Raw genomic sequence first — 140,554 nt, forward strand, 5'->3', positions numbered from 1 at the left:
TAAACCTGGATCTTTCCAGATGTCTGAGCTCGTCTTTCAGAGAAACGTGAGCGCTCCACGACTTAATCCACTTATTTCTAACACTACCGCTGATGTGCGTCTTTGAGCAAATCACATTAAGTCAAGTGATTGTCGCACAGAGACTCCCAGTCAACGGGAGAATCAGGTTCCCAACAAGATTAGAAAGGAGCCGCGGAGGAAGGTCAAAGGTCAGAGGACAATAGATGGAACCACAAAATAGCCGAAGTCTGACGGAGAAGAAATTAGAATAATGAAAGGACCTGTTCAGTCTTAATACAAGTCCTACGTGCTCGTATAGACGTTAAAGATCATCTGTCCAAACGCAGGACTGGACTCTGGTTCAACTTGTGGGTCTTGACTTGGAACCTGTTTGACTTGGTTTAGGACTCCTAACTCAGGACTTGTCTTAACTTGGGACATGATTTACTCGGTTAGTCTCTTTGTGACTCTTGGTCTTGATTTCAACATTTTTATTCTGGGCTTGGACTTGTTGATTTTGACTTGAGACTTGTTGATTTTGACTTGGACTTGTTGATTTTGATGTGGCTTTTAGACTTTGGATGTGTTGGTTTTGACTTGGACCTGGACTTCTGATGTGTTTGTATTAAATGGGGACTTGACTTGTTTTTCTAGACTTGGGACTTTTTCGTCTCGACTCGGGATGTGTTCACTTGACTGGCACTTGACTTGTTACATGCTGGTCTTGGACTTCACATGGGTCCTAATGCTCTTGACTTGGGTCTCGACTCGAGACATGCTGGTCTTGATTTTGGATTTGGTCTTGACTTAACATGGTACCTGTTGCTTTTGACTTGGGACTTGCTGATCTTGATGTGGCTTTTAGACTTGGTGTGTGTTCGCTTTGACTTGGGACTCGTGTATCTTAATTTTGGGTTTGACTAGGGATTTGTTGGTCTCTGACTTCACATGGGACCTGTTGGTCTTGATTTGGGACTTGGTCTTGACTTTAGACTTGTTGCTGTCTGACCTGGGACTCGTTGGTTCAGACTCAGGACTCGACAGCCTGTGTAGCAGTGAGTAGAAGCAGTAAATAATGGTTCTTGTGGGAGGGCAGCTGCAGTGGCTCAGGGTCGATCCAGTTCACTCTGACCTGCTGTGTTTGTCTTTTTCCTGCTCAGAACTCGACGCGTCCATCAGACACCCCGCCTCCTGGCTTTTTCTGTTTTTTTAATCTTGCTGTGTTTGCAGACTTCCAGGCTCGCTGGTTGCTCTGACGGGCGCTCAGTGAAGCAACACATTCAGCTATAAATACACGAGGCTGTGCAGGCAGCACACAGCTCTGTATTTGCTCACGGAGCCTGGACGACTCGTGGATCCACACACTCCACAGTTTGTGTCCGAGCTGCTGGATCTCTGTTACGCAGCGTTTCACAAGGCAGGAGAAAGTTTTCCTCTTGTTCTGGACGTTTTCCCTGAGAGCTGTTTGGAGTTAATGTGACACAGCTTTTGGAGCGAGCAGCCATGGGAGACTTTTGGGGAGATATCGCGAGTCAGAGAGTGGCCAGGGCGATGTCGCTGGTATGTATCTGCTGTCTTAGGACGTCCAAAACAAAGTTAACTGTAAGTAAACTGTCTGTGAAGTTTGTGGTCGGAGTCCGTGTGGCTTCACTTCACACGCAGATCATCTTACAGAGACGGCAGGTTGTTCACACTGAGCCCAGAAGCCTGCAGTTTCTATGTTTGACTTTAAAACATTTGAGGAAATGAGACAGTTAAACAGGAAAAGAGCGGAGTGACAGATCAGAAGTGAAGTGTGCAATGATGAAGTGCAAAAGGCAAATACACACATACCAACATCCTGCTTCAGCACAGCACACAGTCCCACAGTCTGCTGATTATTTATCAATGGATTAATCAATCGATCAGCTGGGTTCTCAGAGCTGAAACAGACGTTCAGTTTACTGTCAGAGGAAAAGCATTTAATAACTAGACGTCCTCATGCAGTACGTGTGCTGTATCCAGAGGAAACTGAACAACAGTACAACACAATATGAGAAACTACAGCATCAGATGAATAAAGTACACAGACATGGAAAAAGTCCACATGATGATGAATGTCTTCTCTGTGTTAAACTACTGAGAAATCACTGAGGTTAGAGTGTGACAATTATCCATCACTATAGTATTAATTACCCTGTGATACACATCATTACAAACCAACAGCAGAACGTCCAGAAACAGAAGAAGAAGAAGCAAGTTAAGGTGGAAATCTCAGGTCGTGGTAGAAAGATCCATGAAGACAGATTAACCTTCACTGGATTTATACACTCAAACTATAATGATACGGTCAGTTTGTGTGACTAATGTTTCTGATGTGGATCTCAGACCTTCAGATGAATGTGACTGTGATAAGATGAAGTTTTATTCTTGTAGGTTTTAAAAGGCTTTAAATGTATTTTACAAATGTCTGAAATATCATGGTAACCTGCAGAAGCTCAGTGACCATCAGGACTGTAGATGGTTTATATGTGAGGAGGATTACAGTGACCTCTCGCCCTGAAGACCTCGTCAGGGTTCAGAGAGAGTGAAAACAGAATCTGCTCCTTCACTCGCAGGACGTTTCGTTCTTCTGCTCGCTGTAAATCTGACACCTGATCCAGAAAGATCCAGATCCTCCTGATCCAGATTCCTCCAGGTTTTATTTTTAGAAACATCAAACTGAAAAGTTTTCACCTGATTCTGCTGTCCTCTGGTCCTCTGGTCCTCTGGTCTCTGGTCCTCTGGTCTCTGGTCTTTTCCTTTCTCCCAGTTTGTGGACCTGAAACAGGCTCAGTAGAGTTAGTGTGAAACTGGACTGTGCATGTGAACGCACCATGAGCTGACCTCAGAGCAGTTCACAGCTCGATCTCCTCTTCCTGTTGAGTGTGGTGTCAGGTTGGTTGTGATGGCAGGAAGGGAGGAATCCTCTAACCCTGATGGACCGGACGGATCAGAGATCAGAGTTCTCTGACCTGTTCACATGTCTGTGTATTTTCTCTACTTTCCAAACGCTGCCACACACACCATTTAAACGTGGCGGCTGCATGTGTCCGTCAGTCTCATCACACCCCTGCTTCAGTTATAAGGCAGTCCTGGGCCTGTTTGTCTGTTTCAGACAGAAAAGTGCTGAACGACTGTCTCTCACTTTCTGTCCCAAACGATGAAGAAACTGGAAAAACCACCTTTTCTGCTCCGATGTGGAGGAACCTGCTGCAGACGACCTGAGGCTCAGTTTGGATTTAAACGAGTTTAAATCAGATTCTCTAAGAGGCTGTGGTCTGTCCCTGTCTCTGTGTCTGTCTCTGTCCCTGTCTCTGTCTCTGTGTCTGTCCCTGTCCCTGTCTCTGTCTCTGTCTCTGTCTCTGTCTCCTGTCTCTGTCCCTGTCCCTGTCTCTGTCTCTGTCTCTGTCTCTATCTCTGTCCCTGTCCCTGTCTCTGTCTCTGTCTCTGTCCCTGTCTCTGTCTCTGTCTCTGTCTCTGTCTCTGTCTCTGTCTCTGTGTCTGTCTCTGTCTCTGTCCCTGTCTCTGTCTCTGTCTCTGTCTCTATCTCTGTCCTGTCCCTGTCTCTGTCTCTGTCTCTGTCCCTGTCCTGTCTCTGTCTCTGTCTCTGTCTCTGTCCCTGTCTCTGTCCCTGTCTCTGTCTCTGTCTCTGTCTCTGTGTCTGTCCTGTCTCTGTCCCTGTCCCTGTCCCTGTCCTTAATCTCAGCAGGAGGTTTGACTCCACATCTTCTCCTGCTGAGTTTTAATATTAATCTGTATAATGTTGGTTCACAGAGTCTGAGCGGTGGTTTGAGGGGTGGAGCTGTTTCTTTAAGCTCTGAGTGTGTGTGTGTGTGTGTGTGTGTGTGTGTGTGTGGCCTGTCAGCATGTTACTGTACAAACAGACAGCAGGCTGTGAGCTCAGAGCTGCAGCAGAGCCACAACCAACACAGAGTGGAGCTTCACTTCCTGTCTGACACACGCCTACACTGTGTGTGTGTGTGTGTGTGTGTGTGTGTGTGTGTGTCCTCCTCACATCATCTTCACTCCGTTGTGTTTATTTCATGTTGTCGTTCTCTCTGTTGAACTTCGCCCTGCGTCGCTCTGTCTCCGTCTCCGTCTCCGTCCAGCTGCAGGATCTGGGCCCCATGCGATCGTCCTGGTGTCCAGCTGTCGTCTCAGACCACTTCCTGTTCACATCAGCGCCGACAGCTTGATGATGAGTCATGGCATTCCCAGCGGCTGTGGGCGGGGCCTCACAGTCAGAGTGTGTCGGCAGCTGCACAGCGTAGAAGAATAAACAGCTAAATGAGGTCCAGACTGACACATGAGGATCTGAGGCTCAGGGTCTCTGACCCGTGGGTTCAAACCCTGCACTCATCTGTGGATTCATTTGTGTGAATGCTGAACGCTCCCCAGTGTCTTCAGATCGTCTTCAGATCCTCAAACTGTCCCACACACATCTCCATCCAGCTGCTGAGCTCCAGTGTCTGTAGCTGCAGTGTCTCACATCTCTGCCTGCTGTGTTTGTGTTGTGCTGTTTGTGAATAAAACCTTTAGAATAATTGTGTAAATATCTTCCATTCATAGTCAGCAGCTTAAACAGCTGGAGTCAGACTCAGAGAGTCCAGAGTGAAGCTGAACTGTAGGTCAGTTAAAAACCAGACTTCATCTCTGAGGTCCAGGAGACTGAGGCAGATATCCAGAATCAGAGCTGTGTGTTTGTTACGGTGCGTTCAGGGCCATTGTAACAGTGGCTGTTCCTCATGTTGCCTCTGTGTTTATGTGCATGTGTAATTAAACGCCACATTCACCTGCCAAGATTTTAAACAGCAGCAACTAAATGTCTTTTCAGGTGTCAGTGTGTGCTGTGTTCTACTGGTGCTGTTGTTATTGTTTCCACTGCACCTGTACTCCAGGTGTTCTTGTTTTAGAGTCAGTGCCGGTCCTCACAGGTATAGAAACATGAGCGATGGCTGTAGCAGTGCTGTGAGAGCTTCACTTGTGTTTCATGGATCTGTTCATGTCTGTGCTGCAGGGCAACGATGAGGAGGCGGTCCTGGACCAGGGGAAGACCAGCTCCACCCTCTACACCAACTTTGAGAAAGGAAGAGCTGGAGAGTGAGTCTGTTTACACACACACACTCACACACCACACACTCATACACCACTCACAGAGTAACTGTCTGTGTTTACAGTCAAACAGAAAGTAGCAGAAATGACTCAGGACATGTTTTGTGTTGCTACAGGAGGAGAGATTTCTGGATCTAAATCTGGAACTTTGGTTAATTTTAGACCGATGAAGTGTTCAGACAGGATGAGCTAAAATAAAAAATGAAACCGTGTCCTCGACGTGAGGGACGAGGACACGGTTCTACTCAGCTACAGTTAAGATCAGAGCAGGGTTTGTTGTCAGTGTGTTTGTTTCCATCCTGTTTTATGTGCAAATCTCCTGAGTGGAAACACTGGAAGCTGATGAAGTGTTTGAGTCCCTCAGTGTCTGTTAGCGGAGCTGCTGCTAACGTTAGCTCGGCTTGTTCTTAGGTTCAGGTTCCTTCAGTGTGGATGGTTCCTCCTCTCTGTCTGTTGGGTGGTGAGAGGGTTTCTATAAGCACAGTCACTTTTCTAAAATACCACTGAAACTATCATCTCAGATTGGATGAAGGTTTCTGGATCTTCAGGAATCAGGAAACAAGCTGCTCCTCACAGAGGAACTGGTTTGTAATGTTAAACTGATTTATTCAGTGATATGATAACTGAATCTAATCACTTAGTAAAACACAGATGTGTAACATGACACGACTGTAGTCAGTGTGTTTTCAGGTCTGTTTGTTTTGGAGCAGTTGAAACCTCCCAAAAATAAATCTGCAGCCAGTAAAAAAACCTCATTAAAAATGAAAACTGAAGGAATGTTAACCCACAAACACGACACGACTCTGAGGACTGAGCTCCTTGGTCTGGTTTAAGATCAGATCAGAGAGAGCAGTGTCGTGGTGCTGACAGAGAACTTTCTGTCTTCGTTGTCTCCGTCAGGTCACAGGGCGGTCTACGTCGGAGTCCACGTCCCTCTGGGTCGACAGAGCCGGAGACGACACCGTCACCGAGGACACAGACATCACCGGAAACGCCGGGACCGCTCGGACCGGGACGACGGACGAGAGTCGCCCACGAACGGTCCGACCTCTGACCTCAGTCACGGCGCTGTAAACACGGAGCGTGAGACGCAGACGATGACGAGCGTGTTTTTGTCTCCACAGATACGCCGTCTCAGAGAGTCCAGTTCATCCTCGGGACGGAGGACGACGACGAGGAGCACATCCCCCACGACCTGTTCACCGAGCTGGACGAGCTCGCCTTCAGAGACGGAGACGTCCAGGAGTGGAAGGAGACGGCCAGGTGAGTTTTATTTAGACGGATTCCAGCGGTTTGTCTTCTGTGATCCTCTCCTCCTCTTCTGTTTGCCTTCCTTTCAGTAGTAATCCTCTGCTCTTCCTGCAGGATTATCCTCTGTTTGTTCAGGGTTTTTTAATTTAACTTCAAGATGTTTCTGTTTCACTTCGCTGCATCAACTCACCTGGTTAGTTCAGATCAGGAGCCAAGTTAAACAGAGGAGGAGAAAAACCAAACAAACACAACGAAACCTTTTCACACTGCAGAGTAAATATCAGCTGAAACACTGAGGTTGACAATGACAAAAAATGAAGCATCTGAAACCAGATTTAATAAATGTAAAGGTTTAATATGCAACTTTTCTGCATTAGAAGATAAACATTACACGTATATATTAGACATGTTGTTGAGTCGTGCTAACGTTAACAGCTGATTTTTAACATTCAGTGTTTTTCCTGGTTTCAACCTCCTGGTCTGACGAGACCTCTGTGGATAATGGTTCAGGACTGATCCTGAAACCAGGAAGTCAGTTAGCATGTTAGCATGTTAGCTCTTCCTGTTGTCAGTGTGTTTCTGGTTAAATGTCTGAAATAAGGTCTGTGGTTTTAACACAAGCTCAAGACATTTTCAGGTTTGATTCTCCGACATAAAATGGGTCAGTAAATCCCCCACTCCTGATGTTTGAAGCTTTTACACATACTGTGTGTTTAATGTCCGGTTGATTTCCTCGTTAAATGTGTGTCCAGGTGGTTGAAGTTTGAGGAGGACGTCGAGGACGGCGGCGAGCGTTGGAGTAAACCGTACGTGGCCACGCTGTCTCTGCACAGTCTGTTCGAGCTGCGTTCCTGCATCCTGAACGGCACCGTGCTGCTCGACATGAGAGCCAACACCATCGAGGAGATCGCAGGTCAGAGCGCCGCCTGCCCGCCCGCCCGCCGTGTGAACGTGCTCAAACAGGTTTCTGACTCTAACCTCACGTCCTCCCTCACGCCGCAGACATGGTGATCGACAGCATGCTGGCGTCGGGGCAGCTGGAGGAGGGCGTTCAGGAGAAGGTGAGGGAGGCCATGTTGAGGCGTCACCACCACCAGAACGAGAAGAAGCTGAGCAACCGAATCCCGCTGGTTCGATCCTTCGCCGACATAGGCAAGAAACACTCGGACCCCTATTTACTGGAACGAAACGGTGAGACGGCAGCGCTCTCATTCTCAGGTCCAGGTTTTAAACTTCCATCTGTCACACACTGATTCTTCAGTATGGTTAGGAAACAATGAGACAGAACAGGTCAGGATAAATGACACTAATACACATTTGAACTTTGAACTTTTATTGATTCTTGATTGATGTTTACTTTATTTTCATTTCAGTTCCTGCTTCAGGCTAACCTGCTTTAGCTTATTACAGTTTATTCCTGTTAATTCCCATGGAAAGTTTCCAACAACCCTAAAGATGAAAGTTTCAAAATGATGCAGTGATTTTAAAAGAAAGATTTTTCTTCATCTTTCTGTTTGTTTCTGTCAGCGTCCACTCTTCTAAACAGTGTAAACAGCTCGCTCTCAGGTCACCGTGTTTGTGTTTCCCTGTGAAACCTGTGACTGATTTTTCAGTTTCCTGAGATTTAAAATAACTCTCTGTGAGACGTCGGCCTCACTTCCTGGTGTTTCTGCCTCATGTTGTGTTTTCAGTAGAGTTTGTTTCAGTCGTCTGATCGGTGCACGGCACGGTGTCGGCATGCTGCTGTGTTTCCTCCAGCGATGTGATGGAGGTGGATGTTTGAGGTGTTTAGCTTTAGAGAGTGACGAGCTGTCGTACAGACACTAACCTGAGCAGTTCTCTAACACTGTCCTCAGCAGCACCTCGCTCTGCTTCCTGCTGCTCAGCACTGACCTGCCGAGTCAGCGAGCTAATGACCAGCTAACACCATGTGCCGAGTCTGCGTTTTAATATCCGGACTCATAAACCCTGTTGGTGAGGAATGTTTTCATTCTGCTGCTGGAGCTGATGTGACCTGGAGACCACAACCCCCCCGTGTGTGTTTTATCTCTAACACCTTGTCTGAGGAAACACCAGATTTACTGAACATTCACCACACACACACACACACACACACACACACACACACACTTTTAAAGAGGTTAAAGAGACGTGTTCCTCAGAGGACACAGTTCATACTTAGAGGATGTGAGAAGAAAAACCATCCAATGAAAATCAGTCAGAGACTCACGTTTCTCTGACAGAGAAGCAACAGACAAACATTGTGTTCTGTAAAATAATTATGTAACAGAGGAAGAACAAACAGTCCCTTTACATCAGATGTCATGAGATTAAATCAGGCCTCAGTTTATTTTTGTTCAGACAGAGCGATGTCGTTTTGTTTCAGGAGGTTGATTATTCAGAGTTTTCTCTCTGTGATTGAAGGCATCACTGTCTGAGTTTACTGAGCTGAGTATCTCACACTGCTGTTCTCTATTAGTGTTTGTGAAAAGAGCTTTAACAGAGTGAAAATGAACTCTGTGATCAGACCTCATCACTGTTTCCTGTCAGAAGGTCAAACAGCTACAATCAGATGTAGGTGATCAGTGAACTCTGGTGTTTCCTGTCCGTCTGTCTGTGGCCTGAGCCTCCGTCAGTCTTTCACTCTGTCCTTCCTTCTCCTCTCCTCAGGGGAGGCTCTGTCCTCCTCTCGTCTCTCCCTCCCTCGTCGCTCCTCCCTCGCCCCGTGCCGCACCTCCACCCCTCCTCCTCCTCCTCCCTCTGGCTGTCAGCGGCGCCGCTCTGCTCCGGGGGGGCTGTGGGGAGGGATCCCCAAGGTGGTGGTTCACCCCCCTGAAGAGGAGCAGGAGGTGTTCAGGGACAGAGGAGAACCAGGAGCACGTCTCCTGTCAGGACCTGCTGACGCCTCACAGTCACTCAGGCAAATATGAGCATGGCACGGCGTGGAGCGCTCTGAACTCTGAGCATGGGAACGAAACTGAGTGGTTTCTGAGTGAGGACTGATCAGCAGCAGCTGAACACAACTGTGGATGTTTGTCTTTAGTGAACAACTAAAATCATCTGATTCATGGAGCCACTGTCAGAAAACACCATCGCAGAGAAAACCTGTCTGTATTATCAGTTCAGACGTGGGAGTGAATTCTGTCTAGTTTGCATGTTTCCATTCATTTCTTTGCATGTTTAGAGAAACACATTTGATGTGACCGCGGTGCAGAGATGAAACCTTCAGACAGGAGCTAACTCAGCTGTCTGAAAAATGACAGTAACGTTCTTTAAGTCTGCAGTGAAACAGTCTGCAGGGCAGCAGAGACGGAGGCTTCTCGTCCAGTGTTAGGTTATAAAGATGTTGTTGACGTGCATCAGAGAGCCTGGCTGAGCTGCAGGGACAAAGACGTTCTGTTTTACAGCAGGAGCAACACGCGTCTTCGTCTGATGGTGTGACCTTTTCTCCCCTTAAACCAACAAAAGTGGATTCAGGCTGAATGCTGCGTGTGCTCAGGCGGTGCTGAGCTGAGTCTCTCTTCTTGTGGACGCTGTGCTGGTTGTGTTACACTGACAGGTGTCTGTCGTTGCTGAGAAGCCAGTGACGATGTGTTAATGATCTGTAGAGCTGAATAAAAGTGTCGACTGAAGCTGGAACATCATCCTCTCCCCTCGGACGCCTCGTTACTGAGTCACTGTTCAGGTGCTGAAGTCGACGGGTTTTTAAAATAAACAGGAAACGATCAGCGAGCGTGACGAACGAACAGCAGCGATCAGCTGAGTCCAGAGACGAGAGAAGCTCGAGGGTCGATGAGCTGAGGGACAATGATTCATCAGAAAGAAAAGTTTAAAACCACAATTAACTTTAATTTCTTCCCTCCTCACATCACAGCAATGATTTACTCCAACATCAAACAAGCTGAATTTCCACCTGTGTCATTTTCCACCTCAGTGTTTCCACAGTGTGACTCAGTCATTTCTTCATCTGAGGATCTGAGGGGAGTCAGAGTGATGACTCAGGTCAGGTCTGGATGTCCAGGCTGTAACAGGAAACCAGGCTGTTTAACTGTGTGTGTGTTTTGTCAGGTTAAAGGACTGCATGTGAAATATTTAGCCTGAAATATCGATAAGCTGCAGAAGATAAAAGATTAGAACCATGACAGAGTGTGTAGATGTGTGAATGTCTTCTGTATAAACTGACGGTGTCTTCGTCTCGGGGCAGGTCTGCTGGCGTCTCCTCAGTCGGCTCCAGGAAACCTCGACAAAAACATCGAGAATCGCATCAACGGCGGCAACGGAGGCAGCCGGGAAAACAGCACGGTGGGCTTCAGCAAGGTAACCAGCCAACCTTTATCAGCATCCACACAACATTTCATCTGCTAGCTGAACACTACACTTCCCATGAGGCCTTCCTGTTGTTGTGTTTCCATGGGACCTGAGTTTAGCAGCAGATTTCAGTCTGTGGATTCTTTCTAATCTAAATGATTTCAGGCAGACTCGTCTCATTAAAGTCAATCTTTGGAATTGATGTGGTGCTTGTCAACCACCATGAACAGCTGCTGCAGCATCATGGAGGGGATTCCTGCAGAGATGGAGCAACCACCAACATCTCTATACATCTCTACACAGACAGTAACAGATGGAGGCAGCTCCTGTTAAATCAGATGTTTGTGGTTGATGAAAAGCTCTGTCTCTGTAGGAATCTTCTCCATAATGTAGTCAGACACTTGGAATAACAAACTGAGGAGGAAGATGACGTCCCCACTCTTCATCCTGTGTACGAGTGATGGCTCTGAGGTCTGGATCATAAAGTCTGGTCTGGTGTGAACCTGAAGGAGCCGGTCACGGTCTGTGTTTGAGTTCTGGACGATGACTTGGTTTGTTTCTCAGCAGGACTGCGACTGTGTTTGTTTGCTGCCAGCGTCCGGCAGAAAGCCCGCCGTAAGTCCGTCCGCCCGTCTGTCAATCACCGGCTGTCGACCAATCAGTGGCCTGTGCTGTGAGTCGTGGTGGTGCTGCGCTGTGTTCATGTGTGTCCGTGGTCTCGTGAAGCTGGTCTCAGTGTTTTGTGATGAAGAATCAGCCTCCTGGTTGTTGTGAGTTTTAGTGATAAGTCGTTGTTGTGTACAGACTGATCCTGGGTTATGAAACAACAGAATAATCTCACCATGAGGTTCATTCAGCAGCTGCTCTGGAGAAAATTCTTTCCTCCCTCAGAGAAGCAGCAGCTTTCTGAATAAATCAGACTTCAGATCAGATCACAAACTCACACCGAGACTCGACCTGCTGCGTCACCTGACACCAGCAGTTCACCTGAGCTGTGCGACGGCGACACCTTCACTGTGGACAGACGAGCCCCGGCTGTGTGCGGTCCTGTCACTGCCCCCTGCAGGCTGCAGCTGTCATGACGTCCTGTGGTCACCGTGTGTTTGACGCTCTCTGTTTCAGGTGGACATGAACTTCATGAAGAAGATTCCTCCCGGCGCCGAGGCCTCCAACGTCCTGGTGGGTGAGGTCGACTTCCTGGAGCGACCGATCATCGCCTTCGTCCGGTTGTCGCCCGCCGTGCTGCTGACCGGCCTCACCGAGGTCCCTGTACCCACCAGGTAAACTACCACAGGACAGGAAGTCACATGTAGGTCATGTGACGCAGCTGAACGCTCCGAGTCACCGGCGTTTATTTGTGTATTTATTTGGATCAGCAGCTTCTCTTCCACACGGCTGGATCACCTGATCTGAGAACCTAAAATAAAACCGCTCCTCCTCCCTGCTGGCCTTTCATCACCATGGTGACAACACAGGAAGATCAACTGCAAAAAGTGTGAGAGAGGAAACGTTAATGGTCTCCTCACACTTTCTTTATGCTCTGACTCCTGCTCCTTTCTTTGCTCCACTCACTTCAGTTCAGATAAATATTAAAGTGCAAAAACAACACACACTAGTTGCTAAAAATAACTTTAGAAAAGTGCTGAAAATGTAAATTTAAATCAAATTAAATGTGCAGAGTTGGACTTTACTGCACAAGCAACAAAGGAGTTTTTAGTCCTGTTGCACTTGAACTGAGACGCTGTGAATCTTCAGTCTGATAAAAGACTTTCAGACTCACTGAGCAGATCCAGCTCTGCTGGGTAAAGATGGCCGTCAGGTGTGTCTGTGGGGCACCTGTCACCTCACCTGCCTCCTTCACAGTACGACTCAGGTGATTTTTACCTCTGATGTTGAAGTTGCAATGACAGAGAATGCATCTCAGTGTCTTTAAAAACACCTCCGACAGAACGCTGCTGAAATAATCGTATCGTGGTCAGTGACTGCTCCGACTATCTCTGCTCTTTATTGTGTTTATTTGGAGCCTGTGACTCTGCAGCTGCTGGTTCTTTATCTTCATGCTCTTAACTCCATCATGATGTTTTCTACTCTGCAGGTCTGACAGCTGGAGTGTGTTTTTGTTAAAGCAGCAGCAGCAGCGCCCCCTGCAGCCGCCAGCAGTCAAACACTGTTGTTAAACTCCATGTTCTGTTGATGAGTCTGTGACTGCGTCAGGGTTATACCTGTGTGTTTCTGAGCTTGTGCTGTTGATCGTCTTCCTGTCCGTTCAGGTTTCTCTTCCTGCTGCTCGGTCCGTTTGGAAAAGGTCCACAGTACCACGAGATCGGACGCTCCATCGCCACTCTGATGACCGACGAGGTGAGGAGACGCAGAAATGATTTAAAGCAGGAGATCCGAACGTCCTCACTGAACCTGCAGGAATAATGTTCACTCTGTGTTTAAAGCTGTTGAATGAATATTACTGACTCAGTGTCTAGTTTATCCTGAGGAGAAGGATTTTCTGACAAATACAAAAACCAGAATGAGGCCAGTCTGTTCTAGCTAGCTGCTGCTTCTCACACGGCTGACAGACGTCTGTCACAGTGATCTGACAGATTTCCAGCTGCTGCTTTGTTTCTAAATCCTGAAAACGTCCCTACATGAGTAGAACATCATGGAGACGTGTTTTCATCCTCAGCTGCACTGCCTGTCGTCCTGCTCTGTAGTCAGACTTCATCTCTCCTCTGTCTTTGCAGATTTTCCACGACGTCGCCTACAAAGCGAAGGACAGGAACGACCTGCTGTCAGGGATCGACGAGTTCCTGGATCAGGTCACTGTGCTGCCTCCAGGTGAATGGGACCCCAGCATCCGCATCGAACCCCCGAAGAGCGTCCCGTCTCAGGTGAGATCCCCGGACTGACCCCTGAGACCTGAACCTGCAGAGACGATCAGACGGTCTCACACTGTCCTCTCCTCTGTCTCTGCAGGAGAAGAGGAAGATGGCGTCCGTCCCTAATGGCTCCGCCCACAGCTCCGACACGGTGAAGGAGGCGGAGCATCAGACCGGACCGGAGCTGCAGAGGACGGGGAGGTCGGTCTGATTTACTTTCAGTGGGACTGAGTGTTGGTGCTGATCTCCTGGTCCAGACTGGTCCAGTTCAGTCCTTGGTCATTAGGCTATAAACCAACTACACCACGGTCACATGACGTCAACGTCTCCACCACTAAGCTTCCAACTGGTCATTTCATTTAGCTCTGAGCTCTTCTACAAAAGCCTTTCTTCTTAGAAAGTTAGTGAGAGTTTGAAAGAGCGTGAGTAGAAACACAACGAGGCTGTAAAGGTGGACTGGTGAGTAGATGGGTTTTCATGTTAACGTCCCCGACAACCTCTGTAGTGACTCTGTCCTCTGTCCGTCAGGATCTTCGGTGGTCTGGTGAACGACGTTCGGAGGAAACTTCCCTTCCTGTGGAGCGACGTCAGAGACGCCCTCAGTCTGCAGTGTTTGGCGTCCGTCCTCTTCCTCTACTGCGCCTGCATGTCGCCCGTCATCACGTTCGGAGGGCTGCTGGGAGAGGCCACCAAAGGACAGATCGTAAGATCCAGACTGAGAGAACACAGTCTGAGTGTTGGAGGCTTCGGCCTTTAACAGATCTCTCTCTCTCTCTCTCTCTCTGGTAGAGTGCCATAGAGTCTCTGTTTGGGGCGTCTCTGACGGGCGTGGCCTACTCTCTGTTTGCCGGTCAGCCTCTCACAATCCTGGGCAGCACCGGTCCGGTCCTGGTCTTCGAGAAGATCCTCTACAAGTTCTGCAGGTGAGTCAGCGCCGGGCTCTTACATGAAGCCTGCAGCAGGGGGCGCCGTCTCCTCAGCATCAGTCACCTCAGCCACTGCGATCACAGACAACTGTGTCTGTGGTTAGTTCACTGTTTGAATCCTTTAACCTCTAACAGACTGCTTGGAAACACAGAGCGGATGATTGATAGATCAATAAACAATTAATAATCATATTGGGAAGTTTTTAAATCTTAGATGTAAATAATCACTGCAGCTTTAACCAGGAGACTCGTTTTCTTTATTACAGGGATTGTTTTCAGGAATAAGGCAGAATTCTGAGTAAAACTCCTCCAACATCCGTCAGATGAAGAGTTTTTAAAAACCTCATTTAGATTTTTAAGTTCCCCCGGTGTTGGACTTCTTGTTCGTTTATCTTCAGATGTTTCTTCCCACAATTCATCTGGAGTCACCGTATTTTAATTTCCATTTTTCTGTGATTTCTAAGCTGCTGTTGAAGAACTTATTTCTTGTGTCTCTGGCATCATTTCGTAACAGATTTAACAGATTCGGCTCAGGTGTTGGCGTCACAGCAGGATGACGCTGTGTGGGAATTAAAAATCAGAGCGTCTTCAGTGACGACGTTAACGACCCTGAAAGTGAGATGAATGTGTTTTTATAACTTCAGTTAAATAACAGCTAAAACCAACCAATGAGCTGAATCAGGCTTTTGTGTTTTGGTTTTACGGAGTCACAGAGGTCACAGATTATTGTGAGTTATGGGATTTTGGATCAGCGGTGTAATTGGCTTTAGAGGGATTGTGCATTTGTGCATTTGAGCTTTCAGTGCAGTGAAGCAGTTTTCTATTGTCTTTCCGTATTTTTTTTGGTCTGAGGATTAAAAAGGCTTTTTGTGATATAAAAAATCTTTTGTAACACTTATATAAAATACTTATTTTTTAACCTGCTCCAGTTCCCAGTGGATTACATCGCACACAAACTCAAATATTTCCAGGAATATGCGTCAGAGACTCTGTAGTTATTTACTAAGATCAGAAAAATACAGTTTCTGATGCTGATTTAAATGTTTGATCTGGCAGAGACATTTGAGGTCGTCAGTTTTGACTTTAAGAAACAAATAATTTATCAATCAGCTCAGAAAATGATAAGTAGATCAGTCAATAATGAGAATAATTTTAATTTGATCACTGAACATATTAAAGATATTTTTTTCAGCTTCAGGTTTTAGATCAGCATGTGAAGCAACCAGGTACCAGACTCCACTGACAAAAACAGGAATTTTACTGAGCAGAACACAGGAGCTGCTGGAACACTGCTGTCAGTGTGTCTGTGTTACTGTGTGGTACTTTTACTTCAGTAAAGTATCTGATTACTTCTTCCTCCACTGAAAGTCACACAGTAACACAGACACACTAACAGATGGAGGCAGTGGTATTCCAGCAGCTCCTGGTTAAATCCCTGTTTTTGTCAATGGAGTCTGGTACTGAAATATAATGTCTTTAATAAAAAGCTGTGTCGCTGTAGGGGACTAAAGTTCTACTGTTCTTGATCATTTCTGCATCAGTTCCAAATCATTTACATCCAAAACATGGACGTTCAAAAAGTTTTCCTTCAACTGCAGACAGTGAATCTAAAGCCTTTTTCTCCTTCTCTTCATCTGTAGATTTAAAAAGCTGAGCTGGATCACAGCAAGTGGACAAAGAAAAATAAATCAAATATTGACTAATTAGATACGAGGCCGAGCTGAACCTGCAGACCCGGGTTCAGCAGGATCTGGGTTGAAGGGAGGTAACAGCAGAAATCTCTCTGCTGTCTGTAGAAATCCTGTTTGTTTTTCTAATCTGATCAGTGTCTGTGACGCAGGAATCAGCTGCTCGATTGTTTCATGTGTGTTTTCAGTTTTGAAACAGGATGTGACTTTCTGATACTTGGTGCTGCTCTCTGCAGGTTTACATTTGATTTTAAAAACATGGAGTCTGTGTATTTGAATGACTCAAAGAGCTGGAACAAGGTGAAGCTTCAGGTTTTATTTGACGTTTAAAGCTCAGTAAGTTAAAGTCAGTCAAGCTTGATTTGACTTCAGTTCTGGTTCAGCATCGTCAGACCGATCAGTTGACCCGTCGCGTTCGTCCTCACATGGGAAACAGCAGGAAGCCGCTGAAGGTGCTGTGGTGGTTGCTGTTGTCCCAGATCTGGGTGTTGTGCCACAGCTGCATGGAGAGGGTGTCGCCCTGCTCCAGCAGCAAGGTGGCGCCGTTGGACGCCGTGTCGCTGCCCTCGCCGGACGGCTGCTCGTGGGCGATGAGCTGGATGGACGCTCCGTTTTTGTAAAGGACGGCGCTCATGGGGAAGTCGGTGGGGGCGTTGGCTGTGAAGCGGATGTAGTAGACTCCACGAACAGGTGCTGTGAACACACCTGGGAGGAGGAAGGGAAGTATGGAAGATGAGAAGGGACAAAATAACCGAAGCATATCTTTAATCTCAGCAGGTGTAGTTTGTCGTCACCTGTCTCAGAGTTGTACGCCTGTCCGATGTTGGTCAGGACGTCTTTGTAGATGAGTGTTTGGCTTCCTGACGTCGTCTTACGGAGACCGTTTCCTCCGAGAGAAACTGCAAACGCCACCTTCGGTACGTCTGAAATTTAAAGACAGAAGAAGAAACATCAGGTTTTCATACTCCATCCATCTGGAGGTTTATATCTGATGGAGGACCAGAAGAAAAACATTCAGATTCATTCAGAAATCACAAGAATAAAAGTCGATCTGTTCAGTTTGGTTCTATAGTTTCTGTCTTCACAGAAAAAATCATCCAGACAACTGACAGACATTTCCTCTGTAAGAACTGGTGATGTCCACATGAGGGCGCTCCTCCTCCACAGTTAACGCTGCCTTAGTGTTTGGCCTCTGTCCACCTTAAATTTACAGCTGCTGTTAAACCGCATCAGTATCTTATCACTGCAGCGTGTGGAGCCGAGATGAGAGGTTTGTCTGTCATTAAATGTTAATATTGATTCTTTCTGAAGATCATCAGAGGAGTGACTGACCTCTGATCGCCTTCAGCTCCGTCTCTGTGGCCTCCAGTCTCTCCTTCACACCTACAAACACAAACACATGAAAAACACCATGAATATTGTGAGCTGAGAAAGGTTTATCTCCACTGTTGGTGAGAAGTGAGGACGGCTCTTCAGTCAAACCTGTTTTTATGATGTTTGTTCTCAATATATTTCTGAGTAAATGCTTCAAACATCATCAAACCTTTACCTGAGTTTTCAGTCTGAATCTGTTTCAGTGAAGCCTGGAGAGCTTTCAGCTCGGACTCAGCGTCGAACTCTGTCGGACGTTCATCCACCCTTCAAACACAACAACAACAAAGTTCGTCTTTAAGAGTGTGTGTGGATCTTTTTCCTGATTGATCTCTCGTCCAAAGCCCCCGTTCAGACCGGATTAGTTTTAGTAAAAACCGCGTTCGTCCTCACATGGGGAACAGCAGGAAGCCGCTGAAGGTGCTGTGGTGGTTGCTGTTGTCCCAGATCTGGGTGTTTTGCCACAGAACCATCTTCAGCCTGTCGCCTTGCTCCAGCATCAGGGCGGCGCCATTGGACGCCGTGTCGCTGCCCTCGCCGGACGGCTGCTCGTGGGTGATGAGCTGGATCGCGGCGTTGTTTTTGTAGAGCACGGCGCTCCGGGGGAAGTCGGTGGGACCGTTGCACGTGAAGCGGACGTAGTAGACTCCACGGATCGGCGCCGTGAACACACCTGGAGGGAGAGGGGAGGATAGAGAGGACGATGTGGACGAGAAACTGAAGGTGAAGTTGTATCTCACCTGTCTGGGCGTTGTAAGCTCCACCCACATTGGTCAGGACGTCCTTGTAGATGAGATCTTTGTTGCCCGTAGTCGTCTTCACGAGGCCGTTTCCTCCCAGAGACGCAGCGAATGCAACCTTAGGTGTTTCTGTACAAAATCAGATTCCAGATTCAGATTCCAAAATCAGATTTAAAATAAGTGGAGTTTCAGGATGTTTCAGAAAATCTGCAGAGGTTTGTCTTTGTTAACCTGAATGTGTTGGAAATGGTAGCTCCTCGCTTTACGTCCTCCTTTTTAGCTTTTCTAATCAGTATCAGAGCTGCAGCTAATGATCAAATCTCTGGATTTGTTCAAGCAAAATTGTTTCTTAATGCACAGCATTTGTCTCCTTGTCTCACATTTAATATTATTCCAGCTGTTTTACTGTGTTGTTGTTTATACAGCAGCCTGTATTATAGTCTGTAAGAAACCATTAATTACATGTTTATATCCTTTGAGATTTCTCACCTTGGATTCTTTTCAGTTCCCTCTCAGCCGCTGCCAGACGCTCACTCATCACTGTCGATGTAAAGAGAGAAATTTAAGAAACTGGAGCTGTTCGCACCTTTTAAATACGATGTTTCAGCTCCAGAAAGTCTTCAAAACAGTCCAAGTAACAAAGAAAAGTCAGTCGTCGTTTGTCCTGTTTTCGTGTGAATACTTTATTGTATTGGGTGAACTGACCCTTTAAGAAAACATCCTGTTTAAGTCATCCTATTTAAAAATTCAAGTCAGATAATTCCTGTTGGTTCCTGTTGGTTCCTGTTGGTTCCTGTTGGAGAGGTCGTCCTGGTGCGAGCAGACTCTTACCTCGTCTCTCGGCCCTCAGCTCCTGCAGGGCGGCCTCGACCTTCTTTAGCTCGGCCCGGGTGTCAACGGGCTGAGCAGAGCCGAACCAGGCCAGGCAGGCCAGGGCCAACAGCAGCAGGGCGGGGGGACACCGAGACATCATGTCTGTTGAGTCAGAGCTGCAGGAGACACAGGAAGAGACGGGACGACTGCGTCTTTATAATGTCACAGACTCAGTGGTCGATGGCCTCTGATGATTGACTAAACAGTTGATCCTGAGTCAGTGTTGACTCTGTGATATCTGCAGTCACTGATTATTACTGCTCCATGCTGAGCTCAGATCCCCTTTCATTTGACCAGAAACATCACTATATATCACTACCAGACTCCACTGACAAAAACTGCTGGAACACTGCTGTCAGTGTGTCTGTGTTACTGTGTGGTACTTTTACTTCAGTAAAGTATCTGATTACTTCTTCCACCACTGAAAGTCCCACAGTAACACAGACACACTAACAGATGGAGGCAGTGGTATTCCAGCAGCTCCTGTGTTCTGCTCGGTAAAATCCCTGTTTTTGTCAATGGAGTCTGGTACTGAAAACAACTGCTTAGTGGACGTGCCTTAACACGATTAAAAATACCACTTATCCTTTAAAGTCTGTTCTTACTGTCATTGATTGACGGAGTATTGATCATGTCAATGTTTAGTTACTGATTGCTCTGCTCTCTGATTGGTTCTTTCACTGGTCAGAACATCTTATCTGCAGCCAAGAGGCCTTGGACTGAATATACCCGCTTTACATGTTATATTAGTTGACTACAAATCATCAGACATTAAAGACTCCGTCTACTGTTAAGTTCTTTTCACCAGCACGACATGAATAAAGAACATCAAAGTGCAAAATGCTAGTGAATATCAGGGAGCTTGAGCTCCACCACGGCCGGTTGTGGACATGTTTTTAGGATGTTGTTTTTATAGACAGACACAGTTACAGGTGTTGTGACTGTGTTTGTAATTAATGAGCTTAATCATTTTAAACTGATATTATGATCCTTTAAATTACACTGAGGTAACCCCTCCTGTCCCCTCTGATCATCTCCGTCCTCAGCGACTACAATCTGTCCTACCTGTCTCTGAGGACCAGTATCGGACTCTGGACCGCCTTCCTCTGCCTGGTGCTGGTCGCCACCGACGCCAGCTCTCTGGTCTGCTATATCACCCGCTTCACCGAGGAGGCCTTCGCCGCCCTCATCTGCATCATCTTCATCTACGAGGCTCTGGAGAAGCTGGTCCACCTCGGGGAGGTGTACCCCATCAACATGCACAACCACCTGGACAACCTCACCTTCTACACGTACGTTTCATTTTCTATTCAAATCAAGACGTGTTAAAGTTCAGACTTGGTCTGGTGCTCTGTTTGGTTTTAAACCAGATTGTACAAAACATAATCACAAATGTTTTTCCACATGAAAGGAAAAGATAAAATGAAAAGCACAGCTCACAGGTAAACTCAGCCACTTTACAGACATTTTATGCAAAATTGACAAAAAACAAAAAATTATAAATTATTATATTGTGTTCCTCCAGACCTTTTTGAGCAGATTCTGTTGTGTGGTGGGATCATTGTCCATCAGTAAACCCTCAGTAAACCTCTTTGTAATGTTTACCTGACTCACCTGTTTGTTTCTCTTCCAGGTGTCAGTGTTCTCGGCCGGCTAACGCCTCAGCTAAAGCCCAACAGATGTGGAGCAGCAAAAACTTAACCTCAGAAAGCATCCAGTGGGAGCAGCTGGGTGTGAAGGTCTGAGACACAAAGAAGCCTGATGTTTTATTTAATGTTTTGTCTTCTGCTACAGAAAAGTTTAACGTCAGACTGTGTGGACTGTAGTTTTCTGTAAGAAGAACAAAATGGCAGCATCCAAGAAAAATATCGGAAGATGTTAAATGATCTGCACTAACTGTAAATAAAAGTTCATTTAAAAGGAAAAATTACAGGTGAAAGTTAAATCCTCATAAAGTCTGAAGCTAAAACAATTAGCCTAAAAACTGAAACTGAAAAGACTGAAGCTAATTTTCGTAATTGATTCATTGTTATTTTTTAAGCAAATATAGTGAAAAAACACCAAATATTGTCTGATTCCAGCTTCTGAAATGAGAGGATTTCTCATTTCACTGTAAACTGAATATTTTTGAGTATTTGGTGTTTTAATCAAACAAAATATTTGAAGACATCCTGACTGACTGATTGTTAGTTTCCCGATTGTTAGCATTATTGTTAGTTTCAACCTTAGCACGTTTCGTCCTCTGGCATTAAGTCAGGGTTCGGTCACAGCAGCATCTAGTGGACGTTAGAGGAACTGCAGCTCCGAACTCTTGAGCTCTGACTCCTAACGATCTCTTTCTCCGTCCGTCTCCAGGAATGTCAGGAGTTGTACGGGGAGTTCGCTGGTTCGGCTTGCGGCCACAAAGGTCCCTACGTCCCCGACGTCCTCTTCTGGTCCGTCATCCTCTTCTTCACCACCTTCTTCCTCTCTGCCTTCCTCAAACAGTTCAAGACCAAGAGATACTTCCCCACCAAGGTCTGTCCATCTCCCCGTCCTTCCTCAGTTTGACTGGGAGAAGTTGATAGAAAATGTTGAAGATGTTTTGTCTTTGTAGGTCCGATCGACCATCAGTGACTTTGCCATCTTCCTCACCATCATGATCATGGTGCTGGTGGATTATCTGGTGGGTGTTCCTTCACCCAAACTCAACGTACCCGACCGCTTCGAGGTAAAACCAGACTCCACACAGGATACTGGTCATAATTCCATTTCTGATGTTAAATGAGAGGCTGTTCTTTTGTTTTCTGATGTTAGTGTTGTGGTTTGCTGTTGGCTTGGAGAGGTAACAGGTCACAGGATGTCTCCTATGACCTGACTTATTTAGGTTTTGGAGTATGTTATATCACATTGTGTACAGAGCTTTTTAGGTCCGTTCCTTCTGTATCGCTGCAGAGTGTAAACATAAAGCCAACGTACTTAAAAACATAAACAGAGTCACATTCAGAAGCTACAAACAGCACACATGTCATTTTGCTTTAAAATAAGACTAAACGATTATTCGATTGTCAGACAATTCTTTTGTTGGTGTAAAGATTTAACTGTTTGTCTTTGTTCAGCCCACGTTGAACACTCGAGGGTGGCTGATCTCTCCACTGGGGTCAAACCCCTGGTGGACGCTGCTGGCTGCCGCCGTCCCCGCTCTGCTCTGCACCATCCTCATCTTCATGGACCAACAGATCACCGCCGTCATCGTCAACAGGAAGGAGAACAAACTGAAGGTCAGGACTGCTCGATCGGACAGGTTTGTCTCTGACAGAGCAGCCAGATGATAAGCTCTCTGTTTTTCTTGGTTGCAGAAAGGCTGTGGCTACCACCTGGACCTGCTGGTGGTGGCGGTGATGCTGGGCGTGTGCTCCATCATGGGCCTGCCGTGGTTCGTGGCGGCGACCGTGCTCTCCATCTCCCACGTCAACAGCCTGAAAGCTGGAGTCGGAGTGCGCAGCGCCCGGCGAGCAGCCAAAGTTCCTGGGCATCAGAGAGCAGAGAGTCACCGGCTTCATGATCTTCGTCCTGATGGGCTGCTCCGTCTTCATGACCTCCGCCCTCAAGGTGAACGTCGCGTCTTTGTTCCTCACAGAGACGGATAACATCCTGAATGTTCGGGCTTTCCTGAGGATTTTACTGCTGCCAACATTTACACTTCAGATAACTTTACTCACACTTCTATTCCCTCTACTCTCAGCGCTTCTTTTACTTGAGTATTTACTTAATTTGCTCTAAACCTAATTATACAGTGGAGGAGAACCGGGTCGAAAGTAACAGGTGGATTTTCTCTGAGGCTGATATGTCTGACTGTGTCAGCACATAGTGAACACAACACCCAACAGAACAACAAAATATCTCGTGGATAGTTTTACTCAGGAAACTGTTTTCAACTGCAACTTATTTTGGTCCCGGCTCTCCCCAGCTCGTAGTGTGTTCACGTCTGACTCACACTTGAGCTTCTTCCATCGTTAGTTCTCTGGAGAAAAGTAGAAATATGTTTCCACTGAGCTGTGAAATACCTTCTCATGCTGGAGTTGGACTTTTCTGTGTGTCTCTCAGTTCATCCCGATGCCGGTCCTGTACGGAGTCTTCCTCTACATGGGAGTGTCCTCGCTCAAAGGCATCCAGGTCTGTTCCAGCGCTCGTTCGTTTCCTCCTGCTGCAGCTTCATCGCTGTGTTTCAGTGTCTTTAACCTCTCTGTCCCTCTGCAGCTGTTCGACAGGATCAAACTGTTCGGCATGCCGGCCAAACACCAGCCGGACCTCATCTACCTGCGCTATGTCCCGCTGTGGAAGGTCCACGTCTTCACTGTGGTGCAGCTGTCCTGCCTCATCGTCCTCTGGGCCATCAAGGCCTCGGCCGCTGCCGTCATCTTCCCCATGATGGTGAGACAGAAACAGAGACACCACTGAGACTGAACACCTTTTATTATGAATTGAACAGAATAACTTGTCTGCTCCGTTCATCCTCTGCAGGTCCTGGCTCTGGTCTTCATCAGGAAGCTTCTGGATTTCTGCTTCACCAAGAGAGAGCTGAGCTGGCTGGACGACCTGATACCAGAGAGCAAGAAGAAGAAGGACGACGACAAGAAGAAGAAGGAGAAGGAGGTGAGACGCAGAGCTGGACACCTGGAGGAAAACAAAGTAACTCTGCTTCAGTCTCCTCTCTGACATTAGTGCTGTTGGTTTTCTCAGGATGCTCAGAGGATGTTGGAGGAGGCAGAGGACGATCCACCGTACGACCGAGGAAACGTCATCAACTTCCCGATCAAAAACCTCAAACGGTGAGTCAGTGACTGATCACACTGATCCTTGTGAACACAGACACTGCAGCACAGAGTAATGTGTTTATTTGTGTTTGTTTGTGTGTTTGTGCAGCGTGGATCCGTCAGAGGTGAACATCTCAGATGAAATGGCCAAAAGTGGCATTTGGAAATCGGTCACCATGAACTCTGACAGCAGCAAAGCTCTGAAACGCTGCAACAGGTAAAATCATGAAGGTGAACGGTGATCAAAAACTTTAGTTGGTCACAGTTTATTTTCTGGAATAATCCAAAACACAATGAAATAATCCCATTGGCTTTTTGTGGAGGAACCAGGCTGACTTCAGGTTGGACTGCAGAAACACATCATCACGTTTGATGGAATTAGGTAAAGGTTGACTCAGGTTAATAGATGGTTGCTGCAGTTGGTTGGTATAGTAAAAGGTTTTGTTTGTGATGATCATGATTTACTGGGGTCTTAGACGCTGTTGTGATCACATTAATGGTTGCCAGTTGGTAATGCATTGCTGGTTGCCAGGTTGTTGCAGGTAATTGCTAGGTGGTTGCTTCATGGTGTTCAATGGAGTCGATTGGGGATTGCTAGATGTTTGCTTAGACTTAAGGAGTCGTTTCAAGAAAACTGGAGTGATCAACCTGCAGACAATTTGTTTAAGATTGACAAAAACCAAATTTGATCAACACAGTTTCACAGAGTGATCAATAAACTCAGGCAATGTTTAAGCCCACTCTTACTCTGATGATGCTTGTTGTTTTCCAGCCTGGAGAAGCTGCCGAGCGTCCAGATAAACGTTGAGAATGAGGACGGTCGGAGAGTCGTGGACGCCGAGACGTCACTATGATCCACCGCCGCTCTCCACCACCAGGCGGCGCTGCTGGGAGAGGCTGCTGTTACTGATGGGACCCTGTAGCCCTCCATCTTCTCTGAACTGAGGTGAAAGGTCACTGGAGGACCAATCAGGCTTCGCCACGTCGTGCCGTACTTCTCATCCTGCGTTTTCTCGGACGAAGGTGAACGTTTTATTTTCTCATCGTTTTATGGTGAAACATGGAGACTCCGCCACCGGGAGCCAATATGGCCGCCACTTACGGAAACAGCTTCCTCAGGTTTCTTTGGTTGGTTTTTACTCGGGGGCGCGGTCCACTGCTGCGCTGTGATTGGCTGCTGAAGCATCAAACCGAAACACAGCCTGATTTTTTTTTCTGAAAAACACCTGAAGTTTAATTTTATCGTTTTAAATTTTCTGTTTCTGCTTTGATGAAGCAGACGGGGCTCTTCACCTCCAACAGGTCCAACGCAGGACGGAGTTTTTATTTAATCATCATGCTGAATTAAGTTGTATATGTGTCAGTGAGCGTATAGTTTTTTATGTGTGTGTCTGGGAGTGTGTGCGTGTGAATGTGTGTGATCACCTGTACCTCACCTTGTTGCCTACAGTGGCCGACTGAATGACGTCGCAGTCGCTGTCAGTTCCTTCATAAAGCTTTAATAAAATCAGTTTGGTGATGACGATCAGAGTCTGTTGGACACTGTCAGACACTTCGCTGAAAAATAAAATCTGATTTCAGTTTGTTGAAGCAGCGAAAAGATTCTGTTTAAGTCCCTGACACATTTTTATACTCAGTATAATTAAGCCTCCATGTCAGACACAGATGTGGCCGGAGGCATCATGTTTTTCCGCCCAGCGCAATAACCTCACAAGTAGCTTGAAAAAATGTGTCTAGCCAACATTCAGTCCTGTATTGATTTATGTTGAATGGCCACAGGGGGAGCCCTGCTCCTTTTTAGCGCCCGTCTCCATGACAACTATCCAGCCCTGTTCACTGAACTCCAGATGAAATGAACTGATGTTACTGTCAGTTAATGAACGTACAGAGTGTTGGTTTAGTTATACTAACATTTATCTAAATGTTTGTTACGTTATGATGCGGTTTTGGTCACCAGTGAATTAAGCTAACATTAGCTAGGTAACGTTAGCTATGTAGCTAACAGCAAATAGCTCTGCAGTTTTTCCTTTAATGTTAACCCATAACGTTAATTTGTTAACGGCCCATGAGGAACAGTTCAAATTATATTTTCATGATTATCACAATAATACCGTTAATCAAATTATTTTGGGCAGGATAATTGTGACATGAAATTTTCGTAGCGTCCCATGCCTATGTCTTAAAGGGAATCCCCTCAAATTTGGTACAAAACATTCACTTGGACTCAGATGATTTGATTAGATTTTGGTCAAAGGTCACAATGACCTCACAAAACGCATTTTTGGCCACAACTTAAATATTCACCTGCTAATTAACTGCAGTTTCTGAGCGTATCATTGTCGCTGATGTTCATCACAAATAAACGTCCAAAAACCTGCTCAGAAATCACAGAAAAGAAGAATTTGGTTGAGAATCCTGTTTTTAAGTTTTCTTCAGTATCACAGTGATTTAGTGGAAGTTGTCTGCACATCAGTGGGTACAAACAGGAGCTGCTGCTGTGAGGTAATTCTGCATGCTTAACTTTCCAAAATATGAACAGATATATGATAACACAACAGAGCCCAAGTTGTAGCCCACAGGGAAACAGACTGAACAGACACTAGTATCAACAGTTAACACACAAACTTCATTTTATTTACAAAATGAAAAACTTCAAATCATTAAATCTTCAAATTTATTTCAGAAATCTGCATCAGTTAAAACCAGTAAATTAGTCACAAACAAATAAAATAGAAAAGTATGTGATTATAAGTTAGTATTCTGTATAAATATGACCAATAATAATTCACTTAGACATAATCTTATGACGTCAGAACACATGAGATTAAAACCACATGTTTCAGATGAGGTGATGGAGGCTGATCCTGGATCTGTTACAGCACAGCGAACATGAGCAGCAGCAGCAGAGCCACAGACACCTGAGCTCTCTGTGATCCACCTGAAAACCAACACAAACAAAATCAGAGTTTATAAAGTATGACGTATGATGAAGTATGTTTCCAGCCTCTTTAATCTGACACTTTTCTGCTTTTACTTTGAATTATGTAAATATATTTTTAATCATTTTGACGTTTGAACTGTTGAACAAAACAAAACAAATGTAAGGTTTCACTTTTTTTTTCAAACCAAACAATCAATCGATTAAATCAAGAAAATAATCAACAGATGAACTGCCTATATGAAACAATTTTTCAGCCGTACTTTCCACAGTATATTATTATTATTATTACTTAAAGGACCAGTGTGTAAGATTTAGTGACATCTAGTGGTGAGAACATAGACTGCAGCCAGCTGAAAACCTGCCCCCTCACCCCTCCCTTTCCAAGTATGACAAACAATAATGCTCTTGGTTGGGGTCAGTGGCTCCACCTGCTCCATTACTCTGTTAAATAAAGACCACCACCCCTCAGGTGTTGGTACTCCTCCTCACCGCTGTGCAGCAGCATCTTCTCGGTCACAGCCAGCGATTCCGTTGTGCGGCGCCGGTTCGATCTGCAGCAGTTTACACATCAGAGGGTAAATGTGGATACTGTCGAACGGCTCAGACAGGAAGTTCGTCTTGAAGTCGGGTCCAAACGCCCTGAAGATGGTCTTCATGTCCATCTCTCCGTTATGGAAGCCGTGATCTCCTTTGTTGACGTAGACGATGAATCTCTGGTGGGAAACAAAAAGACGAAGAAGCAGAATTATCACAAAATGTCCAAAACCACGTCCTCATATTAACGGTTCGTCCTCGGCCTAGTGAGGTGACATTCATGAGATCGAATGTGAAGGTTTGAGTTAAAACTAACAGAGTTCAGGTTGAATCCCAGATCTGCGACGATCACGATCGGAGGCAACCTCTTGCTGTTGCCAAGGTGGAAGCTCTCGGGCATCTCGTTCTTCTTGAAGACTGTCAGATTGGGTGCGTTGGACAGAGCGTCGAAAACCTCCTGCTCCTTCCCTGGCCGTGGCGTCAGGATACCGAACCCACCGTAGTCGAGGATCTCGAAGCTGGCGAGCTTGATTAGATTCAGGTACTTGTTGAGGATGATCTCGTCCACCAGCGGTCGCTTCTTGATGGTGGTCATGCCGTGGTCAGAGGTGATGATGACGTTCAGGGTGTCGGTCAGGTGGTGCCGATCGATGGCCTCCCTCAGGTAGCCGATGGTGCGGTCTATCTGCCGGATGATGGCCTTCCTGTCTGGGTGATCTGGGCCCTTGGCGTGGCCCACGTTGTCGGGCTCGCCGTAGTACAGCGTCACCAGGTTGAAGTCCTCCTCAGTGAACCAGCTCATCACCGTGTCGATGTTCTGACGCCACTCCTGTCTCATTGTCGTCCAGGTGGCCCGGCATCTCCACCAGCACTCGGTTCACCGCCTGGCCGCTGTAGTTGGCTCCACCTCCCGGGAAGAAGAAGGAAGCAGTTTTCAGACCCTGAAACACAAACAACCGACGATCAGTTTGGTTCAAACTACAGTTGGCGGTCGGTGTGTCTCATCCTTCAGGTCGGTTTCTGTCGTTATCAATCGTCCTGATCAGTGACTCACCTGGTTCTGAGCTGTGATCCATAACGGCAGAGCTCCGTTGTCCCACCACTCTGACCTGGTCAGCGTCTGTTTGTGAGGAACTTTCTGGTTCGTCTTGGTGTTAAACATCATGTTGTGGACGACTTCATGGTCCTCCACCCATCTGCCTAACGCACAGGAAACAGCATTTCTTTTCAGAATAAGACTTCAAAGCTTTTTAGTGACGCTCAATGAAAACTTTCAGGTCCTGGTGATGGAGTTATCCAAACTGATGGCGCCATTTTGAGTCTTTAGTCTTAAGGTATGTCAGTTTTTTCCTCAGTGATCAGTAACCACTGCTTCTTTGTCAGTACCTTTGCCTCTTCCAGTTACTTTATTTTATGTTTGTCATTTTTCCAGAGAATTTTTTTAGTCAGTAATCTTTGGTAAACTGCTGAAATTATTCTGTTTCCATTCACTGAAAGGATCTGCTTTAACTTCTGTTTTAACCAACGGTATCACAGGAGACGTGATAGCCGTCACAGTATCTGATCACTGATACGATCATGACCACAAACAAAGTAAAGTCCAGTCACAAGGACGTGAGTTCAGTTCCCAGACAAAGACAGTTGGACTTTGCACTGATCGTTTTATTATTACTATCTACCTCCAGCTGTCAGTGAACACAGGGTATTCTATGTAAAGTTAATCATTTTTAATACAGATCATCAGATATCAGTGTACAGGACATTACTGTGGATCTATTCTCAGCTTTATTTATTCTGTTTCCTCTGTGGTTCCTGAGTTTCATGTGACTCTGCTGCTGTGATATTAAAGTTTTAAGTGTTAAATAACATTGAATTTATATCAGATTTTTTTTTCTTTTTGAAAATCATCTATGTTCATGTGGTTTTAATAGTTTCAGACGACCACTCTCCTGCAGTTCAGAGGCAGATATTTGACCTTTTACTGCACTGTAGTTACTTTACAAACTGAGATTTTTGCATAGAAAACAAATAAAAAGTTCATAGAATAAACATTAAATACAAATAGAGCTGAAACAAATAAAATTATCTGGCAGCATTTCTAACCATCATTAAGGTTATTTATCATGTAGGAACATTTCATCGTTCCTCAGTTTGCTGCGTCTCTGATTTTGGACGTTGTCAGGCCTTTGACTCTGTTTTCAGTTTTTACAAACCAAATAACGAGGCCATTAATCAAGACAATAACATTTTAACAGATTAATCAATAATGAAAATAATAAAACTAAAAGAGTTAAAACTCCACATCCAGCTCTGACAGTAAAACACTGATCGGACATTAACGCACCAGTGATCATCATTTAAACAATAAAACAGTCACAGGAGTTTAGCTTCACTTTTCCTGATTATACTCACACTTTCAAAGCAGGACTTTTACTTGTAACAATATTTTTACAGTGGTATAAGTACTTTACTGAAGGCAGTAGTATAAGTACTTTACTGAAGGCAGTAGTACTGCTGCTGCCTCTGAACTGAGGCAGGTGCAGCTTCAGTAATGATGAGTTTTACCGGTGATGGTGGTGAAGTGGGACGGTGAGGTCATGGTCAGCATCGGGGGGGTGATGTACTTGGCTTTGACCCCGTCCACAGCGAGCCGGTCCAGGTTGGGCGTGTCCACGTCCTGGTCGTAGTCCCACCTGAAGCCGTCGAAGGAGATCAGCAGCAGCTTGTTCCTGCCCTCTGCCTTGCTCAGCGGCTTCCCGGCAGCACAGATCGCCACCGTGACAACCAGGACGAGCTCTAACCTCATCTTCATCTTCACTCTGACCGACTGCGTCCGAGCGAGGCTTCACCTGAGAGCACACCTGTCAGTTTAATGTGTAACTGTGTGTGATAGAGATCTGCTGATCTGCTGCGAAGGACGAGACCTTCGACTGGACGCAGGGAACTAATGGATCCTTATCAGACCGTTAGTCTGATAGACAGTTCATCCATCACTAATCTGTCGAGCTGACAGGCAGCCCTGTTTCACAGCAGGTTCTCCGTTACAAAGTCAAAGTCCTGGATTCAACATATATATTTATATATATATATAAAGTATCATCAGAAACAAAATAAAACTAATATCTGACCTGATCAGATCATTGATCCTGAGTCATGTTACTTCATCACGTCTCAGTCTCAGATATCTCAAACACCTGCACTGAGTTTCCTCACATTTGACACAAACGTTCACCTCAAGGATGAACTGATTAGATTTTGGAGGTCAGAGGTCAAAGGTCAAGGTCTCTGTGACCTCACCAAACAGGGCATAGCTCAAGAATTCACACGTTAAATAGCTGTGGCTGGGCCGCTTGGTTTCATCTGTTTTCTGTAAAATCTTTTCTGAAAAGTAACTAAAGCTTTTCAGATAAAAGAAAGTCCAGTTTTCTCTGTGGAGGTTTAAAGGTAAAAATGAAGCCGTATGTAATAACTTAATCCTCTGTACACAGAACAGACAGATTAATGCAACTGTACATTTAGATTTAAATAGATTACATGGTCATAAACTCTGCTGGTCAAGGTCAACTCACTGAAATGTTTCAAGGACTTTCAACCACCTCTCATGGTCTTCATCAGCTCCAGGAGACGGCAGTCCTCATTATGTGACTGAATCGAGTAAAATGACTGAAGTTTTTTTTAATTTCACAGCAGAAGAGTTTCAGTGTCTCTGATGTTTTGTCCTTTAGCAGAACATTTAGAAAATACAGGTAATAAATAAAGAAATGAGACTCCACAGTGGTCCCTGTCGTGGTTTTACACCGCTGCTTTATCTGGCTGTAATATGATAACGTTAATAAAACATAAAGCCAGGTTAATGACACATCAGACTGATTACATGAAGCACAAATGAGTTGTGTAAAGACACTTTCTTATTCACACTAGTGTGTCATTTGAAAATATGTTTCTAACAGATGAGTTGGTTTACTACATTTTTAAGGCTTTAAAGATTTATATCATTCATGTTTCTGTAAATATGTGGATCATATTGTTTAGTCATCCTGTTACAGTCATATTACTGTTCCATGGAGTCGTTGACATTTTGTTTTTCAGGTGTTAAACTGAATTAAAAATCTCCTTAAATTGTTCTTTTCACTAAACGCACATCTTTTATTTTGGTGGGAGAGGAAACCCGGAAGCACTTTTAACTTGATGGAATAACTTCCGGGTCTTAGGGGTCGTGTCGCTCACGCTAAGACGTGAAATCTTCGGTTGGTTTTTGATTTGAAATGCGGTAAATATTCTCAGGTTCTCTGGTTTTAAGTTCCGTTTTTCCTCCCCGGATATTCTCGGAGACTTTGGTGGATCTGGTCCGGACTCTGTGAGCAGGTCTGTGGGTAAAATCACACATTAACCTCTGTGATGTTTCCTGTCCGTTAGCTCTCCGTAGCTGTTAGCCAGGCTGTATAGAAGGACAAGCACAAGTTAGCATTAGCACGAAGACAAATATGTTTTTATAACTCACTGGGGAGTTTAAGAAGAGTCACATACAAACTGCAGCTTCTTCATTTGGTTCCGTTCTCGTTAGCTTAGCGAACGAAACACCAGACTCCATTTACAAAATCTAACATTTTAGATTTCCCTGCTCATGGTGTGTAATAAATCTGTAATCGAAGTACTTTTGACACACTAGAAAGATAATCAGGGCTCACTCTTTTCTTCGGCATGGACGCATCTTAATTCATGTCACATTCAGACTGTAACACTGGATCATCTGATCTGACTCCTGTAGAACCTCCACGGTCAGAGACGTCGCTATGGGCTCAATTTAACCCCTGTCCTTCTGTTCCATTGTTCCATTAGCGTGTGTACAGTTTGGCACCGACAAGACAAATCAGGCTGTTTCATAGCGAGAGTTCGGCGCGTTAGTTGGAGCTGATGTGAGCTGCTGTTTTTCGTCCAATCAGAAAACGTCTTGTTTCAAACAGCTCCTGATGATTTAGTGGTTCAATGATTTTTAACTTCTCTCAGTTAAATAAGGGACTCCACACTTGTCATGTTGTATATTCCTCTCCTCTGGTGTGTTTCAGGAATGTCCTTGTTGTGGAGCCTGAGGCCAGTGCTGACGCCACTGATTCAAGGTCAGTTCCCACCTGCTGAGTCTGCTGCAGGATTTGTATCAGAGGAATATGGGGAAGTTTATTTTTCAGTTTTGTACTTTTCCAGTTGTTTCAAATAAAACTTAAGGTAACAATCCCCCCCCCCCCCACAGCCTCCCAGCATGCCTCTGCCTGGACGGGCCCCCTCCTCTCCCGGACCATGGCCACCCTGAACCAGATGCACCGGCAGGGGAAGCCCAAAGCGCCTCCTAAATCTCTGGGCGCGACGTTCGGCCGCCCGCAGCTGAAAGCCGTGGTCCTGAAGACCATGATCCGAAAGCCCAAGAAGCCCAACTCCGCCAACAGGAAGTGCGCTCGCGTGCGGCTGTCGAACGGGAAGGAGGCGGTGGCGTTCATCCCCGGGGAGGGACACAACCTGCAGGAGCACAACGTGGTGCTGATTCAGGGCGGGAGGACGCAGGATCTGCCCGGAGTCAAACTCACCGTGGTCAGAGGGAAATACGACTGCGCCCACGTGGTGAAGAAGAAACATTAGACTGAGAGACGGACGCTGTTTAATACACGTGTGTGTGTGTGTGTGTGTGTGTGTGTGTGTTGGTAACGACGCTGCGGACACACAAAGACTCTGACGTCAGATGTCGAAGCTGCTGCAGAGACTCAGTCTGAGAGCACCACAGTTTAAACTGAGCACTCTGAAGGTCCTCTGTAACCGAGGTGACTGGAGTTTACTCTGCTGGTGACAGCCATGAGAAATCTCCACTCACCTCCACAGTGTGAGGCTTCAAACCTGGAACTGTTCAACTGTGTCTGTATGATTTAGTTTGGCTGAACTGGCCCTTAATTAAAGTGATTCTCCACTAAAGTGAGCTTTTGTTTTCTGGTGAATATTCACCTCAGCTGAGCTCAGGTCTCTGTTACAGCTCAGATTCATGTTCAAATAGAAATGAAAAGTAGGTTCATGGTCTGGTTGTTCACAGATGATATTTGATGTCTCCTGTGAATCCAGGCATCATGACCTCATAACATGTGACTAATCAATGATTTGCAGCTCAGACACAAACAGGCAGGAAGTTAACTGAGCCGTGAATGAAACCTGTGATTGTTAACTGTGGCTCTGAGGAATAATCACATCTCCTCTTACAGAACTAAAGCAGCTGGTTTTATGACTCTGATTTATTTTTAAAGCCAATAAAATATTCCCAAACAGTATTTATCCATCATCTATACGGTTCATCCAAAAACAAAATCCTCCAAGAGAGAACTGCATTTCATCCTGACTGAGGGTCAGTGTTGGTGTAGTACCTCCTACAGCCGGCGGCGGCAGCACTGAGCAGAGTGAAGACGACGTGTCCGCCATGTTTGATTCTACGTAGAATTCACCTGCTCTTCATCGGAGTGAGTTGTGTTTTGGTTCGCTCAGCTGCACCTGACACCGACCTGAGCTCAGCTGACAGGTCGCTGAGAAGCTTCACTTTCCTGCTGCGACTAAATATTTTTAACTTTAATCTGATGCGAGACGTTTTTAGGCGCGAAGGACGGTGATGAGTGTTTGCGCCGGGGCAGCTGGGACGGACTGTGTGACGCCGACTGGAGCTAGCAAACATTAGCTTACATGCTAAACCACAGTCAAACCGGAGGATTTCCTGCCTAAGAGGCGGTGGTTTATCGGGACAGCCCCTCTCTACAGAATCCCACAGTAACGGTAGGTGTTTATCTCCTGTGTTTCGGTGAACGTTAATGTTTATTTAACGGTTCACATGCTAACAGTTAGCTTCTGGAAGATGTTTCTCACTGTCAGACCTGTAACGGTAGCACAGGTAACACAGGTAACACATCGTCATTCCTGCTCATTTACATGAATGAATCAACATCACGTCATAATAAAATAGCGCAGCAGAAATAAAGCGCTCTCTGCTTCATGAAGCAACAGGAGTATTTTTATTATTCTTATTTTCTTAGACGAATAAAACCAGAGAACTGGACTGATGTGGTCTCTTCTGGTCTCTTCAGCTGCAGCTGTGAACTCAGTTACAGCGGTTTAAGATTATTACAGAGCTGGTTACGTGATATATTGTTCATATGATCGAGGCGTAGATTACACGGTGGATGTCATGTTGTAGATTATTGTCACGTCTCATGAGCTGGTGCTGTCAGTCAGTAAGCTTCCTGAGGTGGGGTGTGTGTCTGGGATGTGGACTGGTGATCCTGTACAGGACCAGGATTGTTAAAGTCGGTAGCTGGACAGGTAGTTCAATAAAACCTGTAGCCGCGTGATGTTGGTTAAAACAAACAGGTTTAATGTGAACTGAGCTGAATTTCTCTCCTCCATCATTTGTAGAAGCCACACTGCTGCACAGACCACATCCAGTCAGCCAGTCTGGATCAGACTACACCGATCCACCAGCAACAACACACATCTCCATGTGTTTATACAGCAGCTAGCTGTGAGCTAGCTAACAGCTTCTCACTGACAGTTTGAGTCTGCTCCAGGTTTCTGCCTCTTAAAGGAAGTTTTCCTCTTCCCTGTCTCCTGGTGCTGCTCATGGTGGATCTGTAAATAAGCTGTTCTATGTGTACAGCATGTACTTATACTTCTGTTGTGATTTGATGCTGTATAAATAAGAACTGACTTGAATTTAAGAGGCTAGCTGTCGTGGTGCTAGCTCTGGTTCTTCTGCCAGTTTTCACAGACTGTAGGTCAGAGTTTGGTTCAGCGCTGATCGAGGAGTTCATCTGTTCATTTATTCAGCATCAATCAAAAATAGTTTCACTTGGATATTTCCAGTTACGCTCCATGAAGTTTAGTTTTGTTGTGGAGTATTCTCTCGCAGAGATACACAGAGAGCCTGAGCTCAGTGTTGGTGATCAGCTGCTGACTGACGTCTGACTCTTTCTGTTTCAGAGCTGTCCACCTTCAGAAGGAGCAGAGGATGAGGAGATGAATGGAGTGAAAGTGGAAGCAGAGCAAAGAGGAGAGGACTGTCAGCAGCTTCCTGCTCGAGGTCAGAGGTTAAACCTTATATGTGTTAGCTTATATTCAAACACGTCACATTACTTTAACTGTCAGTGTTGTTTCCTGCAGGAGAGGAGACTGTTCCAGAGACTCCACCTGCACCTGTGTTAAAACAAACCGTCCGTCAGTCAAAACGCCGTCACCTCTGCTCAGTATGTGGCAGAGAGTTCTCTCGTCCGTCTCGCCTGGCCGATCACATGAGCGCCCACTCGGGCGACAAACCTCACAGCTGCTCCGTGTGCGGGAAACGCTTCACAAAGAAGATAAACGTGGTGGTTCATCAGCGGGTCCACACCGGTGAGAAGCCGTACTCCTGCCCGGACTGCGGGGTCAGCTACGCCCAGCTGGGCTGCCTGCGGCGCCACCGGCTCCGACACGCCGCAGAGAAGCCCCACCGCTGCTCGGCGTGCGGCCGCGGGTTCATCCAGCGGCGACACCTGGTGCAGCACGAGCGGACGCACACCGGAGAGAGGCCGTTCTCCTGCCCGCTGTGCCCCAAACGCTTCGCCTCCAGGACGGGCCTCAGCGACCACCAGAAGACGCACGGAGAGGAGAACCTGCGCTCCTGCCCCGTCTGCAACAAGGTGTTCTCCACGCCGTCCTCCTACAGGGATCACGTGAGGCTCCACACAGGAGAGAAACCACACCCCTGCTCGCTGTGCTGCAAGAGCTTCAACCGGCCGGGACTGCTGAGGAAACACCTGCAGAAACACAGCGAGGAGGACAGAGCGCTCAGAGCTGAAGATGCTGCACACACAGTGAGTGACCACTGAGAGCTCAGCTGGAAGGAGCGTGGGAAGGCGTGTGTGTGTGTGTGTGTGTGTGTGTGTGTGTCTGTGTGTGTGTGTGTCTGTGTGTGTGTGTGTGTGTGGTTACATTAGTTATTTGACACAAACACAAACATTACTATTGGACCTCAGACAGAGACTGGAGAATTGGAGGATGTTGTTAAAACCTTCACAGTGTGTTAATGAAGCTCTGTCCACATCAGTCCACTCTGACAGACTGTGTCGTCTCACATTTAGTTCAGACCTGCTGGATATTGTTTCAGAAACACCTGATCTGTGAGGCTGTGTTTGATCATTAATGTTTTTATTCTTCACCAAACAAACATCCTCTCAGTTTGACTGACCCATTAACAGTCAGTGCTGCAGGACAAAGCTCAGACTAAAGACTTCACGTCCTGTTACTTTTATGGCATTTTGAAAAAGTTCCTCTTTTCTCTTTTACCTCTGTTTATCTATGAAGGAACATTACAGACGTCACAGTCCAGGTGTAAAACTGGAAACATGTTTGTGTTGTGCTTTTTGTTCAGTTGGTCCTAACGATCTCTAATGTCTCTGTGATGGATGATCATGTCTGAAACATCAGGGGGAGACGCCTCGTCGCTGCTTCCTGTGCCTCAAAGATTTCTCCACCACCGAGAAGCTGCAGCAGCACAGGCAGCTCCACCAGGGGGCGCTGCAGTTCGTCTGCGACATCTGCGGCCGGGGTTTCACCAGAGGGTCGCGGCTGAAGGAGCACGTGAGGTCTCACACCGGGGAGAGGCCGTTTCAGTGTGACGTCTGCAAGAAACGCTTCTCCATGCAGAGAGTGTTCAGGAAGCACCAGGAGATCCACAGCAGGAGGAGGGACGCCGCCGCCGCCGCCACGGAGAGCAGCCCCGCCCCGTCAGGAGGAGACCACCAGGTGAGACACCATTCACAGTAAAGATGAAACACAGAAAACATCTCTGCAAACTGAACTCCTGGACTGGACTGAAGTATTAGTCTGTGATATTCTGTGTTCCAGACTCCATAGAGAAAAACAGGGATTTAACCAGGAGCTGCTGGAATACCACTGCCTCCATCTGTTAGTGTGTCTGTGTTACTGTGAGACTTTCAGTGGTGGAAGAAGTAATCAGATACTTTACTGCAGTAAAAGTACCACACAGTAACACAGACACACTGACAGATGGAGGCAGTGGTATTCCAGCAGCTCCTGGTTAAATCCCTGTTTTTCTCTATGGAGTCTGGTAGAGATATATAGAGATGTTTGTGGAATCCTGTCCATACTGTCGTCAAGACACTTAGAATACATTTGACTGGTTAGAGAAGAGAAATAACTTTTTAAAGAGTAGAGCAGAGGTCAGAGGTCAGAGTTCATCTCTGCTGTCTGTTTGAAGGAGCAGCTGAGTGTCTGCAGTGTGGGTCAGGTGAACAGGCTGCAGGAGCTGCAGGTCGACGACAGAAACAACAGTGGAGGAGAGGACGTGGTGCGTTCACTGTCTGGTGAGAGACTCTGCACATACAGCGACTCATCATTCCTCTGTGACAACACAGAACCTCACAGCTTGTTGTTTACGTGTAGAGCAGCAGCTGTACAACGTAAATGTCTCTGTCCTGCAGAGCTCAGTCCCAGTGACATGAAGAAGCCTCACAGCTGCTCCGTCTGTGGGAAGAGCTACCCGAGGCCGTCCAGGCTCCGAGAGCACTTCAAGATCCACGCGACTGGAGAAGCCGCACCGCTGCTCGGTGTGCGGGAAGGCCTTCACCGCCACCACCAACCTGAGGGCGCACGAGAAGACGCACATGGCCGACAAACCTCACCCCTGCAGCATCTGCCCCAAGAGCTTCCTGAGGCCCTGCCTGCTCCGCAAACACATGAGGATCCACATCAGGGACGGACTCATCGCCGACCCCCAGGACAAGGTCTGTCTGTCTGTCTGTCCTCTCTCTCACAGCTTAAGTAAAGAGGTGAATGTGATGGGAAAGTGTTTCTGTCTCAGGAGTTCTGGTCCAACCTGCAGACTGTGGAGGAGGAGAAAGAAGGGATGAAGATGATGGAGGAGGAGGTAAGAACTGCTGCCTTCAGATGAAGCTCAGGAAGAGTATAATGTTAGAAATGTCACAGGATGAGTCAGAAATCTGCTAGTTATTATTATTATTATCAAACTGTTTAATAACTGTAATAATCCTCCAGGACTCTGAAGACCTCAACACCACCTCAGACCCCATCATCATGAAAGCCAGACCTCTACCTGGTAACCACGACAACGACGAAGAACCTGAGGCAGGAGACGTCAGCGGTTTGATCAACTCTGATGGAGAAGAAGAAGCCTGGAGACCAGCGCTCGTCAGTACGTCACTGAGTTCATGAACACATCACCAACAAACCACAGTTTTACTTTGTTGTTTCTACTTGAATAAAATCACAGCTGCTTGTCTCAGTACATTTGACTTTGTCTCTAGGTTAATGAGACTCATTCAGACGTTACTCTAGTTGTTGCTTCACAGGTGAAAACACAGATGATGTGTTCAGCTGTAACAAGTGAGCAGCTTCCAAACTACATTCACATCCTGAAAAAACTACAACCATCATCTGAAGTGAGCCTGAGTAAAGTAGGTGAATAACAGAGAAAACGTCAGGTGAACGTGAAGCTGAAACAAGCAGCTTCGTCTTTTTGAAATAGATGAAAACACACAGGTGCCATTAAAAAGCTAAACTACGACACAAAGACTTTACCTGATAGAAATCTGACTGCCTGGAACACCTGGTGATGAAGCTCCTCCCACACTTCAACACAGGTTAACACAGGTGCAGGTCCATCACACTGACTCACACCTGACTTCCCTGTGTCCTCTGACAGGAGCAGACTCAGAGACGCAGGCGAGCGGCGGCGACAGTAAGAAGAAACACTGCTGTCCGGTGTGCGGCCGCGACTGCTTCAAGGCGTCTGCGCTGCAGAAACACCTGAGGATCCACTCAGGTGAGCGTCCGTTCCAGTGCCCCACCTGCAGGAAGAGCTTCACCCAGCAGGTCCACATGACGGAGCACCAGAGGATCCACACCGGAGAGAAACCCTACACCTGCACCGACTGCGGCAAGAGCTTCACCTTCTCCAGCGCCCTGCGCCGACACCAGCGGCTGCACACCGACGCCCGGCCGTACCAGTGCTCCGTCTGCCACAAGACCTTCAAACAGCAGAGCTCGCTCAAGAGCCACCAGCTGACGCACTCTGGAGTCCGCTACCAGTGTCCGCTCTGCAGCAAGAGCTTCAGCCGCGCGCTCGAGCTCACCTACCACGTGGACGTGCACTCGGACGCCCGGCCGTACTTCTGCCACATCTGCAAGAAGAACCTGAGCGGAGCCAGGATCTACCGCAACCACATGAAGAAACACGAGTCACCCAGCTCACCACTGGCATCGATGCAGCTCCAACGAGACGCAGCGAGGGACGAAACCGTCTCAGACACTGAGGCCTGTAAAGCTTCATCATTGGATCAACAGTGATGAACTGAACTGAGCATCTTTATATATCAATCAAAAGCCTGAACCATTGAAGGATCCCTTTGGATTTTTCCACGTTTTTCTTCAAAGGAAAGTTTCCGATGGATTCAGTCTCATGTCTGAGTAAAGGCCACAGCTGGTTACACAGTGAAAACATCAAGACTGTAAATGATCATTTTGTGGTTTTATTTCTCAGCACAACTCGAGCCAGTACAACCTTTATTTCAAGATTTCCTTTCTCAGTTCAGGTTTTGTTTTTATGCCAAATTTCATTTCAGTAGCTCCACAGGTTAACAACATCCTGACATGAGACTGGATGTTTCCTCCTGTTCAGTTCTGGCTGTGACGTGATCTCTGAACACGACTGAGCCAGTGTCCTACGACTCACTGACAGTGTGGTGTGCAGAGACAGAACACCAGTAACACACATTAACACACCATCACTGATGTGTTCACACCACGCTGTGTTTGCTCCATACATGCAGATCATGACGTGGCTGATGCCGTCCTCTCTGACCTGCTGTGGTAAATATCTTGATAATCACCTTTTTCCAGGACTGATGTGTGTGTGTCACTCACCTGTTTAAACTTCCTGGTTGACGTCCGTCACACTCGAATCTTTTGTATAAACTTTAATAGTTAAACCAGAAACATCTCTATATCTCTACCAGACTGGTAGAGGTGTTTCTGGTTAAAGGGTTAGAGAAGCAGTGATCTCTTCAGTCAGTGTGAACAGGAGGAACATCTCTTTAACCAAACATACAGACATCATTATGACTTTGGTGTTTGTTTCCATATGAAGGTCAAAGGTCAGCCACAGAGTCACACACCTGTTCAGTGCCTTGCTCAAGGACACTTCGTAAGGTTGATGAATCAACCCAAAGACTGGTTTGTGTTTACCCACGAGGCCGTTCTGCTGCTACTGAGTGTGTCAGTGTCTGAATCATTAATAACCCTGAAGGTGAGAGAATCAACAGATTCATATTTATAGTAGAAACCACTGAAACTCTGTTTCTGAAGTTTCTGAAGCTTCCTGTTCAGTAAAGAGACGGAGACACAGAAACCTGTCATCAAGTCTTTGTTTTTCACTTCATCGATTCAGGTCTTATTCTGCACATTTAGGATTAAGGACTTACACTTCTTATGTTTTCATTACTGTTAACTTCACTTTCAGGCAGCAAGGACTGACCTGACAAAGACCTGGATTATACAGAAACTCATTTCCACTGAGAAAACATTTGAAACGGAGTCAGTGTGGTAGTTTTCACCTGTTCAAACTACCTGGTAACACAGTCATCATCGGCTCCCACATCTCAGAAGAAAAAATCTTTGTTATTTAACGAAAGAACACAACTATCGGTCATGAGTCAGTTTCACAAAAGTAGTACAATTTATGAATAAAGTAAAAGATAACGTATAAAACGTGTCTATCACGCATATTCAGTGGACCGCATAAGGCGGGAGCCAGAACTCTTCTCAGTCTTTCAGCGCATGCGCCAGGCGAGCAACTGAAAACCGAATGGGCGCCATTTTCGATCCTGTATCCAGCTCTATTAATACGCCACATCTTCTCTCGAGCTTTACGGTGAATGTATTTTAACACCAATCAGAAGCGGCTGCTAGGCGGGCCGGAAGTGACTGGCCAATCAGCGTTTTTCTGCCAATGTTAGCTGACGTATTTCGTCATAGGCGGCGACGTGTCTCGTCATCGGTCATGACCTTTTAGGAGGCGGAGAAATGAAGCCGGAAAAGAGATTTCAGTCGAGTTTGAACCGTTTCCTCGGTTTGTCGGTGCTGTGAGAAAACGTCGTTACCGGAGAGTCTGGATGCTACAACAAACTGTGGAGCTGCTTTGTGTCGAACATGAGTGAGACTGGAGGCTGAACACACCTGCAGCGTGAAGGTAAGGCTAACAGTTAGCGGCTAGCGTTAGCATAAGTGTTAACAGCAGAGAGTTAGCACGAGCGGTGAGCGTTAGCATTAGCATGACCTTGTAATGATATCGATTAATTCCATTTTCAGTCGTTCATATCGCGGGGGTAAGAGTGTGTGTGTGTGACTAAGGTGTCCCTGACATGAACACCTAACGCGGTGAGAACACAGTGGGCAGCGGTAAACTGTAAAACCCTGTTTGTGTTTGTTTACGTTTTACCGACATTTTGTGTCTCTGTCATTCTGTGTTCCATCCTGGTCATTTTAACTCCGTTAGTGGTGGATTATCAGGCCGTTGTCACCGCTTTGTGGTCATTTTATATCATTTTGTGTCTCTACCTGGCTGTTTACACCTAGGTGTTAGCATTAGCATGACATGCTGCGGAGGCTGCTAACTGTTCATCTGTGTGTCCCAGCTCCGTTAGCTTCTCTTCACTCACACACACTCCACTGCTTCTTTGTAATGCTGAGCTCCATCTCGGTCAGTTTGAGTCAGTTTATGGAGGATTATCATGTCACTGTGATCATGTTGTGTCTCTGTAGGTTTGTGTTTATTCCAGGTCATTGAACGTTTCTCTGTGGTCATGGTGTGTTTCAGTGTGGAGGTTAAACATCTCACTGTGATCACTTTGCAACTCAGTTTATTGTCTCTCTGTCGTTTTGTGTCTTTGTAGCTTTGTGGCAGTGATCTGTCCACCGCCTCCATTGATCCCCTGTCGTATATATTATTGATTAGAAATCAGTTTGTGGTGACTCGAGTCTTCATTGAGCTCAGTGTTAAATCTGTCAGAGCAGGTCACAGTGTCTGAGCTCAGATTAGAAATTATTATAAAACGTATTTTACATTGATTTTATCTCAGATGAATAAAGTCATATTTTAGTAACAGATTCAATTTATTCACCTGTGTTGGTTCTCGTGTTTAGTTTTCAGTGTTGTGTTCTTCTCCACAGCTCAGGTGTTGGAGGTGAACTGTTGTTTATTAATGAGCTTCTTTGTGTTTCAGGTGATTTCCAGGTTCAGCTGCTGCAGCCTGGACACAAACACCTGCTCTCACCTGACAAACAGGTGTGTGTCCTAAACATTTACTCAGTGTGAAAAACATGTTGATGAGCTGAATTATAAATGTTAGTAACAGTGTTATTGTTTAAATCCTTGGTGTTTAATGAGTTTAGTGTTGAATATAAGAATAACTGATTAACCATGTCTGTTATCAGAAAACAGTAATAGTTATAATCATTTTTAAAAACACAGAATAGTCGTCAGTTAATTTTCTGCCTGTGAACTTCCGTATAATTAAAAACACCACGTGTTAAAACCCAAAGAACTTAAGTGAACATTTTTATTCTCCAGTTCACAGTACTGATTCCAGTTAATATAAACATTTAACATAATCATTTTAGTTAATTTTCCCCAAATATTTCTTGTTACTGATTTGATGTTTTTTCTTGTTACGTGACAGTAAACAGCTCATTTTCTGAAACAGCCTCTAATGTTTGTTAAATGTTGTTGTTCAGCTGTAATGTTGAATATTTCTCTATGTTTTCATGGTTAAACTGTTGATGAGGAATAGGTAGCAGTGTACTGATCATTTTCCTTTGTATGTTTCTCTTTGATTTCCTCCAGGTGTCACCACTTCGTCACTGACGTCGTCCACGATCGCAGAGACATGGTCCACGATCAGAGAGACATTGTTGAGGATGAGGGAGACATCGTCCACGATCAGAGACATTGTCCACGATCGCAGAGACCTTGTCAAAGATGAGAGAGACGTTGTCCATGATCAGAGACATTGTCTCATGCTTCGCAGAGCTCTGCGCAAGAATCGGTAGAGACACTGTGGTTCCTCGATTTGACGGCATGACCGCGATCAGGAGACATTGTTAATGATCAGAGAGACACCGTCTATGATCTCAGAGACATCGTCCACGATCACAAAGACATTGTCCATGATCACAGAGACTTTGTCTATAATCTCAGAGACATTGTCCACGATCACAGAGACGTAGTCCACGATCACAGAGAGTCTTCGTACAGTGACGTTCTTTGAGACCAGGACAGAGGCCTCCAGGTAATTCACAAACAGCTTTACATCAACTGTCCAACACAGAGCACTGACATTAAACTGTTCATGTTCAGGATTCAGTATATCAGTACTTCATTTTCTGAAACAACCTCTAATGTTTGTTAAATGTTGTTGTTCAGCTGTAATGTTGAATGTTTCTCTGTGTTTTCATAGTTAAACTGTTGATGAGGAATAGGTAGCAGTGTACTGATCATTTTCCTTTGTATGTTTCTCTTTGATTTCCTCCAGGTGTCACCACTTCATCCACAACATCGTCCACGATCGCAGAGACGTCGTCCACGATCGGAGAGACATGGTCCACGATCAGAGAGACATTGTTGAGGATGAGGGAGACATGGTCCACGATCAGAGACATTGTCCACGATTGCAGAGACCTTGTCAAAGATGAGAGAGACGTTGTCCATGATCAGAGACATTGTCCCATGCTTCGCAGAGCTCTGCGCAAGAATCGGTAGAGACACTGTGGTTCCTCGATTCGACGGCATGACCGCGATCAGGAGACATTGTCGATGATCAGAGAGACACCGTCTATGATCTCAGAGACATCGCCCACAATCACAAAGACATTGTCCATGATCACAGAGACTTTGTCTATAATCTCAGAGACATTGTCCGTGATCACAGAGACGTAGTCCACGATCAAAGAGTCTTCGTACAATGAAGAAGTTCTTTTAGACCAGGACAGAGGCCTCCAGGTAATTCACAAACAGCTTTACATCAACTGTCCAACACATACTACTGACAGGCATCAAAAAATGTCATCATACAGTAAGGTGTCAAAAAAGGTCAAAAAATGTCACAGTGTAGTAAAGTATCAAAAAAAATTTTTTTTTAAATGTCTTGGTATAGAAAGGTGTCAAAACCCATAAAAATGTCATAGTATAGTAAGACATAAAAAAACTTGAAAAAATGTCACAGTATATTAAGGTATCAAAAAATACCTTAGTACAAAAAGGTGTCAAAAAACGTCATATCATGGTAAGGTGTCAAAAACCATTCAGAAATGTCAGTGTAGTGTGGCATCAAAAACCACCAAAAAATGTCATATTATGGTAAGGTGTCAAAAAGTCATAGTATACTATGGTATTAAAAATGGTCAAAAAATGTAATAGTATAGTATGGCATCAAAAACCACCAAAAAATGTCATAGTATACTATGGCATCAAAAATGGTCAAAAAATGTCATAGTATAGTATGGTGTCAAAAATGAGCAAAAAATGTCATAGTATAGTATGGTGTCAAAAACCACTAAAAAATGTCATAGTATAGTATGGTGTCAAAAACCACTTAAAAATGTCATAGTATAATATGGCATCAAAAATGGTCAAAAAATGTCATAGTATAATATGGCATCAAAAATGGTCAAAAAATGTCAGTATAATATGGCATCAAAAATGGTCAAAATATGTCATAGTATAGTATGGTGTCAAAAATGGTCAAAAAATGTCATAGTATAATATGGCATCGAAAATGAGCAAAAAATGTCATAGTATAGTAAAGCGTCAAAAATGGTCGAAAATGTCATGGTATAGTATGAAGTCAAAAACCACAAAAATGTCATAGTATAATATGGCATCAAAAATGAGCAAAAAATGTCATAGTATAGTATGGTGTCAAAAATGAGCAAAAAATGTCATAGTATAGTATGGCATCAAAAATGAGCAAAAAATGTCATAGTATAGTATGGCGTCAAAAACCACTTAAAACTGTCATAGTATAGTATGGCATCAAAAATGAGCAAAAAATGTCATAGTATTGTATGGCATCAAAAATGGTCAAAAAATGTCATAGTATAGTATGGCGTCAAAAATGGTCAAAAAATGTCATAGTATATTATGGTGTCAAAAATGAGCAAAAAATGTCATAGTATTGTATGGCATCAAAAATGGTCAAAAAATGTCATAGTATAGTATGAAGTCAAAAATGGTCAAAAAATGTCATAGTATATTATGGTGTCAAAAACCACTTAAAAATGTCATAGTATAGTATGGTGTCAAAAATGGTCAAAAAATGTCATAGTATAGTATGAAGTCAAAAACCACTTAAAAATGTCATAGTATAGTATGGCATCGAAAATGGTCAAAAAATGTCATAGTATATTATGGTGTCAAAAATGGTCAAAAAATGTCATAGTATAGTATGGCGTCAAAAACCACTTAAAAACTGTCATAGTATAGTATGGCATCAAAAATGAGCAAAAAATGTCATAGTATAGTATGGCGTCAAAAATGGTCAAAAATGTCATAGTATATTATGGTGTCAAAAATGAGCAAAAAATGTCATAGTATAGTATGGCATCAAAAATGAGCAAAAATGTCATAGTATTGTATGGCATCAAAAATGGTCAAAAATGTCATAGTATATATGGTGTCAAAAACCACTTAAAAATGTCATAGTATAGTATGGCATCGAAAATGAGCAAAAAATGTCATAGTATTGTATATGGCATCAAAAATGGTCAAAAAATGTCATAGTATAGTATGAAGTCAAAAATGGTCGAAAAATGTCATAGTATAGTATGGCATCAAAAATGGTCAAAATATGTCATAGTATAGTAAAGCATCAAAAATGGTCAAAAAATGTCATAGTATAATAAGGCACCAAAAACCACTAAAAATGTCATAGTATAGTAAAGCGTCAAAAATGGTCGAAAAATGTTATAGTATAGTAAAGCGTCAAAAAACTGGTCAAAAAATGTCATAGTATAGTATGACATCAAAAATGGTCAAAAAATGTCATAGTATAATATGGCATCGAAAATGGTCAAAAAATGTCATAGTATAGTATGAAGTCAAAAATGGTCAAAAAATGTCATAGTATAGTAAGGTGTCAAAAATGGTCAAAAAATGTCATAGTATATTATGGTGTCAAAAACCACTTAAAAATGTCATAGTATAGTATGGTGTCAAAAACCACTTAAAAATGTCATAGTATAGTATGGCATCAAAAATGGTCAAAAAATGTCATAGTATAGTATGAAGTCAAAAACCACTTAAAAATGTCATAGTATAGTATGGCATCGAAAATGAGCAAAAATGTCATAGTATAGTAAAGCGTCAAAAATGGTCGAAAAATGTCATAGTATAATATGGCATCAAAAATGGTCAAAAAATGTCATAGTATAATATGGCATCAAAAATGGTCAAAATATGTCATACCATAGTATGACATCAAAAATGGTCAAAAAATGTCATAGTATAATAAGGCACCAAAACCACTAAAAATGTTATAGTATAGTAAAGCGTCAAAAACTGGTCAAAAAATGTCATAGTATAGTATGGCGTCAAAAACCACTAAAAAATGTCATAGTATAGTATGGTGTCAAAAACCACTAAAAAATGTCATAGTATAGTATGGTGTCAAAAATGGTCAAAAAATGTCATAGTATAGTATGAAGTCAAAAATGGTCAAAAAATGTCATAGTATAGTATGGCGTCAAAAACCACTTAAAAATGTCATAGTATAGTATGCCGTCAAAAATGGTCAAAAAATGTCATAGTATAGTATGAAGTCAAAAATGGTCAAAAAATGTCATAGTATAGTATGGCGTCAAAAACCACTAAAAAATGTCATAGTATAGTATGGCGTCAAAAAATGTCATAGTATAGTATGGTGTCAAAAATGGTCAAAAAATGTCATAGTATATTATGGTGTCAAAAACCACTTAAAAATGTCATAGTATAGTATGGCATCAAAAATGGTCAAAAAATGTCATAGTATAATATGGCATCAAAAATGGTCAAAAAATGTCATAGTATAATATGGCATCAAAAATGGTCAAAAAATGTCATAGTATAATATGGCATCAAAAATGGTCAAAATATGTCATAGTATAGTAAAGCGTCAAAAATGGTCGAAAAATGTTATAGTATAGTAAAGTGTCAAAAAACTGGTCAAAAAAATGTCATAGTATAGTATGGCGTCAAAAATGGTCGAAAAATGTCATAGTATAGTATGATGTCATAAATGGTCAAAAAATGTCATACAACAATATGGCGTCAAAAAATGTCATAGTATAGTATGGCACCAAAAACCACTAAAATGTCATAGTATAGTATGGCATTGAAAATGAGCAAAAAATGTCATAGTATTGTATGGTGTCAAAAACTGTCAAAAAATGTCTTAGTATACTATGGCATCAAAAATGAGCAAAAAATGTCATAGTATAGTAAGGTGTCAAAAATGGTCAAAAAATGTCATAGTATAGTAAGGTGTCAAAAATGGTCAAAAAATGTCATAGTAAGGTGTCAAAAATGGTCAAAAAATGTCATAGTATAGTATGGCGTCAAAAACCACTAAAAAATGTCATAGTATAGTATGGTGTCAAAAACCACTAAAAAATGTCATAGTATAGTATGGCATCAAAAATGAGCAAAAAATGTCATAGTATAGTAAGGCGTCAAAAACCACTAAAAATGTCATAGTATCATAAGGCGTCAAAAATGGTCAAAAAATGTCATAGTATAGTATGGTGTCAAAAACCACTAAAAAATGTCATAGTATAGTATGGTGTCAAAAATGGTCAAAAAATGTCATAGTATAGTATGGCAATCAAAACTGGTCAAAATATGTCATCGTATAGTAAAGCGTCAAAAATGAGCAAAAAATGTCATAGTATAGTATGAAGTCAAAAATGGTCAAAAATGTCATAGTATAGTATGGCATCAAAAATGAGCAAAAAATGTCATAGTATAGTTTGGCATCAAAACTGGTCAAAAAATGTCATAGTATAGTATGAAGTCAAAAATGGTCAAAAAATGTCATAGTATAGTATGGTGGCAAAAACCACTAAAAAATGTCATAGTATCATAAGGCGTCAAAAATGGTCAAAAATGTCATAGTATAGTATGGTGTCAAAAACCACTAAAAAATGTCATAGTATGGTATGGCATCAAAAATGAGCAAAAAATGTCATAGTATAGTAAGGTGTCAAAAATGGTCAAAAAATGTCATAGTATAGTATGGTGTCAAAAATGGTCAAAAAATGTCATAGTATAGTATGGCGTCAAAAACCACTAAAAAATGTCATAGTATATAGTATGCCGTCAAAATGGTCAAAAAATGTCATAGTATAGTATGGCGTCAAAAACCACTAAAAAATGTCATAGTATAGTTTGGCATCAAAACTGGTCAAAAAATGTCATAGTATAGTATGGTGTCAAAATGACAAAAAAATGTCATAGTATAGTATGGTGTCAAAAATGGTCAAAAAATGTCATAGTATAGTATGGCGTCAAAAACCACTAAAATAATGTCATAGTATCATAAGGCGTCAAAATGGTCAAAAAATGTCATAGGTATAGTATGGCATCAAAAAATGAGCAAAAAATGTCATAGTATAGTAAGGTGTCAAAAATGGTCAAAAAATGTCATAGTATAGTAAGGTGTCAAAAATGGTCAAAAAATGTCATAGTATAGTATGGCGTCAAAAACCACTAAAAAATGTCATAGTATAGTATGGTGTCAAAAACCACTAAAAAATGTCATAGTATAGTATGGCATCAAAAATGAGCAAAAAATGTCATAGTATAGTATGGCGTCAAAAATGGTCAAAAAATGTCATAGTATAGTATGGTGTCAAAAACCACTAAAAAATGTCATAGTATCATAAGGCGTCAAAAATGGTCAAAAAATGTCATAGTATAGTATGGCGTCAAAAACCACTAAAAAATGTCATAGTATAGTATGGCATCAAAAATGAGCAAAAAATGTCATAGTATAGTAAGGTGTCAAAAATGGTCAAAAAATGTCATAGTATAGTAAGGTATCAAAACTGGTCAAAATATGTCATAGTATAGTAAAGCGTCAAAAATGGTCAAAAAATGTCATAGTATAGTATGGTGTCAAAAACCACTAAAAAATGTCATAGTATAGTATGGCATCAAAAATGAGCAAAAAATGTCATAGTATAGTATGGTGTCAAAAATGGTCAAAAAATGTCATAGTATAGTATGGCGTCAAAAACCACTAAAAAATGTCATAGTATATAGTATGCCGTCAAAAATGGTCAAAAAATGTCATAGTATAGTATGGCATCAAAAATGAGCAAAAAATGTCATAGTATAGTAAGGTGTCAAAAATGGTCAAAAAATGTCATAGTATAGTATGGTGTCAAAAACCACTAAAAAATGTCATAATATAGTATGGTGTCAAAAATGCGTCAAAAAATGTCATAGTATAGTATGGTATCAAAACTGGTCAAAATATGTCATAGTATAGTAAAGCGTCAAAAATGGTCAAAAAATGTCATAGTATAGTATGACATCAAAAATGAGCAAAAAATGTCATAGTATAGTAAGGCGTCAAAAATGGTCAAAAAATGTCATAGTATAGTATGGCGTCAAAAATGGTCAAAAAATGTCATAGTATAGTAAGGTGTCAAAAACCACTAAAAAATGTCATAATATAGTATGGTGTCAAAAATGGTCAAAAAATGTCATAGTATAGTAAGGTGTCAAAAATGAGCAAAAAATGTCATAGTATAGTATGGTGTCAAAAACCACTAAAAAATGTCATAGTATCATAAGGCGTCAAAAATGGTCAAAAAATGTCATAGTATAGTATGGCGTCAAAAACCACTAAAAAATGTCATAGTATAGTATGGCATCAAAAATGAGCAAAAAATGTCATAGTATAGTAAGGTGTCAAAAATGGTCAAAAAATGTCATAGTATAGTAAGGTATCAAAACTGGTCAAAATATGTCATAGTATAGTAAAGCGTCAAAAATGGTCAAAAAATGTCATAGTATAGTATGGTGTCAAAAACCACTAAAAAATGTCATAGTATAGTATGGCATCAAAAATGAGCAAAAAATGTCATAGTATAGTATGGTGTCAAAAATGGTCAAAAATGTCATAGTATAGTATGGTGTCAAAAATGGTCAAAAAATGTCATAGTATAGTATGGTGTCAAAAATGGTCAAAAAATGTCATAGTATAGTATGGTATCAAAACTGGTCAAAATATGTCATAGTATAGTAAAGCGTCAAAAATGGTCAAAAAATGTCATAGTATAGTATGACATCAAAAATGGTCAAAAAATGTCATAGTATAGTAAGGTGTCAAAAATGGTCAAAAAATGTCATAGTATAGTATGGCGTCAAAAACCACTAAAAAATGTCATAGTATAGTATGGTGTCAAAAACCACTAAAAAATGTCATAGTATAGTATGGCATCAAAAATGAGCAAAAAATGTCATAGTATAGTATGGTGTCAAAAATGGTCAAAAAATGTCATAGTATAGTATGGTGTCAAAAACCACTAAAAAATGTCATAGTATAGTTTGGCATCAAAACTGGTCAAAAAATGTCATAGTATAGTATGGCATCAAAAATGGTCAAAAAATGTCATAGTATAGTATGGTGTCAAAAACCACTAAAAAATGTCATAGTATAGTTTGGCATCAAAACTGGTCAAAAAATGTCATAGTATAGTATGGCATCAAAAATGGTCGAAAAATGTCATAGTATAGGTATGATGTCATAAATGGTCAAAAAATGTCATACAACAATATGGCGTCAAAAAATGTCATAGTATAGTAAGGTGTCAAAAACCACTAAAAAATGTCATAGTATCATAAGGCGTCAAAAATGGTCAAAAAATGTCATAGTATAGTATGGCGTCAAAAACCACTAAAAAATGTCATAGTATAGTATGGCATCAAAAATGAGCAAAAAATGTCATAGTATAGTAAGGTGTCAAAAATGGTCAAAAAATGTCATAGTATAGTAAGGTATCAAAACTGGTCAAAATATGTCATAGTATAGTAAAGCGTCAAAAATGGTCAAAAAATGTCATAGTATAGTATGGTGTCAAAAACCACTAAAAAATGTCATAGTATAGTATGGCATCAAAAATGAGCAAAAAATGTCATAGTATAGTAAGGTGTCAAAAATGGTCAAAAAATGTCATAGTATAGTATGGTATCAAAACTGGTCAAAATATGTCATAGTATAGTAAAGCGTCAAAAATGGTCAAAAAATGTCATAGTATAGTATGACATCAAAAATGGTCAAAAAATGTCATAGTATAGTAAGGTGTCAAAAATGGTCAAAAAATGTCATAGTATAGTATGGCGTCAAAAACCACTAAAAAATGTCATAGTATAGTATGGCATCAAAAATGGTCGAAAAATGTCATAGTATAGTATGATGTCATAAATGGTCAAAAAATGTCATACAACAATATGGCGTCAAAAAATGTCATAGTATAGTATGGCATTGAAAATGAGCAAAAAATGTCATAGTATTGTATGGTGTCAAAAACTGTCAAAAAATGTCTTAGTATACTATGGCATCAAAACTGGTCAAAAAATGTCATAGTTTAGTAAGGGGTCAGAAAAGGTAAAAAAAAAAGGACATATAGTAAAGCGTGATGGTCTATGTCTGAAAGTGTGACAAATGTAAGAGGTCATTTCTAATATAAGCAATGAGAATAGGAATAGATGTCTGTAGTATTAGGGGCATTTGAGGGATAATTAAACTTTCTTTTTCTTTTTCAATTATATTTGTAATAAAGTTTCAGGAGTTGAAGCTTTGGACAGTTTCTGTGATTAACATGCTCTGTCTCTCTCTCTACAGGAGGAGGAGAAGACCACATCACGAGAAGAGGACAACAAAAGTAGTTAAATGTTCTTAAAGATGTTTAGAGATGTATAAGACTTAATTAAGCATATCTTTGTATGTATTCATCATTGCATTAAATGTGAGGTGAGAGAATAAAACAATGTGTCTCTAAGTGGTCGAACTTCTGTCATTGTCTGTGGTTTGTTATATGTTGTCAAGAACAACAGAATCAATAAAGTTTTGTAACTTTGAGTTGAGTTTCTCTATTTTGAGATTAATATAAAACTAATGGGTGGCTAAAAAAAACTAACCCTAACCCTAACCTCCAGCTTTTCTGCCACTTCTAGCCAGAGGTTAGGGTTAGGGTTACGTCTTTTAGCCACTCGTAGTTAAAGGTTAGGGTTAGGGTTAGAGTTTTTTTAACCAGTTGTTGCTGGAGGTTAGGGTTAGGGTTACGTTTTTTAACCACTCGTAGTTAAAGGTTAGGGTTAGGGTTAGAGTTTTTTTAACCAGTTGTTGCTGGAGATTAGGGTTAGGGTTACGTTTTTTAACCACTCGTAGTTAAAGGTTAGGGTTATGGTTATGGCTTTTAGCCACCAGTGTCCAGAGGTTAGGGTTAGGGTTAGGGTTAGGGTTACGTTTTTTTAACCACTCATAGTTAAAGGTTAGGGTTAGGGTTAGAGTTTTTTTAACCAGTTGTTGCTGGAGGTTAGGGTTAGGGTTATGGTTATGGCTTTTAGCCACCAGTGTCCAGAGGTTAGGGTTAGGGTTAGGGTTAGGGTTACGTTTTTTTAACCACTCATAGTTAAAGGTTAGGGTTAGGGTTAGAGTTTTTTTAACCAGTTGTTGCTGGAGGTTAGGGTTAGGGTTATGGTTATGGCTTTTAGCCACCAGTGTCCAGAGGTTAGGGTTAGGGTTAGGGTTAGGGTTACGTTTTTTTAACCACTCATAGTTAAAGGTTAGGGTTAGGGTTAGAGTTTTTTTAACCAGTTGTTGCTGGAGGTTAGGGGTTAGGGTTACGTTTTTTAACCACTCGTAGTTAAAGGTTAGGGTTAGGGTTAGGGTTATGGCTTTTAGCCACCATTGTCCAGAGGTTAGGGTTAGGGTTGTGTTTTCTGTTACTTTAACCTGTTACTGTAACCCAGTGGTTAAAATAATTGTAACTCTAACCTCCAGCTACAAATGGTTAAAAGCCATAAACCTAACCCTAACCTCTAGCTAAAATTATTCACTTTCATACAATATTTAACAGACAGGTGAAATAATCAGAGTTCAGAAGTCTTTATTTGAGTAAGATAATCCTTTATTAGTCCCACAGTGAAAGGCATGATATAAACAAGATGACTGAAGAAAAATGACTGACAATAATAATAAAAATGATAAACAATATGAGCAGTATAAACAGGACTACGTAACATAGTAATAGACTGACTCTGAGTACTGATATTGCACAGTTTGAAATAATAAAATAGCAAAATCAAATGACAAAAACAAAATCTTACCTTGCCCACAAACACTGTATAGAGATGTGAGTGATTGAATATGTGTGTCTGCGGAGAACAAAGGTAAGGGGCCTGTTTTAAGATAGTTCCTTTGTCTTAAGCCACATGTCATAGTATAGTAAGGCAATAGAAAACATCATAGTGTAGTAAGGCATCAAAAATGGTCAAAAATGTCATAGTATAGTCGTCTGTTGTAGCAGTCTACCGAAATGACGTAGCAAATTCATTTCAGTAGAATAACAGTAGAAGAAATATTAGGAAAGGTAAAAACTGTCTCTATCTATTTGTCTATTTCATGATTCATGTTTATCACTGAGAAATAACTATAATAATTACAGTAGGTTCTTATTTTACAAACAGTTTCAGAAGTATTTCTAGTCATTACTGTGAATGTAACAATAGTAAAACAGACTAGAATATTTGATACTGACTGAGTTGTAAAAAGGTTTGTTTGAATCATTGAATAAGGAGAGTTTTGGAAAAGAAAAATAGACGTGTTCTTGTCTCTGCAGGAGGAGAAGACGACAGCAGCTGAAGACCTGAAGTGGATGAAAGAAAAAAGTGTTATGAAGCTGTTAAATGACCTCCACCATCTAACTGCTGTGAACAGTGTTGGTTTCCTGTTGTTACAGTGAAAACACTGTTTCTCCACCATCTGTAAAGTAGTCATGGGCACATTTTCCACACTCTGATATGTCTTTATTAAACACCTGTGAGAACATTCAACTATTAATTAATAACTGTATCAGGAACAGTTAAAAGATAGTAGTAGACATGTTTAACTTTGGGAAATGTGCATGAATCCTAACCAGTTCTAACAACTGTTTCCTTGTGGTTAAATGTCATTATCTTTTCTGTGGTTTGTTAAATGTTGTCTGGAATAAAGTCATCAAAACTTTTGAGTTGCATTTCTTTATTTTGAGAACGGATGTTATACAAATCATTTTATTGCATTTTATTTTATTTTTTTTTAATGTCATGGTTGCCATGTTTTAATTTTTTAAGAACTATTTTCAAGCATTTTGAAAAAAAAGTTTTGTATTTCTTTTTTATGATTTTTCAATGTATTTATCAAAAGTTTTAGACTTATTTTTTAAACCTTTTTTAAACTTATTTTCTGTTTTATACATATGTATTTTGTATTTTTAGACATTTTGCAGCTACTTTGTTGAAAAACACTAAATAATACTAATTAAAACTGCTAAGTTACAGCAACTTTAATTAGTTTGTATTTGTTCCAGACAAGAGGTTTTAAAGAGTCAAACTGCAGCTGAGATAATGACAGAGTCAGACTGAAAAGAAGAAACTAACACTGACCTTCTGGAAATGTCTTCACGTCTGTCTCTTCTCTCGGTGATTTCATGGTTAAAGTTTGAATCCTGTGGAGAAGAAAACAACACACATTAATATAAGATGTGATTTTTATGATGAGAGTTTCTGGGTACTGAACTTCAAACTGTCAAAAGATAGAGAAGCCAGTAAAATATATATATTCATGAACTCTGTAAATAATCTTTAATAATGAGTCAATCAAACTGTTCAGACCTCAGATCAGTTACTGGAGATCTATAACGTAATGTAAAGCTGTGAATTACCTGGAGGCCTCTGTCCTGGTCTCAAAGAACTTCTTCATTGTACAAAGACTCTCTCTGATCGTGGACAATGTCTCTGATCGTGGACGATGTCTCCCTCATCCTCAACAATGTCTCTCTGATCGTGGACGACGTCTCAGCGATCGTGGACGATGTTGTGGATGAAGTGGTGACACCTGGAGGAAATCAAAGAGAAACATACAAAGGAAAATGATCAGTACACTGCTACCTATTCCTCACCAACAGTTTAACCATGAAAACATAGAGAAATATTCAACATTACAACTGAACAACAACATCTAACAAACATTAGACAGAAAATTTAGTAGCTGTTAGGGGTGTAAATCATAATAATAAACCAAATAAATTCAATTAAATATCAACAAATTCTGGAGGAAGACGTCCTAGAGTCAGTCAGGAGTGGGGCTGGGTACCGAACTTTGGTTCTTTTATGGCACCAACTGAAATGCTTTGATACTAGCTGGTATAGAAAGATGCCTTGTTTTTCTGTGCTAGGTTTCTATACCAAGGAGTTAATCACTTGATCACGATCTAGTAATGCTGCTGGTGATTGGCTATAACGTTACACGTGGTAGAGACATGCAGGAAAAATATTTACGTGTTACACCCATGCGGTTCACGTGTATCTGTGTTGTGAACCACAGTGTGTGTGCCGAAGCAGTTAAAAAAATGCGACCAAGGTCAAAAGTGTGTTTCCATTTTAGCAAGATTGATGCCAATAATTTGCAAAAAGGACATCGTTGCTGAGGCCGGAAACACGACCAATTGGATGAAGCATTTGAACGTACACAGAATCAATTTAAGAGCAGAAAGTTGCTCCATGTTCAACTGCATGAAGATTTAAAGGTCCTTAGTCTGCAGCAGTGAGAATCAGACACTGGCTTGTCATTTGTTCTTTCACACTGAAAATTATTTGTTGTTTATTTTTTATGTTAGAAAACTGCTTTGAGTGGTAAAATGCTAAAAATCTAAAAAATAAAACTCAAGATTTGTACCATGATATGTGATGTAATTTTCTGTGTTAGAACTGATTTGATAAAACTGGTATTGAAAAAAGTATCGATCGGGAACTGGTATCGAAGTCAAGGTATCGGCACTGAAAATTTTTGAATGCCCAGCCCTAGTCAGGAGAGTAAAACAGTAAAGAAGCTGTTTTTTTAACAACAGGAACAGGATCAAAATCAGACCTCTGAATCCACCACAAACCACCTCACTCTGACTTACTGCTGGGTAACAGTTTTAAAATAAACCTTTCAAGACACATAACAACCAGTGACAGTGAACATGATGGAGAGGATGGCAGTAAATTCACTGGGTAAACTGTCATTGTCCCCTAGAGGCTGCAGAGATCATTACACCTCCAAAAAACAACATCATGATGATTGATCTGGTCTGAGGTTAGTCCTGAAGGTGGCAGTATGGGACAGGTACTGGAGCTCTCAAACTCATCAGGAGTCCTGGTCAAGCTCTGGTCTGACTCTAGACTCCTGGTCCAGCTCCCACAGAGGGGGGGTGGGGTCGGTGGGTGGAGTCAGAGGGAATAAATCCAGCCCCTCAGTGTGAGCTGCAGGATAAAACCTGCTGCTGCATGTTGATCTGACAGTTCAGCTCCAGGCTGCTGCACCTCATCCTCACTCTGATTATTCTGATCTCTGAGTTTTCAACATGTCGACGGCTCTGATGCTGCAGGAGGATTCCACCAACAGCTCAGTGAAAAACACGACCGGAGCTCATGACTGGACTGAGGTGAGAGTTTAGACTGAGACTGAAAAGTATTAAAAGTCAAATTCACATTTGACTGTGAATTAACCTCTGTGATTATTATTAATGCATTAACCTGTGAGCAGCAGTTTAACGCTGCAGCGAGGTGGAGCTCATTTATCTAATTTATAGACTGTTTGATTCAGAGGATCTTAACCTGAGGGTCTGGAAGATAATCAATCGACCAACAATCAAATAAATGATCAAGTTCAATCAATAAAGAATCAGGAGATGGTTCGCAAGATAGAAAAATACATATTTATGTTGTACAGATTCTATTTTTACAACTTTTCTCTAATGTTTGCATTTTTATTTTAAAGTTTCTGCAGCTCAGAGTTACTGTACAACAATGCAACCAATGACCAGGGATACTAACAACTACAGCTGTCAAATGAATATAAAGCAGCATTAATTTACTAGAGTGCAGTACTGGTACTAGAAACGTACTTTACCCCAGTACTGCACTGAGGAATAACTGTATATATGTGTGTGTGTGTGTGTGGGGGGGGTTAAAGCAGCTAAATGCAAATTTAAGTGAAAAAACACTGATGAGCTCAGGACATCCACTGCTCTGTGTAAAAATGGTTCTTAAACTGCTGCCAATCATTATTTAACTAGTGATGAATAAATCAGAGCAGATTTAATAAACAAAATGATTTAGACAGATTAAATTCTATGTCCTAAAATGATTATCACCAAAATCATTTGTCTGCAAAAATGAATTTAACATGAAAAACTGTCACAAACTGCAAAAGGGTTCAGTTTGGAATTAATCATTCTTAACATTAAAGCAGCTGCAATACAGTCATTCATTTTTCACTTGATCAGCTTCTGATTTTAGCACCAAATCCTTCAGCTGAGGTTGAAAAGAGGAAGAGGTCAGTTATATTAATTAGAAACTCCCTGATGAAGTGAAGTGATTCTGGCTGCTCATCAGCTGCAAAGTCATTAAACTGTGCACAAGTCTCCTCAAACTCTTTCTTCTTCTCTGGGGTTTTTGTGTCTCGCCCACAGTTTGACTTCTTCTCTATTTTAAACACTTTCACACTGCACATCTGCAGCTAAGACAGACCTGAACCAAGAGGACAAGTCTGGGTTTTTCTGCTCGTCAACAATCCCAAACACTGCCTGTCTCCACCTGAGGAGCACTGTGTCTTTCTACAGCCTCATGTATGAGACAGATCATCTGCTGATATCTGCGCTCACAATGCCAATAAAGAGTCGTCTTTTGGTCACGTGTGGACATGTGTTTGAATTTAAAACATTAAGCATTAAATGTGTCTGTCAGAAACAAGCAGATTTGAAAACAAACAACCTGTAAAAGTGATCAGAAACACGTCAGTGAGCTGCCTCACAGAACTCTCATCAAAGAAACTCCTTTCTAATTCTAAACTCGAGAAGTTTTGTTTTGCTGAGTTAAATGTTTTTCAGTGCGACAGCGGTGACGTTAAAGTGAACTGTCGTCTCCTGTCTGCAGGTGTATGAAGCCGTCAGGTGGATCCAGCTGGTCATGGCTCTGCTCAGGTGAGTCACCCTCAGCCTGCTTAGAGAAGTCGGATTCTTTACACCTCTACATTTTGCAGCTTTGATCAGTTTCCACGTTAAACATTGTTCTGACCTTAAGACCTTTACTTTACTCATGTGTTTGTCTGAATCAGAGACTTTCATATCTGGGTCGCTCACATTGTCAGGGACCAATGGGAAAGAGCTGAAAGGTCAGAGGTCAGAGCACTCAGACAAAAGAAGAAGGAAATGTTCCAGAAATAATCCAAACAGCTCTTTTTCTTAGATGTTTTACAGTTTTACTTCCTGCAGAACTTTGACATTTAGGGAAGTTTCCAGAAGCAGCGTAAACCACAGTTACTGGATCAAAACACTGTGACTTTAATTCCGTCCACTGATAATAAAACTAGAACATTCCCCTCAGTATGATGTGATGTAGATATATGACGCCTGTTTTAACACCTGTCTGGGATCTGGTTTTCAGTGTTCTGGGTTCAGGCTCCATCATCATCTGTGTGCTGTTACAGAGACTCAGTCGGAGGCCAGAGGTCAGTCACACTCTCGACCTTGTTTTAGCTTATGGTATTGATATTGAACATGTAACAGTCTTCCCACAGAATCCCATTCTATCAGACCACTTCTTAATCACTTTCGACTTCATATTGCTGGATTATGTATTATCAGCAAAAAACATCCTGACTAGAAATATTTCCGATAATGCAGTAGTTAAATTCAAGGAAATGATTCCCACTAACTTAGGTCCAGTGCCTCATCTTAATTTTGCAGAAGCTACTCCCTCCCAGCTTGATCATCTTGTAGACAGTGTTGCAGACTCATTACGTACCACTTTAGATTCCATCGTCCCCCTAAAAATGAAAACAATAAAGAGAAAGAGGCAAGCTCCATGGTTCAACTCCCAAACCCGTACACTGAAACAAACAGCACGTAGGCTTGAAAGAGTGTGGCGTTCCACCAAACTGGAAGAATCCCACTTAGCTTGGCAGGATAGTGTCAAAAGATATAAAAAGGCCCTCTGTAATGCAAGAAGTGCCTATTACTCATCATTAATAGAAGATAATAAGAACAACCCCAGGTTTCTCTTCAGCACTGTAGCCAGGCTGACAGAGAGTCACAGCTCTATAGATCCACGCATCCCTATAACCCTCAGTAGCAATGATTTTATGAACTTCTTTAATGATAAAATCTCTACCATTAGAGATAAAATTAATCACATCCTGCCTTCAATCAGTACAGATTTATGCTATAACACAGGATCCATAGAGTCAGCTGCAAAACCTAACCTTGACTCCTTTTCTACCATCGACCTAGCCCAGCTCACATCAATTATCTCAGCATCTAAACCTTCAACCTGTCTCTTAGACCCCATCCCAACTAGGCTGCTTAAGGAAGCTCTGCCCTTAATTTGCAGTCCTGTATTAGATATGTTAAATCTGTCCTTGTTAACAGGTTATGTTCCGCAGACGTATAAAACAGCTGTAATCAAACCTCTTCTAAAAAAGCCCACTCTAGATCCAGATGTATTAACCAACTACAGACCTATATCTAACCTCCCCTTTCTTTCTAAGATCCTGGAGAAAGCAGTTGCAAAACAGTTGTGCGACTTTCTACAGGACAATAGTTTATTTGAGGTTTTTCAGTCAGGATTTAGGTTGTATCACAGCACAGAGACGGCACTTGTAAAAGTTACGAACGACCTTCTGATAGCATCAGACAACGGACTTGTTTCTGTACTTGTCTTGTTAGATCTCAGTGCTGCTTTTGATACAATTGACCATCACATCCTTTTACAGAGACTGGAGCACTTTATTGGCATTAAAGGAACGGCACTAAACTGGTTTAAGTCCTATCTATCTGATAGGCTTCAGTTTGTACATGTTAACAACAACTCCTCCATACACACAAAAGTTAGACATGGAGTTCCACAAGGGTCAGTGCTTGGACCAATCCTCTTCACTTTGTATATGCTTCCCTTGGGCAATATTATCAGGAAACACTCCATAAATTTCCATTGTTATGCAGATGATACACAGCTTTATCTGTCAATGGAACCTAATGAAACCAATCATCTAGCCAAACTCCAAGCTTGTCTTAGGGACATTAAAATCTGGATGACAAGCAACTTCTTACTACTAAACTCAGATAAAACTGAAATCATTATAATTGGTCCTGAACACATCAGAAACAAACTTTCTAATGATGTAGCTCCATTAGACAACATTGCCCTGGCTCCCAGCTCCACTGTAAAGAATCTGGGAGTCACCTTTGATCAGGATTTGTCCTTTACCTCACACATAAAACAAACTTCTAGGACTGCCTTTTTTCATCTGCGTAACATCTCCAAAATTAGACATTTTCTGTCCCAAAAAGATGCAGAAAAACTAGTCCATGCATTTGTTACTTCTAGGCTGGACTACTGTAATTCATTATTATCAGGCTGCCCCAACAAGTCTCTAAAGACTCTGCAGCTGATTCAAAATGCTGCAGCACGACTACTGACAGGAACTAGGAAAAGAGATCACATTTCTCCTGTGTTAGCCTCTCTACATTGGCTCCCAGTCAAATCCAGAATAGAATTCAAAATCCTCCTCCTCACTTACAAAGCCCTTAATGGTCAGGCTCCATCTTACCTTAAAGATCTCATAGTCCCCTACAATCCCACCAGGACTCTGCGCTCCCAAAATGCTGGTTTACTGGTGGTTCCCAGAGTTTCCAAGAGTAGAATGGGAGGCAGAGCCTTCAGTTATCAGGCTCCTCTACTGTGGAACCTTCTCCCAGTTTCGGTCCGGGAGGCAGACACCCTCTGTACCTTTAAGAGTAGGCTTAAAACTTTCCTCTTTGATAAAGCTTATAGTTAGGGTTGGCTCAGGCTTGAACCATCCCTTAGTTATGCTGCTATAGGCCTAGACTGCCGGGAGATCTCCCATGATGCACTGAGCTCCTCTCTTTCTCTCTCTCTCTCTCTCTCTCTCTCTCTCTCTCTCTCTCTCTCTCTCTCTCTCTCTCTCCACTCAATATGGATTCATATCCCATGTTACATGTTACTAACTCAATATGTCCCCTTTCCTGTAGTATTGTGCTCTTCCGTCTCTCTCTCCTCTTCTGTCTCTTTCTGCAGGTATTTCTTCCTCTGGAGCTGTAGAGTCTGATCTGTGATGACAAGTCTCCTGCTGCTCCTACAACTCCACTCAACACCTGCTGCTAGAATTAGAAATTACTTATACTGCTACTGCTATTAGTTGTATTGCTGTGTTAGCAGTTAATACTTTAATTATCACTACTATCACTACTACTGCTGTATTACTGGCCTCATCTTACATCTGATATGGAACCTGTGTTATGCTATGTTCTTCTTTCGCTATTCTCTACCCCCCCCCTCTCCTTCTTAACCCAACCGGTCGAGGCAGATGGCCGCCCACCCTGAGTCCGGTTCTGCTCGAGGTTTCTGCCTCTTAAAGGAAGTTTTTCCTTGCCACTGTCGCCTAGTGCTTGCTCTTGGTGGGATTTGTTGGGTCTCTCTCTGTAAATACCTATTTTAAAGAGTATGGTCTAGACCTGCTCTATATGAAAAGTGCCTTGAGATGACTGTTGTTGTGATACGGCGCTATATAAATAAAATTGAATTGAATTGAATTGAAAAATTGAATTGACACTATTTCTCACAAACACACAATCTTTTTGACCCTCACAGGAGCCCATATATATCTGTATATTTAGAACTTTAGTCTCACTGGTAGATAATGGGATGATTTGAAAAATTCTCAGCTGGGATGTGAACTGGATCATGAGTGAACTGTAAACTCAGCGTACTGCCCCATCACTCAGTGCTGTGTGTTTGCAGCTGCAGCCTCTGTTCCTGCTCAGTGTGTCCGACCTGCTGCTCGCTCTCTGCTGGCTGATCGGAGCTGCTGTGTACTCTACACACTGCAACAGCCTCAACACACACTGCTACAACCTGCACACTGTGGAACAGGTAACACAGCACTACACAACACTACACAACCTACACTACCACTACCGCTGAAAATAGTCCCCAACAGATGCAGCTGTTTGACAAAATTACTGAGCCTGTTCTACAGCTGTGATCTCTCTGCTGGACAAAAAGCACGATGAGAACTGTTTAGATTTATTCATAAAATGATTCTTTAATACACAGCACAAGGTGAGACACATGGCCTCGGCTCATGCTGGTTTTCTGGGGAAAGTTCAGAGCTTCTCTAACACCGCTGCAGAATGCTGAGGGATTTCCTTGTCCTCAAAACAAACCACCGTGTGTTTCCGTAAACATCCGATAAAATAAGGAACCTTCGTACATAAAGCTCGCTCTGAATCCTCCTGACCCAAACAGACAGGTCACAGCTGGAAAATCTCAACTTCCTCCTGAGAAATGCACCTGAAAGCACCACCACAGTGATAACATCAAACCAGACCATGGGTGGGTCCAGATTATTTTAAGGTGGGGGCACAGAGGGGAACAACGATTAAACATGTGACAACAAAAACAACCACGTCACCAATCTCTCTCTTCAATTGCAGCTGAACTCTACACAACAGCTGCTAACAAAGACACAAAGGTCTGATAACATTATGGTCAGGATTCCTGCAGAGACAGAGCTTTTTATTAAACAGTAAGATCCAGAAACATCAGTCTCCGCCTTCAATCTGCCCTGAAAACACGTCTGCAAACACAATGAACAAGCAACAAACGTTCACTGTTTCATTCATGTCGTAAAACAGGAAACAGGAACCCTGAGACGTCACTGTAACTGTAACACCGTCTCCATGGTAACTGAAGCTAAGTCAGACAGCTAGGCTAACCGCAGAAAAACATTAGTCTTTTAAGTTTTGTAGCAGCTTCTCCGGCAAACTGAACCGAATTAATTTCTATGACAGTAGTTATCAGAGCACCGTGACTCACTCACACACACATATATGCGAGTCAACTCATTCCTGATTCTAGCATGTTTGCGAAATTTCTCGTATGTTGAAAAAAATGTGAATTTATGCAGCAGCTTCTTGACATGTTTGCCACCGGAAGTTAGCATAAAAACGAATTAGCTAACTTTTTGACGGCAACGATAGAATGCTATCTGTGTAGCTCACACAGTCTACACACACTGTAGTTCATAGTTTGTTTTAAACAAAATTAAAAACATGCCATATACCTGGCGGACCAACATACTGACAGTCTTGTTTCTGTTTTATCAACAAAAAAACGGCGGGATTGCAACTTGCTTTACACAATGATTGACATCAGTAACAGCCAATGAAAACTAGGGGCGCACACGGGGTGACCAATCACATCACAGGAGGCAGTGACCAAAGAAAACCCGCGTCTGAACCAAACTCCCAAACAACTTTTACCAAAACTATTAACTGAACCTGATTTAAAAGTGATTCTACACACTGTACTGAATTACCACAACACGTGTCAAGGTGCAGGTTGGTTCAGCACAATAATAACACACGAGCACTTTTTCACTTTAAATGACTGTAAAACACGTCAATGCTAATTTTGGACTATTTATACTCAGTGTCAGAGTTTCACTAACTGTTTCACGCTCAGAAAAAACATCACGTTTACTCACTTTTCAGTTTTGAGAGGCTGGAAATCCTCCAGGAACAAGAACCCACGGCGGGATGTTGCCGGTCAAACACCGGAACTAGCAAACAGCAGCTGAGGCCGAGGATTCAAATTATACGTTCGGTCCCGCCTCCCTGTTCAGTGATTGGAGGAGAGGCCTGTCAATTAAGCCTGTGATTTATTTGAAGTCATTTCCATTGGACAAAAAGAACTAACGTTGTTTTCCATTCACCTGTTGGAAACCAAAGCAAACTGCAGCTGTTGCTACTCATCTTTTCTGTCTTGATAATTCTGCTTCATGATGAATCAGATGATTGTAGATTTTATTCTTGTTTTCTGTTTAAATCATGAATGTCCCATATGAGACATGACAAGCTAAGGATCGCCGCCATATTGATTCAATCATGGTCATCAGGAAATAACTTGATTGCATGCGTTAATGATCTTTAGTGCCTCAGAAAGTCTGTTCTCGTCTTTCACAAACAGGTCCCATATGGTCTAGCGGTCAGGATTCCTGGTTTTCACCCAGGCGGCCCGGGTTCGACTCCCGGTATGGGAACAAATATCTTTGTGTTTATCCTGGACCAGGATTACAGGACAAAACTGTGGCATCTAATAATTAAGATGCAGTTAGGCTGGAGAGGATAGCTGTCTGTTTTTATTACAGCGACACCAAAGATCAGAGTTCTGTGTTTCTGGAATCCTGCTCTGGTGGAAATAATTACAAGATATTTGTTCCCATACCGGGAGTCGAACCCGGGCCGCCTGGGTGAAAACCAGGAATCCTGACCGCTAGACCATATGGGACCTGCCACAGTGCAGTATGACTGCCAGAAGATCACTGAGGCCCAGTACAAAGATAATGTTATCTTGAGATAACAGGTGTTAGAAGTCGTGTTAACCACAGCTCTCAGTTTCTGAGGACGCCTCATAAAAAGCTCAGAGTGATTTATCTCAGCTCTGTCTTTAATACTAAGATCCAGCTCCCTTATAAAAAACAGAGATTCCCATACCGGGAGTCGAACCCGGGCCGCCTGGGTGAAAACCAGGAATCCTGACCGCTAGACCATATGGGACATAAACTCTATATGGCTGCCAGAAGATTATAGAGTCCACAGTAATGCTGATTGTTGTCTTGTGATAACCAGTCAAACAAGTCATGGGCAACAGAACTGCTTCAGTTCCTGGGCCAAGATCCAGAGCGATGCAGTACTGAGTCTGAGGTCAGCTCCTGAAACAGGACATCTTCATAATCAGGCCCTCAGAAGACCAATCATTTAAAAGGCGAGGACAGACAGGGATGGTCACCACACAGTCTTTGGTTCACATGTAGTCCCATATGGTCTAGCGGTCAGGATTCCTGGTTTTCACCCAGGCGGCCCGGGTTCGACTCCCGGTATGGGAATTTACTTATATTACTTAATCATGCCTTTAGTGACACAAGTGCTCGTTCACTGCCTCCAGGGTGAAAACCTGGAACCATGACCACAAAACCATGGGTGACATTTGGAAGCTTGGTACGACTGGCAGAATATTACTGATGAAGATAATGTCATTGTGTGATAACAGTCCTGTTAACCACAGGTCTCAGTTTCTGAGGACACCTCACACAAAGCTCTGTGTGGTTGAGCCTGTCTCAGTTCTGTCTTTTAATGCTGGGCTCTGGTTGGTCGTGTCCCTCCAAAGATCCCTGATACTAAATATTGATTCCCATACCGGGAGTCGAACCCGGGCCGCCTGGGTGAAAACCAGGAATCCTGACCGCTAGACCATATGGGATCTGTCTGTTACTGTTACGCATCTCACCATTGCCCTTTTCATTGCTCACTCACATAATCTTTAGCTCGAAAACAAGTGAAATAACTTTCAGATCCTCAGAGCTGAAGGTAAACTGAGGAGCTAAAGAGCGCCTGCTCTCTTTATCAGTTGTTATAGTCGTTCATTATATTAAAAATAGTCGTATCTAATTGGCTGAATGTGAAAAGACACCAGAACGATCCTTTAAAGTCTCATTCAGAATACTGGTGAAACACTGACGGAGGTGACCACGTCCTGTCCTGATATTTTGGGCAGTTTTTCCCAGACGATCCGGTCCAGAACTGATCCTGAACTGGGTCAGTTGGGGAGGTGAAATAGGGCAGCAGAACCAGGACAGTCCACAGACTGGATGTAAAAAGACAGAAGAGAAAAACTCCACCAAACATTTGTGACCTACATCCATTGTTGGGAGGCAGCGACCCGCGGGTCAGCTGCTGCTTTTATCCCTTTATCTCCTCTCTGACCGATGTTTACTGTTTACTGAGCAAAGAGTTCTCACACAAACACACCACACAATGAGTTACTATGATTTACTATGTGTTTTTGTCCCGTCAGATTCTCTACATGGCCTCCTTCTTCTACACACTCAACTACATGTGGAACCTCTACTCAGGAATCAGAGAGAAGTTCTACAGCTGCCTCGACGGATACTCTGTACAGGTACGAACACAGACCCACCTCACACAACAGAGCCACTCAGATCACCTGTACAACACCTGAGACACATTCATGAGAAATAATCAATGAAAAACATCCATAAAGTGAGAATCTTTAGATTAAAATGTCGTCATCTGTAGAGGAACATAACATGGAAGCAGTCTGCTGATTAAGACCAATGACAGCACAATAAACAGTGATAACATGAAGGATAATCTGCAGATTAATGACATTTATCCTGGGTTTCTCCTCAGTTTTCCAACAGAGTGAGCACAGCTGGAAAAATCACTGCTGTTTCCTCAGGGTGAGAACGAACGGAAGAAATGACGTCTGTCAAAGATAAAAACCCCTGAACACACCTGTGATTAAACTGTTTACCTGTTTGCAGTCTGATTCCTGTGCTGCTGATGGCGCCGGTGTTCATCGGAGGAAACATCAGCCAGTGTCAAGCCAACTTCAGTCAGCCCTACAGGTGAGAGGAAACGTTCAGGTAATGTTATTCTGAAGAAACAGTGTGTGCTGTCTGATTTATTTGTTTGTCTTTTGACCCTCACTGTGCACCGTACCACACCAGGTGTCTGCTGATGGACACTGGAGCCCTGTACCTGACCTCAGAGCACCAGCAGCCAATCAGAGCCTGCAGGGCGCTTCACACCTACGGCATCTCCGTCTTCCTCGCCACCTTCATCGTCACACTCCTCAGCATCACGGTGAGTTTTCACACCTGACGTGATGTTGGTGAATCAGATAAACCTGTCGGACTGGCTCCGTGTAAATCCTCCTCTCCTGCTCCAGGTGTTCGTGGTGAAAGCTCGTCGTATTTACAGGCGGGTCGTGACGTCAAACGGTTACCTAGGCAACCAGCAGCGGACATCCTTCCGTGTGATGGACCGACGGATGCTCCTGTACCCGCTGGTCTTCGTCCTCTGCTGGGGTCCAGGTTTGTTCCCTCATCCTGATCCACATCACCATGGTTACTGAACACAGGTGACAGAGTTTGAAGTGTTCCCTTGTTGTTCCCTCAGCGGTGGGTCTGGCCTTCCTGCGGGTGGTGAAGCCCTCGCTGTGTCAGGGCAAGGCCGGGGTCGTCCTCTACATCTCACAGGTCAGTCTGAGGGGAAAGTCCACGGTGAAGTTCAGACAGAGGATTTATTCCAGAGGATCCAGAGTCTGCTCCTGGTTAACCTGTTCAGTAAACACTCATCTTCTTCAACTGTCCACGTCAAAGTACAGAGTACAGAAGTGTCTGTCAACATGATGATTCCTACAGAGACAGAGCTTTTTATTAAAGAGGAAGATCCAGAAACATCTCTGTATATCAGCACCAGACTCCACAGAGAAAAACAGGGATTTAACCAGGAGCTGCTGGAATACCACTGCCTCCATCTGTTAGTGTGTCTGTGTTACTGTGTGACTTTCAGTGGAGGAAGAAGTAATCAGATACTTTACTGCAGTAAAAGTACCACACAGTAACACAGACACACTAACAGATGGAGGCAGTGGTATTCCAGCAGCTCCTGGTTAAATCCCTGTTTTTGTCAATGGAGTCTGGTGGTGATATATAGAGATGTTTCTGGTTAAAAGATCTGACTCTTTAATAAAAAGCTCTGTCTCATAATGTTGACAGACACTTAGAACAATGTGAGTCTGTCAGAGACAGAAACGAGAGCTTTAGTGGACGGACTCTGCAGCAGCTGCTCACTGTGGCTTAGTACACAGAAGGCCCAGGTTCTAAAATACCACAGTTATCCTTTATGTTAATGACCAGTGGTTCCCAGCAGGTCCAAAGATAAACTAAATAATAATCTGTCATTGGGGTTGTTCTTTGTGAATCACCTCTTTAAGATTAAACTGCAGGAGAAGAGATGAAGTGTGTGACGACTTCCTCTGTCACAGCAGTGACTTGAGTTCATCCTCTGTCCTCAGGCTCTGACCTCGGCCTCTCAGGGTTTCCTCAACTGTCTGGTCTACGGATGGACGCACGCACGTCTCCGCCAAGCCGGCAGGACGGTTTTATCCCGGGACGTGGACACTCAGACGCCTCTGCTGCGATCGCAGAAGAGAAGCTACCAAACGCTGCCCAACATCAGCTGAGAGACAGACTGAGACTGAGGAGGTGCTTTCTGTCATCGGAGAGGAAAGTCTGAACTTTCACTTTACTGAGAGGGAAACCACCACGATCGTTACTCTGCAGGCGACAAACACTTCCACCTCTGATTCTGAACCACTGAGGCGAGAAAAAGGGAAGAAGAAGAGGGAGGGGGAGTTTACGCCAAGAGGAAGAACGACAAAGAAAACAGGATTTGAAAGAGACGTGGCAGCGTTCACTGAGCGCTGACAAACCTCACAGGTGCTTTGTCTTATTGTTCTTATCCAGGTCACATGACCCCTGGTGGTCAGTCTCTGTACAGTGGAAAATATGACCGAGACATGAAGGAAGAAGCTCCAACTTAAATCAACTGATTTCACCTCTTCAGTCTGTGGACAGACATTATATCTGAAGTAGTTTTAGACTGAAAACTAATTAAATATCAAGTCTTTTTACAGTTTCATCCTGAGATTAAAACCTCTTTGTTTTCAACCTTTAAAAGCCCATAAACATTTCATATTAAGATGAAAAGGTGCATTGAATAAGTGACTGTGACTGAGGCGGTCAGGTTTGATCATGAAGCTCAGTTCTGTCCTTATCTCGCACACAAAGGGAAGTTTGAGGTCTGAGCTTCAAGAGAATTGAGGACCTGAGGCTTTTTTGAAAGGACTCTTTGTCTGTGATATTTGTTTGCATCTTTGTTTTTAATCAGTAACTGAGTTTTTAAAGACAAATTCAGTCTCACTTCTGTTTTGTCCTGCTGTTTGACGCTCTGCACGCCGTGCTTTCTGCTTCCCAGAGACCAAAACATTTTAACAAGACCTGAAGGTCAGAGGTCACAGGGAACCAGAGTGTACAGACCTGATGAGGAGCTGATGAAGCAGTTAATGAATCAGACCTCTGAGTCTTTTTACTCTGACCTGAGTTCCTCCCTCGTAGCTGCCGACCAACCGTGCAGAAACTCTGAGCCGCGTGTTCATTCACAGAGATGGCGGCTGACGCAGGAGCCGGGCCTCACTCATTATGTGATGTGGTGGTGGTGGTGGGGGGGTTCAACCAGGACCTGCAGAACACTGAGTTTCCTCTTCACTCAGACCTCAGCTCTGAAATACTGAAGTTCAAAACGTCACAGCAGGAAACTGAGAATCAGAACCAACGTGTACGAAATGAAATGTCAGCTCCTTCTGTTTCTGTTCTGTGGCCACAGATATCACACAACAATGATCTGTACAGGGAAAGTAACTACACCAGTAATCTGAGTTCAAGACACTTCCCACTTCTACTGCACATTTTACCTCAGGAACTTTCCTGCCTGGTGCAGACTCAGATTAACGACACCAAATATAATCAACACAAAAACATTAAGCTTCTCAGCAGAACATCAGTTCTGATGAACACACATGAAGTCATAAACGATCTGTTAACCATAAAAACAAAGTACATCTCATCAGATATGAAGAAAATATGCAGTGACATTAACTGACTTTGTGTTAAAACCTTTCCTAAATATGATTGATTTTCCTCATATTTCTATAGCACATTTATGTTTGTCATAAAGAGGCACGTTAATCTGCAGAAGCTTTTTAACATCAGAACGACTGAGAGCCTTTTTCATCAAAGTGGTTTTAACTAGTCACAGTAACATCAGTGATCATTTTGGTGTCATTAAAGCAGAACAGTGTGAACCTGAGCCAACGTGCACAAAACCAGAAGCTCCATGAAACTGAGGCAGCTAAATGGAATTCAGCCATCATTCTCTTCATCATTCACTCCTGCTGTCTGTCCATACTTTTAGTTTTAAAAATGTCTTTTCTTGCCTTTTATGGGAAAATCAACATTTGCATTAAAGGAAAATCCAAAGACTTCCTAAAGATGCAGGGACCATTTCTAATAATCTGATGGAGGATTGTACATTATCAGTAGTTTTCATTTAGATTTCTGTATATTTTGTTGCCTTTTATTTGTTGATTGCAGTTTTATTTTTGTGTACATATTCATGCATACTGTACATACTGTTTCATCCCTCTTCTTTTGATTTTGATTATTCTTTCTCTGTCTGACACAAACTCAAAACAGAATAAATACAGTGGTTCCAAATGATTATGTGTTGTGAAAGATGTTGCTTGCAATATTCTCTCCATCTCTGCAGTTAGCAGCTAATGCCACTGACACTGTGTAATGTAGCTTTATGCTAACCTTGTAATGTCCAGTGGTTAGTAGCTAAAGCTAGCCTTGTAATATTCAGAGACGAGGAGGAGCTAAAGTGTTATAATTGTAATGTCCAAAAAATTAACAGCTCGTGCTATAATGTTAAGAGGTTAGCATCTAATGCTACCCCTAAAATTTCCAGGAATAGCAGCTAATGCTAGCCTCATATGTCCAAACTTTAGAGCATTAGCAGCTACTATTAGCCTCATATATAAAAACTCTAGAACTTTAGCAGCTAATGCTAGCTTTATAATGACTAACTGTTGGTTGCGCTGCATTACTTAGATTCATGCTAGCCTCGTACTCATTGCTTCTTGTACTGAAGCTTTCTAACTGTAATGTCCAAAAATCTAGCAGCTTGTGCCATAATGTCAAAGGGTTAGCAGCTAATGCTAGCCTTATAATGACTGATTGTTGGTGGAGAAGCATTACTTAGCTTCATGTTAGCCTTATATTCCATTAGTTAGCAGCTAATGCCAACGGCATGTAACTAATGCTAGCCTTATAATGTCTAATTAATGTTGGTGGCACTGTTGTACTTAGCTTCTTACTAAGTATTTCAACAAGGACTGAGCAGGAAAATAAATGAACAAACAGCTGAGGTCAAACTGAGCACCCCAAAAACCAAACAACTCTAAATTCTGACCCAGTAATATCAATAATATACATGATGAATTTACCTTTTTTTAATGTTTGATCAGTTGTGGATATAAAATAAATCTGCACGTGTAGAAACATTTACCTCAGCTCAGAGACAGACTCATGTAAATTGTGTAATCTTTGCGTAATGTGCAGCAGCTCTGCCATGAAACATCCCAGTGTGGTGACATAATCTCTGTCAGCGTTTCATCTCAACCAATTACACACTTTGAACCATCCGTCTGTTCTTGTGCACAAACATTCCTGATGAAGTGAATGAAGCTCCACGTCACAGCAGGAAAAAAACTACAGAACAAACAGGAAGAATTCTGTAGATACTGTCACTCAGCATGAAGACAGAGACGAGGCACAATAGAGCTTATTACTGGAGATAAATCATTGGATACTGGAGCCTCAGGTGTTTTGTGGTGACAGCTGATCTGTCTCCACCTCAGATTACTGCCCCAGGTCTCAGATCATCTCAGGTTTGTTTCCTCCATCATTTCAGTGCTAACATTAACTCTGTTAATAGCTGAAATCTGGTGGGTCAGAAACATGAGCCGTCAGATCATCAGGACAAAGGGACGAACTTTATTTACAGTCACATTTCTGTCTGTTCCAGTGAAGTGAGACAGGTTGTATGACTCTGGGGCCCTCTGGTGGAATAAAAACCACACGACACGTCCTCTCTGTGAGGTTTCACCCTCTGAGCAGAGAAGAACCTGTGGCTTTAACCGAGCCTTCTCTCCATGTCACGTGTAGCATGATGACAGTTGCTGCAGAGAGGGTTGTAATTGGCTCCTCCAGCGTCCACCAAGTCACTAACCGTCGTTTCTCTTTCAACATTTATTTTTCTATCTGTCTGTAAAGAGAAAACACAAAGATTGAAAAACACATCAAGCTTGTTGTCATCTTTGCCAAGGAGGTTATATTTTCACCTGTGTGTCTGTGCACAGGATTACACAAAAATAACTGAACTGATTTGCACCAAACTTGGTGGAGGGATGGGCCAGGATCCAGGGAAGAACACAGTATACTTTGGTGCAGATCCTTGAGTTTTTAGGAGGAGCGTTGTTTGGATCTTGATGTAAAAAAAAACTCAATCTAGACAGATGTGTGTAAGATCGTTTGGCCTTGGTGGAGGGATGTCCTCCACTGGGTTCTGTCCTAGTTTACTTTGAATTTGTTTTGCGCCCGTGGACAGAATCAGGTCTTTATTTGAAACAGGATTTTATTTCTGATTTCACCTGTTTTATCCTTGATCTCTCTCTTTTTCTCTCAACCCAACAGACAGCCGTCGACCCTGAGTCTGGTTCTGTTCATGGTGGAAAGTCTAGACCTGCTGTACAAGTGCACTGAGATATCTTCTGTTATGATTTGGTGCTATATAAATACTGACTTGACTTGATATGTGCTCAGGTTTTAAAACTGTTCAGTGTGGTTTCTGTCTCACCTCCCAGGCTGGGCTCATGTGTTCAGCATCAGTCACCACAGTCTGAGAGGATCTTCCATATCCAGATCCTTTATGAACGAGCCACTCAGAGTCATCATCCAGTTTCACTCTGAGAAACCAACAGCAGTTTAAAGATGATTAAAGTGATTTAGAATCTGTAACCTAAAGTTTACTTTATCAAAACTCAGCTCAGAAGAGGAGTCCATCCCAAACAGCATAAACACACCACAGAATATATTCCATCTGCTCAGTGTGGACAGACCTGACTCCAGAGTGGGACCTGGCATCAAGTTCTGGTGGGAGTAAGGACGTCCAGAAACCAGATAAACCAGATGATGAACCGGATGATGAACCAGATGATGAACCAGATGATGAACCAGATGATGAACGGGATGATGAACTGGATGATGAACCGGATGATGAACCGGATGATGAACCAGATGATGAACTGCTTATTGGTCGTCTCACCACCTCAGCTTCGACAACCCGCGAGTTGAAGAGATCCGTCAGAGCTTGCCCCCTCAGGTGGTCAGGGCTGCTGCTGACACCTGTCAGAGCAGCAGATCAGTCAGATTCATCTAAACTCTTTTTACAAACAGGAAGGTCACCGAGGGTTAGCAGGATTAAACACTTTACTAAAGAATCATCCCCAAAATATCCAAAGGACTCACCACCACCCTTACTGCTGCCAGACCCAGACTCCACAGAAAGAACCAGCAGAGTCAGAGCCAGAACAGAGAGGAGCATTTTGAAGGAAAACATGATGGATTATAATCTGGAGGAAGTCTTTGTCTCCCAGTCACAGCTCAGTCAGACATCCAGGTGATTTTAAAGTCCTGACGTTCCTCCTCCTCCTCTCTGATTGGACACAGTTATCCTTCACCTGTCCCAGTTAATGGTGTTTGCCACCTGGCACGCTTCATCTGTTATTTCCACAGAGCTGACAGTAAATCAGCAGATCAGAGGTGAAAGCAGGACAGCAGCAGAAAATCACTTCCAAGAAACAAACATTTGTCAATATATAAGCATTTAAACACTTTATAACAACTGCCGCTGAGCTGAATGTGTTGTTAAAAAGAGATTCACTGAATTTAAATTCTAGAGAGAACCTGGGAACCTTCTCTGATTTCAGGTGGTTTTTGTACATTTCCATAACTTGAGCTAAGTAGCAACACCACACGGTGATAACACCTTAAGTAAAAGTATAATCAACAAAAAAGGTGTTAGAAACAACAACAATAAAAAACAGATATCCCAGATTTCAAAGTTGAAAACCTGAACACCTCACCAACAAACTAACACCTGAGTAGTTGAATATTCAGGTTCAGCTCCAGTGAAGTGAGATTTGACTGACCATGCAATCACTTTGGGAATAATCCCAACCTTAAAAAAGCTTGTATTTGTGTTTACTGTGTTTTTATGTTAAAACAGCAAAGACCTGGTGAAGAATTATCAGTTACAGTCTTCATCTCTGTTGCATGACTGTGTGTGTGTTTCATGTATGAATTATTATAAGGATACTGCTAAGAATGTCTGGAGAGTCCATGAAAAGTTTCCTGAAGGGAATCATAAAGCATCTTTTCCTATTTAAAGTGGCCATAATTGATACATATTCTAATTTATAATTGAAGTAGTGCTGAACCTTTACAGTGGGTTTCAGTTCACTGTTTGGACTTTCTCTGTCCCAGTTAACATCAGTGTTTGTCAACTGGCAGGCTGCATCTGTTTTTTCTGCCTGTAAATCAGCAGATTTCATCATATCAGTGGTCACAACAGGACAGCAGAGAGGAATCACCCCCAGTGGAAAACATGTGTCATTAGAGTGTGTTTTAAGGACATACAGCAGAGCTGATGAAAGTTTTTTATAAAGGGCAAATTCATAATTTCCTGCTGATAATGCTGGGTGAATGCTGAGAGCTGAAATAATTTACTATGTATTTCTGAAAAAAAAAAGTTGAAATCTAAGCTGAATTAGCTGAAAATACATCACATGTAGCTTTACTGAAAAACTTGCAAGCTGAAGTGCAACAGTGGCAGAGCTGGAAGCTGAAGTCAATGGTCAAATCAATTTTATTTAATCAAATTACAACAGAAGTTGTCTGTTCTAGTGGGACTGTAGGGGACTATGAGATCTTTGAGGTAAAATGGTGCCTGACCATTAAGAGCTTTGTAGGTGAGGAGAAGGATTTAAAATTCAGGAGAAATGTGATCTCTTTTCCTAGTTCCTGTCAGTAGTCGTGCTGCAGCATTTTGAATCAGCTGCAGAGTCTTTAGAGACTTGTTGGGGCAGCCTGATAATAATGAATTACAGTAGTCCAGCCTGGAAGTAACAAATGCATGGACTAGTTTTTCTGCATCTTTTTGGGACAGAAAATGTCTAATTTTGGAGATGTTACGCAGGTGAAAAAAGGCAGTCCTAGAAGTTTGTTTTATGTGTGAGTTAAAGGACATATCCTGATCAAAGATGACTCCCAGATTCTTTACAGTGGAGCTGGGAGCCAGGCCAATGCTGTCTAATGGAACTACATCATTGGAAGATGTGTTTCTGAGGTGTTCGGGACCAATTACAATAACTTTGATTTTGTCTGAGTTCAACAGTAGGAAATTGCTGATCATCCAGGTCTTAATGTCCCTAAGGCATGAAGTTTAGCTAACTGATTGATTTCATCAGGCTTCATTGACAAGTTATAGTTGAGTATCATCTGCATAACAATGGAAGTTTATGGAGTGTTCTGTTACAATAAGGGGGCTAGGGATGCAGAAGTAAGGACCCAGATACAAACACAGAGACAGACAGGCTGCTCAGTAGATTTATACAACCAAAAAAAAAAAAAAAAAAAACCAAAGAAAAACATTCACTGGGTGAGAAACAAAGTCCAAACAAATATAAAACCAAAAGACGAGAGAAAGTTCAAAAATCGAAAATCCAAAAACCACATGGAAGGAGGTAGCGAAATACAGGAGATAAACAAGAACACACTGAACAGCACAGGAACTAGGCAATAACCCAACAACTAAACTAGGGAGAGTCAAGCCTATATGCTCACTGGGGATGATTTCAAATGGGACATAGGTCAGAGCTGAAAAAAGGAGGGAAAGAGACAAAGACAGGAAGTAAAAGCACAAGATACAAACCAGCAAAAAGTAGCTTCAAAATAAAATAAGAACTACTAGACAAGGACACCAGAGACACAAGGGGAAGGAAGAGCAAAATAAAACCAAGAAGCCAGAAGCCACACTGCCTGAAGGATACAAGGTGAGTAGAACTGGTCCAAGCACAGACCCTGCATGTCTAACTTCTGTGTTCATGGAGGAGTTGTTGTAAACTGAAGTCTATCAGATAGATGGGATTTAAACCAGTTTAGTGCAGAGGGCCTTCTTACATGTAAGACTCTCTTGCCAGGCTGAGCAGGATTCTTCCAGTTTGATAAAATGACATTTTTTCAAGTTTTCACGTTGTTTTCTTTAATATGTGGGTTTGGGGGTTAAACCATGGAGCTCACCCTTTGTTTGTTTTGTTTGCAATGAGCCTGCAGCATTTTCTACAAGATGATCAATTTGGGAGGGATTAAAATTAGCATAGGAGTCTTCTGTTAAAATAAGACATGACACTGAATTAAGAGCTAATGGAATTGCTTCCTTAAATCCAACTACAACACTATTACAAAGATTTCTGGTAAAAAGTAATTTTTTGCCGAATAACACGTAGTCCAAAAATAAGAATTCAAAAATAATTATAAAATGGTCTGATAAGAGGATTCTGTAGCAATTGGATGTTCAATATCAATGCCATAAACCAGAACAAGGTTGAGGTAGAAATATAAAACTTAAACTCTGAGTTTGTATTTATGTATTCACACAGATGAACTGCATCGTGAAACAACTGACGGTCTGAAACAGTTAAAATTGAAAGAAATAGGCCTCAGTTGTGTGTGTGTGTTTATGCAAAGTTTTGGGGACTAATTTCAGATTAGACCAGCTCACTGGGGACAAAAGATGTGTCTCCATTTGGGAAAAAGTTCATTTATGAATCAGTGGTTAAGGTCAGGGTTATTGTTAGGGTTAAGATAAGTCTTCAGGAAGTTAATTTCTTTCTCAACCATCGTCAGGCATGAAAATCAGCTTTGTGTTAATGAATCTGGAGGCTGAGATAACAGAGTTTGACTTTATTAACATCTGAAATCGAAAGAAAAAGGTACAAACTGCCAAACACTGCTCAAAGGTCGTCCACCATCAGAGACATTTAAATTTAACAAACATGTCTGTTACAGTGAAGTCAGTGTGCAACAGTAAGAAAAGACAGAATGTGGAGCCCTCTGGTGGAATAAAAACCACATGACACTCTCTCTCTCTCTGAAGTTTTACCTTGTGTTGAACAGAGAGGAAACAAACAGAAAAGCTGATGTTTACTGAAGCATCATGCGCATAGAGGCCACGTGACAGTTGAACAGGAGGTTGTAGGTGGCTCCTCCAGTCTTCACAAAGTCAGCCACCCTCTTTCTTCCGTTGAAGTCTTTGGTCATCATCGTCTGCAGAGAGAAAACAGAGAGATGAGTACAGGAGAGTCTGTCGTTCTGATCATAATACACACCATGTTTTACAATCTGCTGTTGATACAAACTCAACACTTCTTCCATCTTCACCTGTTGTCCTAATGAATCCAGTGTAACATCCTCACTGACATTTTCTGACTCAAATCTCAAAGTGTGGCTTCATTCTGAGCAGCGTTTTGTTTGAGATACGACACCATTCAGTGTGATTTCTGTCTCACCCTCCAGGCTGAGCTCATGTGTCGAGCGTCGGTCACCACCGTCTGAGAGTCGATGCCGTAGTTTCCTCCTTTGTGGATGAGCCACTTTGATCCGTTTGGCAGCGTCACTCTGAGAAACAAACAGTTGAAACATGATTCATGTGTTAATTCCCACTGCACTGAGTTCACTTTGTCAAAACTCTTCACACAGTTTTACAAACACACAGCTCAGCTCAACAGTTAATCCTACATCCAACAAAACACTGGGTCCACATCTCAGGATCAACTCTGGGACCAGAACTCTCAAACCTTTTACAGTATTTCACAGAAATGAATCAGAAACACTGCAGTAGACGTATACTTCAGGAGGCTGTTTGCAATTTTTGTACAAACTTATTCCAAGTGCACAGAAGAAAAACTAAAGTAACTTGAACCAAAGCAAAACAAAACTACATATTCACTATACAAATACAGGTGTAGAAATACAACGTTCACTGTGTCTGAGAGGGACGTCTGATCATAAACTGTCAAAACTCAAACCACAGCGGACAGTCCACAACTGAACGAAATCTAATTGCATCTTGTTCCCTTTAACAACAATGATTAACTAACCTAAGAAATATAAAAATAAAGATCATATATGTGAAGAACTGACCTGACTCCAGTGTGGCTGACTGGTCCTACTATGCCTGGAAGGTTTCCCAGTGGTCGGACCATCCACTCAGCTTTCTGAACTGGAGTGTTGTAGAGATCGGTCAGGGCCTGACCGGACAGGTCGTAGTTGTGGTTGGGAGTGCCTCCTGTCAGAGCAGCAGATTGATCAGATTAATTTAAGTTTCCTTTTTAAAAATAGGAAAGTCACAGAGGGTTGGAAGAGCAGGATACTGTAGTAACTTTAAACCACACTTACCAGTGGAAGCCTCCGCAGAAAGAACCAGCAGAGTCAGAGCCAGAACAGAGAGGAGCATGTTGAAGGAAAACATGATGGATGATAATCTGGAGGAAGTCTTTGTCTCCCAGTCACAGCTCAGTCAAACATCCAGATGATTTTATAGAGTCCTGACGTTCCTCCTCCTCCTCCTCCTCCCTGATTGGACAGTCATTCCCAGTGTCTGTCACCTGGCAGGCTGCATCTGTTATTTCCACACAGCTGACACAGCAGATTTCATCACATCAGCAGGACAACAGGGGGAAACAAAGTGTTAATAAAGTAGAGAGAGCTGAAAGTGAAGGTGAACTCTGGGTGGTGGTTTCTCATGTTTCCCAACACTGTTTGTATTTGATGTTGTAATAAACCCTGCAGCCATTCAGATCCTGGCAATTAAAAACAGCCTCCTACAAGTAAAAGTCATGTATCTGATGTTTTGCTTGTGCAAAACTACAGAGGTATTACCAGAAAACTTTACTTAAAGTATCAGGAGTGAAGACAGTTGAAGGAAACTGTACTCCTTTTAGGTTTCCCGTCTGATCTGCAAGGCTTCTTTGGAGGTGGTCCAGAGAGTCGTTGATCAGTCAAGATGTGACTCATTTGTGTGGTGTGGATTAGTTGTTGGTTGTTGACCCAGGGAGGATCAACAACTATGCACAGCATACACAGTGTTGCTCAGTTTGTTCTTCTGTGTCTTGTCCTCGGGATGAACCAGTTTTTGTTTTGTGCACTGGGAAATTATGTTTGGAGAAAGTTCCTCTGAGGTTCTCTGATGGTTCTGCCTCATATGGGATGATATGGGATGACGATGGTGGTGGAAGGGCAGGGTGGATGGCTCAGAGTGAAACTATGGTTTCAAAAGAGCTGCACCACAACAGCTCCAGAAACAACCTCTCCCCTGATCAGACCACCACCTGTTACTACAACAAGGTTTTCTACAGACAAAAGCATGAATGTGTCGCCCATCTGAAAGAGACATGACCATATGACCCTGGTGTCCAGGTGTGACGGTGTCCTGTTAACTGCCTCCTGTGATCTCAGGAGGTCAGAAGCTAAAACAGATGAGAGAGTAGACTCAGAAACAAGGTTGTCCATGATCAGGACTGCACGATCAAATCTGATTCTGCTCTCATGAATCAGGGCAAAACTGAAGCTTGAGTTCAATTTGCTGTCAGTATGTTTCCACAGAGTGTGACTGACCAACACCGGCCTGTTCAGACCTCTAATGTGCAGAAAGTGAAAGTATTATCAGGTTAAACTGCAGTGAAGCAGGTCAAAGCTCATGTTTGGATGGATTTCATCATTTTAGGAATTCTGAGCTGCTGAAACACCGACGTGCTGCCAGAGCAAACAGACGACACAGATCTCTGCTCAGTGTCCGGGCGATTCCTGCTCACATGGTTAAACAGGCAGATTTCTGTTGTTTTGTTGTTTATTTTTATTACAAATCAAATTAAAAACCAGCAACAGTTTCACATTTAAAACCAGCAGAGCCAGTCTCTGAGCAGCAGCTTGCTTCTGTTCTTCTCTGATCTTCTTTAAAGCCACAGTCACAGGTGAAGGCCACAGCTGTCGTCTGATTGGTTCAGCAGTGACGTGGCTCCAGGTGTATGCCGCCGTCAGGAGGACAGGATGTTGTCGTGGTCATCAGCAGGTCGTGGTGAACGAAGGCCTCTCGGCTGCCGAACAGGCTGGAGCTGCTGGAGCTGACGCCACCGACGACGGGCAGGTAGGAGTGATGGAGGATCGGCAGCTGAACGGAGAGACGCCGCCGCACGCTGACAGAGATCACACACAGGAACAGACACATCAAAAACACAAGAAGAAGTGCTCTCTCCACCGCTCCACACAGATCTGATGCTCAAAACATCTGGAGATCATAAAGATTACTGACCACATTAAGTAAAGATGTTTTGAACTCACTGTTCAGGAGAGTTGATGTCGTCCGGACTCGAAGGTTTCCTCTCTGAGTTTCTGTCGTCAGCACAGATGTGAGCTTCATGAGTCCAGCTCACAGATCTGACTTCACCTGCTCGAATAAAACCACAGTCAGAAATGATGAAGTGTCACGGCTTCATTTTAAATCACTTCAGTAACATTCACATCTACATGTGGCTGTAGTCTTTACTGATGTAGTTACCGTTGGTTGCTCTCGTCACACGATGAAACATCTCAGACAGCTGCATGGTGATGGTTTCTATCTCTACGTCGAGCTGCAGAGAGGACGACAAACAGCAACACGTTTTCTGAGTCACACAAACACAAACGTAACCTCAACATCTAACATCCTGCAGAGAATCAGTCCTGAAGGTTTTACAGGAGTTTAACCTCTGACCTGCACAGTCTGACTCTTCAGCTGCTGGTTTAACCTGCTCAGCTCCTCCTCCTCCTCCTCCTCCTCCTCAGCTTCACCCTGCAGCTCGCTGCTCTTCAACCACAAGTAGAAAACCTACAAACAAATCAAAACAAAGTAAAACGTCTCTTAACTTCACAGTCTGCGAGTTTAGAAAAGGAGGAGAGAGTCGGACTGACTGTCGGTCCAAACATGCAGCTCAGGACGCAGATGTTACAGCAGAGGATGAGGACGCTGCTCAGACAGAACTGAAGAGGAGGATTGTGGGACGTCAGCAGCGATCCTGACACTCCTGACACGCTGAACACTGTCACAGCAAACACACTCAGAGTCAGGTGTTTCCTGCCGACGGCCGGATGCTCCACCGGTACGGACCTGATGCTCCAGGCCAGGAAACATCCCAGACCCTGGAGCAAAAACACAGCAGGGTTTTATTGAAGCCAAACAGTGGAACCTGAAGACTCCACATCTGAAAACGAACTCAGATCAAATGTTTCGGTCTTTGTCGTGTCAGTACTGACCAGCAGGGGTCCTTTGTATCCGTAGACAGCAGTGAACCACAGCTCCATGTTGATGCTGCTGCAGTGCTCAGAGTACGGCCTGATGAGAACGTCCTGATCAGCTGAGCTGCTCTGCAAAACAGAAACAACACAGGAAAGTCTTTAATCCTAAACCAGGTCCAACCCTGAACACTCTTGTTTGTCTCTCCACATTATTTCCCATCAGCCCTTTCACTAATTCACAGCTGTTTACTCCCACAGAGCAGCTCCCTCTTCTTCCTCAGATCATCCTGATCACTGTCACCTCTGAGCGATGCTGCAGCACCACCCGTCTGAGAGGATCCAGGATTTGCCAGGAGGTTAAAACAAACACGTCCAGCAGGAACATCCAGAGCACGACACTCCCTGTTCTCCACAGACGACTCTGCTGCTGCAAACACAGACACACAACACGACAGTTCAGTAAGGGCGGTAATCAGACAGTAAAATCAGACTTTAGTCGTTGTTATTCACCTTGTGTTTGACACTGCAGAGTGAGTGGACTCTCCATGTCTGGGTGAACAGCACAGCGAAGCCCACAGTGTGACCCACAGACAGAGTCCACAGACGAACCTGTCAGAACAAACAAATCCAACATGACTGAACGTGTGAAACACAAACAGCAAAGAAGGTGGTTTTCCTCTGATGAAACACGTCCGGCATGTGGAGGACGTCAATTAAAACCAGCATGAGTAGATAAAGTTCATCCTGACGAGCTGGGAGGAGGTTCTGCTGCCTGCTAACAGCGTCTTTCTCAATCATCCAATCACCTCATCACCCTGAGACGAAGTGAGGGAAAAACTCCAGCTGATCCATTTTCTAAATTGTTTTCTCTTCAGTGTTTACGACTTAAGTTTATTTATTTATTTTTTTCCATAAAAACAGGTGAAATGATGTAATGTTACTTCAGCCTCTTGTGGTCAATATGAGTATTACAACAAACACATAAGAAAACCACAAAATATTCACCTGCTTCAACTCAGAAAATGGGATCAGCTGGTTTCCATAGTTTACTGTCAGGGTAAAATAATATTAACTGAGAACAAAGGGCAGCCAGAAAATGTTGAAACCTGAAATGTTGGAAATTTACTTTGTTGACTGAATGTGTGCAAACAGTTTTTATCTTTGTGCATGTGTATGTAGCTGAATATGAATATATTTTTCTCTTATCTTCTATATTCCATGTCTCTTTATGTGTGGTTTGTGGTTTTGCCAGTTCAAAATGTGCCTGGCACTATTAGAAACAATTAACCTGATGTGAGTAATGGGTTTTATTAACAAACTATACCAGGTCTTTATTTTCTCAAGAACCTCTCAGCCAAAAAACCTCAAAGTCGACACTGCACTTAGTCCGCTCCTCAGCAATAAACTCACCAAGTTTGAAGTTGATCAGATGAACAGTTATTGAGAAAACTGAAGGACAGACAGACAGACAGAGATTTCTGGATTCATAGTAAGATATATGTCTATAAATGAACTCACAGAACAGAGAATCTCTAACGTCCTGTTGGACACTGAGGCTTGATCCAGACCAGAGATCAGGACTGAGGAGGAGGAGACCAGGATGCTCAGCAGGAGCAGCTGGTCCTGGGATCCAGTGCTGGATCTCAGCAGCCTGAGGACAGACAGACAGAGAGGACAACAGGTTCTGTAACAGTTCAGTGTCTGATCAACTCTACAAGTCCATGCAGAGACGTTGTACCAGTGTCTGCGGTGGTGGACGATGAAGCAGAGGACGATCAGAACGACGATGATGATCACAGCTGCAGCCGAGGAGACGACGACGTACAGGACGAGGTTCACGCCACGGAGCTGCCGGAGAACCAGGGTCTGGTCTCTGGGTGGTCCTGGACCTGCAGGACCACAGCAACAGTTATCTAAAATACCATGATTGATCCAGGACGGCAAAGAACGATTACTCTAATTATTGATTATTTTTTTCGATTCATTGATTCAGTTTCTGAAGAAAATAGCGAAAAAGTCAAAACAATAAAACTTCAAATAAAATCCCAGCTGTGGAGAAGCTGCTGGTGAATGTGACATTTCAAAATAAAGTCAACAACAGGTGATGTTTTCAGTTACATTTCAAAATAAAATGTCGAGTGTGAGTTTAGTTTCTGACCTTTGAACTTTAGCAGGTGGTGCAGCAGTCGGAGCTGCTGGGTGGTTGTATTGAACTCACCCACCAACACACCACCGCTGCCTGAGGACACACACACACACACACACACACACACACACACACACACACTGTACTGTAATCAGCTGAGTATGAACGTTACTCTTCCACAGTCTTCTACATGTGATCTACTTCACCTTGAAACTGGATCAGCTCGATCGTCGTCATCCTCTCTCCATTTCTAAAGAAAACTGGTCCCTGAACAAACACACACACAAAAACAGGTGTGACATATAAATATAAACACACAGGTAACAAACACACAGGTGATGAACAGGTAACAAACACACAGGTGATGAACAGGTAACCTGGTGGAGGAGCTGAGGTCTGAGTAGAAACTGATTTATTCTGAATCTTACCTGAAATAAAAAACAGCTGTGTGTGAACATGTGTGAGTGTCAGTACCAGTACTACAGTAGCAGTACTACAGTACTACAGTACTAATACCACTATGTTCAGCAGCAGAGTTTAAAGTTCTAGTACTACAGGAACAGTACAAGTTAAAGTTTATTTACATTTACAGCAGTAACACAACCACTGATAAGAGTACTGCCACAGTACTACTGTCAGTACCACTTACAGTATCACTGCTAGTACAGGTTGAAGTATTTGTAAAGTTACAGTACCAGTTGCACCACCATTACCTGTAGAGCTTACAGTACTAGTACTACAGTAGTATGGCTGAGTACCAGTGTCTCCTCCTCTCAGTACATATATGTACAGTGTTTATACTGTGAACCTGAACTCACCGTGACTCCCTTGGATCTGGGTCCTCTTCACGGCCTCCAGCAGCATCCTCTGGACCTCCTCCTCTCTGAGCGTCACGTTCCTCTGCACGCTGTACTTCTCTCTGAGCTTCACCTCCTCCATCACCTGACTCACCGCTGTGGCGGCGACCCAGACGGCGTCGTAGGCGAAGGCGTGGAGGGGGCCGGACCGCGAGCCGTCCTGGATCAGCTGCCTGAGGTACGAGTCCTGGTAGTCCTGAGGAGTCTGCGGGACCGGGTCGCTGTTACACATCCAGTCCAACCCGAACTAATAACTCAACTAAAACTAGTAGAAGAGCTGATGTGTTCTGACCCGTCCAGAGACGCCCGGGGTGTTGGTGCCGCCGAGCTCTCTGCTCTGCAGCCTGATGGATCCGTCTGCAGCCGTCAGGAGGCTGTTGGCCGTGCAGCCCGAAACCTGCCAACCCAGCCTCCACCCGGACATCCCCCCGTCGACAACGATCCACTGGTACCGAGCTCCAAACAGGTTCAGTCTGTACGCCTGACAGGAAACACAAATAAACCAGAATATAAATCCATTTAATCCCTCTGACCTCTGACCCCTGCGAGGTGTTGTCTCTGTACTGTAACAATTATCATTCTTCAGCCCATCAGTGTTTTGTGTTTCATCAGGAGTGGATTCAGATTTTCTGCCATCAGCTGATAAACAGCGTCAGGCGCAAGAGACCCAGAGGTATCGACATTCTTCTTGTGCCTACATTACCCACAATGCAACTGGACACCCGGACCTTTAAAGCACATTTATCGTTAACAGATCCCCACCTGATCACACCTGAGAAAGGAGGATCAGACAAACGCTCCTCCTCCTCTATGGGTCAAAGTCTCCACCCGCCATTTTATTAGAATTTATTTTATTTTTAAACTTTAAATTATTTTATTATTAAACATTTATTACTGAATTATCTTCATGCACAGTTTTCCAGATGTTAAAATGACGCGCAGCACAGATGGTGGATGGATACGCTGCTGTTTGAGAAGAAGTAGTTCCAGATAATAACTCTCAGACACAGAGTCACTGTTTCCCCCAAAATGTTTTCACCACTAAAAAAAACCTGACGTGGATTTTAACTGTGACGATCTCATGAACTTACACAACAGAAAACCTCAGAGACAGAATCCTCTTCAAACTGTCCGATGAAGATCCGAACGTCTCGATCCTGCAACGACAACATGAATCATTTTCTCACTGATGATTCATTATGCAGTGATTCTGTACAGAGTCCCGTCCTCCACACCGCTCCTCCCTCTCTGCTGGGCCTCGTACCTTCAGCCTCTTCAGGCTGCTGCAGACGTCCTCAGAGAAACTCTCTGTGGAAACCACCTGGACATCGGCCTTCAGCAGCTGCCTGACCACATCCTTCTTCATCTGGACAAACAAGAGAGAACGAGAGGTGATGGTGGTGTCAGAGGAAAGGTCAGGAGGTCAGGAGGTCAGGAGGTCAGGGGTCACCTGCGAGAGTCTGGGTCGGTCCTGGGTGATGAGGCCGACTCTGGTCCACTTGTAGCGCTGCAGCAGTTTGACCGTGGCCTGGTTCAGAGCTCGGTCTGACGGCATCGTGCTGAACAGGTTCCCGTACCACTTCCTGTTGGACAGGCCGGGGGAGGTGGCTGCGAAAGATACCTGCAACACCAGAGGACCAATCATAAACGCTCCAGCTACTGACCCCTGAACACAACGCGTTAAGGTGACCTGAGGAGTTTTACTGTGAGCAAACCAACCAATCAGGAACCTGCTGACTCCACAGGGACCTTTACCTCAGTACGAACCGAGGTGGACCGGATCAGTACCTGCACCAGGTTCAGAGCTGGCAGAGAGCGAGCGATGAGCGCCGTCACAGATGGACACACCCCTCCGATCAGCAGCAGGTACTTTGGCCCCGCCCACATGGCGTCGAACAGAGCTTTGAGTGACGTCGCAGGGTCGCACTGCAGAGCACGAGGAAAACATGAGACTGCAGACTTTAATGGAGGTAACCTGTAGTGACGTCAACAAACTGAACACACCTGAGAGTTCATGGTTCTTACAGTGTGCTGAGATAACAGCTGCTTCAGATCCACCTCTGAAGGTTCAGCTTCAAATGTTCTACTTCAGCCAATGTTTCTCTTTTGGCTGTTTTTCTCTGAGGTATATGAAACTTAACGTGCAGGTGAAAGTACAACAGAGGGCTCAAAGGTGTGAATCACATGGAACAACAGAGCTTCTATAATAACAATCGTATCCTCTGCAACGTCCTGTGAAGGAGTTTAACTCAGCACCTCCTCTGTAAACTCTCTCCTGAGAGCAAAGGAAGGGTCGTTCACAAAGTCTAGAAATCAGTGATTCAAGCCCTGAAAGGATCAGTTACCAGACATCATGATAACAGAGTGGATTTAACACAGTTCCACTGAAGGTCCCTTAAATCCTCATTTTACTGAGTAATATAAAAAGTGGAGCGCTGACCTCTCCAGGTAAGAATCAGCTGGTACAGATCAGTGTGATCTGCAGCTGACCAGGAAGTCACTAAATAATCCTGAAGAATAAAGACATTTCTAAAATATAAAATCATCGGACTTTTCTTCTGAACTAAGCAACAGTTTTGGTTCAAATCAAACTGAGAGGAGAAAACACCTCCTGTGGTTGGACAGTATCTAGACACATGGGACCTGGACCAGACTTTCAGACCGTCGTGAACCTCCGAAGACCTGCTCTGAGGTCTGACACCGACCTGTGAGTCCAGCAGCTGGAGCTGGATCTCGTAGTTCCCCAGCTGGCGCCGGTTGTTTCTTCAGGTCCTGCAGAGCCAGTCTCACAGCCGGACCCACGCCGGCCGTCAGGTTCTCCTCCCCCGACCCGGAGCTGACCGGCATCATCCACAGCACAGGCAGAGGGTGACGGACCTGAGCCAGAACCGGCCCGACCACCAGCAGCAGCAGCAGGAGCCTGAACGCCTCCACCCGACCGCACAGCTCCATTCTCTGCTTCCTCTCTGCCTGATGCTCTGCTCTGATCCTCCTGCAGAGAAACTCTAATCCTCTTGAGCTGTAAGCAGCTGAGAGCCTGAGGAGGCCGACCGACCAGATAAACGGATCAACATCAACACAAGATGCCACCGGGATCCTCAGCACCGACTGATCACCCTGAAAACTCTCAGAGGAGGAGACTCCACCTGAGGAATGTCACATTTCATTCATGAGAGAAGTCAGCAGGAGCGTTTAATCTCTAATTAACTGAAGTGAATTAATCAGTCATCTGATAAATGAATCTTCACTTAGAGGAGCTAAATGCCTCCATCTTACATCACAGTAAAGTTAATATTCTCTGGACTGCTGGCTGAAACCTGTGACGGTCATTTTCCCTCTCTTTGAACAGTTAATCTGATTATTGAGCAGCAGCTCTGTGGATGTAAAACAGAAAGGTTTGTCCTGAGGGAGACAAAGACAGAGAGGTGGAGTTAACGTCCTGTACGGTGCCATTTTAGACTCACACAGTAACTCCCAACCTTTTTATCCTGCGACCCCTGAAAAGAAACGATGTTCATCCAGGTTAAAGGTTAAAGGTTAAAGCTCAGCGTGGACACAAACTGTGAGTTCAACCTCTGAGAGATTTGACCTCATTCATTAGACAGATTTTCAGAAGCCTGTAAGAGTGAGAGGTTTGGAAACAGCTCGTTAACACGTCCACAGTTGGAACATTTCATCACAACAGTTTAGATATTTGACTGTGAAACACGGTGTTTGATGAATGAAGCTGGATAAAGTTTCTGTCTGTCAGCAAGGAGCCTCGACACAGTTTCAGGGTTAAACTAATAAAACCTCTTTAATCAGCTGCTTTTTGAAAAACATTCATTTTCAGAGCCTGTTTCCATCGTACAAGCACATCAACAGAAAACTACAGGAAATGTTGTTTCATCAAGGTTTTCCACAGCAAGAAAAGACAAACTGACAGGAGCTTTACTTTCTGTCTGATGAGAGTTTAAACTGGTTCATTAGTTCAACAGTCAGTTTTAGCCTGTAGATGATCCATCACTTTCTTTCCTCAGACTCTGAAAAAATAATCTGACATTGAAGCTGAAACATCAGGCTGATGAAGACTGTGTGATCCAGTCAAAAGCTCCTGAACAGGCAGGAACATGGAGCCTGAAGTGAAGAAGAAATATGATGAAACTGAAATAAAAACGTAAACTGACAGTGATCGATCATCTCTGTGTCACTGATTCTCTTTAGGTTGATTTTCATTAAAGAAACGGAATCAGTCTTGTTCTAAGTGACTGTGTTCAGCTCCTGTCCTTCACTCTGCAGGGTTTCAGTCTCAAAACCAACTCTGTCATTTAGCTGCTTCTCTGGTCCGTCCACTCTGACGGCCGGGTCCCTTTCCTCTGCTGCCTCCTCCTCCTCCTCCTCCTCCTCTCTTCCTCCTGTGTCCTGCTCTCTGTCCAGTGAACCCTCCACCCTCCTCCTTGTTGGTGGACTGAGCCCACAGGGCGTCGTATCGCCCCGGCGCCTGGTATCCGGGCTGGCTGCGGTCCAGCGGCTCTCTGGAGAGGAGGATCCAGATGGCGGGCAGGTTCCTGCTGACCGTCAGGCTGTCGAGGCCGGCGGCGGGCTCCAGCGGCTCCCACACCTCCACCACGGTGCTGTACAGCAGCCTGGTGAGCTGGTGGAGCCCCTTCACGCGCCGCTTCACGATCTCAGCGCAGGTGATGGCCTTGGAGACGCCCTTCCCGCTCGCTGTGAAGACCACCTGTCTGCAGAGCGGGCGGCCCGCTGCCTCCTGTCGCCCCTCCTCGGCCCCGCCTCCCTCCCCGGGCGGGGGTCGCCCCTCCTCCTCCTCAGCGGCTCGCGGTTTGGCCTCCATGCGGCTCAGGGCGTAGCGCAGCAGGTTGCGGATCTTGCTGCCGTCTTTGACGCGGACCTCCGGCGTGTCGGGGGGGAGGCCGGGGAAAGGACAGACAGACGGCTGCTCCACCGTCCGAGCCTTACTGTAGTTCTCCATCTACACAGAGGACACACAGATGTTACAGATGTGGAGACAGAACACATCTGGATGTTGTTACATTAACAGCTGGTCAACCTGTTTATCAGCGTCAGAATCAGGACCTGACTTGTTCCACAGACACCTGTGGTTACAGTCTGTAACCTGTTCATGATGAACTGAAGGAGCTGCCTCCGTTCACTGAAAACAGGACTCAACACACCAAAGTCAAAGATACAGAAAGAAGACAGAGTTTATTTTTCTCCGTCAGGCGAAGCTCGGTCCTCTTTCGTTCTCCTGCATCAGGAACAGCCTGGAGAAACTACTGTGTTTCACAATGTGAAAATGTCAAATGATCAACTGATCCATTAATCACAGTGTTCAGATGATGAGTAAAACATTCAGACCCAGTGAAGCAATGGTTTCCTGTCACTCCTTTTACAGCCTGAGAAATGCATCAGTTGGTAAGAATTAAAACTACAACAGCTCAGGGGAGCGTTCCCTTCAGCTGAGGCCAAACCCTCCTGAACACGTCTGTCTCTTATTACAGGAACAAGAAAAGAGACGAGGGGATTTATTTTCAGAATTCACAGTAAGTCATAAACAGCAAACATGAAAAGCAATAAAACATATTTGACTCAGCTGATGCTGCATGCACTGTTACTATTAAGTTCATCTGTGTGTGTGACGCACATTCAGCATTCAAACTGATCTCAACATGAACATGTCTGATCGTTCCCTCAGAGACTGGTGAAAACTGCCCGATCACACAGAGTTAAGGAAAGTGCCTTTTTAACTGGATCTGCACCTAAAGTGGTTCTTTCCTGGCTCAGCCTCCACTGAGTTTGGTGCAGATCAAGTTCTGTAGTTTTAATGAATCCTGCCGACAAACACATACATAATTAAACAGGTGTGTGTTTTGTCCGACTGTCCTGATATCTGACACTGAACTAAAGAATGAGAATCATCTATTAAACAGACAGACACTCTCTCGTGTTCTCTACATCTTGTTTGGTCATCTTCACTCCCCTGATCCTGAATCAGATCCTTCCTGATGGTTTGTTCAGATTTACAGACTTTTTCCATGTCAGACACGTTGGCTCGTTACAGCAGGAAAAACACACAGCTGGAACTAATAACCAACATGGAGCCGTGTTCAGCGATTACTGCAGTTCAACGGTTATTAATGTTAGTAGTCACATCTGTATTTGATAAGTCCAAATGAAAAAGACTAAATCTGATTTAGCTGTTGATGTATTCTTTGTCTTCTGTTCTGCCACTGGGTGGAGCCAACCATCTCATTAAAGCTTTTCTGCAGCAGGTGTGTGTGTGTGTGTTTAGATCCTTACACATCATACAACTATAAACTAGACAAGTCCAATTTCCCTGTGAAGTCTATAATCATCTATAATCAATGTGCACCAACAATTCAGTGGATAAAAACTGTAAAACCAACGATGTAGATTTTGTTTGCAGGTTCTCTTCTGTGGGATTACATCACATCTTTCACTGGACCGTTTCAACACTAACCTAAACTGACAGGAACCACACATGCACTGCTACAGTTCTTCAGACCTCCACAGACAACGTGTACACCAAACTCCATACAAATAATACAAGAAGTCAAATATCCCTTGCAATATCCTAAAGTAGTTAAACCTGACAAAACATTTAGACTTTACAGACTGTTTTACGGTCCTCCAACATCATCGGGATATGAATGATTTCCCTTCATGGAAAAATAACATGGAAACGTTTATAGTTTCACGTTTACCATTCAAAGGTTTGGTTAGTTAGCCATTAGTCAGCTGATTGATCATCTGCAAAATTACATTGAGACCAATAGTGTTTGGTAACCTGAATATATGCCGAATTAAGGAACATGTCATCTTGATTCAATACCATTTGTTTTGTAACGTTCTGCCATGAGTACAGATTTACCGGTGACAAGGAGATTAAATCTACGGTGTTTTAAACGGAGACCGGCGCGACGACTTTTCTGACGGTTACAGTCGTGTTGAGCCTCGATACACATTACACTGATAAAGGAGGGTGGAACTAAACTTTAGCCGCTGAACTAATCGAACAGAGACTTTAGGTAACTGACAGAAACTGTACCAAATCTGTTACTAACTACGTTAGCAATAGCGGCTAAGCTACAGGCTAACAGCCTTAGTTTATATTCGCGTAAATGCACTGAATGCGGAAACATCAGAGCCAAGATAAACGGTGACTTCTATGTTATAGTACGGACTAAAATACACGAATCAAAAGTTTAAAATCTCACCAGAGGGTTTAGTTTTTCGGCTACCGGACACTGCACATGTTTACCTCACCCGTCACACTTACGTTACCGTACATCGATGAGAACTGTCGTGTTTTACTGTAGTTCCTTTGACGGTTGGTCGCCTCCGAACTGAATTCGGAAAATCTAAGCGGGAACTAATCGGAGAAAACACGAAATATGTACGGTTACAGCTGTATTATCAATGTACTGTGATTTATGTAGTTTTTATGTGTTTGTTTGAGACTGTTTCATCCGAAAATATTTCGAAACTGTGGTTTTAAACGGTCGGTAAAGGTCGTGACAGGTGTTTCCCCTCCTTCAGCCACAAGGGGCAGCAGTGAACACGTTCCTGCGCTGAGAAAATGGCGACGAAGAAGTCGTTCGCAAACAAACCTGGGGAAGCTGCACAAAGGTGATATTTCTTCTTTGTTTGACGCGTTTTTAATCGTATTTTTTATTTTTTTTTTACAAGCGGAAAAGGCTTTTAAAATGATGTCTGGTTCCTTAAACGTCGCAAGTGAGATTCATTCACTCATCGAAACCCCTGAATGTATTTCAGGAGCCCGCCTGTGCTAGCAACACACCCACTCCAGGTGTACAGGTAGAGGCACAGCAGCTAACGACCATTTTCATTGTCGATTATACTTTTTTATTAAAGCAATAAATAATTTAGCCGATAAAATGTTCAAAAGTAATGGAAAAACCATTTGCTTCTCATTGCTGCCATTGATTAGAGGGCAGATAATCAAATGAAAGCTGTAATAACCAGTGTAAAAATAACCTGCTTAATTGGTCACATGGGTTTTAAACTAAAGTTGAAACAATCAGTCAGTTCTTCAGTTTGTCCACTGACAGAAAATTAATTGGCAAAGATTTTTCAGCACAAAACATGTCGATGTCTCCACTGATGATTTGTTGATTGTCTTTGTTTTAAACCAAGAAGTAAAAGTCCTGCATTCAAGAAGTAAAAGTCCTGCATTCAAACGTAAAAGTGTGACTGATCTGTTGTAATATATGACATTATTAGATCGTTAATGCTAATGCTAGTGTTGTAGGTTGTCCAGTGGTGATCAACCAAGGGGTCGGGTCCCCCTAAAGGGTCACCAGATAGATCTGAGAGGTTGTGAGATGGTTAATGGGGCAGACCAAGTGCTGTTACATAACCTTTTCAGACTGTTCTCTGACTGGCCTTTTTTCTTTCTTTCTTTCTTTTTTTTTTTTGGAAAAGTTTGGATGATTTCTGTTTCTTGGACCTTCACAGCTTTTTTCCCTCAAACCATCTGGGAGGTTTACATGGTAAATCTCTCTAATAACAAATCATAGACATTTGAAAGTGCTCTTTTTTTTGCAGAGGGTCATGCAACAAAATGTTGAGAACCACTCATTTAATCTTTTCCTGTGTATTTCATAAACTTATCATGTGTTGTTTATGTGAAATCTTAAAGTATCTATAGATTACATTCGTCTGCTGCTGTTTCTTTCTGTGTGGTTTTAGTCCTGATTGATGGAAGATGGCAGACAGCAGGTCCTGGCCTGAAAATCAAACCAAACAGCTTCCACAGTAGAAAACAAAGAGTCACACAAAGAAACAGTTCAAAGTTTAAGCAATACCAAGGAAATTAAAGAGTTTTCCAGGCAGAGTGCTCTGAGGCCAACAGTAGAGGAAAGTTCTGCTGCTAAATTTTCAACCAGTCAATCAAATAAGGGACAGTGTCCGTTATTTGATTGACTGGTTGAAAATTATTTGGCAAAGATTTCATTGTTTGTCTTATTTTTATAAGCAAACATTCCATAAAGTTTCTGGTTCCAGCTGTTGAATATTTCCTCCGTTTTCTGTGGAATTAAACAGAATGTTATTTTTGGTTTTGGACAAAACAAGCGATCTGAATATCTCAGCGTGGACTCTCGGAAATTGTGATGGATATTTTTCACTATTTTTGGGCATTTTACAAACCAAACAATTGAGAAAATAATCAACAGGTATGTAAATAATCTCTAGTTGCAGAATGATGCAGTGTTCAAGTGTTCTTCACGAGCCAAAAAAGATAAAAGTGAAGCAGTAACACTTACAATCTGTAAATGATCAAACCTTGAATAAAGCTGTCAGAAACATCTCTATATATCACTACCAGACTCCATTAACAAAAACAGGAATTTTACAGAGCAGAACACAGGAGCTGCTGGAATACCACTGCCTCCATCTGTTAGTGTGTCTGTGTTACTGTGTGACTTTCAGTGGTGGAAGAAGTAATCAGATACTTTACTGAAGTAAAAGTACCACACAGTAACATAAACACACTAACAGATGGAGGCAGTGGTATTCCAGCAGCTCCTGTGTTCTGCTCTGTAAAATTACTGTTTTTGTTAATGGAGTCTGGTAGTGATATTTGGTGATGTTTCTGGTTCTTACTCTTTAATGAAAAGCTCTGTCTCTGTAGGAATCCTATCCATAATGTTGTCAGACATTCACTGAACATTCCTTGGAAAAAAAAACTGAAATGTAATTTCTTTTCAATTGTTCACAGATTTAAATCACTGATAACTGTCTATTACTGCAGATCGTTTTTCAAAGCATTGTAGTTTTTTTCCACACTGGGCAGACAGCCATCTTTTCAGCTTGCAGAGACTCGTAACTCACTGGAAATAGATAATCAAGACTCAGTCTGTTGATGGTGGAAGAAACAGGCTGCAGGTTTTTAAACTAAAAGCAAGATTTCTCTTTTTAAGTCAAAATAAAGGGGGTAAATTAATGATATTATGCATGTAACATTACATTTTAATTAAGCTTCTTCTGGTGTTCTAATGATAATCTCTGATAAAGCTGCAAGTAATAGTTATTTTGATTAATGATGAATCATTTTATGATTATTTTCCATTAATTTCCTCACGTCAGTACGTCACAAAAGTCTTCAAATATCTTCTTTTGTCCAACAAACAGTTCAAAGATTTTCAGTTTTCTGTCACATGTGACAAAGAAGCAGAAAATCCTCACATTTAAAAAAACTGGAACGAGAGAGGTTTCTGTGTTGTTGTGCAATAAATGGCTTCATTGATTAATTTTTGCTACAGTCAACTCATAGTTTCAGCTCTAGAGTCAGAAAAAAGTTCTGTATTCAAGATGTCAGGTTAAATCTAACTAAACTTTCTGGTGACTGGGGAGGCCACTGAAGAATCATTCTCCTGCTGGAAGTAGCCGTTAGAAGATGGTAAACTGTGGCCATAAAGGGATGAACATGGTCAGCAACAAAACTCTGATTCAGACTGATTGGTGACTGATTGGTATTAAGGACCCAAAGTGAGTCAAGAAAACATCCCACCCACCATCACACCAGGACTGTGGACACAAGGCAGGCTGGGTCCATAGATTCAGATGTGGTTTGAGAAATAAATAAAATCCTTTGCTGTTTTAAACATTACAATCAGCAGATAGAAGAAGACAACATTAACACATTTTCACCTGTCCAATCAGACTGTGTTCTCCAACTGTGATCTGAAAGCTCAGTCTCTTGTGACCGCCACTAAGCGAGAAGTACAAAAGTCACAGCTCTGTACTTGACACAAGCTGGACTGCCTTTGAGAAGAAGCCAACATCCACTGGAGCTCTGACTCTGTAGCTTTAACCAGAGGAGCTAATTGTCTGCCCCGCTGACTGTAGAAAAGCTTGGCTGAAACTTCAGACTTGTTTTCATAATGATGTAAGAGCCAACTCTGTCCTCAAATTCTCTGGAAATCTGGACCACATGATTCTTCACTTGGACAGAGATTCACAGATCCAGCCTGGGATTTATCTTCTTTCCTGTCTAACTGTGCAGACTGAGCCATGCTAGCAGCTGTTTGAGTTAAATACTGGGGTAGCATCTTGGCTGGCCTCTGGAACCGGTTCATCTCAGTTTAAACAGAAATGGGTGAAGCCAGTGCTTTGAGACATTTGTTAGTCAAGTTCAAGTGAATTCAGTGTTATTTCTATAAAAGGAAGTTTGTTATGAGCTATTAACCTTCTTTTGCCAACTTATCCCTCCGAGTTGGAATGAGAAGATTATTTCTTTTCTAAAGAGAGACTGTAAGAATAGTTTTGTTTTCTTTGGTAGCTGCAGTTTGAGCGATGAGCTGCAGACTCTCTGCTGAGCTGATAAGCAGAGTTGAGCTGTTAACTCCCTTCATGGTTTTTAGCACCAGCTGGGACCTTTTTCAGCGTCTCTATGATACAGGCACCAAACCAAACTGTAACAGTAAAGAGGCAGTCAGGATTGATCTGAAAATCAGGTGTGGTTGAGAAGGTGCTACCTAAATGCTTCTGCTCCAGCCTTTTCTTGAAAATTTCCTGATAATTTTCATCTTTTATTATTCTCTCTCCTCTGTGGCCAAATAAAGTATATTAACCAGTTTTCTTCGGAAATCACCCACATGTCCACTGTGACCAAACTGAACACCTTCCAACATAAGGCTCAGTGTGTGAAGGTCCAGAGCACAAACATCTGTTTTATTCTTCTAAAGCAGAAGAAGCCAACAGTCATCACATGTCATTTCTCAGGAAGAAAATTCAAATTTTAGCTTCATGTCAAGAACAATCATTGTTACTACATTGCCCGGTCCTAAAAAGTCACGCACTCTAATGCTATATTGGACCGCCTTTAGTTTTGATCACGGCATGCATTCGCCGGGCATCGTTTTGATAAGTTCATGATATGTCACAACATTTATTTCTGTCCAAGATCTTGTTTATAATGGGAGAGTTGGACTGCTGCGTAACGTCTTCTCCAACACGTCCCAAAGATCTGGAAGGTCTGGACTCTGTGGTCTCATGCTCCCTGAGCCACTCTTTCATCCTGGCGTTGTCTTCTTGGAATATGACCACACCATCAGGGAAGAAAAAATCCACTGATGGACAAACCTTGTGGTTCATATATGCAGGTCAGCTGAGCTAATTTTTTGGGAATATGACGTTGCTGAACCTGGACCTGACCAATTGAACCAACCCCAGATCATTACACTGCTGCCACAGACTTGTACTGTAGGTGCTAGGCATGATGGGTGCATCAGTGCATTCACCTCTCTTCTTACTCTGATGTGCCAGTCAGTCTGGAACAGAAGTAGTTTGTAGTAGTGAAGTCAGCATATGGAGACAATGGGCTTATTTTAGTTTAAATCTTGATGAGGGTTCACCCAAAGGCATATGGAAGACTCCAAGGTTAACTGGAAGAAGGTTCTTGGGTCAGATAAGTGAATTGAATTCTTGGCCATCAGACTAGACAATATGTTTGGTGGACACAAACACACTATCCCCACCATGAAGCATGGTGGTGGCAGCATCATGATGTGGGGATGCTTTTCTCAAGCAGAACCTGGAAGGCTTGTGAAGGTAGAGGGTAAAACAGATACAGGAAATCCTGAAGGATAATTATCAACTATTTGCTTAGTTAAATTCAGGGGGTGACTTTTCTTGGGCTAGGCAGTGTAGCTTCATATCTAACAGACTTGTAACAGTGGTATCGATGTTCTCATCTAATTCTTAGCAAGAAATCTAACAAGGATTTTTCCCAGAATGGACAAATTATTCCTTTGGCTTGAATGTTGGAAACTAACTTTATTGAGAACTTTGGAGGACTTTACATAAATGAGCTTCAACTTGATGATGGATTTATAAGCCCGATCCTGAAGATGAAAAAAAGCTGCAGTTACAGTTGCCCTGATTCACATACACAAATAAAAAGTAATGAATTACAGTTTATCTACCTCTTCTGCAGAGTGTGGTGGGAGGAGGAGTCCGTCAGCCAGGTCTTATCGTCCCTCCTCCTCCCTCTCTTCCTCCTCCTCTTCATCATCCTCCAGAAACAAACCTTCAGCTCACTGCCTGACGGAGGGACTCGTGTGTTTGGATGCAGAGGAAACTGATGCTGCAGCAGCAGATCTGTAAGTGACTCTGAATGTCTGTTTACTCATGTGCAGTCATAGAAAATGTGCAAAGATGCAGAATTTAACAGCTGGAAAATGAACATGATGAAATTTGACTTTGCAGACTCACATATAGATCTGCAAAATTCAGTTTCTTAAAAGTTCCTCGCAGCTGTCTCTAATGTCAGGAAGGACTCATTTTTGGATTTCGTTACTTTACCCATACCCAGTTTCTTTATTTTTGGAGTATATGGAGCTCTGTGCGCAGTTCTCTGCTGGGCTCACACACCTGTAGGTGACCAGGGGAAGGCACTTGTCTGCATTTGTGGGGCGTCGCCGGCCACGAGATGCACAGGACTGTACAGGGCTTCAGATACTCAGCTGAACATGAGAGAGGTGCAGAGAAGTCTGCACTGAGCATTGAGTGTTAAATACAGTGTCTGCAGACTACATTATATTATTATTACTATCGGACAACTAATGCATCAGGTTCTGCTTTTTATGTCATTTCAAACATTTTATTCTCATTTGACTGCACCACTTTAAAGCTAAGGTGGAATTCTTATCACCCAGATTTCAGTTAAATGTTTCGGTTAAAAATAAACAAGACAATATATATACATTATAAACATCTATCTATCTATGTATCTATCTATCTGTCTATCTATGCACTGATACAGAGCAGTATTGGATTTTTGCTTTGATTTGTCAGGTAGTATCAATTGATTATCAACACTATTACAGCTGCAGTAGCTTTGTGCTGATAGAGAACTGTTGCTTGTTTGAAAGTGTTTTTTACATTGCAGATTTGCGTGAAAATTTTTAAACATGACCACATTTTATACAGAGTATAGTTTGGGTCAAATGTTTTTAACTGATCACTCAGTCATCCTCTCAATCGTCATGTATGTCACACAAGAAGTATGTGGAGGTGTATTTATCTGCCCTCTGCTTGTATGGTTGTGTTTATTTGTGCTTCAGAACATAACTGCTGTGAAAGAATCAGAACATTTTTATTTCTGTGATTCGCTGTTTTGTTCTTGCTGATGCTGCAGTTGTTGAATTTGAGGGCTAAGTCTGGTGATACGACTTCTCTTCTTGCCAACAAACCTCATGAGTTGTCACTGGTCTTTATGAAAAAAAATAAATGTTGTCTTGTTGTTTACTGCCTGTATTCTATAATTTTACAAGTTCAAGGATGACTCTGGTGTTTTTCCCATGTTTTTGGGTGTAAATGATTGATAGGGACAGAAGTCTTTGGAATTGGTGCAGTATTGATCAAGAACGGTGAACCCAGCCATGTCATGGTCTGTCCACTAAAGTTCTTGTTTTTGTCACTGACAGGCTCAGATTGTTATTCCAAGAGTCTGACAACATTATGGATAGGATTCCTACAGAGACAGAGCTTTTTATTAAAGAGGAAGATCCAGAAACATCTCTGTATATCACTACTAGACAACCTCAGGAGCTGCTGGAATACCACTGCCTCCATCTGTTTGTGTGTTTGTGTTACTGTGTGGTACTTTCATGCATGTAATCTATCTGATTACTTCTTCACCACTGAAAGTCATTTATGATTTCTCAGTCATGGGTCAGACTATGCCTGTCTTTGAACCTGGTCTTTGTTTTGATCTCAGCTACTCACCAGTCAAGTTTCCTGCCAAAGTACTAAAAACTGCCTCTGTGACAAATGTTGCTGTGTTAGGAACAGGTCAACCAAAGAGTGGTTTTTATCCCAAGCAAAGATCAGTGGTATCTAATAAAGCTTTGTGATGGATACAATCTCTCGGGCTGAATGTGAGGGAGGAAAAACTCAAACTGAGAATGAAGCTGTGATCCTGTGAGAGTGGGTCTGGACTGAAACTTTTTTCATGAATGGTTCCAATTATCTGCTGCAGTAAGAGAAATGAGTCATTACTATCAGCTGTTGCAAGTTGCACTTGAGCTAATTTGGCTTTTGGCAATTGGCTTAAAATCAGAGCCATAGCATGGTGTCTTTTTTTGAACTGTTCTTTAACATTGCTTCAATCCTGTTATAAAATAAGCAGCAGGCGTCAAAACTATAAAATGTGCCATGATTAGTTGATTGACAGAAAATGCAGCTATTTTGATAATTAATTATTGTATTTTTTTTTTGTTTTGTTTTTTTTTGCATCTTATCAGCACAACAATCCAGAAAATAATCAACATAATTTTTTCCATCAGAGATATAAAACACTAGATAATATACAATATACATGATCTCATCTGTTCAGCACAGCTAGCTGGTTTTCTTTATTTTATGTTATCAAAGAGAACAACAACAGATAAATTGAAATTTGAACTAGTGTTCAAAATGTAGTGTTTATCTGAAATGATCTGCTTGTAGTCAGCACTCACAGTGCGCCAGTGTTAATCATTGTCACTTTGATTTACTGCACTGCCTGCTATCTTATCAGTAAACAAAACTTTCTGTTGCTTTCTATGTTAATGCAAAATGGAGAAAACTTGGCATTTTGAATTCTACACCATAGATGAAGACATTAGGGGTAAAGGTGACATTTTCTAGTTTGCAATAATATAATCACAGTAGTAAATCTGAACTCATCTATTGCCTGTCGCTCTGGTTCTTGAACCGGTTCCATTCAGGGTTCATGGGACCGTGGTTCTATCCCCTGGTGGACTACAAGGCAGACAAATTAAAATGACCTATTGATCTTTCAGACTTTTAATTGATAAGTTTGAGAGTTCACTGACATTTTCTCTGCATGTTTAAACAATACTTTCCAGTCTTGCTGTTTCAGCAGGACTTTTTTTTTTGTATTTCATTAGCAAGCGTTGAAGTTGAAGAAAAGTGACAGTACCAACTCTGTTGTATCTGCACTGTAGGAAAAGAGAATCTCCTGAGTGGTCCCAAAATGAAGGGAAGAACAGGTGTTCTCTTCAGCCTCATCATAGCAGCGTATTCCTATGGCATCGCTGCTGAGATTGGTGAGTTGTGTTTTTTGGCACTGGTTCACAGTTATAGGACAATGTACTCCAATGCTGTGTCTCAAATCAGATACTTCAGTTAGTACACTTTAGTGGAAGTACACTGTGGACACACTGGCGTTATGTGTTGTCTCAAATCAAACATGGCCATTGAGCACTTCACCAGAAATGAGGATTATACGGCCATTGCCTGCCATTCTTTTGCTACGTAGCCAAGATGCTGACCATTGAGAGTGAGAAGTATCCATCGTTCTACATCAACCAGTTACTTATAGGGCATTGCATGTTTCTACATTTGTGAATGCACTTATGCACTCAAAATAGTAAGCATGAGTTTAGAAGTATGAGAATTGAGACACAACATGGGTGTTGGGCAACATTTTCCCTTGACTAGTTATTCATGAACATACAACGCTGAATTTCCTTTCCTTGTCCAGTGTGTGAAAATGCCACTGTGGCTGACATCGTCTTCCTGGTCGATGGCTCCTCCAGCATTAGCCCTGACAGCTTTCAGGAGGTCCAGAATTTTCTCCGCAACATCATCAGGGCACTCGACATCGGACCCAACAAAGTTCAGATCGGCTTGGCACAGTACAGTGATGTCCCTCAGCGGGAGTTCCTGCTGAAAGACCACAAAGACAAGAAATCACTGCTGGCTGCAGTGGACAGACTTTCCCTGCAAGGAGGGGGGACAAACACGGGCAAGGCCATGGACTTCCTCCATACTCAGTACTTCATCAAAGACGCAGGGAGCCGAATCGGCCAACGGGTGCCTCAGATTGCTGTGGTCATCACAGATGGGGAGTCCACAGATGAAGTGGTTGATCCCGCCGAAAAGCTTAGGAAACTCGGAGTCATTGTGTTTGCCATCGGGGTGGGACAAATCAATGAGACGCAGCTTAAGAACATTGCCAACTGGCCCCCAACGCGCTTTGTACACACCATTGACAATTACCAGGCTCTGGAGGATCTGAGGAAGGATCTGCTACAAGTTGTTTGCACCTCTGTGGATGATTTGAGACAAGGTAAGGCAAATGATCACAAGAAATAGCCACAGTTTGTCATTTGAAATGGAGAAAATCCAAGACTATCTGTGGCTACTACTGAGGTTTTTGTCCATTAAGGTTGAAGTCATACTGGGCTTGTTTGTTTGAATCTTAGCCAGAGATTAATTGTCCCACCCTGCTGCTAACCCTTATCGTAGACAGTACTTCACAATTAGTTTACTACTGTTCTGATCTTTTGCTATCATTTTGGGGAGAAAATCATTACTGCGCAGTTATAACCTTAAAATACAAAAATCCATATGTGGCTTCTTCTTCTGACAACTTGAGCCTGATTAGCAGACTGTACTATACTGTAAAAAATGCAATAATTATTTGTTATGTCTTATTTCAGCTTTGGTGGACAAGTTTGCAGATATTTTCTTCTTGGTGGACAGTGGCATAACTCAAGGAACGTTCTCTGAGTTTAAGTCAGAACTTATAGAATTGATCAGACAACTTAATGTTGGAGCGTCCGCCTACCGCATTGGTTTGGCTCAGTATGGTCGAGATACCAAGGTTGAATTCCTTCTTAATACTTATCAAACCAAGCAGGAGACCATTGGCGCTGTCCGACGTTTGCGTCTGCGCCCACAACCCAACCAACCACGTAACCTGGGCAGGGCTCTGCAGGACGTCAACACTCGGTTCTTCACACCTGAGGCTGGGGGCCGTGCGCACCGGGGTGCCCGACAGTTTCTGATTGTTGTGAGTGGAAAAGACTCAGACGACCCGGCGGTGTCTAAGGAGGCTCTTAAAATCGAAGCAGAAGGCATAATTATAGTGGGGATGAGTGGAGGTGCATCACTGAGTGAAATACAACGTTTTGCAAGAGTTGAGAATTCATTTGATTCTGTCAGAGTAACTCTTCTGAAGGATTTGATCGTAACTGAGGAAAAGGAGGATGTTGCTGAAGGTGAGAGAATTTTCATTGATACTGTTATCATTATCTAATTTTCTGCATCAGTTACTTTGGAGTCAACTAAAAAAAATATAATAAATAATTATTTGAAAGGTTTTCTTTTAAATCATTTTATCCTTCATTGTAATTGGCTTTTGAAAATGGATTTTCCAACATTTTATTAACAGTCAATCTATAAATGGTTGTGTATAAATGGTATGTTCAAAATAGACACAAAAACCCATTATTTTGTTAACAGTTTAATGCTGGTTTTTGACCCAGCTGCTTGTTCTGCAAATCATACCTACTGGATTGGCCTATACGATAGTAATAGCACCAAAAGCATCAAGTAAGCTGGTCAGTTAGCAAGAGATAGCTCACAAACTTTTTAAAGATTGTGTTACATAGCGAGCACTCCTCTTATTTGTTTCATCTTTGAATATATTTGAATGGGTAAGTAGATGATGTCTCAACTAAATTAATTACACTCCTTTCACAGATTGCAAAGGTGCCAATGTTGCAGACATCGTGTTCATTGTTGATGAGTCGGGAAGCATTAGAACTGAGAACTTCCAGCTGGTACGAAGTTTTCTGCACTCGATTGTGAGCGGCCTGAATGTCAGTCTGACTAGAGTACGAGTTGGCATTGTTTCGTACAACACGGAAGCCACAGCACATGTCTATCTTAACACATTCAAAGACAAGGCTGGTGTCCTGCAGTACATCAACATCCTGCCTTACAATGGCGGTGGTACAAACACCGGAGCTGCCCTAGACTTCACAAGGGAAAACATCTTCAATGAAAAAAAGGGCAGCAGGAAAGGTATTCAGAAGGTGGCGGTGGTGATCACAGATGGTAAATCCCAGGATCCTGTGACTGAAGCAGCAACTCGTCTTCGTCGGGCTGGTGTCACCATTTACGCTGTTGGAGTCAAAGATGCCACTGAATCTGAACTGAAGGACATAGCAAATCACCCACCTGAAAAGCATGTTTTTATTGTGGACAGTTTTGCCAACCTGAAACCCCTGACACAGACTCTGCAGAAAATCATGTGCAAGAACATCATTGATGAAGCGATCAAAAAACCTGACATCAAAAAAGGTTTGAGCAATTGTTTTTTGATTATTGTGTTTATGGATGTGAAGTTAATGTAAAGAGAAAGTAAACAAGAGAGTGGGATGTGTGGACTACCAAGTAATTTTGACCTATCCTAAAAAAACTAAAAAACCTTGTTCACAGAATGAACAATGAAAGCCAGAAATGCCTCTTCAGTTTCAAAGTTATTGTTGGTTTTAAGCCAACGTCCTGTCCTGCCTGTCCTGTTGCTTCTTGAGCAGCTATTTAAATTTAGCCTTTTCTCAAATATTTGCCAGTGTGAATGTTAATTTTAATGTCCCCTCTCTTTGATCATGAATGAATAATGAATGTAGTTCCTTTTTCTCTCCAGTGTGTGAACGAAAGGATGAAGCAGATATCTTCTTCCTGATGGATGCATCAGGAAGTATTGTGGATGAAGATTTCAGTGTCATGAAAAAGTTCATCATTGAGTTCATTCATGCCTTCAATATTGGGCCGAAACATATCCGCATGGGGCTTGTGAAATACTCAGATGACCCAGTTTTGGAATTTGACCTTGCAGCCTACTCAGATGCTAGAAAGCTGGAGAGGGCTGTGGAGTATACTGAACACATCAGAGGCCGGACATTCACAGGAAAAGCACTGTCAAAAATGGGTGATCTCTTTGTGAGTCGTCGTCAAAATGTCCCAACATACCTGATTGTCATCACAGATGGAAAATCTGATGAGAGTGATCCAGTCAGGATTCCTGCTGAAAAATTAAGGGCGCAAGGTATCAAAATCTATGCCATCGGAGTGAAAGACTCAAATGAGGCTGAGCTGGTAGAGATTGCTGGAGACCCTAAGAGGACTTTCCAAGTCACTAATTTTGATGCCCTGAAGTCCATCAAAGAAGACGTCATCAGAGACATCTGTATCCCAGATGGTAAGGACAGCTTGTCTAGACAGAGCAGTTGAGTTGAAACCAGAACATTCAGGGTTCTGCTCTCAAAGCAAAAAAGCTGTAAATCACATAGACTATTGTATTATAGCAGAATTCTAAAAATATGGGCTTGAAACATGAGCTAAGTCAAGTGTATATTCTGTGATTCACCTGTTATGTCTTTGTGAGGATGTTAAAAAAAAAATGCAAATATCATTTTTATGTGACAGCTGTGGCTGGTGGTATTATGTTTTCCATCTGTCTGTACCATTCTCATGAATAAGACATCACAGTAGCGCCTTGAGGGAATTTCTTGAATTTATAGTTTACAAGAAATTTGAATGATTAAAATTTGGTGGTCAAAGGTCACTGTGACGTAACATAACATGTTTTTGGCCATAAATCGGGAATTCACATGATAATTAACTGCGACTGGACTGGTTGGCTGAGGCATTCAAACACAATAATTCTAGTTTATTTAATATGTCTATTTTTGATGGTTTGTAATAAACACCATATTGCATAAGCCTCAGACCATCACAGGTTAAATGTCACCATCTCAGCAGAAGCCAATCAAGGGGCTGAGGCTAGTTCAGTTATGGCTGTAATAGCAGTTACAATAACAGTTTTTCAAACAGCTAAAAAGTTGTAAATTTGATGTTTGACGAGAACACTGGGTAAATATGAACTTGGAAGAAGTGACCAAGTCACCGATGATGTAAGTGCGTACTGTGCCATTATGTGCTGGGTTCATTTGAGTGAGCTTCCAAAGGTACTAGTGTTAGTTTTGTGCAATCAGTCATTTGAAACATCCCTAGTAGATTGTCTGTTTCCTATAATCTCTGTGATAAACGATGACTGAGCCCTAAGGCAAGAAAAGGGAGGAAAGAGGAATGTCACACTAACATTTATGTGTTCTGTGTCAACAGTTTGCCGAGACGAATCGCTCGACATCATTTTCTTAGTTGACAGCTCTGCGAGCATCTATTCCCAAGATTATGAGAAAATGAAAGACTTCATGAAATCTATCATTAACAAGTCTGTCATTGGGAAGACTGAGGTGCATGTTGGTGTCATGCAGTTCAGCACTGATCAAAAACTGGAGTTTCCCCTGAACCCTACCTTCAGCAAAGAGGAGATGTTGAGAACCATCGATGCCATGCAGCAAATGAATCAAAACACTCTCACAGGAAAAGCCATCACAGAGGTGTCGCAGTATTTTGATGCAAACGAAGGAAGGCGTCCAAAAAAGGGGCAGAGGCTTATAGTTATAACAGACGGCGAGGCTCAGGACGAGGTCAAAGGTCCTGCTGCAGCTCTTAGGGAGAAAGGAGTGGTGATCTACAGCATTGGAGTGGGGCCTGCTGTTACCTCCCAGCTGTTAGAAATCAGTGGTTCAATAGAAAATGTCTTTTATTTGAGCAAATTTGATGAGCTGAAGACATTGGAGAACAAGCTGATTGTGAAGATCTGCGATGAAGGTAAGAGCAGAATGTGATTATCCAATAAAGTGCCTTGGATAAACCAGACTATGAGTTTGTAGAAGCATTAGCTTAATCTCTTTTTTTATTACAAGTTTGTCAGTTCACTGTAATGAGTCTGTACCCCAAATAAGCTTTAAAATGTTTTGAAGTTTGTTAAACAACACATGCATGTATTGCACTCATCACTATCTCACCACAAATGTTATCTGAACGGTACATGATTTACATGTTGTATAAGTGACTTATTAGGGTGCCTACACTTTCCCTATTTTTAAGTTAAAGAAAAATCAACAAAATGTATGATTTGCCCACAAGTTGTTATTTTTGCACATAACAGAAATGTACAGGAGGAGTTTTAGTTTTAGCAGGCAGCATTGGAGCTACTTGTTGACCAACAACTGCTGGGCATAGTCAGTGTTAGCAGCATCTTCAGAGTCCTGTCCCCATAGTGGATTTGCCACGTATGAGCTCTGTTGTACTTCTATGGTCAGCAACACCAGTTAACTGCAGGATGAATTGGTGACTAGCTTGGCAGCTAGCAAGATCCAACCTACAGGGTGATTGATAAGTTTTTGTCCTATGCTAGCAGAAGATGAGTTAAACTCTTCTTGTTACCTGTACATGCAGGTCAACTTTTTGAGTGATGATAAGAAAGTTTTGTGGATTTTCTGTTTTGGGTCATTGAAAATTTAATGTCAGCTTTGTTTAAGAAAATGGTCACAGCAGCAATAACATCATCATTGTCAAAATGGTGATCATTGAACTGTCTCTTTGTCTTTGGGAGGGGATCGTAGTCTAAGGGGCCAAATCAAGTGAACAGGGTGAGTGTTGGACAAGTTCAAATCCTGCACAAAGGCCAACTTGCAACTTTCAATGACTTGAAACAGAAAAAACACATAAGTTATTAACTTCAAACTTTCTACAGAATCACTCAAAGAGTTGAACACCATCCCTCATACAAATAAGATAGCCTAGTCTTTGTGTTCACTTGGGCTAAACACGCCCTAGTCATATAGTTGAGGTCACGTTGATTTTATCTAGTCACCTAACTCGTTATTTGGCACTAATCAAGGTATTTCCTAAAATGTTTGATTGACCTTTTTGAGTTAACTTTTCATATTTGTCTTTTTTCTTCAACCAGATTGTAAGACGATTTCAAAAGCTGACATTATTTTCCTTGTGGATGGCTCCTCAAGCATAGATCAAACAGAGTTTGCAAGTATGCAAACGTTTATGAAGTCAGTAGTGACCAAAACCACAGTTGGCAAGGAGTGGACGCGTTTTGGGGTCATTCTATACGCCGATGATCCCAAGTCTATTTTTACTCTTAAAACCTATGGGTCCAAACAAGATGTTATTGATGCAATTTCAAAGTTGACGGCACCAGGGATAAACACCTACACGAGCAAGGCCTTGGAATTCTCTTTACAGTACTTTGGTGCTCAACATGGCGGCCGGAAAAAAGACAAGGTGCCTCAGATACTCATGGTGATAACAGATGGGGAAGCCACTGACCCTGAAGGTCTGAAGTCATCATCTGATAAACTGCGAGAAAACGGGATCACCGTCATCAGCATTGGAGTGGAGCAAGCAAAGAAGGAGGAGCTGAATATCATGGCTGGCGGATGACATATCCAAAGTTTTCTATGTGGACAATTTCGTGGACCTAGAAAATCTGTACAAGAAAATTTTCCCTGTTATCTGCATTTCCACCAAGCGAGGTAAGAGGTTAGGGCACATTTGTTCTGTTGTGTTGTTCACTTAACACTATGAATTTCAATTAATTTCAACTCAATGTTGGTGCTCAATTTACTCATTATGTTCCATCAATTAATAGTTCATTGTCCCCAGTCTTCCCTCTTGGACAGCAGCAGGTTTACCGCCTGTCCTTTTGTAATAATGAAGGTTTTTATGAACTGGATTACAGTCATAGTACCATCAAAAATAATGTTGTCCTGTAAAGATATGTCAAAGATAAACAGTGTTGTTTTTACAAGAACCTCAAAGGAAGCATAAAGCACAAAAGCCAAAACCTTAGTATATCCACATCCATAGATGTGTTAGTGACAAATGAATGCCAGCTTAATGCTGTCAGTTGGAGGGAATAAGTATTTGTTTCTGGATATGAATTACTAAACTTAGTGAACTAATGTTGAAGTACACACTTCATAAATTTGGTGGCACACCCTATTACATTATGGGAGTAATTTATTAAACCTCCCCCCTGACACCAGACCCTATTTTGGCATGATGGTACATCATAAACTTATGAATATGTACATAAACAGTATACAGTATGACTCATGATTCTCTGCTGAAACAGTTCAAATCCAAATGCCTAAATGGTCAAGGGCCAAGCATAATTTCTGCATAATTTCTGCTAAACAGAGATGATTTCACATTAAAACTGTTTATTAGTAGTGTGGACTGATACCTTTCTTTTGGTTTGGCAGATTGTGAGGAGGCCGATGTGGTCTTTCTACTTGACCGGTCAAGTAGCATTACCCCAGAAAATTACACCATCATGTTAAACTTCACGAAAGAACTAGTGAAGACCCTTGATGTCAGAAAAGACTTTATCCGTGTTGGATGTGCGCAGTTCGCTTCAGCTCCTCACCATGAGTTTTATCTCAGTGATTACACAGAGAAGAAGGATGTGATGTCACGAATTGACAGACTGTCCTACATTGGTGGAAACACCTATCTTGGTGAAGCCTTGAAACACATTAAGGATTATTTTGATGCATCACACGGCAGTCGTAGATCTGTCGGGATCCCCCAGAATCTGGTGTTGATCTCAGATGGTGATTCTCATGATGATGTGGAGGAAGCAGCTGACAGTCTCAGGGCTCTGGGGATTGTGGTGTTTGCCATTGCTGTTGGAGACGTCCACGATCTGCAGCTTCTGCAGATCGCTGGCACCCCAGAGAGGCTGTTTACTGTGCAGAACTTCAAGGGCTTGGTAACAATCAAGCAAAAGGTGATTGATGCCATCTGCCCAGGTGATGAACCCAAGGGTGAGTTGCGAAAGGATGAGTTTTCCTCTCTATATGTCTCCCTGTCTTTCCCACCATATTCCTTTATGTCTATGACTGTCAAAGGTTAAGACTTGTCCTTTTGCAGAGGGATGCACCATTGATATCGCCATGGGATTTGATATCTCTCAAGAAAGAGCTGTGGGTGAGACACTGTTCAGTGGCCACACCAAGCTGAAGGCCGTTCTGCCAGAGATCGCCCATTACGTTTCCACAGTACCTGTCTGCTGCATCAGCCCCTCACCTGTGAAGACCAGAATCGCCTACCAAGTGGTAGATCGCACTGGACGTCCTTTTTATGATCCACATTTTGAAGAATACAATGAGGAAGTGGTGAAGAAACTCATCAACCATCAGGTGTCGATACCTACCTTCTTCAACCGTGCCCTGCTGCAGGCCTTCACGAAGACCTTCGAGACCCAGTCCAAAGCAAATGTAAAGGTGAGAATGACAGCCCCGCAAAATCCTTAGTCACCTTTCCATCCATTCATCATGAAATTATATTAGGTTGATAAATGCTTCCTCATTCTGTAGTCGCAAAGTATGTTCAGCATGTTGATATGACAGGTGGCAGTTTGTTTACAATATTTATGTTCATAATAATGATTTAGCCTGTTAGCATGCTAAAAACTGCTAGTTACCAATAAATACAAAGTACAGCTGAGGCTGATGGGAATATCATTAGTTCTGCAGGTATTTTGTCATAAACTTAAGAATTGGACAAATTAAAGCATTGGCATGATGATGTAAAGTTAGAGGATCACCTGTGTTATAAATTCAATTCAATACAATTCAATTTTATTGATATAGCGCCGAATCACAACAGAAGTTATCTCAAGGCACTTTTCATATAGAGCAGGTCTAGATGGTACTCTTTAGATTATTGTAATTACAGAGAAAGACCCAACAGTTCCACCATGAGCAGCACTAGGCAACAGTGGGGAGGAAAAACTTCCTTTAAAGAGGCAGAAACCTCGAGCAGAGTTATTACATTTCATGTTGAGAAATGTCTGTACAAAACAAGTGCTAACTGCCAAACTGGTGCTAGAGCAAATGTCAAGGGATCATTAAAGTCATTGCTGTTCTGTGCCTCTGGGGACCATGAACTTCTGTACAGAATTTTATGGCAACTCGTTGTTAAAATATAAAGTTGCCAGCCAACTTAAAACATAGAATCATGCAGAATGCCCATCTAGTTCATCTTGCCCATCCCCACTTTAAAATATTACAATAACTGGGCATTCTTGTCAAGGATTTTAACAGTAAAAGCAGTCTAACATGTGATGAACTTTTTCTTTAGGTGCTGGTGATCTTCTCAGATGGACTTGAAGAACGTGATGAAGCTGTGATAGAACTGAAGAAAGAAACGTACCTTCTGGAAAAGTCTGGTAAAAACTAGAAGGCAGAGTTGTTTCTAGTGTTCTGATAAGTAGAATTATAGATGAATTAATCCTCTTCTCACTCCAAAACATCTTTTTCTCTGCTTCACATTTAACATTCGTATCCTCCACCCTCCCTATTTGTTTGAGTCTTGTATTCTTCCCTCATCCTTACCTCCTTTCCTTGTCTTTTTGCTGCCACCAGTTTGTCCACCAATTTCCTAGAGTCCGTGGTGGGTCTGCTGTGGCTCAGAGTTTTGGACAAGATTTAGACAGCCTCTCTTCATCTTTAGCATGAAGGAAAAAAAACAAACTGATATGAAGTTCAGCCAAGATAAGAACTTTGCTCTGTGGTTCAGTCGCTCACAGTGCTCTACAGTAGAAGGTGTACCAGTCTTCTACCAGAGCTCAGTTGGGCATTTTGACAGCTGGCATGCACAGAGTGAACAAACAAAGGACTGAGAAAGAATCAGGTGTCTGATCACAATTAATCCTAATCCTGTGAATTTTCACAGAGTATCTGTTGCATTGAGACACTGACTTGCCTAACCCAATTACTTTATTTAAAATACAACTGTTCATTTTATGGCATGTATGCACTCATGCACTTCAAGGCAATAAACCTACAGTCAGTTGTTCTGTTAATTGTCTGCAGGGGTCAATGCTCTGCTGACTGTGGCTCTGGAGGGAGCGCATAACCCTGCCCAGCTGCAGATGGTGGAGTTTGGTCGAGGATTCGGCTACCATCTTCCTCTCAGCATTGGCATGCCGGGTGTCGGCAGCACCATCCTCGAACAGATTGTAAGTCATTCCTGTTACAGGTAAAAAGCCTCAAGACCTCAGATTGTTCAGAAGAAGCTGGTTTGTATGACTTGTCATACAAGTGTGGGAGTTTAAGTATCTTGGGGTCTTCTTCACAAGTGAGGGTACAATGAAGCGGGAGATTGACAGGTGGACTGGTGTACCAGACCGGACCGCTGTACCAGACCATTGTGGTGAAGAGGGAGCTGGGCTGCAAGGCAAAGCTGTCTATTTACTAGTCAATCTACTTTTCAACCTTCACCTATGGTCACAAGATCTGGGTAGTGGCCAAAAGAATGAGATCGTGGATACAGGTGGCCAAAATGAGTTTCCTCTGAAGGGTGTCTGGGCTCAGCCTTTGAGCCAGGGTTAGGAGCGTGGTCATTCAGAAGGATCTCAGAGCAGAGCTACTGCTTCTTTGCATCGAAAGAAGCCAGTTTAGGTGGTTTTGGCATCTGGTTAGGGTGCCTTCCCTTGGAGGTTTTCTGGGCATGACCAACTAGTAGGAGACCTTGAAGTAGATGCGGAACTTGCTGGAGAGATTATATATCACATATGGCTTGGAAGCTCCTTGGAATCCCCCAAGAGGAGCTGGAAAATGTTGCTAGGGAGAGGGATGTCTGGAATACCCTGCTTAGCCTGTTGCTACCGTGACCCGGCCTTGGGATAGTCAGAAGAAATTGGATGGATGGATCACATGTCATCCAACTGACTACCAAAGTTGAAGTGTTTTGACCTGAATGGCCACAGTGGAAGTCATAACCTCCTCCTGGATGCATCCCACTGGAGAGAATTCAGGGAGCAATGTTTCTCTGGTGGAGAGCCTGAGTTATTGTTTTACTTTTTACAGTCTTCCAAAAGGAAGTTACATTATCCTGACATTGTTGCCGGTCAGAATCCTGATTTGGCGTGTCTTATCATGAAAACAAAACACTTGATTTTTGAAAAACGTTGAAATAGTTAGGTTTATTTTTGATGTGAGGTAATCTCAGATGATGCTGTCTGATTTTTTGTGTTTTCTCTGAGTCAGGAAATCTGCATTGTTATTGTTTTCTCCTCTGCTCTCTGTATCTCTGCAGGACAAGGTGTCAGATAGAGTGTGCTGTAACGTCCTGTGCAAATGTACAGGACCTGCAGGTGTCCGTGGATCTCCAGGCAGACCAGGGACAAAGGTAACTAGAACACACACATCTTTTAATTTTAAAAGCAAGCAGATCTCTTCTGTGGCATAGTATTTTATGTACTCAGAAAGTAATAGTTGAGGAAGTCAACAGCCAACTTTGTCATCCTGAAGGACATCGGTCGTTTAGATGTGCAGATGTCTTTATTTAATTTTTGACCTTTAAGAGTTACTTTTAATGTTTCTACCACAAATAGTTTTTTGTGTTTTAAAAATAGGGTCTGCCTGGACGGAGGGGTCAGCCAGGCTTCCCGGGAGACGAGGGAATGATTGTAAGTGCTTCTTCATTAAATTAATCCACACAGTGTTGGAATCTGTTAACATGTTGAGATATCATGCAACTGATCAACTGACTAATGTGATCAAATTCAGAACTGTCTAGTTTTTTTTTTTAATGTTTGGTTTTATATGATCATGGATGGTTTCTAATCTGAAAATATCAGTGGTGCACACAGAGAAATGTATTTGAATGTAGTTCGATCTTCTGTGCCACTGCTCACTTTGTTTGGTTGTCGCAGGGTGACCGAGGGCTTCCTGGACCCAATGGAACTCAGGGCATCCAGGGCTGTCCTGGACTCAGTGGACTGAAGGTAGAGTTTGGCTCAGTCCTACTGTGAAAGATATTGGATAGTGGTTACTGCTCTGGGTGAACAACGAGACAACCTTAAACTGTGGATTCGTTTGTTAAATTTAAAAAAGGGTACACTACTGGCACTAGCATTGGACGCACACTAGACCTTTTCATATCTAAAAGTAAATACCACTGTTAGTACCCCTGATAATAACAACAGAAATGAGATTATAGCCAAATTATTTTATGAAAATCTGAGTTTCTTGTCTTTCTTCACAAAAATATGACCACTATCTTAACCTTTTGTTTTTGTTGTTAAATCAGATTTATTGATGTGATACTATGATACAGACAAGGTTTTTCTTTTCCATCAACAGTTGTCTTCTGGTCAAATGAGGCAAAGGGGCCATTTAGTTTTAAACAAATATTTACAAGTTTTCTGTGAGAACCAGAAAAGTGTTTATGAAAGTGATAGTTCATCATTTTCCTGTCAGATGTTGTTGATGTGTTTAAATCCTGTTGTTTGTATCTGCAGGGCTACAGAGGCACCTCAGGCGACAGGGTGAGTGACTCCTCAAAGAAGCAATGTGAAGTGTTGCATTTACGATAAGAGTAGTTCAGATACTAACAGATGAAATCAGTGAGATGTAACAGCTGATTGTCTTCCAACGCTGCAGGGTGAGAATGGAGAAGATGGACTGGACGGAGTCGACGGCGAGCAGGTACGAATGTCAGCACATACAATCTGTTCAGCATAAAGTCTATTTGATGAATTTTGATGAAGTCTTAAAATAAAGAACAACAATCTTAACATGATAGAGGGAAGTGAACGACAACCGCTCAGTACAGTCAGATGATGTGAAGATTCAGTGAATCTCTACTGGTGTTTTCTGGTTGTTTTAATGAGCAGGAGGGTTTTTAGGCTCTCTGTGTTGAGCTGTTTCTGTTTCTGTATCTTCAGGGAGTGACGGGACTCGACGGAGCTCGAGGAGAGAGAGGACACCCAGGAAACCCAGTAAAAAAAAACAACTAATAACCCACTTATTTATTTTCACTTCCCTCAGTGGAATACCCCTTTAGTCATCCACACTCATCAGCTCGTCACCTCTGACTGGTTCACTGACATGTCAAACTGTCGTCTTCAGGGTATCCCAGGTATCGGTGGGGAGGTGGGGCTGAAAGGACAGCGAGGACTGAGAGGAGATCCGGTGAGTACCAATTGTTGTGATATGGCGTTATTTATATAACGCCACATGACAACAAAAGTCATCTCAAGACACTTTTCATATAGAGCAGGTCTAGACCGTACTCTTTAAAATAGGTATTTACAGAGAGAGACCCAACAAATCCCACCATGAGCAGCACTAGGTGACAGTGGTCAAAGATCAAAGGTCAAGGTCACTGTGACTGCCTTAAACAGTACTCAAACTGAAATGAATGTACCTCCCAGTCCAGTGAAACTCTTACAGGCCAAGTCTGAAAGTCTGCAAGTCTGCTGCTGAGAAAGAAGGAGACCAAGCGTCTGCTCTCTTGGCTCGATGCTCACAGATATAAACAGAAAGTATCTTTCTTTTCTTTATTCTGCTTGTCATTGTGGATGTTTTCCAAAAGTAAAGAGGTCTGAATAGCCAGATCTAAATCCTCAGATTAGTCACATCCCATCAACAAACCCTTGACCTCAGAGCAAAGTGCTGCAGGTCCGAGCCAAATCCTTTGGTAACCTCTCAAGAAAATTTGCTGTAGCTAGGCCTGTAAAGAGAATGGGCGTAACGACAAATCCTGCAATAGATTTTTTGGCAGACTCTCCACATTGATCACACACAGATAAATTCTCAGCTTCTCGGCTCGTCCCGAGTCCCTTTAGTCTTTCCATAATCTGCTCTGTCTTCTGTTACAAAACGGTACACACAGTCACAGCTGGACCACAGCTGGAAGCCGACCGAGTGACGACTGTGTCTTTGTGTTTTTGACTGACAGGGTGAACCAGGTACCGACAACACCGTCCCTGGAGCCAAAGGAGAACCCGGCAACCCAGGTTTACCGGTAAGAAACATCCCAGAGAATCCAAGGTGATCAGACATCCAGAGAGCTTCAGACTGATGGTGGTGTGATGTTAGAGACTAATCTTTGGATAATTTATCAGATGAATACAAGTTTGTGCATCAGTTTTGGATTAGTGCAGCTCTTCTGTTGTACTCCTGTTAACTGCAGTGTCGAAATTCATTCAAACGTATGTTCTCAAGTATCAGGTACAGGTGATTTAAGAGAATCTGTTTTTATTTAAAGGGAACTTCTCTTTGATTACTGTGGGAAAAATACTTTCAGACTACAAATCTGCAGTCAGGGTCTGAAACTGTAAAAACATTGTTTGATTTATCATGAGAACTAAATCTTAATTCTGTTAACACAGGTGTGTTCATCCTTTTTCACAATGTACTGAAATCCACAGGGTCCAGCTGGACAAGATGGGCGGCCAGGTCGTGCAGGAGTCACTGGAAACCCGGTGAGATTTCTGACCTCCATTTTGTCCCATCAGATAAACATGTACTGTATTTATTTCATCATTACCATCTACAGTATGAGATACTTCATTATTTCAGTTTTATGCTACTTTATGCTTCTTTCACTTGACTTTTGGTCAAGAAAAGGATCTGAACACTTCTTCCATCACTGGCAGTGATGATGTCTGGATGACTTTTACTGTGAAGCAGCTGGAAGATTAAATGACATATTTGAATATATGAGTTATTCATAAAGTCTTTTTAAAATGTTTTAATTATTATTTTTAACTGATTGTGAGCTGATTGTGCAGACATTAGCCACCCCTAAAGCAGTTTTTGAGTTCTGCAAACTGTAGTCTTTGTTTTTCGATCATTATTAAAGGTGTTGTTGTTTTTGTTAAATCTGGATCATGTGTATTTAAACCATTTTTTTGGCTTTTCAGGGTCTAGATGGAAGAAGAGGTCCTGATGGTGGGAAGGTAGGAGAGGAAACAAGCAACTTTTTATATATCTATTATATTGCCCAGAAACACTCTGCTTACTCTTTCACTCTCTTGTTGCAGGGTTTACCTGGTGACCCTGGAGCTCGAGGACTCCCAGGCAGCCCAGGTGCTCCTGGTCCACAGGTGAGTGATCAGACATCTGCTCTGCAGTACTGAAAACATTTAAAAATTCGCCTCTCTCTGATGAAGATCTCCCTCCTCCAGCTCTTTGTAGAGCTTACAGTTCATATTACCCTCATTTCTGCATCTAACACCTCCATTTTTTTTTTAAAGAAAAGGGAAATAAATACAGTAATGTACAAAAAAACATGAAACATTACAACACAATAAAAGTCTCCAGGAGATACAAAGAAAGAGATAAACATGCTTGTAATTAGTGAAAGGATATTACTAGAGGGGAATAATATTGGGACCATTCAATAATTACTGACAGACTGCATGAATAAAAATTCCTCCCAGGGACACGCAAGAAGGTGGTTTTGGCGGGTTTCAGTGTGTTAATTGGTTTGGCTGGTGAACAGACCTACTTGGAAATTCAGTGTAGCTGTCTATAAAAAGGTAAACCATGTGTCTCTGAATAAGGAGAAAATAAAAATAAGGAACACTGAGGCCAATAAAAGTGACAATTCTGCTTTATATTACCCAATTCTCCTGCTGTTAGGTCATTGCTTTCCTCAGAACATTTAGTGAGCTGTATGTGTGGAAACATTTCTGATCTTAAGAGACATAAATCATCATCAATGCTAGTAAATATTTAACTAGCTCTCTTGTGCTATGTAAATCTAGGAGGTAACACAGTCTTGGGTCTTGTAGCTGTCACAATGGACATGGAAAAACTTGTTGTTGAGGTATATAACAAAACTCTACAGCCATTCTAACAGCTCTGTGAAGCTCTACTTAGAGACAAGGGTGCTTTTAGCTAAATGCTAACATCAGCATGCTAATATGTTCACAATGGCAATGTTAATTCTGAGCAGGTATGATGATGTTCTTAGTTTGTTGTGTTAGCATGCTAATTAGCAGTAAACACAGCAGCTGAGGAAGATGGGAAGGCCTTTAGCTCTGCAGGTGTTTTGTTGTCAACCAAAGTACTGGACAAATTATCATGATGACCTGATGGTGGCGCCAGATTAAAAGTCATGGATCACCAAAGTCAGTGTAGGGTTCATCCTGTGGGGATGATGAATATGTGGAGTAAATCTCATGACAACCCAGCTAACCGTCATCGAGATATTTTACACTGAATCACAAATGTCACCCTCATGGTGGCACCACAGAAACAACAGAGTCATCCTCTGGGGACCATGAATGTCTGTACAAAATGTCATCAGAAGTAATCAAATAGTAATTTTGAGATATTTTGGTGTTCCCATTTCTAGAGCTACGTCATTAGCATTACTAACTATCCAGACCTCTAAGAACTACAATACTTGAATTGTAAAGATAAAACTAAAGACAGACATCAGCTGGTGAGCCATGGATAGAGAGATTAGCTCTTCAGGCAGGGCTTCCTACAGCTTTTTATTGTGGAGAGGGTTAAAAAAAACTGATTTCCTCAGCTAGATATCATCTGGGGACGTCTAAATAAGTTTGTTCCCATCGCACTGCTGAACATTCAACTGTTTATTGAATTCAGACTTAAGAGCCGAGAGGAAAAACTCTGTCTGTCACATTTAGATGGGGATGATTTTCAAGTACTGTCCTACATCAGTCCATGTTGTCTCTGCAGGGACGCGCAGGGGCCAAAGGTGACCCAGGACCGAAAGGGATCTCTGGATTTACTGGACCTCAGGTCAGTGCATCACGCCAGCATCGTCCCACTTCATTTTATTTCAGACAGCTGGTGTCTCATATTGATTCCAGCTGAACCGCAGCTGAACAAGGAATGATTTTTGTGTTATACTGATGACAACAACCAAAAGCCCTTTCAATGGTGTATAGCATGTCAGTATTGTTTTAAGTGGGATTTAAGAAACATGTTAACTTATCCTTTGGAAATGTGCTGTTTGCTATTGTTAAAGGACAAGGCCAGTGATTTACTGTTTTATTTCTTATCATCAGTAATTCCCATGAAAAGATCAAAACAACAATCAATGTGCGGACAGCTCTCTTAAGGTCCCCCCCAGAGCATTTCAATCAGGCTGAGGTCTGGACTTTGACTGGACCACTGCAACACCTTGATTCTTTTCTTTTTCAGCCATTCTGTTGTAGGCTTGCTGGTGTGCTTGGAATCATTGTCCTGTTGCACTCAATTTTAGCCAAGCTTTAGCTGTCGGACAGACTCACATTTGACTCTAGAATATTTTGCAAGGTGCCCAGATCCTGTGGCTGCAAAAGCAAGCCCAAATCATCAGCCCTCCACCACCATGCTTGACAGTTGGTATGACGTGTTTGTGCTGATATTATGTGTTTGGTTGTGCTTCAGATGTGACTATAGTGAACAGTTTGGTCGTTTCAGCTCTGTTCTGACTGTTGGTTTCCCTTTTGCAGGGTGCACATGGACCACCTGGAGACCCGGGAGCAGCTGGACGTCGCGGCCCTAATGGACAAAAGGTGTGTGACATAATTTCCTGTTCCTTAGTAATCAAACACATCATGTTAAGACTAGATAAAATTAGATTAGGATTACATACAGTTCAGGGAGCATTCAGTGTCTGTGTTTTTATGCCTCTGATCTCGGCCAGAAGCTTTATGTTTTTGTTTTGTCCATCCCATTCTTGTGAAGGTGATATCTCAGTAACACCTTGAGGGAATTTCTTCAAATTTGGACTCAAAGATGAACTGTTGAGAATTTGGGTGGTTAAAGGTTAAGGTCACTGTGATCCCACAAAACACATTTTGGCCATAATTCAAGAATTCACATGCTAATTAACTGCAGCTGGACTGGTTGGTAGAGACATAAAACTATGAGGTGGCAATTCCAGTTTAAAGACTGAGTCTGACTAATAATCTATACCAAATGGTTTTTTAAGTGTGTAGAGTTCAGTGCAGAAAAGGTTTAAAGTTTTTGTCGTTGTTTAAGGGTCAACCAGGAGATCCGGGTGTAAAGGGTGCTCCAGGATCACAGGGACCCAGAGGAATGCCGGTAAGCAGCTGAACATTTCCTGTGTCTGTAAATACTGTTTGATATAAAGTGTATATTTAAAGTCCAGTCAGGGACTCAGACTGGCTCTGTGCTCTGTTTCAGGGTCAGGATGGTAGAGATGGTAATGGAACTCCAGGAAACAAAGGTGCCAAGGTAGACGCAAACTTAAGGACTGTTTCTATTGCTTTTATAATAGAGAACAAAATATTTGTTTCTTTTCTTTTTCTTATAACTTCTAGTATTTCTACTCAGGTTTTTTATACACAAAATGAAAATGTGTATATAAACAGGTGGTTAGCAACCCATGTCCTGTCTGGCATTTTAGAAAACAGCTGTATAACCCAGAGACACATGATATTCTTACCTTCTCTGTACAGGGAGATCCTGGTTTTCCTGGATACCCCGGTCCACCGGTGAGTGCATCCATTCTCTAAGAATTGAGATGTAAATGAGTCACAACATGAAAAACAAGATGCATGTTGGAGTTCAAACTGCTCAGGCAGGGCGATGAGTTTCTGTTTGTGTTCTCTTGTACTCAGGGTGAGGGCGGTCAGGAGGGGAACCAAAGGATATCCAGGACGCAAAGGGAACGATGGTCGAGGGGTGAGTGACAATATACCTGTCTTTTTTTTTTAATTGACTGTGATTGCATCACAAGTGACTTTTATTTCTGGTCTGATCGATCCAGGGGAACTCAGGCAGACCAGGAGAAGACGGTGGGCCTGGAGATCCAGGATATCCAGGACACAGGGTAAGAGTGGAATCAAACTCTGCCCCCAGACATGATGTGTTAGCTCATTATCAAATCCTCCACTGATATAAAATGGCAATTGGAAATTGAATCTAAATATTAGGTCATTAATACAGTGCCTGAACTGAAAGTCTGTCATATTCAACTATTGGTTTCTTAACACGTTGTATATGTTAGAAAATGGCTCCTGAAAACATGTGAAAAGACTGTAAACTATCTGTTACTGAATTGTTGAGTTAGACTTCAGGATTTTATGGGCAGGTTTGATTTTTGAATTAATATTGTATAGTAGTTATTTGATCATTTTCAGTTCTTTTAAAAGAAAATGATTTACCTGCAACCCTGGCAGAGGCCCACCAGCTACACTCAGACACAATCCATATTTGCAGATGAAAAATGGAGTTCTGATGTGCGAGGGTAGAACTATCCAGGTCCCAACAATGGCTCACCAAAATAATGTTGAGTATAAAACTTCTAGGTCTGGGCCAGGCAAAGTCTCTGTGTGAGCACTGTGCTCCACTGTGTTTCATGGGTCCTGCCAGAGTCAGGAGTCAACAAACTCAACAGATCACTGAAAGCTGCAAAAACTGTTACAAACCCAAGTTTATTTCGTTTTTAGTGAGTGATAACACCAGTAAAACTGAGCAGGCAAAAGCAGGCGAACACAGACTGATGCAGGCGTGACATGAAAGGCTGACTTTACTCTCCAGGATTGTTGTGTTATACAGTAAAATGCTCCTTGTTTTTTGAAAAACTCCTCCAACCCAAGTCAGGCCTAGTCTTCTTTGGCCCATATTCATTAGAATAACTCCTGAAACTGTTAACCCTTTTATTGACCACTTAGCCTTAGAAAAACAGAAATCCTCACTATCCTTGTTACAACATACATTTGTTTTAAAGTGGAGGTGGAGGTGGAGTGTTTTTCTGATGAGTACATTCTCACAGAACACGAAAACCATGCAACAAAAAAGGAGGTCGATTTTTCAGAGCTTGTGTTCAGGCTCTGAACTTGACTCGGGCGTTGGTGGCTCAAACGTGTACAACTGTACAACTCAAAGACTAAGTGCCACAGGCCAGGGGTGAATAAGTGACTTTTCAGAGCAGACTTAAAAGTTACCAAAGATGTAGCATGGACGAATCTCCATTGGTCCTGTATTAATCATAATAATGAATAAAAAAGGAGAGTTGAGTTCAGTAGTATCTCTTCTTTCCCTCCATTCAGGGTCCCAGAGGTCCTCCTGGTGCCAAGGAATCTGTGAGTCCACCTTAAATTCACTTCACCTGCCAACACTGAGAGAAATAATATACATTTTACTGAATACATTTAAAAACATTTTTCTGTTTTCTCAGGAGTGTCAGCTGATCAACTTAATCAGAGACAACTGTGGTAAGTGTTGAGAAGTGGTTTAATATATTAGTTCATATTTATATCATTTAGAAGAAAGATCCAGGTTTAAAAATACCACAGTTGTCCTTTCATAAGATAGAAAACTTTTCAGAACAGGAGACATCTGTTTTTGAGTGTCTTCATGTATTTGTCACTTATTTTATTTTAAAGATATGAAACACGTGTCAAAATGAAAACAAACTGCAGAATGTACTGACCCATGTTATTTGATAACTCTGGAGACTCCAGCTGAACTCTAAATGTGATTCTCTTTTCTTCCTCCACACAGCATGTTCTCCTGGTATGTATGTCTGTCTTTTGTCTGTCAGAACAATATGGTGAGTACAAAACTGAAGTTGGAAGATTAACTCTTAAGATGCTAAATGAGTGAGATCATCAGGATGATCGTGTTACTGTTACATACAGCCGGGAAGTGCTGACAAAATGTGACATGAATGATTAAACCCTTATATACCTCACCCAAAGTCTCTGTAGTTACAAATGTTAAGCAGTCACAGTATTTCCAGCTGTCAGGGATGCCCTGTCATTCCTCCTACTCTTTGCCTTGGTCATAGAGCCCCTACCCATTACACTCAAATCATTACCATCAATAAGTGGAATTCAGTTTAGAGGCGGAGAGGAGCACAGAGTATCTCTATATGCAGACGATTTACTAATGTATGTTGTAATGTAAGTGTACCTTGTGTTATCCATGCTTTGAGGAGATTTGGCACATTTTGTGGGTACAGACTGAACTTTGGTAAAAGTGGATGGTATGGTTCACTTATCTGAACATGAACTCCTCTAGGTCCGTTACACTGCCCAGCCTACCCCACCGAGCTGGTGTTTGGTCTGGACATATCTGAAGACGTGACCCCGGTCGTCCTTGAGAGGCAGCGCTCTGCTCTCCTCTCTCTGCTGGAGGACATCACCATCGCCGAGAGCAACTGTCCAACAGGTGCCCGGGTCGCTGTGGTGGGATACGGTGCAGACATCAAGTACCTGATCCGCTTCCAGGACTACCGCCGCAAGAAACAACTGATAGAAGCTGTGAAGAACATCGCTCTGGGGCATTCAACTAACCGGCGCCAGCTGGGGGCTGCCATGCGCTCTGTGGGTCATAACACATTCAAACATGTACGTTCAGGACTTGGGATTAGGAAGGTGGCGGTGTTTTTCTCCAGTGGGCCGACCCAGGACACTAACAACATTGTTACTGCCATGATGGAGTACCAGGCTCTTGACATTGTCCCGGTGGTGATCTCTCTGCAAAGCGCTCCTGCTATTAGTCGAGCAATGGAGGTAGGTTTGGCTCATCAGCAGGTGATAAACTGGGCGCTGTTTCTGGTCTGTTTGACCCATTTACTCTCAGCCACATCAAAGGTCTTGTGTGCATTAGATAGCTGTTAGAAAAGCCAAGTGTAAACACAACTAGGAAGCTTTCAAGACCAAATAGCATCTGTTTGCTCAGACCACCCCTGAGCCTGTAACTATGTCTGTCAGCCGTCTCTGGGAGTAGCCCTGTCTTCTCTAAGGAATTTTTGTCCACCATTCCCTGGACTGGGACTGACCCTGATTTGCATGTAGCCCATGACAACCAAGAGGGAAACCAATCTGAGCTGTGATCTCAGCAGCATACAAATACATCTAGTTCATTGCTTTAAATGATAACATAGTTCATTTCTGTCCTCATCATGTTCACAGTTGAAGTCATCTCTGTGCTCAAACTGCTCAAAGAACACATCATAGAAGTTTTAAAACCTCTCCATTCGCATCGATATTTCGTCAGCAGTTTTATCAGTAGATAACACCCGACTTAAGTGCAGCACAGGGAGGATTTTGGGAACTTGTTTAATTCAAACACACGAATTATTTCCAAATCCCTTTGCACTCGGTCAGCCCCCTTCAGTTGCGATTACTGTTTGGTGCCAGAGATTTGTCTTCAGCACTGAGATATTGCAGCCGTTATTTCCTAATGTTTCTAATGGCTTTGTGTAATCTTTTTTTTTTTCTCTAGAATTAATTGGGCAGTGAATAATGACAGCCTCTGTTTCATCTCAGGTTGATGAATCAAGACGCTCCATCTTCACAGTACTGGGGAGGGACATGGCTGCTGACTTGCGGAAGGTCAAGAACTGTGCAATCTGTTTCGGTAAGCACTCAGTCTTGGATTAACCTTATAAATCACTGACTGCTACTTTTCAAAACTGTGCTTCATTTTTGTGATTTAAGTGTGAGATTAAATTGAAACCCTGCTAAGTAAAGTCATATCAGTCATTTTTATTCAGAATGTAATTCTTACCGTCACTGTCTCCAGGATATGAGGCTGTGGTTCAAGGTTGAAGTGTAGATATTGAACACTCACTTGACAGTCCGTCTACAAGGCACATGTCCTAGACCAAACCTGTAGAAACACTATTGCAAGACCCGAGCATATCAACTAGTTTACAACTTATAGGAGGCAGTCCACCATTGTAGCTGAGTACTGAGGCCTCAGACCTGGAGATGAGTCTAACGGTTTCAGTCTGCTTTGGGCTCTGTAGAGCTCAAAGACAGATGAGTGCAGTTACTTCTGGAGCCATTTTCTAACTGTGCTAGTTGTCCTCTTGATGATTACTCTGTCGTTTCTTCAGACCCCTGCACGCGTACAGAAGAATGCAACTTCATCCGGGACGTGCGAGCTCCTCAGGAAGTGGATGCAGACCTGGTCATGGTGTTGGACAGCTCCAGGGAGATGCAGGCCGATGAGTACGCTGGTGCCCAGCAGCTGCTGGGCTCTGTGGTGGAGCAGCTGGTTGTGAGCCGGCAGCCCCGCAGGGCCTGGCAGCCAGGCCCGGGTGGCTGTAGTCCAGCAGAGTGGCACCAGAGCTCCCAAGGTGGAGTTTGACCTGCAGACCTACCAGAACCACAACGCAATGAGGACACACCTGATCCAGAACATGCAGCAGCAGGGCGGTGCCTCGGCACTGGGACAGACGCTGGACTTCACCCTGAGGGAGGTGCTCCTGAAGGCCAGTCAGCCCCGCAGGAAGAGGGCGGTGCTGGCTGTGGTGGGCACCCAGACGGCTTACTCAGACCGGACCAAGCTGCAGTACATCTCCCAGAAGGCCAAGTGTGAGGGGGTGGCGCTGTTTGTGGTGACAGTCAGTAATCGCTACAACCGGACACAGGTGGAGGAGCTGGCCAGTGCGCCCACAGAGCAGCACCTGATCCACGTCAGCAGACTGAAGCCTGACGAGCAGGGCTACGCCCAGCGCTTCTTCAAAGTCTTCCTCTCTGCCCTCAACAGTAAGACCAGACTCTGGGCTACAGTTTGTCGTTCGCTTTCTAGATATCATCCAGTTCAAACTCATGGGAAACATTAAATGCAGTTCTTTATATTGTTTCTGATTCTCAACAACAAACCTGACTGTGTTTGTCCTTTGATTATTTCAGAGGGAATGAACGCGTATCCTCCTCCTTTATTAAAACAGACCTGTGACCAGCTCAGAGAGCCAGAAGAAGGGTAACTCACAATTATTAAGGACTTACACAACTATAGAAGGAACAAAGCAGCATTTACAAATTTGCGGTTCATCTAAGGCTGATTCTCATATACAAGCTGAAGTTTGAGGGAGCAGAACAGTCTTTACTGGGAAGATAAAGGCAGTGATGACGATGGCTGTTGGAATTTTAACTCCAGATAAACAGTACAACAGGAACAACAGGAATCCAGGAAAAATTAATGTGAAAACTCGTATCTAGGTTAAAACTGATCAGATGTAACCTTTGTATAAACCTGTTTTTCAGTGTAAAACTGGTCTTAACCAGACGCAGAGCTGTAACCAACATTTTAGAAACATTGAGGTTCAAATCCTCCGTCACAAATCAGAACTGTGAAAATCAGTGATAATAAAAATGTTCTCACATTTTATTTATTAATCAAGCTGCTCAGTTATAGTCTCTTAAGAGTTATATCTGTATCTTTTTTTAGATTAAAATAGTCAAATTAAGTCTGTTATATGTTTTCAGAGCTTTTTCTCTGAGAACAGCTGCTGCTGGTTCTGGAAACATTGTGACTGAACCAGAATGTGACCACGAAAGACTTTTTCTTAACCAACAGAATCTGACTGAGAGACTTCCATATACTCTGACTGTGTTGTTCAGAACAATCTGAGCATGACTGAGTTTTGCTGCTGTGTGTCCAGTCTGGGGTCAGCAGATCTGGAGGTGGGAGATGAGCCGGAGGTGGAGAGGTTCCAGCCACAGATGGGAGGACAGACTCAGATCAAACAGCTGGATGTTGTCAACACGATGACCAGAGGACACAGCCAGAGTTCACCCTCAGGAGCCGAGCTCAATGGTAGATCATACATCAGTTTCTACACAAACACACACAGTCAGCAGAGCTGTTCATCACAGCTGCACACAAAACTCAGTCAACACATATCTTATGGTTTGTTTTGGATCAGACGGTCAGAGTAGAAAGTAGAATCAGTTCCATATCACTACAAAGAAACACAACAAACTGTCCTGATCAGATAAATATTGATAACTCAGTGTTACACTCTGTGCAGGATTTGGACACTCAGACTTTGGTGATTTCTAGTGGTTCTCTTTACTGTGATAGTGAATTTGTCTCAGTTAAAGTTTTAGTCTGCTGATATTCTGCTTTTTTCCCTTATAGTTTATATTAAATCACATGTGCAGTGTCAAACCAACACTAAATGTCTCCTAGTAACAAATCCTGTGATACATCTGCTTCCTCTCAGCTCCATCGTTTCCAGAAACTATTAAAAACACATCACTGTTGCTCTGGGTTCCTTCATCACTATCAACACTGCCGTTTATACTCAGTCACAGACACACTGTCCTGCTGCCACAAAAACCCACTACAGCACCAAATAGTCCCCAACAAACTATTTCCTCCTATAGTGATCAGCTGTTTCAGGTCCGTCCCATTCCTGTGAATGGGATGCCTCAGTAACACCCTGAAGGAATTTCTTCAGTTTTGGCTCAAACATTCACTTGGACTCAGGATTGAACTGATTAGATTCAGCTGGTTGGAGGTCAAAGGTTACTGTGACCTTACAAAACATATTTTTAGCCATAAATCAAGAGTTCACACCTATTAACAGGAACAGGACTGGACGGTGGAGGTGTAGTTGGTGAGTTGGTAGCTGTAGTTAAAAAAGAATCTGTAGTTTTTATATAGGAACCAATGGGTTTGGAGCTGAGAGCAGGGAAGGCAGACAGTGCATTTTCATTTACATGAGATGACAAATGCAGAAAAACAATAGAATTATATCTTTAAGATGTTGATGGAGGAGACTTGTTAATGGAGCGTTCACTGATGTTCACATTACTGAGACATAATCCATAGAATTTTATGATAATTGTTGTTGGTTCAGTTTCTGCTGTGATTGAATTCATGTTGGTTAAACTCAGTCAGTGGTGCTGTAAAGTGTTTTTATGAAGCTTCACCAAAGCTGAGAAAGCACAGACAGCAGCTGCTCCGTCTGAATTAACAGAGGAAATGTTCAGTAACACTGTGATGATGATGATGATGATGATGATGAAGATGTGATGATGGTTAAACAGCTGGTGGTTGACAGTTTGTTTTCTCTGATAGATCTGGACATCCTGCCGCAGACGCCGCTGACCAGCTCTGTGTCCAAAGGTAAAGACTGACACCAGACGACCTGTTCTGGAAATAATTCATATTTCCATCAGACTGCAACAGGACAAGTGAATTTTTCTGTCTTGTTCCTCTTTTTTTAAGTGAATCGAGTTTAATGAAAGTATACCCTGACATTCTGGCTCCATTTATGACATTTTGATTAGTTATTATGCCTTTTGTTTCCTATACCTGCATTTATTATTTATTTATTTTCAACAAAAGGCTAGTAAGTCAACAAAGATTACATGGTTTGCATGTGCCTTGGTGTATCCCAATAAAAAGAAGGTTTAAAAAGTGAATTAAGGAACTCAGACACCTGCTGCCACATAATGACAGCAGGTCAAGCAGCAGCAGAGCAGGGATTTTCTGTCTCAACTTCCAAGGTGCATGGAGCAGGGAAAAAGTCAAAACTCCAGCAACACTTGTGGTGTATAGAACAACTTTACTGTCAGACGGACACATTTCAGCTTGTAGCCTTCATCAGGGTCAACATCAAACACATCACAAAGACCATAAGAGGAGTCTTTACATGTACAAATCCGGTTTATAATGTATTTTAAATCAGCATTGTCTATGTCCATGTTTACTGCTCCTTCTCAGCCACTGTGTTCTTCCAAGGATCGTCCTCTGGCATCACCATCCCTGCACACAAGGCGTTCTCAGTCCAGACTGTTCTGGTTTGTGGTTCCCTGATGGTGGAACCACCTCCCAGATTCTATCAGAGCAGGAGTGTCCCTCTCTCTTAAACAATCCCTGAAGACTCATCTCTTCTGAAAGAACCTTCTCTCCCAATCTTATCCTTTATCTTTTTTGAATATTCACTGAGTACGAAAACAGACTTCCCCCCGACACAGTGAGGTTATTGATCTGTGTTGTCAGAGTCAGAACTGTTGAGGTCCTGATGGAGTAAAAGAGTTTTTGATTTCCCAGGAGACATGGAAACTGAATCTGATCAGGCGTTATGTTGACTGTGATGGATTATCTATCTGCTGCATGTTTCATGGGGTGGCGTGGTTAGCACTGTCAGCTCCAGGTTCGAGCCCTGGTTCGTCTCTGGCTTTTCTGTCTGGAGTTTGCATGTTCTCTCTGTGCCTGCGAGGGTTCTCTCCAGTTACTCCAGCTTCCTCCCACTCTAAACACATGCAGGTTAATTGGTGACACTAAACTGACCACAGGTGTGAATGTGAGTGCGATGGACTGGTGATCTGTACAGGGTGTACCCCGCGTCTCGGCCAATATCAGCTGGGATAGGCTCCAAAACCCCCTGCGACCCTTAGCGGATAAGCAGTATAGATAATGGATGGATGGACGTTTCATGTCTCATGGAATGAACAAGAAAAATGAAAAAATAGATGATTTGTGGCAGTAACACCCATCTCTCTCTCCTGCCTTCATCCAGATGTCTGCTCTCTGGCGCAGGACCGCGGCAGCTGCAAGAACTACACCATAATGTGGTTCTTCGACAACAGTCTGGGTAGATGTTCTCGCTTCTGGTACGGAGGCTGCAGCGGCAACGAGAACCGCTTCTGGACGCAGAAGGAGTGTGAGAACCGATGTCCCACCAAGACTCCAGGAAGAAGAGGAGACGTTATAAGACTTCGCCGGATTGGTTGAAGAAAACTGCCGCTCTGCACTCAACATAAATCAGGAATAACCTTAAAACACACATGCATCTTCAAGGCAAAATAGAAATATTTAAAAGCCGAGATCACAGCTGAGTCTGTTGTGGTTCAGTGAAACTGTTGATCAAAACACATCCAGGAAAGTTTACACTGATCCAGAGCTCGGCTGCTGCTGGTTAACAGGCTTTTCATATGGATCAGTTGTTTTTTATTTTCTCTTGAACATGCATGTTTTGTTTTTCCCAAAAAAGAGAGCATTTTATTTCTGTGAATTCTGCTGAGTTTTTTGTTTGTTGCACTTTCTGTTGGACGTTGATTCCACCTTTTTACTGTATCTGATCGTCACTCAACAGACTTCCGCTGAAAATGCTTCCTTCAGGATTAAAAAAAAAAGTTCTTTATGACATGAGGTGCTATTTTTGCTGCTGACCAAACACCACCTTTCTTTTTGAGCAGCTAGACGAATTACAGGAATTTGCAAAAAAGCAGGTCATGTGGTTAATCTACAGTCAGTTACTTTTCTACAGCAACATTATATAGTTTGTAAAAGTTTCTTATTAAAATGTACATTTCTGAAATTTCTCCAAATCTCAGCAGTCTCTGTCAGTATTGGTGTTTCCACAAAAACATTTTTAAGAGAAACAACCTAAAACATGTGATAAAGTAAAGGTGAGGTTCTCTGAGTCTCAAGACCAAAACCTTTAATAACTTACAGAAAAAAACACCTGGACCCTCACAGTGATTCACAACTTTTTTGACCTTTGACTTCTTTAAACAAACAAACAAACCAAAAAAAAGGCTCGCAGCAGAACCAAACCATATTCCTTTTCTACCACAAGGAGGCACCAAATCACCTGATTGGAAATCTTCCCTGAGAGCAACATGTTTGCTCTCAGTGTTGGTCTGTCTGCAGACAGCCAGTCATAACAGTGGAATAATATTTAGAGTTAAGAGAGGTCAGAGGAACTTCATTGGTTGGGATCTGTAAATAATTGCAGTAATATCACTTAAACAATGGTGGAATGTAACTAAGTACATTGACACTTAAGTATAAATTTAAGGTACTACATTTTAATCATACTTTATACTTCTATTCCACTATATTTAGAAAGAAGAAGTGTTGTAATTTTTTCTCGACTACATTTATTAAACAGCTTTATTTACTTTACAAATAAATATTTTCATGCACAACATACAAGAAGCTTGAAAAAATGATACTTTATCATAGATTAAACTACCCAACAGTTTATACAGGTTGATTTATTGAGCAGTTTGTTGACAGAAACTTAATTGCTGAAATCATTTTGCATGTCAGAATACCACAGATTTCCTGTGACAGTGGTGACTGTGACTGTTTTTTCTTTGAAAAGTTTTTTTCCTTTTAACTGAGGTGTTTATTACCCAGAATTCCCTGTTTCATTTAACCCCTTCTCCAGACAACAGACAAACCAGACGAGGCAAACCAGAGGCTGAAAAATTGTTTGTACAAATTACTAATAAAATCAGTGGTGTACTGGATTTATGCCGAATTGAGAAAGAGGTCATAACAAGCCAACAAAATGTCTAAATATCCTGTTTATCGGTGTGTATCTTCAGGAGTGAAAAAGCCGACTGAAATTAACTGAAAGAATGTAACAGGCTCAGGCCATAGGAGATTTTTGGAAGGTGAAACTAAACACTGCAGAGTCTCAGCTAGCCAGCCACAGTAGCTTCCCAAGCTAGCTGGCTAAGCTAGCTTAACTTAGCTATTGGTCAATGGTCAAATTTAGTGACATGACATAATTTTTTTTCTCTCTTAATCAAAAAATAGAAAAGTTATTTGTCAGTTAAAACTCTCTCTAACATATTTATTATTTTTCAGTTTTATATAATTTTAAACCAAATACCTTTGGGTTTAATAATTTGGTCTGTTAAATGTCAAATGCATTGCTTTTTTTTTTGACCAGTGCTCTAAAATACAAAAAATCTTTGGTGTGCTTTAACAGAGGACAAGAAAAACAGTAAATCATCACTACTGAGCAGTCTGGTTTACTAGTCTGGTCTTGTAGAGGGACTGTCAAAATGTGGTTTTAAGAGCTGAATTATTTTAGTTAATTATTCTCTGAAGAAAAAGGAAAAGTAGCAGCAGGATGTCTTTGTTTTCCCATTTTCTCTGTTTGTGAAATCCTGGCTACAGTGATTCTGTGTCAGTCTAAATTTCTGATGACCACATACTACATGATTTTACAAGAGAACAGAACAGAACCTTTGTTCCAGTGAAATCTTGGCCAAAAATGTTCTTCAGTTTTTTACACGTTTGGGCCCAGAGAGCTGCTGACTCATGAAGACGCATGAACGCAACAAAAGTAATGTACTACTACATACAACAGTTTCTGATTTTTGTTGGTCCCAATGGCTCAAAGAATTGTCTGTGAATTTGTGTGACACTCGCTCATTTTTTGTTTTATTGTGTTACAGCTGTTAGTTTTGTCATCAATTGATGTGTACGGGGTCTAAAGACACTACGCCAAAACTGCTCCAAGGTGGTCCTTCAGCAGACCTGGGAACCCCAATTTCATGGACTGACATTAGGCCACGAGGTTCCCAGGAAAGAGGTAGGTCACTTTCATCAGCTGTCTTTGTTTCCATTGGGTTGGTAGAAAACAGTTCAGAAAGACTGAAAAGCTCTTTGTCCATGTTGACCTTGTTGAAGTTCAAAATCTCTTGCACACTAGCAAGGCCTATGGACCGCAACCATCTGGTCGAACCGTCTGTTGTACTGAGAAACAATGGCATCGGTGTTGTCAGTCTCGAAGTGGAAGGAGCAAACTGGACGCAGCTGGACATCATGGCTGGTCATGACACGTCCAAAGTTATCTACGTGGACAATTTTGACGCCCTGAAAACTGTACAAGAACATTACTCAAGTCCTCTGCGATTCCATCAAGCCAGGTACGCAGAAGTTCTACATCTTCAAAGTTGAGATTCAAAGTGAAATAAAGCTAGCCTGTGTCACAAATATGAAATTCTCCAGGACCAGGACCTAAATGTTTAGCGAAGTACAGCAGATGAGTAAATGCACTTTTTACCTCTGCAGCTGGAGTCAAACATTTTTCTTTTTAAAATGTAAAAGTCTTTTTGTTTAGTCTGATTCCAGAACAAATACCACTCACATCTCAGTCCATCCTCTTTTATACGCTCATGCTCAGGGATAGTTTCAAACTTACTGATATGACAACAAAGACACACACCAGAGGCCTCTGACAAAGAGCTGAGGGTCATCTGGAAAAAAGCTGCTCCTGGTTGAATGTTTTCCAGAGGCACCACACTGACCTGCTGGGCAATCAAACGTGTAAATACACATACCAGGTAAAATATATGGTAAAATGTAGTCTGCTTGTAACATTGTGCTCATTTGTTGTTTATCTCAGAAGCTTTGTACCAGAGGTTAAAGTTCCTGCTGCAGCTGTAAAATTCTGGTTCATAAACCACAGTGTGGTGATTTGGCTTCTGATAAACCTTCAGACAACACTCAGTGATCACTTCATTAGGAACACCATTCTAACACTGGGTAGTTCCTCTCTTTGATCTGGATTCCTCCACATGTTGGAAACTTTCTGGTGACTGGGGAGGCCATTGAAGAATCATTCTCCCGCTGGAAGTAGCCGTTAGAAGATGGTAAACTGTGGCCATAAAGGGATGAACATGGTCAGCAACAAAACTCTGATTCAGACCGATTGGTGACTGATTGGTATTAAGGACCCAAAGTGTGTCAGGAAAACATCCCCCACACCATCACACCAGCAGCCTGGACTGTGGACTCTATAGCTTTAACCAGAGGAATTCATCGTCTGCCCCACTGACTGTAGAAAAACTTAGCTGAAGATTCAGAGACACTTTCTTAATAATAGATCAGACTGTCTACTTTTGGAAAATCTGGACCACATGGTTCTTCACTTGGAGAGAGATCCACAGATCCAGCCTGTCATTAATACTTTCTCCTGACTCACTCTTCAGTCAGCTGTCAAGACTAAAATGCACAACAAAAGAAAACCAGACTGAACCATGCTAGCAGCTCTGTGAGGCTGCATTTCGACCGACAATTTTTCAGAAGAAGCTTACAAATCCAACGTTATAACAGCAGTCCACCAGGATGCATGCACACCTGGCTTTTTAAAGGGAACGGGAAATTGCACTCTGATTGGTTTATTGCATGTTACACCCCAAAACACACCTATGTTTAATTAAGAGACTGAGGACAACCCTTTGGATCTCTGCCCTTGGTGCTACCACCTTTTTTCTGCAGTTAAACAACAAATGGATGAGGACACAATCTAAATGCTTGTGCTCCATGACTGCACACTGTTTAAATCAAGCCTTATGTAACACAGATCCTTTTCTTCAGAATTTCCTCAGAACTTCTCTCTCCTCTGTGGCCAGACTCAGCTGCAGCCCACATACAGTAAACCAACCAGTTTTGTTCGGAAATCACCCAGAATCCTTTTGAAATGTCCACTGTGGCCAAACTGAACACCTTCCAACATAAAGCTCCCTCCAGTCTGGCTCACACTCATATGTTTCAACGCCCAGTGTGTGAAGGGCCAGAGCACCAACATCTGTTTTATGCTTTTAAGGCAGAAGCAGCGGTCATTACATAATGGCAGTTCATCTGAATTTCTTTTATGTCTTATGGAAAAAATGTAAATTTTAGTAGCACGTAAAGAACATTCATTATCTCATAACAGACCCAATTACCTGCTGGTTTGCTTCGTATTTAACAGACCCATGAGAGCAGTATCAATGTTCTCATCTAACTCTCAGCAAGAAAGGACTTTACTGTGTGTACAACCTTAGTGATGGATTTAATAATAGATGTCACAACCCGATCCTGAAGATGAAAAAAAGCTGCAGTTACAGTTGCCCTGATTCACATGCACAAATAAAAAGTAATGAATTACAGTTCATGTACCTCCTGCAGAATGTGGTGGGAGGAGGAGTCCGTCAGCCAGGTCTTATCGTCCCTCCTCCTCCCTCTCTTCCTCCTCCTCTTCATCATCCTCCAGAAACAAACCTTCAGCTCACTGCCTGACGGAGGGACTCGTATGTTTGGATGCAGAGGAAACTGATGCTGCAGCAGCAGATCTGTAAGTGACTCTGAATGTCTGTTTACTCATGTACATTCATAGAAAATGTGCAAAGATGCAGTTTGACCAGGGAAATGGACATGACGTGGTCTCACATTTAGATCTGCAGAATTCAGTTCCTCGCAGCTGTCTCTAATGTCAGGAAGGACTGATTTTTGGACTTCTTGCACACTGTACATTGCATTCATAGTCTTCTGTTTTATTTAATGTTTAAGGGGCTGTCTGTCTATGCATCTATCATCTATCCATCTGTCTGTCTCTGCAACAGTATTGGATTTTTGCTTTGATTTGTCAGGTAGTATCAATTCATTATCAACACTATTACAGCTGCAGTAGCTCTGTGCTGATAGAGAACTGTTGCTTGTTTGAAAGTGTTTTTTACATTGCAGATTTGCCTGAAATTTTGAAATATGGCCACATTGTATACAGAGTGTATTTTGGACCAAATTTTTTAGAACATAACTGCTGTGAAACAATTTGATTTTTTTTTATTTCTGTGATTCACTGTTTTGTTCTTGCTGATGCTGCAGTTGTTGAATTTGAGGGCTAAGTCTGGTGATACGACTTCTCTTCTCGCCAACAAACCTCATGAGCAGAGTCAAAGCAACATGACTGTCTCCTACCAGCAAGTGGTGTCATATCCCTCTGAGCCACAGAGATCCATTGTTTCCAAAAACTGTTACAGCTATTAGCCAGAGAGAGAGGAGGAAAGTCAGAAAATGTTGAGGCAGACCTGCAGTCACCCTAGTTCTGAGGACACAGACTGTTTTAGTTGAGTGGATCCAGAAATCCAAAGCAACAAACTGAGTGATTAAAACCTTCTCTGAGCTTTGAAGTGGGATGTTGAAATAGGGAAATCAGTGAAAGCTTATAGCTTTAATTACAGCAAAGATGTGACCCTGCCAGTCAGGTATGTTGACACCTGTTGCAGAATTTAACAAACATCATTTGGATTTCAGATTTTTGCTGCCTGCTGTCAGATCCTGTCCATCAGATTTATTGACAGCTTAATTATTTTGCAGTTGCTTAATAGGTCTGTCATCAAAAAGCGCTAATTTGGTTAGCATGACCTGAATGTTTTTACACCACAGTCGTTACCAGAGACTGAAGTTAAGCCTGGAGCCAAACAGCTGTGGTTCATCTGTTTCCTATTCAGCAAAAAGGGAATTCTCCGATAGGAAACTGAAGCGTCTCTGAGCTCTTAATAGTCTTCAGTTACTTACTTTTTACCGTGTTCGTCGGCAGGTCACAGGACATAAATGTGGACGTAAACCTGTGACTGTGGGAATCATAATGACGTGTCAAGGCTAGCCTCTGTTCAGCAGTCTCTCATTCAACATTTCTTTCTGAAAAAAACACATTTTGTCCTCTGGGTTTACTGTCTATACAGCACTTGCTTCCTCTGTAATTTTAGATAACGCTGGTACTTTTGAACCTGGGCTTCAGTTTCCATGTTTTAGGGTGTAAATGATTGCTAGGGACAAAAATCTTTAAAGTCAGTGCAGGGTTGATCAAGAACAGCACTACAATGGAACCCAGTGGACAATTTTCCATGTCAAAGTATTAGACTGTTATTCTGTGTGTCTGACAACATTATGGATTCCTACAGAGACAGAGCTTTTTATAACTGAGTAAGATCCAGAAACATCTCTGTATATCAGTACCAGACTCCACTGACTGACAGGAATTTTACTGAGCAGAAGTATCTGATTACTTCTTCACCACTGAAAGTCACACATGATTTTTCAGTACTCATGGGTCAGACTGCACCCATGTCTGAGCTCTGCCTTTGTTTTGCTCTCAACTACTCACCTGACGTTGTAAGTATTGTAACTAATAATGCTGTGGAATTAGGGACAAACATGACGATGTTGCAAGTCAGCTCTGTAATTCCTTGACCACCAGGTCGCCCCTGAATATGAGGGAGAAAAAAATCAAACTGAGAATGAAGCTGTGATCCTGAGAGAGAGGGTCTGGACTGAGCAGCAGGACTTGAATGAATGGTTCCAATTATCTGCTGCAGTAAGCGATAAGAGTCATTACTGTTTGCTGTTACAAGTTGCACTTGAGCTAATGGCTTCATGTTTCTATTAAAGATCAGTTATTTCTTTTCTCACTCAGGTTTTGTCCAAGTTGACAACAAACCACAAATTATTCAGCTTTTTTGGGGTAAAAAGGGCAAAAACCAAGCGACTTGGAAAATTGCAGTAATCATCAGAACATTAGCATTAAATTCTCCTTTAAATCATGCTAACTGTTTACAGAATTTATATCCAACAAAGCAACAAAAAAGAAAGGACTTGCTGTTGTGTTATCTCCGTTACTCCTGCCGCCTCCCACAGTTCAAAGACATGCAGCTTAACTGTTGACTCTAAATTGTTCGTAAATATGAGTGTAAATGGTTGTTTGTATCTGCATGTCAGCCTGCAATGGGCTGGTGATCTGTCCAGAATATACCCCACCTCTCGCCCAGTGTCAGCTGGGATTGGCTCCTTACTGCTCTAGTACGCTTCAACAAAAGTTTATTTTGTTTGTTTTACATTTTATTAGCAGCATGGAGAATAAAGATCAAAACCAACCCCTCTATATCTGTGTTGCAGGAAGAGAGAAACTCCTGTCCCAAAATGAAGGGAAGAACATGTCTTCTCTTCAGCCTCATCATAGCAGCATATTCCTATGGCATTTCTGCTCAGGCTACATATACTACAGGTGAGTGTTTTCTATGAGAGATCACATACAGTATATGCTTGGTATTCATGTTATTTACACTGGAACAATGAAGTACATTATTGGGATATTGGGTTATTGAGATTTTTTTTTTTTTTTTTTTACAATTTTAGCATCATGTGTATAAGCAAAGAAAGAGGAGACACCAACAAAAGAAGATAGGTAGATAGATAGATAGATAGATAGATAGATAGATAGATAGATAGATAGATAGATAGATAGATAAGAACTTTATTGATCCTTTGGGGAGGTTCCCTTCCAGAAATTCAGGTTCCAGATTACAACTTACAACACTGTAGACAGAGAAGAAAAAAAGGAGAAAGACACACGTGTTACAGAGAGGGTGCTCGTAACAGGTTATAAAGACAATATGTATATATAATAAAATAAATACAGAAGAATAAAGTTACATTTAAGAATTAAAATTTACAAATAAAAAAATAACTAACCAAGTTGCAGGATGGTAGAACAAAAACAACAATAAAAATATGTGGAACTGTAAAAAGTAACCTCCAAGGGATTTGACATTTAGTGGATGTATCTGAATTGAGACAAAACATGGGTTTTGCAACATTTTCCCTTGAAAAGTTATTCATGAACATACAACGCTGACTTTCCTTTCCTTGTCCAGTGTGTGAAAATGCCACTGTGGCTGACATCGTCTTCCTAGTCGATGGCTCCTCCAGCATTAGCCCTGACAGCTTTCAGGAGGTCCAGAATTTTCTCCGCAACATCATCAGGGCACTCGACATCGGCCCCAAAAAAGTTCGGATCGGCTTGGCACAGTACAGCGATGCCCCTCAGCGGGAGTTCCTGCTGAAAGACCACAAAGACAAGAAATCACTGCTGGCTGCAGTGGACAGACTTTCCCTGCAAGGAGGGGGGACATACACGGGCAAGGCCATGGACTTCCTCCATACTCAGTACTTCATCAAAGACGCAGGGAGCCGAATCGGCCAACGGGTGCCTCAGATTGCTGTGGTCATCACAGATGGGGAGTCCACAGATGAAGTGGTTGATCCCGCCGAAAAGCTTAGGGAACTTGGAATCATTGTGTTTGCCATCGGGGTGGGACAAATCAACGAGAAGCAGCTTAAGAACATTGCCAACTGGCCCCCAAGGCGCTTTGTTTACAATACTGACAATTACCAGGCTCTGGAGGATCTGAGGAAGGATCTGCTACAAGTTGTTTGCACCTCTGTGGATGATTTGAGACAAGGTAAGGCAAATGATCACAAGAAATAGCCACAGTTTGTCATTTGAAATGGAGAAAATCCAAGACTATCTGTGGCTACTAATGAGGTTGTTGTCCATTAGGTTGAAGTCATACTGGGCTTGTTTGTTTGAATCTATTATCATCCCACCCTGCTAACCCTTATCGTAGACAGTACTACACAATTAGTTTACTACTGTTTTGATCTGTAGTCCTGTTCAGTAGACATTTTGGAGAGAAAATCATTACTGCACAGTCACAACCTTAAAATACCAAAATCCATATGTGGCTTCTTTGAGTTGGAAGGTCTATTAAGCTGAATTCTTTGGCCCCTCTTTAGCTGTGACAGAATAGCTAACAACCTGACAGGAATGTGGGTTTAACAATAATCTCTTTTTTTGCAGCACACTTGACAACTTGAGCCTGATTAGCAGACTGTACTATACTGTAAAAAATGCAATAATTATTTGTTATGTCTTATTTCAGCTTTGGTGGACAAGTTTGCAGATATTTTCTTCTTGGTGGACAGTGGCATAACTCAAGGACCGTTCTCCGAATTTAAGTCAGAACTTAAGGAATTGATCAAAGATCTTAACGTTGGAGCGTCCGCCTACCGCATTGGTTTGGCTCTGTATGGTCGAGATACCAAGGCTGAATTCCTTCTTAATACTTATCAAACCAAGCAGGAGACCATGGAAGCGGTCCAACGTTTGCGTCTGCGTCCACAACCCAACCAACCACGTAACCTGGGCAGGGCTCTGCAGGACGTCAACACTCAGTTCTTCACCCCTGAGGCTGGGGGCCGTGCGCACCGGGGCGCCCGACAGTTTCTGATTGTTGTGAGTGGAAAAGACTCAGACGACCCGGTGGTGTCTAAGGAGGCTCTTAAAATCGAAGCAGAAGGCATAATTATAGTGGGGATGAGTGCAGGTGCATCACTGAGTGACCTATATAGTTTTGCAAGAGTTGAGAATTCATTTGATTCTGTCAGAGTAACTCTTCTGAAGGATTTGATCGTAACTGAGGAAAAGGAGGAGGTTTCTGAAGGTGAGAGAATTTTTATTAATACTGTTATCATTATCTAATTTTCTGCATCAGTTACTTTGGAGTCAACTGAAAACATAGAATTCTAGAAAGTTTTTGAAAGGTTTTCTTTTAAATAATTTTGTCCTTCATTGTAATTGGCTTTTGAAAATGTGTTTTCCAACATTTTATTAACAGTCAATCTATAAATTGTTATTTGGAAAAATTCCACCACCTGAATTTTACACTTGAATTCTTCCTTTACACACTTGTACTTGTATTTCTGAATGTTGTTGAACAAAGTGTTATATGCAAAATAGATAGAAAAACATTACGTTGAACAGTTTAATGCTGTTTTTTGACCCAGCTGCTTGTTCTGCAAATCATACCTACTGGATTGGCCTATACGATAGTAATAGCACCAAAAGCATCAAGTAAGCTGGTCAGTTAGCAAGAGATAGCTCACAAACTTTTTAAAGATTGTGTTACATAGCGAGCACTCCTCTTATTTGTTTCATCTTTGAATATATTTGAATGGGTAAGTAGATGATGTCTCAACTGAACTAATTACACTCCTTTCACAGATTGCAAAGGTGCCAATGTTGCAGACATTGTGTTCATTGTTGATGAGTCGGGAAGCATTAGAACTGAGAACTTCCAGCTGGTACGAAGTTTTCTGCACTCGACTGTGAGCAGCCTGAATGTCAGTCTGACTAGAGTACGAGTTGGCATTGTTTCGTACAACACGGAAGCCAGAGCACATGTCTATCTTAACACATTCAAAGACAAGGCTGGTGTCCTGCAGTACATCAACATCCTGCCTTACAATGGCGGTGGTACAAACACCGGAGCTGCCCTAAACTTCACACGGGACAAAATCTTCACTGAAAAAAGGGGCAGCAGGAAAGGTATTCAGAAGGTGGCGGTGGTGATCACAGATGGTAAATCCCAGGATCCTGTGACTGAAGCAGCAAGCAGTCTTCGTCGGGCTGGTGTCACCATTTACGCTGTTGGAGTCAAAGATGCCACTGAATCTGAACTGAAGGACATAGCAAATCACCCACCTGAAAAGCATGTTTTTATTGTGGACAGTTTTGCCAAGCTGAAACCCCTGACACAGACTCTGCAGAAAATCATGTGCAAGAACATCATTGATGAAGCGATCAAAAAACCTGACATCAAAAAAGGTTTGAGTTTTGATTATTGTGTTTATGGATGTTAATCAGTGTTGTAACCAAGTACAAAGTTTAATGATAGCATTTGCATTTATGTCATAACACACAAATTAATGTAAAGAAAAAGTAATGGGACGTGTGGACTACTAAACTATTTTGATCTAACCTAAAAAAAACTGAAGTTCCTCTTCAGTTATAGTTGGTTATAGTTGGTTGTAAGCCAACATCCTGTCCACCCCAATGGTGTGTTTGTTGGGAAACTAATTGTTGCCTCTTGAGTAGCTATTTAAATTTAGCCTTCACTAAATATTTCATTTTTAACCTCCCCTCCTTTTGATTACATGAAAATATAATAATGAATGTAGTTCCTTTTTCTTTCCAGTGTGTGAACAACAGGATGAAGCAGATATCTTCTTCCTGATGGACGATTCAGGAAGCATTCATAATGATGACTTCAGTGACATGAAGACATTCATCACTGGGTTTCTTAATAAATTCCCTATTGGACCAAAACATGTC

General features: G+C 42.5%; 11 protein-coding genes, 2 long non-coding RNA genes and 5 other non-coding genes across 20 annotated transcripts in view; 9 read left to right on the forward strand and 9 right to left on the reverse strand.

The window, feature by feature from the left end:
• Positions 1-1,237: 1,237 nt before the first annotated feature.
• Positions 1,238-25,481, forward strand: LOC108881861 (sodium bicarbonate cotransporter 3-like). The gene is given in 27 exon segments (XM_018674059.2): positions 1,238-1,560; positions 5,039-5,104; positions 5,106-5,121; positions 6,034-6,174; positions 6,258-6,396; positions 7,137-7,297; positions 7,387-7,575; positions 10,589-10,701; positions 11,815-11,972; positions 12,963-13,050; positions 13,428-13,574; positions 13,660-13,763; positions 14,091-14,265; positions 14,352-14,485; positions 20,207-20,452; positions 20,794-20,899; positions 21,516-21,677; positions 21,757-21,870; positions 22,259-22,420; positions 22,499-22,621; positions 22,623-22,751; positions 23,247-23,315; positions 23,400-23,573; positions 23,664-23,795; positions 23,883-23,971; positions 24,066-24,173; positions 24,729-25,481. Coding segments are annotated over 27 exon segments (3,384 nt in total). The 5' UTR covers positions 1,238-1,503; the 3' UTR covers positions 24,811-25,481.
• Positions 16,478-19,314, reverse strand: LOC108881863 (uncharacterized). Its single transcript, XM_018674060.2, has 8 exons — positions 19,119-19,314; positions 18,777-18,827; positions 18,288-18,416; positions 17,941-18,220; positions 17,726-17,814; positions 17,509-17,559; positions 16,971-17,099; positions 16,478-16,881 (listed from the first exon to the last, which is right to left on the reverse strand). Exons 1-8 carry the CDS (start codon positions 19,258-19,260, stop codon positions 16,598-16,600), a joined length of 1,155 nt encoding a protein of 384 aa, XP_018529576.1. The 5' UTR covers positions 19,261-19,314; the 3' UTR covers positions 16,478-16,597.
• Positions 25,482-26,563: 1,082 nt separating the features above from the next.
• On the reverse strand, positions 26,564-31,473 carry zgc:153896 (uncharacterized protein LOC569930 homolog). Its single transcript, XM_051075942.1, is given in 7 exon segments — positions 26,564-26,894; positions 27,387-27,423; positions 27,425-27,610; positions 27,748-28,260; positions 28,262-28,372; positions 28,486-28,631; positions 29,997-31,473. Coding segments are annotated over 7 exon segments (1,305 nt in total). The 5' UTR covers positions 30,244-31,473; the 3' UTR covers positions 26,564-26,829.
• Positions 31,474-31,646: 173 nt separating this feature from the next.
• Positions 31,647-33,389, forward strand: mrps12 (mitochondrial ribosomal protein S12). Its single transcript, XM_018674061.2, has 3 exons — positions 31,647-31,796; positions 32,498-32,548; positions 32,680-33,389. The coding sequence occupies exons 2-3, from the start codon at positions 32,500-32,502 to the stop codon at positions 33,060-33,062; spliced, it is 432 nt and encodes a 143-aa protein (XP_018529577.1). The 5' UTR covers positions 31,647-31,796; positions 32,498-32,499; the 3' UTR covers positions 33,063-33,389.
• Positions 33,390-33,525: 136 nt separating this feature from the next.
• On the forward strand, positions 33,526-38,650 carry LOC108881865 (zinc finger protein 771). Of its 2 annotated transcripts, none has more exons than XM_018674063.2 (8): positions 33,526-34,229; positions 35,430-35,529; positions 35,610-36,298; positions 36,912-37,229; positions 37,705-37,810; positions 37,928-38,230; positions 38,308-38,373; positions 38,502-38,650. In XM_018674063.2, the coding sequence occupies exons 2-8, from the start codon at positions 35,466-35,468 to the stop codon at positions 38,507-38,509; spliced, it is 1,554 nt and encodes a 517-aa protein (XP_018529579.2). In that variant the 5' UTR covers positions 33,526-34,229; positions 35,430-35,465; the 3' UTR covers positions 38,510-38,650. The 2 variants fall into 2 exon arrangements, with proteins under 2 accessions (XP_018529579.2, XP_050931898.1); XM_051075941.1 differs by having other exon boundaries at positions 37,711-37,810.
• A 1,618-nt stretch (positions 38,651-40,268) lies between these two features.
• On the forward strand, positions 40,269-54,772 carry LOC127143306 (uncharacterized). 2 transcript variants are annotated; one of them, XR_007814606.1, is made up of 5 exons: positions 40,269-41,712; positions 42,746-42,807; positions 43,366-43,810; positions 44,054-44,520; positions 52,406-54,772. It is a non-coding gene; the product is annotated as an uncharacterized LOC127143306 (long non-coding RNA). The 2 variants fall into 2 exon arrangements; XR_007814605.1 differs by having other exon boundaries at positions 40,269-42,807.
• Positions 54,773-55,206: 434 nt separating this feature from the next.
• LOC127143297 (uncharacterized) lies at positions 55,207-67,347 on the reverse strand. Its single transcript, XR_007814585.1, has 3 exons — positions 67,225-67,347; positions 55,488-55,660; positions 55,207-55,271 (listed from the first exon to the last, which is right to left on the reverse strand). It is a non-coding gene; the product is annotated as an uncharacterized LOC127143297 (long non-coding RNA).
• On the forward strand, positions 57,116-71,858 carry LOC108881843 (transmembrane protein 116-like). Its single transcript, XM_018674030.2, has 11 exons — positions 57,116-57,251; positions 58,744-58,790; positions 59,254-59,317; positions 62,629-62,760; positions 66,745-66,849; positions 67,101-67,150; positions 67,235-67,318; positions 67,421-67,556; positions 67,642-67,786; positions 67,872-67,951; positions 68,773-71,858. The coding sequence occupies exons 1-11, from the start codon at positions 57,171-57,173 to the stop codon at positions 68,938-68,940; spliced, it is 1,092 nt and encodes a 363-aa protein (XP_018529546.1). The 5' UTR covers positions 57,116-57,170; the 3' UTR covers positions 68,941-71,858.
• Positions 64,859-64,930, forward strand: trnae-uuc (transfer RNA glutamic acid (anticodon UUC)). The gene has a single exon. It is a non-coding gene; the product is annotated as a tRNA-Glu (tRNA).
• On the reverse strand, positions 65,107-65,178 carry trnae-uuc (transfer RNA glutamic acid (anticodon UUC)). Its single transcript has one exon. It is a non-coding gene; the product is annotated as a tRNA-Glu (tRNA).
• On the reverse strand, positions 65,376-65,447 carry trnae-uuc (transfer RNA glutamic acid (anticodon UUC)). The gene has a single exon. It is a non-coding gene; the product is annotated as a tRNA-Glu (tRNA).
• trnae-uuc (transfer RNA glutamic acid (anticodon UUC)) lies at positions 65,705-65,776 on the forward strand. Its single transcript has one exon. It is a non-coding gene; the product is annotated as a tRNA-Glu (tRNA).
• trnae-uuc (transfer RNA glutamic acid (anticodon UUC)) lies at positions 66,079-66,150 on the reverse strand. Its single transcript has one exon. It is a non-coding gene; the product is annotated as a tRNA-Glu (tRNA).
• A 492-nt stretch (positions 71,859-72,350) lies between the features above and the next one.
• Positions 72,351-74,069, reverse strand: LOC108881856 (secreted protein C). Its single transcript, XM_018674055.2, has 4 exons — positions 73,907-74,069; positions 73,498-73,783; positions 73,236-73,344; positions 72,351-72,644 (listed from the first exon to the last, which is right to left on the reverse strand). Exons 1-4 carry the CDS (start codon positions 73,995-73,997, stop codon positions 72,513-72,515), a joined length of 618 nt encoding a protein of 205 aa, XP_018529571.1. The 5' UTR covers positions 73,998-74,069; the 3' UTR covers positions 72,351-72,512.
• A 4,669-nt stretch (positions 74,070-78,738) lies between these two features.
• Positions 78,739-88,398, reverse strand: LOC108881858 (gamma-aminobutyric acid type B receptor subunit 2). The gene is given in 21 exon segments (XM_051075844.1): positions 78,739-78,785; positions 78,896-80,691; positions 80,837-80,942; positions 81,054-81,126; positions 81,249-81,339; positions 81,381-81,673; positions 81,788-81,898; positions 82,071-82,196; positions 82,280-82,378; positions 83,288-83,420; positions 83,508-83,658; positions 83,928-84,008; positions 84,122-84,182; positions 84,717-84,977; positions 85,065-85,253; positions 85,864-85,929; positions 86,037-86,138; positions 86,223-86,393; positions 86,561-86,698; positions 87,478-87,519; positions 87,521-88,398. Coding segments are annotated over 20 exon segments (2,691 nt in total). The 5' UTR covers positions 87,725-88,398; the 3' UTR covers positions 78,739-78,785; positions 78,896-80,498.
• Positions 88,399-88,541: 143 nt separating this feature from the next.
• On the reverse strand, positions 88,542-92,114 carry rpp25l (ribonuclease P/MRP 25 subunit-like). Its single transcript, XM_018674054.2, has 2 exons — positions 92,011-92,114; positions 88,542-89,744 (listed from the first exon to the last, which is right to left on the reverse strand). Exon 2 carries the CDS (start codon positions 89,742-89,744, stop codon positions 89,076-89,078), a length of 669 nt encoding a protein of 222 aa, XP_018529570.1. The 5' UTR covers positions 92,011-92,114; the 3' UTR covers positions 88,542-89,075.
• Positions 92,115-97,712: 5,598 nt separating this feature from the next.
• The window catches only part of LOC108881847 (collagen alpha-6(VI) chain), a 67,549-nt gene continuing 24,707 nt past the window's right edge, over positions 97,713-140,554 (forward strand). The window contains exons 1-6 of the mRNA XM_051076347.1: positions 97,713-97,920; positions 136,498-136,606; positions 137,256-137,843; positions 138,324-138,884; positions 139,445-140,047; positions 140,418-140,554. The exon at positions 140,418-140,554 is cut by the window's right edge and continues 421 nt beyond it. Coding sequence (XP_050932304.1) covers positions 136,522-136,606; positions 137,256-137,843; positions 138,324-138,884; positions 139,445-140,047; positions 140,418-140,554 — 1,974 coding nt within the window. The 5' untranslated portion in view covers positions 97,713-97,920; positions 136,498-136,521. The remainder of the gene's footprint in view (positions 97,921-136,497; positions 136,607-137,255; positions 137,844-138,323; positions 138,885-139,444; positions 140,048-140,417) is intronic.
• On the forward strand, positions 108,825-129,356 carry LOC108881842 (collagen alpha-6(VI) chain-like). The gene is given in 30 exon segments (XM_051076385.1): positions 108,825-109,317; positions 109,424-109,776; positions 110,636-110,723; positions 111,370-111,515; positions 112,595-112,687; positions 112,914-112,967; positions 113,214-113,285; positions 113,802-113,828; positions 113,944-113,988; positions 114,228-114,281; positions 114,412-114,474; positions 115,244-115,335; positions 115,716-115,769; positions 116,331-116,393; positions 118,000-118,062; positions 118,761-118,823; positions 119,458-119,508; positions 119,733-119,768; positions 119,895-119,958; positions 120,044-120,106; positions 121,329-121,361; positions 121,457-121,493; positions 122,302-122,795; positions 123,555-123,645; positions 124,127-124,314; positions 124,316-124,781; positions 124,929-124,998; positions 125,681-125,835; positions 127,105-127,152; positions 128,552-129,356. Coding segments are annotated over 30 exon segments (3,834 nt in total). The 3' UTR covers positions 128,767-129,356.

This window comes from Lates calcarifer, linkage group LG15 (assembly GCF_001640805.2).
Source record: "Lates calcarifer isolate ASB-BC8 linkage group LG15, TLL_Latcal_v3, whole genome shotgun sequence".
NCBI lineage: Eukaryota > Metazoa > Chordata > Actinopteri > Centropomidae > Lates > Lates calcarifer.

Coding starts and splice junctions, on each gene's coding strand:
- LOC108881863 (XM_018674060.2), bottom strand. CDS start 19,260: ATGATGTCTCGGTGTCCCCCCGCCCTGCTGCTGTTGGCCCTGGCCTGC. Junction 18,828..19,118: donor GCTGAGGGCCGAGAGACGAG/GTAAGAGTCTGC, acceptor TTACATCGACAG/TGATGAGTGAGCGTCTGGCA. Junction 17,815..17,940: donor GGCTTCCTGCTGTTCCCCAT/GTGAGGACGAAC, acceptor TTGTGTTTGAAG/GGTGGATGAACGTCCGACAG.
- rpp25l (XM_018674054.2), bottom strand. CDS start 89,744: ATGGAGAACTACAGTAAGGCTCGGACGGTGGAGCAGCCGTCTGTCTGT.
- LOC108881856 (XM_018674055.2), bottom strand. CDS start 73,997: ATGTTTTCCTTCAAAATGCTCCTCTCTGTTCTGGCTCTGACTCTGCTG. Junction 73,784..73,906: donor TGGCAGCAGTAAGGGTGGTG/GTGAGTCCTTTG, acceptor CTGCTCTGACAG/GTGTCAGCAGCAGCCCTGAC. Junction 72,645..73,235: donor ACATGAGCCCAGCCTGGGAG/GTGAGACAGAAA, acceptor TTCTCTTTACAG/ACAGATAGAAAAATAAATGT.
- LOC108881843 (XM_018674030.2), top strand. CDS start 57,171: ATGTCGACGGCTCTGATGCTGCAGGAGGATTCCACCAACAGCTCAGTG. Junction 58,791..59,253: donor CTGGTCATGGCTCTGCTCAG/GTGAGTCACCCT, acceptor TCTGGTTTTCAG/TGTTCTGGGTTCAGGCTCCA. Junction 67,319..67,420: donor AACTTCAGTCAGCCCTACAG/GTGAGAGGAAAC, acceptor GTACCACACCAG/GTGTCTGCTGATGGACACTG.
- LOC108881865 (XM_018674063.2), top strand. CDS start 35,466: ATGAATGGAGTGAAAGTGGAAGCAGAGCAAAGAGGAGAGGACTGTCAG. Junction 36,299..36,911: donor CTGAAGATGCTGCACACACA/GTGAGTGACCAC, acceptor CTGAAACATCAG/GGGGAGACGCCTCGTCGCTG. Junction 38,231..38,307: donor TCGCCGACCCCCAGGACAAG/GTCTGTCTGTCT, acceptor TTTCTGTCTCAG/GAGTTCTGGTCCAACCTGCA.
- mrps12 (XM_018674061.2), top strand. CDS start 32,500: ATGTCCTTGTTGTGGAGCCTGAGGCCAGTGCTGACGCCACTGATTCAA. Junction 32,549..32,679: donor GCTGACGCCACTGATTCAAG/GTCAGTTCCCAC, acceptor CCCCCCCCACAG/CCTCCCAGCATGCCTCTGCC.